The 116888-nt window shown below is 39.4% G+C and overlaps 9 protein-coding genes and 4 long non-coding RNA genes across 17 annotated transcripts; 8 read left to right on the forward strand and 5 right to left on the reverse strand.

Annotated features, from left to right (window-relative positions):
- The first annotated feature begins 34465 nt into the window (after window positions 1–34465).
- LOC114135037 (zinc-binding protein A33-like) lies at window positions 34466–36575 on the forward strand. The gene has a single exon (XM_028001944.1). The coding sequence runs from the start codon at window positions 34684–34686 to the stop codon at window positions 36235–36237; it is 1554 nt and encodes a 517-aa protein (XP_027857745.1). The 5' UTR covers window positions 34466–34683; the 3' UTR covers window positions 36238–36575.
- Window positions 36576–37678: 1103 nt separating this feature from the next.
- Window positions 37679–41104, forward strand: LOC114135842 (E3 ubiquitin-protein ligase TRIM39-like). The gene has a single exon (XM_028003459.1). It carries the CDS (start codon window positions 38451–38453, stop codon window positions 40038–40040), a length of 1590 nt encoding a protein of 529 aa, XP_027859260.1. The 5' UTR covers window positions 37679–38450; the 3' UTR covers window positions 40041–41104.
- Window positions 41105–41743: 639 nt separating this feature from the next.
- Window positions 41744–53030, reverse strand: gmppb (GDP-mannose pyrophosphorylase B). The gene is made up of 10 exons (XM_028003460.1): window positions 52890–53030; window positions 50477–50666; window positions 50304–50384; window positions 49452–49500; window positions 48912–49054; window positions 46547–46705; window positions 45983–46061; window positions 43467–43594; window positions 43206–43388; window positions 41744–42390 (listed from the first exon to the last, which is right to left on the reverse strand). Exons 2-10 carry the CDS (start codon window positions 50603–50605, stop codon window positions 42259–42261), a joined length of 1083 nt encoding a protein of 360 aa, XP_027859261.1. The 5' UTR covers window positions 50606–50666; window positions 52890–53030; the 3' UTR covers window positions 41744–42258.
- A 460-nt stretch (window positions 53031–53490) lies between these two features.
- On the forward strand, window positions 53491–54439 carry LOC114136014 (uncharacterized). Its single transcript, XR_003593721.1, has 2 exons — window positions 53491–53833; window positions 54040–54439. It is a non-coding gene; the product is annotated as an uncharacterized LOC114136014 (long non-coding RNA).
- pde12 (phosphodiesterase 12) lies at window positions 54095–62064 on the reverse strand. Its single transcript, XM_028003766.1, has 8 exons — window positions 61183–62064; window positions 59675–60093; window positions 59089–59194; window positions 57755–57899; window positions 56533–56611; window positions 55801–55923; window positions 55508–55713; window positions 54095–55427 (listed from the first exon to the last, which is right to left on the reverse strand). Exons 1-8 carry the CDS (start codon window positions 61749–61751, stop codon window positions 55311–55313), a joined length of 1764 nt encoding a protein of 587 aa, XP_027859567.1. The 5' UTR covers window positions 61752–62064; the 3' UTR covers window positions 54095–55310.
- LOC114136015 (uncharacterized) lies at window positions 61704–64743 on the forward strand. Of its 2 annotated transcripts, XR_003593722.1 has the most exons (3): window positions 61704–61836; window positions 63241–63302; window positions 64150–64743. It is a non-coding gene; the product is annotated as an uncharacterized LOC114136015 (long non-coding RNA). The 2 variants fall into 2 exon arrangements; XR_003593723.1 differs by lacking the exon at window positions 61704–61836 and adding an exon at window positions 62241–62981 and having other exon boundaries at window positions 63241–64743.
- A 1655-nt stretch (window positions 64744–66398) lies between these two features.
- LOC114134984 (uncharacterized) lies at window positions 66399–68649 on the reverse strand. The gene is made up of 2 exons (XR_003593501.1): window positions 68352–68649; window positions 66399–68272 (listed from the first exon to the last, which is right to left on the reverse strand). It is a non-coding gene; the product is annotated as an uncharacterized LOC114134984 (long non-coding RNA).
- A 104-nt stretch (window positions 68650–68753) lies between these two features.
- Window positions 68754–80245, reverse strand: LOC114135048 (V-type proton ATPase subunit S1-like). Its single transcript, XM_028001953.1, has 8 exons — window positions 80084–80245; window positions 73607–73626; window positions 73296–73357; window positions 72945–73013; window positions 72713–72867; window positions 72379–72429; window positions 70930–71167; window positions 68754–69113 (listed from the first exon to the last, which is right to left on the reverse strand). The coding sequence occupies exons 1-8, from the start codon at window positions 80164–80166 to the stop codon at window positions 68856–68858; spliced, it is 936 nt and encodes a 311-aa protein (XP_027857754.1). The 5' UTR covers window positions 80167–80245; the 3' UTR covers window positions 68754–68855.
- Window positions 80246–81130: 885 nt separating this feature from the next.
- LOC114135787 (uncharacterized) lies at window positions 81131–82875 on the forward strand. Of its 2 annotated transcripts, XR_003593658.1 has the most exons (4): window positions 81131–81613; window positions 81759–82268; window positions 82355–82706; window positions 82787–82875. It is a non-coding gene; the product is annotated as an uncharacterized LOC114135787 (long non-coding RNA). The 2 variants fall into 2 exon arrangements; XR_003593657.1 differs by having other exon boundaries at window positions 81759–82706.
- A 4904-nt stretch (window positions 82876–87779) lies between these two features.
- Window positions 87780–89763, forward strand: rps23 (ribosomal protein S23). The gene is made up of 4 exons (XM_028003747.1): window positions 87780–87860; window positions 88859–89018; window positions 89301–89421; window positions 89577–89763. Exons 1-4 carry the CDS (start codon window positions 87857–87859, stop codon window positions 89721–89723), a joined length of 432 nt encoding a protein of 143 aa, XP_027859548.1. The 5' UTR covers window positions 87780–87856; the 3' UTR covers window positions 89724–89763.
- Window positions 89764–89878: 115 nt separating this feature from the next.
- asb14a (ankyrin repeat and SOCS box containing 14a) lies at window positions 89879–103966 on the forward strand. 3 transcript variants are annotated; one of them, XM_028003744.1, is made up of 13 exons: window positions 89879–90895; window positions 91146–91313; window positions 92216–92268; window positions 92480–92614; window positions 93046–93204; window positions 95754–95999; window positions 97145–97316; window positions 97789–97894; window positions 99608–99787; window positions 100629–100757; window positions 100833–100961; window positions 103371–103524; window positions 103600–103966. In XM_028003744.1, exons 2-13 carry the CDS (start codon window positions 91174–91176, stop codon window positions 103773–103775), a joined length of 1779 nt encoding a protein of 592 aa, XP_027859545.1. In that variant the 5' UTR covers window positions 89879–90895; window positions 91146–91173; the 3' UTR covers window positions 103776–103966. The 3 variants fall into 3 exon arrangements, with proteins under 3 accessions (XP_027859545.1, XP_027859546.1, XP_027859547.1); XM_028003745.1 differs by lacking the exon at window positions 103600–103966 and having other exon boundaries at window positions 103366–103523; XM_028003746.1 differs by lacking the exons at window positions 89879–90895; window positions 91146–91313; window positions 92216–92268 and having other exon boundaries at window positions 92485–92614; window positions 93046–93200.
- A 762-nt stretch (window positions 103967–104728) lies between these two features.
- Window positions 104729–110392, reverse strand: ccdc51 (coiled-coil domain containing 51). Its single transcript, XM_028003680.1, has 7 exons — window positions 110265–110392; window positions 109082–109158; window positions 108726–108933; window positions 108468–108605; window positions 107613–107777; window positions 107061–107267; window positions 104729–106055 (listed from the first exon to the last, which is right to left on the reverse strand). The coding sequence occupies exons 2-7, from the start codon at window positions 109084–109086 to the stop codon at window positions 105498–105500; spliced, it is 1281 nt and encodes a 426-aa protein (XP_027859481.1). The 5' UTR covers window positions 109087–109158; window positions 110265–110392; the 3' UTR covers window positions 104729–105497.
- Window positions 110377–112643, forward strand: tma7 (translation machinery associated 7 homolog). Its single transcript, XM_028003681.1, has 4 exons — window positions 110377–110528; window positions 111294–111349; window positions 111573–111660; window positions 112328–112643. Exons 1-4 carry the CDS (start codon window positions 110513–110515, stop codon window positions 112360–112362), a joined length of 195 nt encoding a protein of 64 aa, XP_027859482.1. The 5' UTR covers window positions 110377–110512; the 3' UTR covers window positions 112363–112643.
- The last annotated feature ends 4245 nt before the right edge of the window (window positions 112644–116888 follow it).

Here is a 116888-nt window from a genome sequence, read left to right on the forward strand (position 1 = left end):
AAAACAATATAATCATTTATCGCAATAACTTCTGTGACAATTTATCGCCGGCAAAATTTGTTATCGTGACTTATATTCTGCTTTTTCAAAATAAAAGCCAGATTGTAACTTAACGTCATCTCATCAGCTCCTCTGGAGATACCACTGGTTTCTCAGATTAGTACACAGATCGGCCAAAATAACACAATTTTCTAGACGATAAATTGTTGTATGTTGTTGTTTTAAGACCATTTTCAAGTAATGGTGAAATAATGCAAGACTATATTCTCACAGACCAAAAAACTTTAAATCTTTATGAACATTTAACACTGGAACTGGAAGACATTTATATCCAAAATAAATAAACAAAACACAAAAACAAATAAAATTAATTATGAAGTAAACTAAATGGTCCTTCAAAAAAGGACCATTTAGACCAAAACACCAAACGGTTTGGTGGAAAGAGAGAAAAGACAAAATGATCAATCATTTATCATGCGATGAATTGATTTATTACTAATTCATCCCATTCATATTTATGTGCATCTCTTATATAGCAGCTTAAAGCTCATCTGTTTTTATTAACAGAGTGGAAGATAATAGAAATTCTCTCCAAACTGTTAAAACTTTCAGGCACAGAACAAGTGCAAGCAGGTTTCCTCTAAAGTCTCATGACTCACATTTCCCCTCCTGCACATTGAAGCTCCATTAATATAAACTTCACTGCTGGGTTTGCACGCCAGCAGCCATGAGGTCATGGACGCACGCCTCGTCCAGAGGGCCGGGCTGGGCGGTCCGAGGGCAGCGGTGTCGGCTGACTCTCAAAAACTGCACAGTCATGCTTACACAGACGAACGCAGGCAAGTCAGGACATAACGACGAAGAAAAATTTGATTCGACAGCAGAGCATAAGAGAAGCATTTAAAAGTGGAGAATGAGGGAAAGAGGATGGGCTGGGAGAGATAAGGAGAGGTTACATAAGTGCAATGCAGAAGCTGGCATGGAGCCCAGACACGAGTGGATCTCAGCGCCAAAGTCACTCAGGGCTACGTGCCGCTCCGACAGCCACACCGTCCAGACACCATCGTTAGTTTACTCCCAGAAACACTGACTAACATATTTACAGTTACAGCATCGCTTTCCACTCTTTATCCTGTAACAAAACACAAATTCAGCTCTTTAGTTTCAGTTTAAAGTAAGATACTATCTGAATGGCAGCTAACCGTAACTAGAGGCCAGTTGCAAATGAAAAACAAACCGTTTCCTCCAGCATTGCAAACAATCCACAAAGTCATCTAGAAAAACGCCTTTGGGAGTCGGCTGTTTATCTTTCGGCTGCAGGTATGAACTCTTGACTGAAGCCTTTAGGACACATATGTCAGAGTCAAGGCCCGCGGGCCACATCCGGCCCGCGAGAAGGTTTTTTACGGCCCCTGGAATGATCTTGATTTATTATTAGAACCGGCCCGCAGACCGCAGTAAGCCGGCACCCCGTCTGAAAAAAAAATACCTTCCTTATTTGAACTGTAAGTAGTTCTTTAAATGTTCTGTGAGATGATGTACTTACCCATGTATCCATAACAACCGGAACTTTCAATATCCACCAAGTTATTGCCGAAATATACCATCTATTAAAGGAGTGCCCCCCGGATTAATTATTAACCCGATACTTGCTGGAAAGTGCAACCCTTTCAGAAACCGTTGGAACTTTTCCACTTAGCGCTACGTGTGGCGGAATTACGGTACTGCAAATTTAGATGTGTCGCCGGCGACACGTGTAGCTGCGCATCCAGGCTGCTCAAACGTTGTCTATGTTTGGCAGCACATACCTGTGTGAACAACTGTTTTCTTTGATGAACCTGAACAAAACATCACACAGAAGTCGACTTACTGCTGAACACCTTCACTCAATTCTGAGGATTTCCTCAGCTCAGAGCCTTACCCCGAACATTGATGAACTTGTGGAAAAGATGGGACACCACCAAGTATCACCCTCAACCTCAAACAAGTGAACATTACTGTGCAATCACATATTTAGAGTTTTTACTCAGTTCAAGTTTAAAAGTTAAAGTTTAATATTTGTTTTCACTGCATGTTACTTCTCCTTGATGAAAGTGCTGTTTTTGATTAATAGATTTTTGCTCTTTATTTTATTGTATTTCAATCCAATTATATTTTAAAAATATTTCAGTTGTGTCTGTTGAAAATTAAAGATTACTGACAGAGCCATAAGAAAATGTTGCTTTATTTATCTGATCATATTGGAATATATTTGTTAGGTTTTCAGTAGGTTCAATTAGGTTCACTAGACTATATGCGTCATTTAAAAAAAATTCAATGAACATTCGATCAGTCCGGCCCTCGGCTTGTAGCTAAATTTTTTATTTGGCCCTCCGTCCATTTGACTTTGACACCCCTGCTTTAGGAGATAAAAAAAACGGACGGCTTTGCATTATTTAAGAAAACAAAGATAAAAAAAAAGACCAAAAACTAGCCAATCAAAACTGATCTTCACAAGAGATAAACGTGACAAGATCCAGGTCTGTTTTTATCTGAGATGCAAAAGAACAGGAAGATCCTTTCATTGTTAGCAAATCAACTCAACTCTCAATTTAATTTCTTTTGTTGCTCAACCCACCTCCTTTGGACACTAAAAAATGATCTCACCACGAAAATAATTTTTGTAAAAACTTTTCAAAGAGGTAATTTAGGGCTGGGCAATAATTTCAAAGTTTTGGTTTTTAAGCTATTTCCTTTTCAGAAAAGAAAGAAAGATAAAAAAACAACTAAATTAAAATCAGAAACTGGATCTGGAATGAAAAGAAAAGCAACAGAAAATTGGAGATGTTTTAGCCATATTCCCCGGGCTTTAGCCAATTATCTCCATTTGACTCATTGTGAGACTGCTGGCACTGATTGGCTGGACCTCTGTTGAATTAGCTCAGTCACTTTGAAAAGGGGGTGAATATTTATGCAGTCACTTTTTTGTCATTTTGTAGGAATCAGTTTTCACTTTTACAATCAAGAACTTTTTGGGGGGAAAACTTTGTCAAAAAAGCCCATTTTTATTATTATCACAGTAATTTGTGGGACAATTTATCACCCAGCAATATTTGTTATTGTGACAGGCCTGTTTTGGGGGTGAATACTTTTAACAAGGTTTGTATAAAATGGGTAAAATTGGACCCAGTTGTAAAATTATTACAAAGTCCTTTACATAATGCACTGAGGCACCAGCTTGTTTTTCTGAGGAAATATGCAAAGCAACAGAGAACACCTGGATGTTCAGCTTTCCGGTTAAGCAGGTTTTCCTCCCAAAGATCAAACCTTCTTGTCTGTTTTGCTGCACGGACAAACCAACAAACATCGGAGCCGACCCGACACCGAGCCTGTAATTATCAAAAAGTCGAAGGTCACCCCTCTGCAGGAGCCTTGGATCAGTGGTGACACGTCAGAAACCCGACACCGCTCCATGCAGGAAGTAAGCGTGGAACGTGAGAAGATAATGAAAATGTCACTGAAGGGTTATGTAACCTATAATCAGTACAATGAAGCACCTGCTTTAAATATGACTGAATGTACAGGTAGGGAATGTTTGGCATTTAAAAACCACTAATTGTCTCTTTAACTGTCCTGGTGGGGGTTTTATATCAAGTCCTGAGATCATTAATTAAATTTTTTTTAAGTTAACATTGAGAGTCAAACCAGGTGAATAATATTCATGAACATGAATAATAATTTTGTACTTTAATAACAATGAAGCAGATCTGTTTTTGACCTTTTCAGCTTTCAATCTCCATCATTCTAGATCGGGAAAAGTCTGAGCTATGGCAAGAGAAAAGGTGTTTTCACACCTGATGGTTCGGTTTGATTGGGACAAAAATCTAAACATTTGTTACATTTCCAGCTGCAACAAATGTTACACCTGGAAATGCAATAAGGTTTGTTACAGAAATGCTGCACACAGTACAGCATGGTTTTCTTCCACATTGCACTGAGCCAAAGTAACCAAACCCTTTGACAAACCTGTCCCCCTCCTTGCCTGTGGGGGCGCTGCACCAAGAATTACTGAAAGAAACGTCACAAAAACTTCTGAAGAAAACACTTGTTTACATTTCTTCTTCATGAAATGTAAATAAAAATGGAGTAGAATCAGATTTTAGCGTTTGGAGGATTTCTATTTTGTCTAATGACCATAAGCCTTTTTTTTTCGCTAGTGCTGGACCCTCATGTTTGTTTTGGTTGTATTTACCCAGATTGCCCTGCACTGTAGTCCACTTCCTGCTTTTGGAGCGGTTTCTGGTCTGCTTGGTGTTCATAAATGGATTTGATCCTCACCACAGTTCACTTCAACCAAACCCAGACTGAGGTTTGTAGGCGAATCAGAGTTAGCTTTTTTCACAGTACGATTAGTGTTCACACCTCCCCAAACAAATCAAACTTTCAAGGCAAACGGACTTGAGTTCAGTTAAAGCAAACTAAACAGGGCTGGTGTGAATCAACACACAGAGATTCCTGTTTTAGTGATGCATCTTACAATGAGATACAATGTTTTTAACTAAAGCTGTTGTAAAATAATATTTTTGTAATCGAGTACTCTATAGCAGTGGTCCCCAACTCCCGGGCCGCGCAAGAAATAATTAAATATTTCCGTTTTATGTATTGAGTCTGGAGGATCTTTTATTTTGAAAATTCTTTAACTGGATTCTGTCGGAGTTTGTCCGACGCGGGCACCACCCCACCACCCCCGCCGCCGCCCCCTCCCGGTCCGCAGCAAATTTGTGAAGTTTTAACCGGTCCGCGGTACTAAAAAGATTGGGGACCACTGGTCTATAGTATATTCTCTCTGTCTCTCAAACCGTGGCGACTCGATTCCGACGCCATTAAAGCTGTCGTCCAACCATCGCGCCGCAAACATCAACAATCCTTATTGTCCCCCAAACCCTGGCAATACGCCACACACTTCAACACCATGCTGTTAGCACGTCACAACAACTCGTAGGCGGAAGTGAGAGCGCTGCCCACCACAAATAATGATCCGGGCGGAACACGGCGAGCTACATAATAAAATTTTAATTTAACAAAGTTTCGAGGCAGATAAAATTTCCTCGAGGAATTTTAATAATCGAGGTACTCGAATCATTCGAGGAATCGTTTCAGCCCTGTTTTTAACATATAAAAACTAAATTAAAAGTGGATTAATGAAGACAAAAACAAGCCAAAATTTTTAGAGGCAAATTCAATTGAATCTGATTTTAGTTGCCAATGACAATTTATATGGTTATAAGCATCCAGCAGGAAAAGGTGGAGGTAGAACAGCAAACCATGAACCTGTGGGAAAGTTTCTTAAAGTGCAACAACAACGAGCAGAAACAAGTTGTGTAAAGTCACAGCAGTTATCTCGCAATTATTTAGTTGTGTATCAATATTCAGCACTAAAAAGTTTCAAACTGGGTGCCGTGGTGGCGCAGGGGCAAAGCACGCTCCACGTATTGGAGACCTTAGCCCTGGTGGCTGTGGTCGCAGGTTCGATTTCCGGCCTGGTGACATTTGCCACATGTCTTCCCCCTCTCTAATTACCCTAACCCTTCCAGGCAGAGTTGTAAGCTCGCTGTGGACGCCTGCCAAGATGTGCAGGAGGTGTTGAGAAGCATGAAATGCATCAAACTCCTTCCTTTTCCCTGCAGACCTCATATAACCTTGTGGCTGTTTGGTCCATCTGCTCCGACCAGGCGGCTAATGGGATTTTATTTATGAAGACCCAAGACCTGCTGGATTTGCTACACTCAAGGTTAAAGTGATCCAATTGTTGCAGAATGCAAAAACAATGTTTTGAAACCCAAATTGCTAGAATGTTTGTGGGATTCTGCAGAACTCCTCCATGAATAAAAATAGAAAAAATTATGCTAAGCTTGTAGAAATCTTAGTTAACCCAGATAAAAGGATGAAAATGTTTGAACATTTACACTATCCTGCACTCAGTGTTCCTTGTGTGGCCTCCAACTGTAACAATAAGGTCCGGCGGAGATAATAGATGGAGAACAATATCAGTTCTGTTGTTGTATTTTATATTTGGCTCAATAAACATGCGGCTGCTTGAGTATGGAAATCAGGTCAGAAAGACAAATATCAAGCTGGAAGGTTTCAGATTATTTTACTTCTAGCTCATACAGGTACACTAAAATCTTACTTATTCATGACAACATTAGGAATAAACCCTATAGATACCAATACTATATTTAGTCTCTCAGCCCTAAACTGCTTTTAATTGATACTAACCGTTAAATCTGCGCTTTATAAGTGCAATTTGATTTTAAAAAAATGTAAGAACAAAAACCAATCCGCAGATAAATAAATTAAAGTACATCTATAAAGAATATATCTGAATTAGTTACAATACATCTATGTAACAGAGTTTATGGGTCTTGGAAGTGGGCCAGCGGTGTGACTAGATACGTAACCCGAAGTGCGGACCACCCTCCCACCGACACACACCCACTCATTGAGCCGGCCGGCCGGCCGGCCGGCGAGCTGCACTGGTCGCATCAATAAACGCTGTTAGCACCACGCGGACCCTTTTCGGTATAACCCAGGCCAACAGTCCCCCTTCAATGGCTCCATAATCCAGCATTATTACGTGGCTCTGACCAATGTGTTAGCTACCTGCCGGTGTAGCCTCGCACGCGACCAGCTCCGCTGGGACTAACTTACCGATTCCTCCTCCTTCTTTAGATCCTCCGCTGGGTCTAAGAACCGTTTTTATCTTCTTTAATTTGTTTTTTGTTGCCTCGGTTTCTCAGTCTGTCATGTCGCAGCTCCACGCCGGCCTTTCATTCAGCTCTTCTTTTGCTAACTCCACCCTTCTGCTCTGAGCCGGAGTCCCACATTCACATATTATATAGTTATAATGCAGCCTGGCCCACCAGCCAATCAACAGAGACCCTCCGCCCCCCAGCCAATCAGAAAAAGTCAAGGATGAACAGTTATAAAAAACCGCGCTGTCGTTAGAAAAAGATCGTTTATGGATGCGAGATGCTCGACTATCAGTTTGATAGTTTCAGATAAAAGTTATTTGAAAAGATTTTATTGATCAACGATTATACTTAGATTTATCTTTTTGTGATAGGCTGCACAATGCTTACATACTAACGCGATTTTTTTCCTATTTGTTCTCTCTTTTTAGAAAGTTAAGCACCACTGTACAGATAAAAACCAGCAGATAGTCTGCAGCTTTCAGGAAGCCAAGCTCTCATCGTGCTGTTTGCACATGTAGGTCAAGTACAGTTTAACCTGTCACTGCTACCAAGAGTTGTTCATTCAGAAAATGCATGAAAAACACACCTTAGACAGCTAAATGTTAAGATAAATTATATCTAGTTGACCACAGTAAGATGAAGTATTGTTAAATGAAGATCATTACTGAATAAACCAAAAGATGGCTATCATGCAATTTTGCTCATTTTTATATTTGAAGCAAAACTAGGAAAAAAATAAACAAAAACTGCTGAACCAACGAAACTGAACACAGTTGTCCATCCAAAACAAAAATACTGAGAGCAAATTCAGCAGCTCAAAGGTGAATTCATTAAATGGAGATTTATTCAGCAGGGAAGAAGAACCAGGGATGAAAGTCTGAGAGCTGAAGGCTGGAGACTCAACAAACAGGCATTCTAACCTGGGTTTTAAAAGTCTGGATGTAATTCATCACATTATAGAGTCACAACATTTAACAAAAACTGTAATTTCAAATGCTAATAATGTGGAAGCTTATAGATGAATTGTATTTCTGCTCTGATTCTGACTTAATCAGGGGACTATCTGGCACAACTTCACTGACTCCGAATGTGCATGGAAAGGGTCAAAGATCTGGTGAACAATTTCATTAGCAAATCAGTTCGTGGGCATGTGATCTTGACAAATGCCAGAAGCTGAACCATGTTAGCCTTCTAATTACATTGTTTCCAAGCACTTCAGGTGTTGCTACAACCTTCCCTACTGAGGCATTAATTAACAAATTCAGTTTAACCAGAATAGTCTACTGAACACCAAGTAACTTGTGCAAGTCTAACGTTTTCCACCTAATCTGAGTCAGATTTACTCCCTCTGGATGACACCACTTCTTCCTCTTAACCAAAGCTGAGCTGACAGGCTTAAAGAAGAAGTCTATTTCAGCTGCTTGTGTCCAGCAACATCTGCCTTTAGTGATGAGTTGTATCTCATGATCATTATTCCAATGTAGATGGAGTAGTCAGCTTTTTATTCACCATGACAGCACAAGCCCATGGCTAGGAGCTGAGCTATAATTTTTTATAATTTCTCACTTGCTGTCTTTTATATCTTATATGTCCTTCCCAACACACTGCAGCACAGAATAAGACATTCCATTTCATTTAAAGATGGAAGTACGTCAGACATGACGCTCTAGTATTTGTATGCACCACTTCAATGTCCTGGCCCAGCATGGAACCAACGACTTTCTGAAGTCAGCCAGTACTTCCTTTGTTTTGGTGTCGTTGAGATGACAACAGTTCCAGTTACCCAGAGTAACTGGAACTGGGTCATTATAAACTTAACCACACATATAAAACCAGAATCTGAAGTGCATAAAGTAACAAAAGGCTTTAAGTGTCACTTTCCTTATAGAAAACATTTAAACAATTCTTTGCTTTTTTTCTCCCAAACTCAGTTTGCATTAGCTGAAAATGCAAATGCTCCATAAAAATTTGAATTAGTGGCCAAAAAGCCTAAAAGGATGATCTTGCTAATATTTTAATGTTGATTTTAGAGAAAGAAAGAAAGAAAGAAAGAAAGAAAGAAAGAAAGAAAGGAAGAAAGAAAGAAAGAAAGGAAGAAAGGAAGAAAAGAAAGAAAGAAAGGAAGAAAAGAGACGCTCCAAGACAGAATGTAACAAAACTAATACTTTGAGTTTTAATGATATTTGTTGAAGTTATTTTCTGATATTTGAAAAGAAAACTTAAATCAAACATGTGATGTGAAGGTTTAAAATAAAGACTCACTCAAATTTTAGGCTGAGGTGACATTTTTTCTGTATCTTCATGAATCTCCAGCAAAGATAAATAGTTTAATTTCCTCTCATCATAGACCCTCAGATTTCTCCTAAAACAAATAACTCAGGTCAAATAAACGGTAAGTTTGCTGCTCCAGAACTGAAATCACAGAAAAGTCATCTTGTCTGCAGCCGTCAGCATTTACATAAACTTGTTCCTCAAACACGGCTGCCGAAAGTCTGTTACACCACACTTATAACGTGGCTAACGTGCCATAATAGAGAAGTATTATGCAACCTGTCATTAGGTCTTTGTATTGTTTATTTTTGACTGATTATCATACCTCTATCCCTCTTTTCTCTGACGTTACACCGTGGATCAAATCAAAATTAATCGGTTCGTGGTCACAACAAGAAGCCATGATGTAATCACATAATGTTGACACAAATTCAAGAACAAGAGACCCTGATTTAACTGAAACTCCCTAAACATACAATAGTTTAAAGCCTCATAATTTCACTAAATCCCAGATATTTTATTTCTTATAAGAACGAATAAGATCTACCCTAATAGATGGGAGTTATTGAGAAAAGAAGAAACAGAAAAACCTAATTTCTGTTCAAAGTCAGCAGAGCATCAGCGCCTCTGGTCTGGATATTAGTTACTTTCTTTTAGTCATGAGGCGGCTGTGTGACGTGGATCTCATGAATCCTGCATAGTTCAGATTCCATTCAGGAAAAAAAGGCTTTTCTTCAGTTTCTGCAATCAGGCAAGCCATTTGATCAGAGCAGATAGAAAATCAGTTTGGAACATCTTGTCTTCAAGAACGATAGATAAACACGCCTGCATCCAAGCAGTCTAACGTTTAAAATGGTTCATCCAGTTCAGAATAACTTTTTAAAATGGTTCTAGTTCTGGATTGTTTTATTTAATTTTTATTCAACAGGCGTCATTCTAGATGGATATTTTTTCCAATCTTTTCAGTATGGTATCTGTGTAACTGTTATTTAACCAGGTATGGCTGAGTGAGAATAAAAATCTGTTTTTCAAGACCACATTGACAATTACGAACCAAAATCCAATAAAAGTACAATTTAGATAATAAAGAAAAGTAACATGGAGCAAACAGCGATAAAAGTAAAAAATATTAAAAACAAATAGAAAAGCTGGTCTGAAACCAAATACTTTCAGCCCTTTCCAAAATCAGATTGCTAATCCCAAATTAGCTGCTTCACAGTCCTTGACTGTTTTGTAAAATATGTCTGCAGAGGGAGAAATCACAAATCAGAGTGCATGGAAATGCAACATTTCTTATGTATTTACAGAAATGACAGCACATATGTTTCTTTTCTCAAATGTGGGATCAGTTTACATGCAAAATGCAAACTTGCTTATTTATTTACAGAAATTACAGGATATACAGCAGAGGTCAAAATATTTAGTCTCACTGTGAAATGTTTTTTGTTTTGTTTTTTCCTCAAAAATGTGGTTTTAGTGAAAGAATTTGATTCTGTGTGCAAACTAAATGTAAGCATCCAAAATAAAAACTAGGATGTTTGAAAAAGCTGCACATTTTTTAAGAAAACTTAAAATTTTACCATTATGCATGTAGTGGCACAGTTCCTGCATTTCTCAAATCATTTTACATGCATGAAAAATTCGAACTTTCATGTTTAGCTACAGAAATTACAGGATTGAAGTCAAAATGACAAAATTTAAGTTTTTCTTTTTTAAAAAAAAGTGTTTTTCTGTGAAGGAATTTGGTTTCGGTGTACAAGGCGAAAAGCTGTAAAAGCTATATTAAAAAAAACAAAAAACTTAAACACAAAGGGGGATCGGTTTACAATTTAATAGAAAATTACAAACAGTTGTGTCTTATAAAGTTCAACTCAGTAGAAAGAGTCTCATTCTACTGACTTTTTAACTTCAGAGGTTAGGCTGAATCAAAGACGCTTTGCAGTGTTGCTGTTTGGTTGTGGGTGGATGCAGGATGGGCGGCGTGAATGAAACAAAACACTCTGCAACACTCCGCTCTTCCTGACAGAATTGGTAGCGTTACATTTTCAGCAGATTTGTGGTTTTAGCCATTCTTTAAGCTGAATGTTTGATGAGTGTTTGTGGAAGAATTTGAAAGTGGTCTCTCTGTCATTCTCACTTTTATGCAAATAGTTCATTACAAGTTTAATGCACCACCACCAACCAGCCGCACCTGAAATATTCTGAGGTCTTAATTTTCTTCGTCTCTTGACAGGGATTTCTCTCTTGTTTCATTTTAGTTCAACTGGTCTTGCCATATTCACTTAATTTCTTTGTGTTTAGCTTCTCAGCTCATTGTTTTTTCTATTCTTTGTGAATTTTAATTTCGTTCTCTTGGATCTGTGTTGGTTGTTTTCTTTTGGTTTGTAGTTTTTTTGTAATCACTTCCTTCTGTGTTAATTAGTCTCTGTCCCTCATTAGCTGCGTTTCCATTACAAATGTCAGTAAAATGTTGTCTATATTCCGCAAATGTGGAAAAAACACAATTTCGCAGTTGTTTCCGTTAAATAAGAAATACAATTAAAATCACTTGTGTTATGTGATAAGTCATTATAAAACATGTCGCACCATCATGCTCTTCCGACTTCCTGCCTTCTTCTTCTTTGTCTTTTCTGCCAGTAGTAACATCCGACTGTTGACTCGTAATGAGTGAAAAGTGTTTCCATTGCTATTTTCCAATTGGGAAAACCACCTTTTTAATCAAAAAACTTTTTTTCCCAAAATTGTCAAGTTTCCACTAAGCAAATTTATTTTTGTTATTCCAGTTTGTGTAACTTTACAATTTTCCTGATTTCCTCCTTCCACAGCTTTTCCTCGTTTCCGTTAATATATTCCTTTGTCATTTTCCATTCCTCCCAGTGTTTAAGCCACTGGTTTTTCATTGTTCATTACTGGATTCTTCTGTTATTCTGTTTTCCATGACCTACTCTTCCTGCAATTTCCTCTGCAAGTTCTCCTTATTTCATCATTAAAGGACTCTGTTTGACCATAGCTGGTCTCTTACAAACCAAGTCACAACAACACTCCTACATTTTTCTGTTGAAGAAGCAGTTTCTCAGCTTCTTAAGTTTGTTTTTGACTATAAATAAATATTCTTTTTAAAAAAGATGCACAAATGTTTAGCTGGTCTTTGCTCCAGATGTTTCCAGACTAAATTAAAAAATAAATCTGGTTTATTGCAACAAAACATCAATTTGATCACCTTCTGCTGGTGAAGAACTCACCTCTGACCTGAAGCCTCATATCTTGTCTGTTATATAATCTGGCTTATTGATATTCTTATGACTGTAATAAATGAGATTGAAGTGGATTAATGATGCTGTTCATGTGGCTCCATGTGGGATTTTCTACTTGTGACTGGTTTGAACTGGTTTGAATTTCTGTTGAAGTTTCTCTTTATGAACTTTACTGGTTTCTCTGTGTTTCCAGTTTTACTGTAGGCCTTAATGTGAGCAGTTTCAGGTTTTGGAATAGGTTAAATATCTTATCTCTGACTAAAGCTGCAGTTTGTAACTTTTATAAAACAATATATTTGATATAAAACTGCCACCACAACAGCTATGAGACGGACAATCTGTGAAAAGTTCAACCTACTATTGCCATCTAAAGAAATGCCCCAATCCTGACCAAAAAGAGCCAATCAGAGCCAGGAGGTGGGTCTTAGCGTTGTCAATCATCCTAATCTACACTGCTAAATGTAATAGTGGAGGAGAAACAACTTACTGTTACAGAAAAAGCTAATTAACTGTAGCATTGACAACAGACTCTGCTAGCTGCAGTGCATCAGAGAGCAAGCAGCGCCACATGGAATTGTGATCCACAGCGCTAAGACCCACCTCCTGGCTCTGATTGGTTGTTTTCTAATTAGCGCTAGGAGAAGGCAGGGAAACTTGATTTTTTCACAGATTATCTGACATGATGTAGTGATACTTTCAGCACAAACACAAAAAATATTATTATTTTTAATAAAAGTAACATACTGCAGCTTTAAATATGGAATTAAAGGAAAAACCAACCAGAGTAGAAATGGGGTTTATGAAATCTCAAACACATCACATCTGGATGAATGTAGGTCTGTCACAATAACACATTTTTCTGGACAAGAAATTGTCCCTGAAGTTATTACAATAAAAGATAAAATTGTTTTAAAGTAATATAAAGGTGATGGCGTAATAATAATGGAAGGCCACATTCTCAAAGATCAGCAAACTTTCAATTCTAATGAACCAAATATCCAAAATAAATAAACAAAACAACAAAGAAAATGAATTATAAAGTCTTTGTAAATAAATTTGTCCTTCAAAAATCGATCCAAAAACTGGGTTAGGGTTATAATAAGACTTTTATTAACCCGGTTTTGGCAGAAAGAGAGAAAGAAAAGAGAAAAATGATAAATCATGCAATTGGAAATTATCAAGCTTGTTTTAAGTTATGTGATTTATTGATTTATTAATTTATTGCTTATTGCGACAGGCCTAGCTGATGGTTAAAGGTGCTTTTGGGAAGCTCAGAGAGTCCCGTGGCGATCCGGTCCAGGGAGCTTCCTGTTGTCTGTCTCTGGGCGTTTGAGCTCCTGCGTCACGGCGTTCTGTTTTCACAAGCAGGGATCACAGGACGAACGGATCAGAACCAGACAATAGGGCCTCCGAACGGGTTAAAAGTACACAGAAACATTCTTCCTGAGCCGTTTTTCCAGGAATGAGCAGAACATTTGAACAAGACGCAGACAGGCCAGGTCACAGACCCAGAGAGGTGCTCAGACTTCACACGGCTCAAAGAAAACAGAGGAGATGTGCTGCATTCTGCAAACTTTGTATCGATTAAAGTGATGTCAAAAGCAAGTTCTGAAAAAACTAAAGAGGCATTAGATGTTCTGTTTGAAACAAATTTTTTCTGTCATGATTAGTGGCTTTTACACACCTGGAGTGTGTGTGTTTTACAACCTCTACAACCCTTCATTTGTATGCAGTACCTCAAGGCACCATAATGGGCCCTTTCCTTTTTTCTTTGTGTATGTTGCCCTTGGGATCTATAATAAATTGCCACAATGTTAAATGTCGTTGCTATGCAGACAAACTACTAGTTATCGGTAAGGCCAGGATGCAGCAATCTACTGCTTTCTGAACTGCATCTTTGTGGTTGAGCTGCAGCTTTTTGTTCCTGAATGACCAGGAAACAGTAGGTTTTCATATTTTAGCTTCAACCAGTCTGAGAAATTTGATCAGAACTATTAGTGACCAAACCTTGTTTCACCTTTGACAAGGTGTTACAATATGACAAACAAATTGCATCTGCTGTTCGATCCAGATTTGGTCATTTATGTCGTCTAAAGAAGGTTAAGCCTTTCCTAAATCGGTGCGACCAGCAGAAGGCTGTTCATGCTTTACTCAGTTCCATAACGGGTTATTAAACGCTCTCTACTAGGGCTGGACGACACGGCTGAAAAACGTATCACCATATAAACGTTTTATTTCAGTCCAAAATGATAATCATTGATTACGGTTTTGTTGTAAATATCAAACAGGTAATGGGACCTTTCCTATTTTATCCACAGTTTTCATTATTTTTTTATTTTTAAGCAGTTATGAGGTACGGTGCTGAATCCTGAAACTGCTGCCGTCTCTTTAAAAACTCCGGAGTTTCAGAAAACTCCTTTTTCTCCTCTGTTAACCTTTAACAACATTTTGACCTGCTTTTCACCGAGCAGTAGCTCCTATAAAGAACTCAGCTGTTTGCTAATTGCTGTTGGCTAGTCTAAGGGGAGGAGCTGCGTCTCAAAGGCGGGGCTAGATCCAACCACAGCTGAGTGGTTGCCATGGAGATGAAAAGATTTCTCAAACATGAGACTCAAGGCAACACTCCAGGCATGTTTTTGATGAGTGGAAAACATTATTGTAATTATTTTACATGGTACTGCATCTTTAAATGTGACAGAGGGAGACATTAAAGGAGTGCATAAACCGAAATATTATGAAAACTTTACCACAAACCAGGATTAGCACCGTAACATATCAAAATAAACTTGTAATATTTAGTTAATAAACTGTTTGCATGTTTAGTTTTTGGTGAGTTGTAAACAAACCTGAAGCTGCTTGGATTAACACTGCAGGAGCGAGTTTGGATTAATGAGATTACACTCAGTGACCTCACAGTGACTGGGAATCGACCCAGACACCGTCAGAACCGCCTCCCGCTCCTCCTGGGTCCGCTCTCTTTCTGGTTCTTATGCTCTGAGGAGCTTGTTAACAAGTGGATTATAATATTATATAAAACACATTACATAAGGCAGAGAGCCTGAATGGCTGGTGGTGATGTAACTCAGAGTTCACCAGGTATGGTCCATAAACAGTGCAGGAATCAAACTCCAAATCTGAATATTAAAAAAAGTTTATCTGTTTGAACATTAAATATCTCTTCTTTTTTGTGAGTTCTGTTGAAAATATGTTTGTTTTTTTATTTATTTTTTGCACAATGCCCCAACTTCATTGGGACTGTAAACATGTTTCTACCTTTGATGATTGAAACATGTAGTAGACAATCTTCTCCTTTTGCAGCAGCACAAAAACTTTTATAAAACACATTTGAATCCTAAACTGAGAAATCTCAGCCCATGTGAGATTTAAACCTGTAATTTCACAGAGCTATGCTTGCTACAATCTGAATATGAAGCACCACCTATGGGATGTTATATAATAATAAGATTTAGCATTTTCTTAATGGGGAGCGACGAACAGCGAAAGTTTCCTCCACCTGGGTGAAACCAAACTCATGCGATGCAATAGTGATAAAAGTTTCTTGTTCTAGCCCGCATGTACACATCTATACATCCAAATTCAATATTTCACGTGAACAAATTATGCAACGTCCATAAGAAATGACTGGAGAGGAATCCCTTAAAACAGCAACCACTGGATTTATGTCCAGATTTTAGGCGGAAACTGTTGTAAACAGTTAATTTGACATTTTTTGCTTATATATATATCTGAAATATGCAGATGTGGGTTGTAACCCGTTGCAAATTTCGAAGAAAAACAATTATTTTACTTACACTTAATATTGTGAAATAATACCACTTTCACTTTTTTTAAATCTCTAATGAAAACACATTTTGTGGACTGGCTTTCAGCACAAGTTGACAAACATATTTCTGTCTTAACAGCCTCGGTCCATGAGGTTGTTTGAGCTGTTTTGTTTTAATTGATCTCTTATATATATTTGTGAGGATATAAAAATAAATAAAAAACTTAATAACTTCACATCTGTCAAAGTTAAAGAACAAGAATAAGGATTCAGACAGAACAGGAAATCTTGACCAATTCTTTAATAAATTGTCTCTTTTTTTGCTGCATTAATTCATTTGCTGAACTATTTTTGGAGGAGTTGATTCATTAAGAAGATTATTTTTGAAGTTATTCTTTAAAAACGCAGGATTGGTCATTTATTTGTCATTTGGATCTCAAGTGAATATTTTTGTCTCATCTGATTTGTTTTTTGATATTTTCGCTTCTGTTTGAGTAAAAATATATCGAAGTAGTGGAAATCTTTTTGCACATTTTTTTCCCAACTGTAAAATGTTTTTTTTTTTTCCTTTAAATGCAATCATGATAACTCATTTAAAAGAGGGAAAACTTCACAAAAAGCTTTTTGATGCAATGAGGAGATTCTTCTGATGTGGATGAAAATAAATCAATGCTGAAGTTAAAGTTTGATGCAAAAATGTAAAATGAGACAAAACATCGACGTAGTTTCCAGAATAAAAGTATTTACACGCATTTGATTTGTGGGTGTTGAAAATGTTTAAACTTTACAGGAACTGTCGTCTGCTTCAACAGTTACGTAACAATTGTGCAACCTTTCTTTTTTTTGTTTTTAAAAAACTGCTGATTCATTTTCAGAGTTTCAAGTTTAAATTGCTCTACTGAAAATGTGCTGAAGGTCTTTATTGTTCTTTGATTATCAGGAGTCTTAGCAGGTAAATCTGATTAATGGAATCTTTTCATGGGAGGGATTGTCCTCACCAAGCCTACCAGCCGCTAATGGCGACTTTTATGGTGCAATAAATCAGAACGCAGCTTTTGTCTGCGTTCTGATTTATGACGTCTGAACAGAGGGAGCAAAAACTGCAAGTCAGAACTGAATCAGTGTCAAAGGGCAGCAATTTATCTCTGTTAATATAACAATGGATATTACAAGATTTACTGGTTTTTCAAATGTGTGCGTGAATTCAAAATTAGCTAGTCCAGCTGCGTATGTTTGGTTCTTGCGGACTTTGCAAGAGAAAGAGAGAGAAACCTCAACAAAACACTTATTGTTGTTATTAAAAGAACATATTTTTTAATAATCAGTTTAATTTATGAACTGGGTCAGGTTCTCCAGGGGATTAAAGTTTAGCAGATCAACAAGTTAATTAGCTCTGTTTTAAACCAGCTACAGAGTTTAAGATGGAGGCGATGTTAGGATGTTTTTACATTTTCAAAGCGTCGATGTCCAAAATTATTCCCCAAATATTCAACAGTGACACATGAACAAAACAATTTCTGTTTTTTAGTTTAAATGAAATGTCTCCAGGTATTAATAATCAACTGTTAAAGGCTGAAGTTTAAACCAGGAGTGTCCAAAGTGTGGCTCGGGGACCATTTGTGGCGCTTGGATTGATTTTGTGCGGTCCACAGTTGCAATTCAAGAATGATAGAAATCCATCAGTCCGTTTGAGGCAGATGGTAACTTTTAATTAGTGAGCTGGTCAGATTATTATTGACAGTGGAAAATGATTCATGCAACACAAAGTATTTGTTTTTTTATAACCAAGTTTTTACTGAAAAGCCAACTTTGCTGCACCCAAATCAGCTCTTATTTAATTTATTAAGCTTGATGAAATATAGCAAGAAAGCAAGAAATATTGAAAGAAAGTGACCCAAATCCTACTCTTAGAATGAAAAAAAATAAATAGATGAATACTTTTCTTTTAATACAGCAAGTGTGAAAAATCAATTTAAAGTTTTGGATCTAGAATGAAAAACATACATTTCCTACAAACCCCCCTTCTCTCTTTTCTTGATTTTAGTTCTTTATTTTCTTGACCCATTGAATCGTTTTGACTCAGATTTTGGCTCACATGACAAAAAGTTTAAACAATGGTCTAAAAAAAATTATTGTCTCTATAATTTATCTCAGACATGCAATAACAGCTGATTCAAAACATTAGGAAAATTCAAATGTTAGAAATTAAAATCATTTGGTTAAATTTGTTTGAATATTTCACAGATGAACAAAACAAAATTCTCAGTGGAATAAATTAAAAGATAACCATACTGTTTATGTTCATATCAGCATAAATGAAAGAGACCTTGGAGTTTTTGTTCTTGTTCCACAAATTTTGTTTGTTTAAGTTTTCCAGACAAAACATTAAATAACCTTCAGCCTTTAGACATAAATATGGCAGAAGAGAGAAAAACAGGCAGGGAAACATTTAGTACAAACTTATTAAAGCTGTAATCATATAATCTGAAACAAACATTTCTAAAATGTGACACACAGGTTTGCTTTTATGTTTAAAAGTCCATATTTTACCGATAAAATCCACATCCAGGTCAAAATGTCAGATTATTGTGAAAATGTTAATTTAGGGACTTTATTTCTTGTCATTTGGATGATTTTGGTTGACAAACAATGAAAACCCAAAATTCAATATTGGAAATTAATGCAAACATTTCCTGAGATTGTTAAAATATTTATAAATAGATATGTCTGCATTTGATTTTTGAAATTAAATAATCCCAACATCTTTTAAAATCGATCAGTCCCTTCAGGACTTTGTGATTATTTTTGTGATTTTCCAATCAAAGTCATTGATTTTGTGGTGCTAATTTAGAAATATTTGCCCTTACTTATATTATTAAATGTGACAGACTATAACTTCACATCAAGTAAGGCTGAGGTGGCAGTGGAGTAAAAGTGAGAAATACTGCCACCTGTAGGTGGGCGTTAGTATCACTTAAATCCACTGTTTTTCACCATTTTTGCGAAAAACTTGTAATAAACTCACAACTATGTAATAGCATGAAAAAACACTGCAGTCTGTTGATTTTGCATGAATTTCTGAGATCAAAGAATCACAACAAACAGGAGCAAGTTATTGACATGATTTGGCGTCTAGAGGGCCATATAAAAAGCTGCAGCGGGCCACATCTGGCCCCCAGACCTCGAGTTTGAGATGTAAATAATCTCAGTCTGGGTCAACTGGACAGAATCATGGTGAAAACGGCTGACTGGCCAGAAGTCCAGAATACAAACCACAAAAAGGCCATTATTAAAGAAGCTGCTGTATAAAAGCATGTCAATGGAAAGTTGAGTGGAAGGAAGACGTGTGGTAGCTACAGGGATAATCACATCTTTGAGAGGATTGTAAAAGAAAATCTATTCACAATTTCCTCATTCAGTCATCTGCTGGTTCTGGTCCACTGGGTTTTCTGGAGACAGTCATTAGAGAAGTTCATGCTTCTTTATAAAGACTTGATTTTCCAGCCAAAGATATCAAGTGTTTAAACTAACATACTTTTCAGAAGCCTGACATGTCTGTTTAAAATATGTTTTATACTCTGTAAGCCATGATCATCAAAACTACAATTAAAAGTTTTTTTTTCACTCTATGTGATGAATCTGGCAATAAATGAGTTTCACTTTCTGAAATGATCAACAGAAAACAAAAATTTTGTTTAAAGACATGCTAATTTTTTAGATTTACCTGTGCTCATGAAGTCCATCCATCCATCCATCTTCTTCCGCTTATCCGAGGTCGGGTCGCGGGGGTAGCAGCTTCAGAAGGGAGGCCCAGACTTCCCTCTCCCCAGCCACTTCTTCTAGCTCCTCCGGGGGAATCCCGAGGCGTTCCCAGGCCAGCCGAGAGACATAGTCCCTCCAGCGTGTCCTGGGTCTTCCCCGGGGCCTCCTCCCGGTGGGACGTGCCCGGAACTCCTCACCAGGGAGGCGTCCAGGAGGCATCCTGACCAGATGCCCAAGCCACCTCAACTGGCTCCTCTCGATGTGAAGGAGCAGCGGCTCTACTCTGAGTCCCTCCCGGATGACTACTTTTTGCTTTTACTTGAATTAAAATATGTTGAAGTAGTGCTACTCTTACTTGAGTAATTATTTTGGTATTGCACTCACCTCTGGGTAGATCAGTATAAATTCAACATATTACAAGGTGTAAGAGCCATATGATTGAAATAAGCAGTTACTGATGTGGCAGGAGCACAAGGCTTTGACACTTGGGTGGTGGGTGTGTCGAGGTGGGCGTGACTGTCACTAAGGTATGAATGGGAGCCATATTGGTGCACTGATTTTGTATGTATGAGGAAGCGGGTGCGCCACTGGTGGTGGTCATAATTTCTGTTGACCGTGTTGTAATGTCGCTTTATTGTTGGCACCATTGTATGGTTTAGCCTGGTCAGTATGTGTCAGTCCTTGTAAAGTCTGAAGTATGCCTGTCGCAGTGGAATAAATTGATGATTGCAACAACTAGTTAGAAGCAGCCTGGAGTGTATTGAAGCAGGCGTCGGACAGTTTGGAATTCACCGCGTTAACCCAGTGCGGCCCTCTACAACACTGCTAGTTTGCCGCACATTTACAGTTAAATACAAACAAATATTTGAACACTACAAAAAAATACAAAATCCTACCAAGTACTTTTGGTCCAGTTTCTAGTTCAAATATCTTTGTTCACTTGAAATAAGACCAAACTAACTTACAAGTAACTTTTCAGCAAGATATAGGAGTTTAAGTAAATAATAATATTGGTGAAAAAGTTCTAGTTCCACTTATTTCAGTTAAAACAATATTGTACATAATTTGCCAATAAAACTAGAACTTTTTCATCAAAATAAAGGAATTATTGACTCAAAACAAGCTCATATATGTTGCTGAAAAGTTACTTATATGTTCATTTTGTCTTTTTTTAAGTATACCAAGATATTTGCACATGAAATTAAACAAAAATATCTTCAAAACTCAAGAGTAGTGGGAAAAAAAGACCTGTCATAATTCATACATGAAGCACCTTTATTGCACCAAAAGCTTCATACCAATCAGTGTCTTCCCCAGAAGCATTTTCCACAAACATGCTTCTGCACTGTTTGACTGAGCAACAGGGAACATCAATTTTACCTTGGCTCCAGCTTGTTTTGCTGTGCAGTTCCTGCATTGAGCCTCCCTCTGTAGTTAAAGGGCGACGGTTGGTCCATGACAGCCATGCTTGTCCCGCTCCAAGCTATAAAACAGGAGAACAGGAACATAAACACCTGCATGTCTGACCCAGTGTGAAAGAGCAGATTAATCCTCCTCACTTTCCCCAGACAGAAAACCTCAGACAGCTGAACTCAATTGTTACAACCCCCCCCCCAAGACCACCAAGGGTAAATACTGGCACTGGATGTAACACAAAATAAAATATCTGGAGCAGTTGGATTCAGTCGAAAAAAAAGATAGTTTAATTGATAGTTCAACATAAAAACTAAGTCACAATAAACATGCACAGGGAAGCTTTAAGCTTCAGGGTCTCCAAGGCCAAAACAACAAACAAAACATCCCCCTTTTAATTATAAAATAAAAACACTTTCTAGAAGAGAAACTGAAAATAAAGTACAAAACCTGAACTCCCTGGCTAACCAAGAAACAGGAGAAAAACAGTTAAACAAAATGGCAGAGAACCCCTACCAGCTTCCACGGTGAAGAAAAACAAAATTATAACCACTTGAAGCTTCACACAAATGCTCACAGCAAAATTATCCAAAGTCTCAAACAAAGTCAGTTCACCGACATGATCACACCAGATCAAGGCCCAGGGAAAAAGGGATCTGACATCTCAGGTTTGGAGCTCTTTATGGGGTGGCTGACGAGCTCCAACACATTACACCTGTGGCGGCCAGGTGGAACTGAAACACAAAGAAGAAGCTCTCTCATAAAGAGAGCCCCTAGAGGTCAGTGACCGTAACACCCTCCCCCATAAAATCCTTCATGAAATAAGAATATTTCATCATCATTTGTACTACAGTGAGGTAAGCAACATTACATCCTGGAAAGTACATCAGCTATCACATTTTCAGCCCCTTTCTTATGCCTGATGTCCAAATTATATTCTTGCGCCAGTAAAGCCCATCGCATTAACCGCTGGTTGTGGTTGTACATACGGTTTAGAAAGACTAATGGGTTATGGTCTGTATAGACTATAACAGGACTTGTTGAAAACACATAAACTTCAAAATGCTGCAAAGCCAGTAGCATGGCTAATGTTTCCTTCTCAATTGTAGAATAGTTTAATTGATGAGGCTTGAACTTAGCTGAGTAGTAGGAAACTGGGTGACTGATGTCATCTGTGCCATCTTGGAGCAACACTGCTCCAGCTCCAGTGGCGCTTGCATCTACCTCCAGCTTGAAGGTCTTGTTGAAATCTGGAGCCGCCAAAACAGGAGCGCTGCATAGAAAGGACTTTGCACAGTCAAATGCATGTTGACATTCAGTAGTCCACATGAATTGTACCTTCGGACTACACAACTTTGTCAGAGGAGCCACCACCATGGAGAAGTTCCTGCAAAAACATCTGTAGTAGCCAACCAAACCCAAGAATCGTCGGAGCTCACGTCTTGTGGTGGGTACTGGGTAGCTTAGAATAGCCTCCACCTTTGCATTCACCGGACGTACCTGACCATGGCCCACTTCCTTTCCAAGGTAGGTCACTACTGCTTTGGCAAACTCACATTTTGCCAGATTCAAGGTGAGGGATGCTTGAGCTAGATAAGCGAACACAGTTTTCAGAGTGTCAATGTGATCAGTCCATGATGATGAATAAATTACAATGTCATCCAAGTAGACATTACAGTTCTTAATATTTCCTAATACAGTGTTCATCAGTCGCTGAAAGGTAGCTGGGGCATTTCGCATTCCAAATGCCATCACTGTATATTGTAGGAAGTGGTCTGGTGTGACAAAAGCTGAAATATCAGAAGCTCTGGCAGTCAGGGGAACTTGCCAGTACCCCTTCAGCAGATCTAATTTGGTTATATAGGTGGCTGGCCCAATGCTGTCTATGCAGTCTTCCATGCGAGGCAATGGATGTGCATCAGGAACTGTAACTGCATTTACTCTTCGAAAGTCTGTACAGAAACGTTGTGAACCATCTGACTTTGGTGTCAGAAGACACGGTGAACTCCAGGAGCTACGACTCTGTATAGCCAAACCATTTTCCACTAAATACTGAACCTCTGTCTTCATCATTTCCCTCTTGACTGGGGGACAACGATATGGATGTTGTTTGATGGGGGACGCATCGCCCACGTCAATGTCATGCTCCAGTACCGAGGTCCTAGAGGGCACATCTCCAAAAAGCGCAGGGTACAGCTGGATCAGTCCTGTCACATCCTCCTTCTCAGCACTGGGAAGATAGGACAGATATGCATCCAAAGAATCAAGAATAACAGAGTTTGAAAGCCTACCACAATGGCCATCATCACACTTTTTCAAACCATCCTGAGGAGTATCTCTAGACACAAGTGAAATTGATGTAGGTTTTGGAGAGTCCTCACATGTGTCCTTGTGGTCATTTTCTCTGGAATGAAACAGCTTCAACATATTGATATGACACAGACGGGTTTGGCGCCTCCTATCAGGAGTATGAACAATGTAGTCTGTGTCATTGACTCTGCGTTTCACCACATATGGGCCTGCAAATTGGGCTGAAAGAGATGGGCCTGGTGTGGGCACCAGCATAAGCACTTTATCACCTGGTTCGAATGACCGCTGTACAGTCTTTTTGTCATATAGCCATTTCATTTTCCCTTGGGCAGCCGACAAAGACTTTCTTGCTATTGAGCAAGCATGGTATAGACGTTCCCGACATTGTGTGACAAACTCAAGGACGTTAGATTGTGGCTGGGTGTCAGCTGACAGGAGCTGTTCCTTCAGAACCTTCAGTGGTCCTCTTACACCATGCCCAAAAACCAGTTCAGCAGGACTAAAACCAAGTGACTCCTGTTTAGCTTCACGGGCTGCAAACAGCAGAAAAGGAAGTCCTTCATCCCAGTTTTTGTTTGTCTCATGACAATATTTGCGCATCATGGCCTTGACAGTCTGATGCCATCTTTCTAGAGCGCCTTGTGACTGAGGATGGTAGGGACTGGAGGGAATATGTTTAATGCCAAAAGACTGTAGTGTCTGCTTGAAGATTTTGGACTGAAAATTGCTGCCTTGATCAGTTTGAATAACTCTAGGCAGACCAAAAGTAGCAAAAAACTTTAGAAGAGCTTTAGTTATAGTGGGTGCTGTGATTTTTCTTAGTGGAATGGCTTCAGGGAAACGGGTGGCAACACACATGACAGTCAAGAGAAATTGATTACCAGCTTTTGTTCTGGGCAGAGGACCCACACAGTCCACCAGAACACGCTCAAAAGGCTCACCAACTGCAGGAATGGGCTTAAGAGGGACAGGTGGCACCCTCTGATTAGGTTTACCCACTATTTGGCAAATGCTACATGTTCTACAGAACCTGGCAACATCCTGTTTCAGGCCTGGCCAAAAGAAATGCTGCAAGATGCGGTCATGGGTTTTAGTGATTCCCAAATGACCTGACCATGAGTGGTCATGTGCCAGCTGCAGTATTTGTTCACGATAACCTTGAGGAATTACAATTTGATGTACTATTCCCCAATCCTCCTCAATACCCTTCTGATGCAAGGCAGGCCTTGAGATCCATTTTCTCATGAGTAATCCATTGTCAACATAAAACTTGTGGGTTTTGTCATTTATTGAATCACTCACACTTTTAAAACACCTAGAGAGCGTCTCATCACTTTTCTGTGCTTGGCTCAAACTCTCATGCGACAGTGATAACGGGAGAAAAACCTCAGACTTTTGAGTGACGTCCTCCTTTAGGGGTGCTGATTCTGAAAGGTCGTCTGCTGGCAGCTTGTCCTCCATCAAGGCAGAGCCAAGAACCGAATCATTCAAGTTCACTTCTTTCAGCTTGTAAGCTTGGGACCTGGTAAGAGCACTGACAGCAAACACATCAGGATGGGATTCCAACATTTCATCTTTACCCATCATGCAACTGGGATTATCCACCACCTCAGGAATAGGAAGTACCTTGCCTCCAGCAAGATCATTACCCATTATAAATTCAACCCCCTGAACAGGGAATGAGTTTCTCACCGCAACTTTGAAGAATCCAGAGGCCAACTTGGACTTTAGGTGAACATGATGTAAAGGTGCCGGTACATAGGCCATTCCAATTCCTTGCACTATTGTATTTGCATTACAGGAGGTATCAGCATTAAATGGCAGAAAACTGGACAGGATGAACGACTGGGAACCACCGGTGTCCCTCAGTATCCTCACTGACTTCTCATCCTCAGGACGTCCTGTTAGGGAGACAAAACCATCAAAAATGAAGGGCTTAAAACAGTCATCAGGTTCACTCATGTTTGAGAGTGGTGGGGAAAATCTCTGAGTCTTGACTAGGCCAACCCCTTTAGCTGGTTTTGGTGATTGGGGTGCTTGTTTACGTTTTAGGGCCAAACAGTCAGAAACAATATGCCCCATTTTATGACAATAAAAACATTGTCTCTCCCCTTTTGAAATTGGAGTGTTCTTAACTTGAGATTGTGGCACATCTTTCCATGTTTTGTCACGAGAAGGTTGGTCAAATTTACCCACAAAAACATTTTTGTGAGTAAGGGCAAATTCTTCAGCCAGTACAGCTGCCTCTTGTAAAGTGGAAGCTTTCTGCTCATTCAAGTACAAAACTGTACAATCTGGAAGGCAGTTTTTGTACTCCTCCAATAATATCAACTCACGTAATGAAGTAAAATCAGAAGTTTTAGTTGCCTGGCACCATCTGTCAAATAACATTCCTTTTTCTCTTGCAAACTCAACAAATGTTTGTGCAGAGGATTTTCTTAAGGCTCTAAACCGCTGCCTGTATGCCTCAGGCACCAGCTCATATGCCCTGAGTATGGCAGCTTTAACTTTGTCATACACTAGACTGTCTTCAATGGTGAGTGCTGCACATACTTCCTGTGCCTTACCAGTAAGTTTGCACTGCAACAAAAGGGACCAGACATCTGTGGGCCAGTGAAGGGCAACAGCAATACGTTCAAATGCATTAAAATATGCCTCCACCTCCGTCTCCCGGAATGGTGGGACCAGGGCAATATTTTTGCTGATGTCAAACGTAAAAGCTGCTGGAGAAGAGGAAGGTTTATTTGAGGGAATACTGATATTGTCTTCATCTTCCACAGAATCTGTAGTAGCAGCAGTCAGTTTATGAGACTGTAGCTCCAACTGACGCATTTTAATGGCAGTTTCAGCTTCAAGTCTTCTGCATTTAAGCTGGAACTCAAATTCATCCTTCCGTTCCCTTTCTTTAGCTTCAAGTTCTAGACGAACTAGACGTACCTTTAGACGTGCCTCAACACTAGGATTTGAGGATTCAACAGAGAAAGGCTCAAACCGTGGGAGAGAGGCTGGTGGTTTTTCCCCCTCTGGTTTGGCAACAAAAGGTGGTGTCTTCACTCCCTCCTCAGCATAGACCTCAGGCTGATCAGCAGATTCAGAACAGGTGGTGTCCTCTTTATCCATTTCCACAGACAGAACTCCTTTTTCAACCAAGCTACTAATGATAAGAGATTTTAGTTCATGTTTGAGCAAAGACTTTGAAACATTGATACCAAAATATGAAGCAATTTCAAATAAATCATCTTTTCTACAAACATCCAACTGTTGTACGGAAGGATTACCTAAAAACTCCTCCAAATTAAACTGTGCCATTTTCAAAAATAATCCCGGACGAGCCCCCACTTATGTTACAACCCCCCCCCCAAGACCACCAAGGGTAAATACTGGCACTGGATGTAACACAAAATAAAATATCTGGAGCAGTTGGATTCAGTCGAAAAAAAAGATAGTTTAATTGATAGTTCAACATAAAAACTAAGTCACAATAAACATGCACAGGGAAGCTTTAAGCTTCAGGGTCTCCAAGGCCAAAACAACAAACAAAACATCCCCCTTTTAATTATAAAATAAAAACACTTTCTAGAAGAGAAACTGAAAATAAAGTACAAAACTTGAACTCCCTGGCTAACCAAGAAACAGGAGAAAAACAGTTAAACAAAATGGCAGAGAACCCCTACCAGCTTCCACGGTGAAGAAAAACAAAATTATAACCACTTGAAGCTTCACACAAATGCTCACAGCAAAATTATCCAAAGTCTCAAACAAAGTCAGTTCACCGACATGATCACACCAGATCAAGGCCCAGGGAAAAAGGGATCTGACATCTCAGGTTTGGAGCTCTTTATGGGGTGGCTGACGAGCTCCAACACATTACACCTGTGGCGGCCAGGTGGAACTGAAACACAAAGAAGAAGCTCTCTCATAAAGAGAGCCCCTAGAGCAGGGGTGGGCAACTCCAGGCCTCGAGGGCCGGTTTCCTGCAACTTTTAGATGCATCTCTACTTCAGCACACCTGAGTCAAATAATGAGGTCATTAGCAGGACTCTGGAGAACTTGACTGCACTTAGGAGGTGATTCAGTTATTGGATTCAAGTGTGTTGGACCAGGGAGACATCTAAGATTTGCAGGACACCGGCCCTCGAGGACCAGGATTGCCCACCCCTGCCCTAGAGGTCAGTGACCGTAACATCAATGAACCCAGGAGGTCCAAAAAATGTTCATAATTGCTCTGATGGCTTTGAATTACACCTGATTGGAACAGGATGACTATTATTTGATAAATCTGTTCAACCCCCTTTCCTTTCAAAATACTCTCATGTCACTGGTTTCAACACAAACTGGGAAGCTGCAGAACGTTTGACCATTTATAAACTAATGCTGTTGAACTTTAGCGTTTGCTTGATGCTGTTCTGAAAGAGGAATTAGAAGGTTAGCAATAAAAGCAATAATTTCTTTGAAAAAATGTAGAATAGGGATGCAATGTTGATTAATGGGTTAATCTAAAATTTATTGGCCAACAATTTTTTTTAAATAAAACCTGAGTTTTCTCATGTGTTTAGAGGGCCGAATACCTTTCCATAACATAAAGGGCTAAATTTTTAATAAAATGGAGAATTAAAAAAAAACATAATTAAATGTAACATTATTTTTTTTTACCCCAGACTATTTTTTGAAAGTTGGCTGACAGGAAAGGGGGAAGACATGCGGTAAATGTTGCCGGGTCCGGGAGTCGAACCCGCAACGGCGACTCATGGCCTCCAACAAGGGACGCGCTATCCCCTACGCCAGTGGTCCCCAACCCCCGGGCCGCGGACCGGTACCGGTCCGTGGACCAATTGGTACCGGGCCGCGCAAGAAATAATTAAATATTTCCCTTTTATGTATTATTCTCTTATTTTGTAAATCCTTTAACCGGATTCTCTCGGTTCCGTCTTGCCGCCAACATGGAGCCACAAGCAGCAAAATGAGTCAGAAACGGATCAGATTGTTTGTAAAGTTTCTTTGTGAAGGGAAAAGGCCCAGAGAAGAGCCAGGAGGATGGATTTATCCCGGCAGGTGATTCCCACAGTCCAAGCTCTGCATGATATGGTGACCGGATGTTAATGAGGAAATGAAGCTTCAAGCTGCTTCTCCACTAGAGACCAAGAACCCGGAGCATCAGCAACACTTCCGGTCTCATCGTCTCTCATCTCTCCCAGATGGACCGTCTGGTTGCAGAGAAACAAGCTCAGGGCTCCATTAGTCGTTATCCTGAGTTAAAGTTTTCACCAAAGTAAAATGTTCGTTTTTGTGGCGCATCTGTATCTTATTCTGAAGGGATATGTAAACGTTACCATAGCGACCAGAGTCAGAGAGCGTTAGGGCAGTGGAGAGACGAGAGGAGAGGAGCTTGTGAGTTTTAGGTCTGGTTCACACCATTTAAGGATTGTGGGCCGATTTTCCAAACCTCTGTGACCACAGAGCCGATAAAAGTCCAACAGGTTCGGTCGGTCCGTGAGTCCAGCAGCAACACACCACAGAACCGATTCCAGGAGAAAATCCAGTAAAACCCCAACAGACCAAACATGAATTTAGAATAATCAAACAGGGTGATGATGTAGAAGCAGAGGTTATAGTTTGTGGCTCATTTTAAGCGATAAAAGACGAAACAAAAAGAAAAGGAGTTTGATAAAAGATGGCGGAGCAGCTGCTCTATTTGCTGCTCTATGATGTGGAGGTGAGTTATGTTTTTTAACATTTTTAACTGAATAATCATAACCACATATAATAAACATATATAAAAATGACCTATACTTACAGTAATAAACATTTCCACATATCACCTCTGATGTCCACCGGACTCTCGGTTGCCATGACAACTGTCTGGGATCCCCTCCGTTCTGACGTCACCACGCTTTCTGATTGGCTACCTGTCACATTCAACAGGCTGCGTTTCGCTCCCAGTCAGTAAAAACCCCACAGGCTGAGATAATCGGGCCGAGACAAAGTTGAATATGAACGATTGTAGATCGGACATATTCAACACATCACCAGTAACTCACCACACACTGCAGGACGCTGGAAGATTGTCGTAAAGGGAAAATCGGGGCAAAGGAAAAAAAGGCTTTAGTGGGAACACCAACATGAAGAAGCATTATCTGACGGTTCCTGCCCTCCATCCCCCCGGGCCGCAGCAAAATTACCAAGTCTTTACATTTAAATTACAACACTTAAAGAAGATCAAATTAGACTTTATTACTTAATCAGTTTACATTAATTTTAATCTAATAAACCATTAATGGATAATAAATCTTAAGTTGATTCTTTTATTTTCTTCTACTGAAAATAAAAAGAATAAATGATCTGACAGAGAAGTGTCCACTGTCTGCAATTCAGAGGCTTGTTGATGGCTGCAAAAAGTGTATGGTTTCCCTAAAACTCCCTAAAAGTTATTAAAAATGGTGAATGTATCTATTGGAACCAAATCCACCACCATAAACTCTCAAAAGAATATAAAATTTACCCAGATGATGATAATTTAGCTTCTCAACATTTGGAGAAGCTTCATGACTTGCAGAAAACATTGACCTAAAGAAGCAGCAGGTCCGTTTTATTGGCTGGTAAAACATTTAACCTGGATAGATTAGCTGTCTGTTTACGTATATGACACTTGCACACAGGAGACACGAGTCAAGATAATTAGGCACTCATTCTTATCCGACCAAACAGAAGTTGTATCCTGTCATAAAATCACAGGGTTTATGATTTATGCAATGATGTTAACGTGCAAACATCCAGAAACATCCAGGCTGCAGCCCCTCAGTGGCTCTAGAAAAATACAAGTAGTTTTGTTCCCCTTCTTGGTTTTTTTATTTGTTATTACTGTACATCTTCTTATATTTTAAATATGGGTTTGCTTTTTTAGTTGTTTGTTTTTTTTACTTTGGTTTAAATTGTCATGTTCCGTGTTTTTCTGTGTGTTTATTTCGAGTTTTCTGTGTCTCCGTCTTGTCCTGTTCTCCCCTCGGTTACTCCTAGGTGTTTCTCATTCCCTAATTCCCTCCTGTGTATTTAGTGTCACCTGTGTGTCTGTGTCTTTCTCGGGTCCTTGTCGTTGTCAGCGTTATTCTGTTGCTATGTCCACTGGGTTAACCAGTTGCTACCGGCGTTGAGCCTTGGCTTCTGCTCAGCCGTGCTACCAGGTGTTTGGACTGTGTTTTCTGGATTATTTTACATTAAAACCTTCATTACTCATCTTACCTGGGTCTACAAGCATCTGCCTCACCACCAACCCCTCACCTTATGACATAAATATGCTCCTGTTTATCTTGAACTTGCACCTGAATTTTTCCACTGTGGGACAATAAATAATATTGATTTCCTTTTGCTCTAGAAATAACCTTGTATTTTTGTTTATGGCAAAACTTTTGCACCGTTTTAGCACTGATTTATGAATCCCAAAGCAATTAGGGTCAAGGTTCCTTTGTCTGCTGTAAAACTTTTCCCTGATACTGTGATTGGCATCATATTATCTAAATGAGCTTGTTATTGTGTATTATTATGTGATAAAAGATCAATTTTAGTAATAATCTCAGAGTTTCAGCATCTGTGCAGTGGAGAAAATGTGCATAGCAACACATCCAAACTTCCTGCATGTATTTCAACATACAGAACCTTTACTTGTAAGAGTTGTTTCCATTGAGGCCTCTTATTATATGCTTTAAAATATAATTTTATGTGGGTAAACTTGATTTTATTGTCATAAATCACAAATCTTCAAGTGTATCAAAATAAACAAAATCTACTTGTAGACATAGTAAATGTGATTTACATGATAAATAAACAAAGTTTTTCAAAATTGTGAAGTAAAAAGTTTATTTTGCTAACAAGAATCTGAAAAGTGTGGCATGCTTTTTTTGTATAACTGCAGATATTTGTAGGAATTTCTCTACTAGTTTTGCACATCTAGACCAGAAAGTTTGGCTTATTTTTCTATGAAAAAACAACTCAAACTCAGTTTGACTGGATATATACTATCTTGCCACAGATTCTCAGTTGGATTTAGATCCTGACTTTGACTGGGCCATTCTAACACATGGCTATGCTTCAATCTAAGCCATTCTATAGTCGCTCTGGCTGGCTATGGCGTTTAGCTTGTGGAAAACTTTAAATGGGACTACTCTTTGCTTACTTTTAGACACTTTCCATAAAGAATACATGTTCCATCTGAGCTGTGAGTCTCTGCTGCTCTTCTGGACTTATTCTTATTACAAAAACATTTCTTTCTGTAAAAGAACTCAAGAATAAGCAGGGATGGATGGATGAGCTTAAAGATGTATAGAAGTCTTGTTGTAAAAAAGATGAACTCCAAAAAAAGCTGCATTAAACTTTTGTTATTGCACACGTACTGCATGATAATTACTGATTTTCTCAGTGACACTAAATGTTTCCTTGAATATAAAACAGAAGGTTTTCAAACGTCAAATATCCTGGAAAAAAATCAAGAAACTATTATTATTATTATTATTATTACATATGCTTTTGTGCATTTTGCACAGCTTTGCTTTTTTCTCCTGCTTTGCTGAAATGGATTTTTGTTTTACATGAAGGTGAAAGAAGAGATGATCAGGCAGACACTCTGCATCAGAGAAAGGTTTACCAGCTGCTCTCCCTGCTGGTTACTGCTGGAACGGAGCATCCTACAGTAAAACCCATAATATCAAACTGGAAACTTATTTTATTTCCATATAAAGCGGAAAGGAATAAAGAGCATTAATTTTGCGATTAATGGATTAACTGTGCATTAATTGGTCAGCCAGTGATTGAAAGCAGATTGTTTTATTTTTCATTAAATGCATCCAAATCGAAGACATGAAAACATGATCAGAAGATTTTTCCCTATGTAGGGAAATTAGAGCAGAACTAATTTTGCTCCACAGACTTCATGCACCCCGAAAAAGGTTGATAAGTTTCACTCAAACTGATGTGGTCATTGTTGGTCCGTTAGAGCCACCTACTGGTGTTTTGTTGTAATTGCATATACTGGGTCCTCAGGCGCGCGCTTGGCTTTAACAAAGACAAGGGTTAAAGGGGAAGGTTGTCGTTGGAGGTGAGCCGCTTTACAATTATTTTTAGTTTTAAATCATGTCTATATTGAGTTAGTAGTTCCCAAAGCAGGTTACATGTGTTGAAGCACCATCAGAGTATATTTTATGAAACTCCACCGTGTTGGTGTCCAAGGGCAACTTTATGACCCAGATTAGCTCCGGTTAGCATGTGAAGCTAAAGCAAGCTATCCGAACAACTGTCATCCACCGAGGGAAGATTGTGTTTATTAAACCAGGCTGACTCGGATGTTTATAAAAACAAATTCATAAATAGTTTATTGCTATAAAACATTCATAGAACGTAAATTATGACTGAGTGGTTAAAACATTTTTATAGGCCTACAGTTACAATTTACTACACTTATAATTTATAATTTAAAAGAAAAAGCATTGTGTATAAGTTGCCACATAATTGCCTTTTGTTTGTTGACACTACAGTAAATGAAAACTTGTGTACGGTAGAACATAGACATGGACATAGACTTTATTGTCATTGAACTGTACATTTAAAATGCAGATATTGAGTAAAAATATAATATGTACTAATACATAACAATAACTATTAATATTACTTTTAATAACAGTATTTAATATGCTGAAGGTTCAACCAAGTTGCAAAGGATTTTCCCCAAATACTGATGAAAAATGCTTGAAAAAAAGAACAGACAGTAAAGCTAAAAGTCTTCCACTTTCTGTGTCACAGGCTAGTGCCATAATTTTGTTTAAACCTGAATAAAGTCATTCCCAGTCTGTGTCTTTGTTTCATAAAGTTAAAGAGATCTGGCAGAGGTAACTGGAAGTGAAAAAGCCAGGAGTCAAGGCAGAGCAACATCAGGAGAAGATAAGCTTCATGCAGTTAAATGCAAAACAGAAGAAACAGGAAGACAGAAGGATAAACCAAGCTGAACAGAGAGGTAATTCAACGTTTAGGATTAAAATCAGCTGCAGGAGGAGCCATGACTCAACATCTAAACACTAAAACTCTTGGTGATGAAGCTGTATCAGATAAACGCTGCAGGACTGAGGAGCCTGAGAGTTAAACAGGCTGAAAAGAAGAAAAACTGCAAGTTGGTGACTCTGTTGCCATGTAGCATGAAGGTCTTTGCATGCATGCAGACACACCCAAACAAAACAGCAACTTTTACATTAAAATTACTTACAAAAATGTTAGAACACAAGTGATCTACTTTTCCAAACTTGATGGTTTCATTCTACTTTCATGATAAATTGGGCCAAATCTTAGTGCACCTAAAATCTGCTTTTAATTACTGTATAAAAAATTGACTAAAAATGTAAAACCAATAAAAGCTATATCCTGATTTTATTGCTGAGAACAGATGAAATATAAATATGATTATATTCATAAAGCACTTTAAAAACACACAGAGTATTAAAGAGCTGTTCAAACAAACATCCATCCATTTTCTAACACCTTGTCCCCAGTGGGGTCAGGAGGAGCTGCTGCCTCTCCAGCTCACGTTTCGGGTGAGAGGCGGGGTCACCTGGACAGGTCACCAGTCTGTCGCAGGGCAACACAGAGACAGACAGGACAAACACACACACACACACCTAGGGAGAAATTAGAGAGACCAATTAACTTGACAGTCATGGTTTTGGACTGTGGGAGGAAGCCGGAGAACCCGGAGAGAACCCACGCATGCACAGGGAGAACATGCAAACTCCATGCAGAAAGACCCCGGCCGGGAATCGAACCCAGGACCTTCTTGCTGCAAGACAACAGTGCTACCAACTGCGCCAAACATTAAAAACACAAAAAAATAAAATACAAAAATGATTTAACAAGAAAAATTTGCAAAAACCATTTAAGGTTTATTTAAACTTTATTTGTTTAATTAAAATAGCACAGGCTTAGTTTAAAATTACAACCTTTTTTGGTGATTTTAGGTTTTAAAAATGAAATATTTTTGGTCTGTGATGTGAAAAACGTTTGGACTTCCCTGGAAGAGACGGTGGCTGGACGGACATTTCCATCTCAAACAGGGAGAGCGTTCAGCTTCTTCATATAAGGTCAGAGGAGTTTTATCTGTGTGGATGTTGAGTTTGCATTTCAAATGTGTTATCTGGTGTCACCGCCTTTTCTTCAGGTGTGTACACTCCTCATCATACGAAGCTTTGACCGTACGGCTGACACAGGACAGAGCACTGGGAGCACTGGGATCTTTCAGAGAAGATCAGCATCATTGTTCTGTCTGCTGAAAGTGAAGATGCTGCTGCAGTCAGAGAAGGATCTGACCTGCACTCTGTGCTGCGACATCTTCAGCGATCCGGTGAAGCTGGAGTGCAGCCACAGCTTCTGCAGCGGCTGCCTGCAGACGGACTGGGCCCAGAAGAGAACCAGGCTGTGTCCGCTCTGCAGGGAGACGTCGCTGCTGAGGGATCCGCCAGCCGACCTGGTGATGAAGAACCTTTGTTTCGCCTTCTTTCTGGGCAGAGGTCAGAGAGGTCCGGCCGGGTCGGAGGCCCTCTGCAGTCTGCACTCTGAGCAGCTCAAGCTGTTCTGTCTGGACCACGAGAAACCGGTTTGTCTCGTCTGCAGAGACTCGAAGGCACACAGCGGCCACAGCTTCAGACCGGTCCAGGAAGCCATTCAGGACCGCCGAGACGAGCTGCAGAACCAGCTGGAGCCCCTGAAGGAAAAACTGACCCGGTTCAGAGAGGTTCAGGGAAAATGTGATGAAACTGCAGAACACATAAAGATCCAGGCTGACAGAATAGAGAAGCAGATTAAAGAGCAGATTAAGGAGCTTCACCAGTTCCTGCAGGAGGAAGAGGAGGAGAGGGTCAGAGCTGTGAGGGAGGAAGAGGAGCAGAAGAGGCAGGCGATGAAGGAGAACATGGAGGCTCTGAGGAAGAACATGGAGGATCTTTCACAAACCGTCACAACAGCAGAAGAAGAGTTCAGATGTTCTGAGGATGTGCTGCTGCTGCTGCAGAACTACAAGGCTGCAAAGGGAAGAGTTCAACAGTGCCCCCTGCTGGACGAGCCGCAGCCTCTCCCAGGAGCACTGGTGGATGAGGCCAAACATCTGGGCAACCTGAGCTACAAGATCTGGACCAAGATGAAGCGCATGGTCTCCTTCTCTCCGGTGGTTCTGGACCCAAACACGGCCGAACCGCACCTGAGCGTGTCTGCGGATCTGACGGCGGTGACTTTTGGGCCGAGACGGGAGCTTCCTGGCAACCCAGAGAGGTTTGAGCAGCGCCACTGCGTCATCGGCCACCAGGGCTTCAACTCTGGGACGCACAGCTGGGATGTGGAGGTCAGAACCGAGGAGTTCTGGGGTGTGGGCGTGCTGTCAGAGTCCGTCTCCAGAAAGGGACAGATTCAGGCCGGGTTCTGGGGGATCTGTCTCAGCGATGGGAGCTACGCGGCGACCTCCTGCGCGGTTCCCAGCACAGCTCTGCCAGTGACGAAGCTCCACAGGATCCGGGTCCAGCTGGACTGGGAGGAAGGGAAAGTTTCGTTTTTTGACCTCGATGCCAACAATCATCTTCACACCTTCAAACACACTTTCACTGAGAAGCTGTTCGCCTACATTTGCACCAAGAATGCGTCTCCACTGAAGATACTGCCTGCAGCAAGATACCCTGATGAACCACTTTAAGCTGCTACAATCAGGCAGAGAACGCAGGATGCATGTTTTATAAAACACATAGGATCAGTTTTATTATGTACATTTATTATATTCAACAGTAAAAGATGCTGAAATGCAAATAAATCCTTAATAAATACACGTTTGAAAGTCTAGATAGATTTTGGGATCGTGCTTTTAGAAGGTGAAGGTATTCTATATTTTCTCTGTGTGACATTAAACACATTTTTAACTAAATAAAGCTAAACTTCTGTCAGCAGTCTCATCTCTTTATTTTTTTCTTCTCTGGTTTCATGTTTTATAAATGTCATTGTAGAGCCCATTAGAATGTGACTTGATGATATTGCTGTACATATGCTGTCCCGTCTTCAGCTGGTCCAGAATGCGGCTGCTCGGCTCTTAACTGGATCGCGGAAGAGAGAACATGTTACCCCGATTTTATATTCTCTGCATTGGCTGCCGGTACATTTCAGAGTGCATTTTAAGATTCTTTTATTTGTATTTAAATCTTTAAATGGCCTTGCTCCCTCCTATCTCTCTGAGCTGCTACATATACACTGTCCTCCTCGAGCTCTTAGATCAGCGAGCCAAATGAACCTGGAGGTGCCGAGGACTTCCAGGAGGCAGAGAGGAGACAGGGCGTTTGCTGTTGCAGCTCCCAAACTTTGGAATTCTTTACCTATGTTGGTAAAACAGGCCCCCTCTTTAGCAATTTTTAAATCTGCTCTTAAGACTTACCTTTTTCGGTTGGCCTTTGATTCAGTTTGAGATGCTGCTTTTCTGTATTTATCTGGGTATGTTTATGTATTATATAGAGTGTTTTACGTCACTGCATTGTTGGTTTTGATGTGTTTTAATTTTGATTTTTATTTGTTTAATCTTGTGATTGTACAGCACTTTGGTCAGTGGTACTGTTTTAAAGTGCTATATAAATAAACTTGCCTTGCCTTGCCTATATTTACATATACATACTGTATCTGCATTTTTTGAATCCTTGCAAGGACTGCTCTAAGCTGTCTAAGCTATATTGACAGCATGTTATATTTTATTTTTATTTTATCTACAACTACTACTCAGTGGTAGTTGTTATTGTGTCTTGTCTCTATGCTGCTGTAACTGCGAAATAATTTCCCTGCTGGGATGAATAAAGTAATTCTATTCTATATAGTCTAACTTTTTGTTATTTCTTTCTTCGTGTTAATTTAAAATGTGATCATCTAAAATCGACTTTTTGAGCTTTACATCACATTACAATATTATTCCCTCATCAAAAACACACCTGGAGTGTTGCTCTGATTATTTCATGCATATTTAAGACGTTCTTTAGAAAAAATACTCCATGGCAACCATTCAGCTGTAAAAAAACCACACACACAAAAACGCCTGGTTGGACCTAGCTCCGCCTTTGAGGCACAGCTCCTCCCCCACTCAGCTCCTTCAGACTAGCCAGCAGCAATTAGCAAACACCTGCTGAGCTCATTATAGGAGGTGCTGCTCAGTTTTTACTTCTGGTAAAAACGTTAAAGGGTTAATAGAGGAGCCATGTTGTGATGACTTTCTGAAGGCGGAGCTTCAGACAGAGCAGGAACTTCTTAAAGAGACAGAGGCTCATTTTCAAGGCGCAAAATCTGAACCTTTAGAAACACATAAAGACGATAAGAACGTCGACCTTCTGTTGCCTGAAGAACATTAGAGGATTAATGTCTCAGTACGATCTAGAGAAACTCATCCATGCATCACCAGAACCAAACATGGAGACGCTGCATTCAGCTTCTATGCACCACAAATCTGGAACAAACTTCCAGAAAAAAGCAAAACAGCCGAAACACTGAGTGCCTTTAAATCCAGACTAAAAGCCAGTTGGTTATAGTTGCTTTTGATTCATCAATGAAACTATGACCAACATATTTGATGTGTATTTGCTTGATGATTTTGATGACAAAATGTAATATTTATTACTTGTTTATAATTGGTTACTGTTTTATGGTGTAAAGCACTTTGAACTGTCTCGTTTCTGAAATCTGCTATAGAAATAAACTTGATTGATTGATTGATTGGTTTTGGTCCAGGTTCTGTGATCATCATTAAACCCGTTTTAATCTCAGGAACCAGACGAGGAGTTTATGGGACTTAAAGGGAGATCAAATATTTCAAATGCCTAATTCCAGATATTTCTTACAGGAGGTGTTTAGCAGTAAAAGCCACTTCAACTCGTTTCCCTGTTGATGTTTGTGTTCATTGAACAGAGCTTCCCTGTAAACTGGGAAGTTTTTCTGTCGGAATCTCTGCATTTCCTCTCAACTAAAATCCTGCGATATTTCATGTTTCCACTTCCCTCTCGGCTTCGATGTTCCTCATTTATGCTCGAACAGGAACAACCGGAGCTGCGCCATGACAGTGTTTCAGATTTAAAGAAGAGCTGGAGGACAGATACGATGTCCTGTCCGTCAGAGAAAGACCTCTCCTGTCCAATCTGCTTCGACATCTTCAGTGACCCCGTCGTGCTGTCCTGCAGCCACAGCTTCTGCAGAGCCTGTCTGCAGAGATGGTGGTCCGAGAGGCGGAGAGACTCCTGCCCGCTCTGTAAGGAGATCTCCTCGTTCCGCTCTCCGCCCTGCAACCTGGCCTTAAAGAACCTGTGCGAAACCTTCACCCTGGAACGGAAGAAGAACCCTCCAAAAGAGCCGGAGGATCTCTGCAGTCTTCATGCAGAGACGCTGAAGCTTTTCTGCCTGGACCATCAGCGGCCGGTTTGTCTCATCTGCAGGGACGCGAAAGATCACAGCGACCACAGATTTAGACCCATCGGCGAGGCGGCGCAGGACCGTCGGGACGACCTCGCCAGGATCCTGAAACCTCTAAAGAAGAAGCTGGCGCTCCTGAAGCAAGCCAAGGAAAGCTGTGGTGGAACAGCAGAGCACATTAAGACCCAGTCCAAACACACGGAGAGGCTCATCAGGAATCAGTTCAACTGGCTTCACCAGCTGCTGGAGGAGGAAGAGGAGGCCAGGGTCGCCGCGCTGCGCGACGAAGAGAAACGGAAATGTAAAGACATGACGGATCGGATTGAGGTTCTGAACAGAGCAATACGAGTTCTGTCAGACACAATCAGAACCGCAGAGGAGGAGCTGAGGGCTGCAGACCTGAGATTCCTGCAGAATTACAAGGCCGCAGCAGCCAGGGTTAAACACTGCCCCCTGCTGGACGACCCGCAGACTCCCCGCGGAGCGCTGATAGACGAGACCAAACACCTGGGCAACCTGGCCTACAACATCTGGACCCAGCTGAAGAAGACGGCCTCCTTCGCACCCGTCCTCTTGGACCCGAACACGGCTCACCCAGAGCTGGTTCTGTCCGCGGATCTGACCAGCGTCACGTTCGGGCCGAGGCAGAAGCTCCCCGAGAACCCGGAGAGGTTCGACCAGCACCACTGCGTCCTGGGCGCCGAGGGGTTCGCCTCCGGGACTCACGGCTGGGCCGTGGAAGTCCGGCGGGACCAGAACTGGGGCGTGGGCGTGGTCAGCGAGTCGGTCCGGAGGAAGGGCCAAATCCGAGATGGATTCTGGGGGATTTGTCTGTTCAACGGAGACGTGACGGCCGTTTCCCATCCGGTACCCAGCAAACATCTCCCGGTGAAGAAGCTGCAGAGAGTCAGAGTTCAGCTGGACTGGGACGGAGGGACGCTGTCCTTCTTTGATTTAGACTCAGACAGACACATCCACACCTTCATCCACAGGTTCACCGAGAAAATGTTTCCTTTCATTGGGACCAACAACAAATTACCTGTGAGGATTTTACCTGTAATCAACTGGTAACGGACTACTGGAAACCAGTAAGGCCTGGGCCATATGGGTTAAAGAGGGGTGTCCAAACTGTTTGTCACGGGGACCAAAAAAAAAAGAAGAAATATTAGCTTCTTCTGCCCCAATACATGTGAAACTTATTTATTTCTACTCATGTTGCTTCATCTTGAAACAAAACCTGCTCTGGAAATAACAGAAGAAACAAACTTAATCCAAATACATTTAGTGGATTTATTTTCTTTCTTTAGAAAAACACCTTGATGACAAGAAAAAAACTGTTTTTTTCACCAACACTTTTTACACATTTATTCACCAGAATAATCAGTAACTGCTTACCGTAGCTGTCTCCCTGTTTAGCATTGAAACAAGTGACAGCTGTCTGACAGGCGACACAAACAATTAATAAAGATCGACTTAGTGATGAAATATCTGCAGCCGGAACATCAGAAAATGCTTCAACTTGATCAGAAGTTGAAGTTTTCTTAATATTTTAGAGTTTAAACCTCAATCCATTTCAGGATTTCTCACAATGAGTGCAAACAGAACGCCTTTCAGACGCCCTGGTACCGATAATTAACCAGTTTCTACAGGAAGTCCTAAATGGACTGAAAGAGTTGAGAGGAGTGAACTAAGTTCTGCTTCCATATTTCTGTTGAGCTTTCAGCCAAACGAACAAAAAAAAAACTGGAGGTAAAATCACCAGGAAAGGACAAGATCATGGTGGCGAGTCCAAAAGTTCATCTTACGTTGAATATTTCATGGTTTTGTTCGTTTTTATTTTGTCGCTTAGAAAAAATCCAACTGACAGGAAATGTTCCAATATTGCTACCAAAAAGGCATTTTTCACATCAAGCCAAGAGATTTTCTGTGTGTTTAAAATGAGGTTTCTAAGACGCGTTTAACCAAAGTACGTCCCGTATTTAATTGTTAAAAATCAGATATAGATTCAAAAATTGATTTTCATTCCTAATAAAACTCGTTCTGTTGGAGAGAAAAATGTTTTAAATTTTAATTGAAAAAAAAATAATGCATTAGATTAACAGAATAATAAAGGGAGACGCAAAAAAGAAAATCAAGATAATGGAAGTGACAGGAAGTTTCAAAGTAAATTAATTTCTTTTTTAAAATAAATGACGGCTGAAAAATCAAAGTTTCAGTGATTTTTCTACACTTTAAATAAAATCAAATTTAATCTGTTGGAATATTTGTAAATAAATTCATTTTAAAAATATATCTCTTGAACTAAAAAAAGTTTTAAAAATAAATATTTTTTTCAAAGTTTGATAGGACTCACTTTTTCCCAAACAGACCTGCCATCTGTAGTCCAGATCAATCCACATTAATACGTCACGTTTTGGAGCCATAATTTACAAAATATCACATTTTGAATTTTCCTTTTTAAAAAGCCAAATGAATATCAGATGTTGACCGTTTTCTTTTAAATGGACACAAACTAACTGCATTTAGCAGGCGCTGCTGAAAAGCAATGATTTGACCTAATTAAGGAACTACTGAATATTCATTTAACGTTTTACACAGAGTGAAGGTTTTTTTCCTCTCCTCTGCCTGTTTTCTTGAAATAAATCAGATTTTTCTGCCTGAAACGTTAACATGAGAGTATTCAGGACGTCCAGACACCACAAACCGACTGTTGCTGAAAATCTGCTCCATCCTGTTAGCAACCGCTTCATTTCTGAAGCAAAAGAGAGAAAATCTGTTGAGTAACAATAAGTTTTAATCTAAATGAAGGATCATGATGTTGATTCCAGAGTTCTGATGTGAGATTTTCTGTTTCTTCACCTTCATCCGGCTGACAGAAAAATAACAAACATTCACATTTTGATGAGTTTTTAAACTTTCCCACCGTTAACAGTCATGATTTCAGGACAAAGCTGCTGTTTGATCCTTCAGAGGCTGAACAGAGTATGAACGCATAAAGTCTAAGAAGCAATGCTCACCATAAACCCATCATCTCTACCCTCCTACCAAGTGCACCAACCCCAAACCGGTTTTCCTGCAACCCGGATGCAGACGTCCGTCCCGTTAAAGTCAAACGTCCTGCCGTCTGGAGGAAGCTGCAGCCATGCAGGGCTAAAACGAGTACAAATTAAATGTAAAAAATAAACTTGGTTGTTCATCTTCCACTTGTCGGTTTGTCCGAGGCAACGTGGGCGTTCAGTTAGTAGAGAGTTAGCCGAGGTGTTATCCTGCCGCATTCCTCCGGGTGGCGCTACATGATGATCCGCGGCTCTGGGACCGACTCGTTGATGGATTTATGAGGCAGGACGTTGGCGCCGTTCAGGTAGAGCTCGTCGTTTACGATCACGTCCTCCCCCAACACCGTCACGTTCTCCATACGGACCTGACGGCGAGGAAAAACCCAGAAACAGGAAAAAATCAGCGCATGACTCCGAGTTACGACAGCGTATCAGGGACCTTATAGATCGAAAAAAAACATTTCCACCAAAAAACTCAGAAAGTTTGAGATTAACCTCAGAAATGTCAGAAAAAAATAACTTTAATATTTCAGAGTTTCAAAAGTCGAATATTTGCTAGAAAAAAAATAAAAGTTAAATTTTCTTTTAAAAAACCTTTGGAAATTTCTGAGTTTGAAAAGTCAACATTTTGAGATTATTCTAAAAAAATTTCAAGAAAAAAACGTGGAAATTTCTGAGTTTCAGAAGATGAAAATTTTATTTTTTTGGAAATTTCCAAGGTTTTACTAGCAAATTTTTTGACATTGCAAACTGTCAATGTTTGATTTCAATGTTTGTTTCTCAAAAATGTTGTAATTGGGGGCGCAGGGGCAGAGCATGACCCACGTTGAGGCCTTGGTCCTTGTAGCGGTGGTCGTGGGTTCGATTCCTGGCCTGGCGACATTTGCCGCATGTTTTCCCCCTCTCTGATTACCCTGTTTCCTGTCAAACTACTTTCAGGTGAGGGCCACTAGAGCCAACAAAACCTTAAAAAAAAAAAAAACAAACAAATGTTGTAATTGATCTCAAATTTTCTGACTTATCAAAGGCAGAAATTTCCTGTTTTCTTTTTTTATTTCTGAGCTTTTTCAAGCAAATTTTCACTTCTCCTTTTCAGTCTAAGCCCTAATGCGCCATCTTGGATTTCACGTTCCTCCGTTAGTAAGGATCATATTTATTATGTTTATTGGGCGGGACTCACCCACTGGCCGACGGAGGAGCTCCACCCAACGATGCAGCTCTCCAGCCAGGAGTGCGATCGGACTCTGGACCCTTTCAGCACCGTGCATCGCTTTATCCTGACGCCGTCTTCGACCACAACGCCGGCGCCGATGGTGACGTTCGGCCCGATGGTGCAGTTCTCCCCAATCTGCGCCGTCGGGTCCTGCAGACGAACGTAATCCTCTTAGCCGCCACGTCTGTGGTCGTTTTATTATTCATACCGTGGACGAGCCGCACTCACCACCAGGACGTTGCCAAGGAAACCGGGTCCTGTGCGCAGCCTCTCTGGAGCGTGTTGTCGCAGAGAGTGAAGGTACATGCACATTCCTGTGAGGAAGTCCTTCGGCTGACCGATGTCCATCCAGAACCCTGCAGGCGCCAAACCCAACGGGTCAGTAATGAGAGAAACCATCTGCTCTGCATGGAGGCTCTTAGGGCCGGGCAAGAAGGTGGCCATCTTGTTTTACAGCTTCTGTTTATTTACGCTTTGAATTCAGATCAACTCTACGACAGGCTGAGATTTTAAATTATGAGAATAAAGTCATAATATTACAAGAAAACAGCCGTACAACTATAGAGTTCAAATAAAGTTGGAACATTAGCAAAATAAGGAAGTAATTTTAGGAGAAAAAGAAAAAAAGAAAGAAATGTTGAGCATCTTGTGAAGATGTACTGTGGTACAAGTTTTGCAGATAATTTATATAAATACTTAATCTTTTAACACACTGGCATCAAATTAATATCAGTAGCTGGACTTTGAAACAATTGAGAAAACCAAAGAAAGAACCAAAGATCACGACATTCAAGCTTTTCCCCCCACAAAAAAACAACTTAAGATGTTTTTTCTGGTAAAATTGCATCATTACTCTGCTAAAATTATGACTTTATTCTTGTAATTAAACAAAAATGATCAAAATCTGGCTCTAATGTTGCCTAACAGGCAGGATTGAAATAAGAGCCAATTTTTGAAAATATATTTCTCCCATTTGTATTTCAGCTTTTAGCCAAAAAAGTGAAGGAAAAAAAAACCTAAACTAAAATTGGAAATCAAATCTAATATGAAAACAATCTGATTATATATTTAAAGCCGTGTCGCCCGGCGCTAGAGGAACATCAACACTCCAAAAACGCAAAATCTTACCAAGTATTGATGTGCAAATATCTTAGCTTGCAAGTAACTTTTCAGCAAGATATAAAGGCTTGTTTTATGTCAATATTTCCCCAATATTCATCAAAAAGTGCTACTTCCAGGGCGTGCCGTGGTGGCGTAGGGGTTAGCGCGACCCATATTTGGAGGCCTTGAGTCCTCGGCGCGGCCGTCGCAGGTTCGATTCCCGGACCCAACGATATTTGCAGCATGTCTTCCCTCCTCTCCTTCCCCGTTTCCCGTCAGCCTACTATCATATAAGGGGCACTAGAGCCACAAAATACCCCTGGAGGGGTAAAAAAAACAAAAAAAATGCTACTTCCACTTGCAGATTATTTCATGAAAAAGAAATATCTTTTTATACGTTAAATAATCTGCCAGTAAATCCAGCAAATTTCATCAATATTAAAGAATTATTTACTTAAAGCAAACTTTCATGTCTTGCTAAAGAGTTACTTATAAACTACTTTTGTCTTATTTCGAGTGTATTTGTATGGGACCAAAATTAGACCAAAATGCTTGGTAAAATTTGGAATTTATCCCAAATAATGAAAGCAGCAAATGAGGTAACATCACTACGGATTGGTAACTTCAGGTGAAAACTGTGATTACGGCAAGAGAAACTGGAAGCACTGGTCCGTCTACTGGGAGGGAGGAGTGTCTGTCCTTCTAGTTCATCCGCTGTTAGAGGGAGGAGGACGAGGATGAAGAAACGCTCCAGCATCAGAGCAGCTGATCTGGTTTCTGAGTTTCAAGTCAAAAATTTACTAGAAAACTTCAGAAATTTTCTTTAAAAAAGAAAAGAACAACAACTTTGGAAACCTCTGAGTTTGTAAAGTCAAAAAGCTAATTTTGGACTTTTCAAACTTGGAAATTTCACGTTTTTTCAAAAACAATTCTGAGATTAAGCAAATTAGATTTTTTTTTTCAAGCAAATTTTCAAACTCAGACATTCAAGAAAATGTAAAAAATTTTTCTTGCACATTTTTGACTTTTCTAACTCAAATATTCCAATCAGTCATTTCCTCTCCAGATCTACACAAGTTTGGACGAGAGAAAAGATCCAAACACTTACGTCTGGTGGAGCTGTGAGCTGCAAAATCAGAGCGAGTCATTTTTCCAGAAACATTTCCTCTTATTCTGACGCTACAGCAGCATGAAAGGAGGTTTACTGAATAAATAGTTTCAATTTTCCTCCTTAATGAGCAACAAACTAAACCACAGCTTTCATATTCTGTTCAGTTTCTCCTCAAGAAGGAAGAAAATATTTTCAGGCAACTTTGCATTAAAAGTTCATTAAAAGTTGACATTTTCCATTATTCTGTACATAATGACACTTTTAATTGACTTTTAATGCAATTTTGTATTAGAAATATCATTATTTACCAAATGAAACTTCATAACATTCATAAACATTCATGAAGACTCCAAACAGTAACATGTTTAATGCACCTCCCTTTATATAAAGTCTAACTGATTATATTTAATCCTGTTACCTTTTGTAGATGCAGGTCTGAATCATTTTTACTGCCTTTAATTACTTTTAAGTTAAGTTAAGTTATTTTATGTAAAGTAAAGAAAACCTGAAGTAAAGTGTAAGAAATATTTACCCTGCAGCTCCATGGCGTACAGATGCCCCTCTCTCGCCATGACAGGAAATATTTCCTTCTCAATAGAAGTTGGTCTGAGCTGCACACAAACGCATCACAGCAGTTAAACCAGAAAACATACAAGTTCAATTTTACAAAGAAAAACTGAATTAATCTGGTGCTTCCAGATTCCTACTCAACAACCGGCATCTAACTAACATTGAAAGAAGTACATTTAAAATTATTACTAATATTAAACAGACAAAGAAAACCACTAATAAATAATTAAAAACACCAATGGAGCTAAAATTACTCTAATCTGCAGTCAAAGCATTAATTAAGGTGTCTAGAACAACTAGAAATATGAAGCCTCTGATCCTAAATTAAACATGATAGATGATTAATAAACTTTTGCTCATTTAAAGCAGGAAAACATTTAAAGTTCAGGTTAGAAAATCACTGAAACAAAATTCATCTTTGTGCTAGAAAAGTTAAGAAATCTCTAAGCTCAGCAGGAAGCGGCTTCTTGGGGTTTCAAAGTCTCTGTGAGAATCTATTTTTTTGTTTTATGGTGTAAATACTCACCTGTATCCTGCTGAGCATGCTGGGATTGAAGATGTACATCCCGGCGTTGATCTTGTTGGAGACGAAGACCTGCGGCTTCTCGACGAAGCGCTGGATTCTGCCGCTGTCCGACTCGTAAACAACGACGCCGTACTTCGACGGTTCCTCCACCCGGGTCACCTTCACACAAACGTTTCCCATTTTCATTCGTCTGGGTTCAACATTTTCAGATCAGCGCTCAAGATAAAGATAGAAGCTTTGTTCTTCTATCTTTATTTGTTTTTATTTAACTAAACTGAACCTAAATGTTATTTTTTGGGGGTAAAAATGCACACTAAGGTGTTAATCTAGTCAGAAGAGTAAAGTAAAAATATCTAAATAGAATTTTTTTCTCTAAAATCTGTTTTCAATTTAGTTCTTGCAGATTTCTGCTCAATTTCCCTCTTTGTTTTTAGCTTGTCTACTAAACAAGTGCCCAAAGGTCTGTATTATTATTATTATTATTGTTGTTGTTTTCATTTTTCTACTAAATCTACTTCCTTTAGAAATAAATGCAAAACTGTTCAACTTTGCACTTATTGTGCAATAATAAACACATTTATTATTTAGTTTCCCTGCAGCTTCATAGCAGGGTAGTACGGAGCCCTCTAGGGGACATGGGGAACTTTTTTTCTTTTGCGTTCCCTCGCAAAACGTTTGCGTTCCCTCGCAATACTGTACTGGTCAGTTATGCAGCATAATTGAATCCTGTAGCCTTTCTTACGGTGGGCGCCGTACTTTATGCTTTAATATAAGGTTATGTGAGGTTTTTCCATGAATGTTAGTATCTTTTTGTGAAATATCTGAAGTTTTATATCTTTCTTTAGGATAGAAAGGCGCCACAAACCTACGATATAAACAGAAACCTTCCATAAGTAGGAAAGAAATAAAAACACATTATAATTTGGACTATTTCTGAGTTATTATAGCTGGTAATAAATTATCTGACAGTTTTGATTGTGTCTCTGTTGTTCTAGTCTGAATGGTTTAAAGAGCTGCTTTCAGTTCCATCTCAGCCATAACAGACATAAACATGCAGTAAAAAATAAATCGATTTTCAATCAGTGTTTTGCACCAAACAGTTAATAATAATAAACAAGTTTTCACTGAGGCTCTGTAGGAGCCTTATGAATGAAATAAGTAATTATTGATATGACAGGAGCACGAGGCTTTGACACTTAGGTGTGTCGACGTGACGTCACCAGGTATGAATGGAAGGATACTGGCTTTGTGTGTATTAGGAAGCAGATGAGCGGGGCGGTCAGTCCTTGCAAAGTTTGGAGCCTGATAATCAAAATGGAATAAATCGATAATTGTGACAGAACAAAGAAAAGGTTTGGAGTTGATTGATAAACGGACAGATGAGATTCCCAGAGTTAACCCAGTGCTGCCCTTTACCATCATTAGTTTGTCGTGTTTTTAATAATAAAAACAGTAAAAACTGTTTGGTGCAAAACACTGATTGAAAATCGATTTTTTTACTGCATGTTTATGTCTGTTAAGGCTAAGATGGAGCGGCACTGAAAGCAGCTCTTTAAACCATTTTTATTTCTTTCCTACTTACGGAAGGTTTCTGTTTATATCGTAGGTTTGTGTTGCCTTTCTATCCTAAAGAAAGATATAAAACTTCAGATATTTCACAAAAAGATACTAACATTCATGGAAAAACCTCACATAACCTTATATTAAAGCATAAAGTACGGCGCCCACCGTAAGAAAGGCTACAGGATTCAATTATGCTGCATAACTGACCAGTACAGTATTGCGAGGGAACGCAAAAGTTTTGCGAGGGAACGCAAAAGAAAAAAAATTCCCCATGTCCCCTAGAGGGCTCCGTAGGTTAACAATACTACAGTTAACCTGCAATATTTATAAAATAGATTTACTTTATAAGTAAAATGTGTTTATTTATAAATACTAAAGTAAATAAATGCTTCAGTATTTTTCCTCTAAAATCTGCTTTAAATTGAAATGAGTTTATAAATTCTGTATTATTAATTAACACATTTTACTTAAAATATTCCTATTTTATAAATAAAATGTAATAATATTATAAATGTGCGTATATTTTTGATTATTAACAGAAACTGACAACATTTAAGTGTAATGCAAACAAACATGGTCGTATAATCTGCAGCACAAAGGAAAGAAATGATATTAAATGTTACAATAAGCCTTAAACTATTACCAGAACTATTAGATTTAAATCCAACAAGCTGTTACAAGCTGAAATATTCTGAACTAATGTCTCTACTGATTCCTGAACGTTTAGTATTTTAGTGAACCTTATCAGGATGTGTCCCAGCCGGGTTTCGGGTCATTGAACCCATTTCTGACAGTTTCTCACCACGATGGTTCCCTCCTGGCCGTGGCTGCGGTGGAACCGCAGCAGATCTTTGAACGGGAAGTCACAGATAACGTCTGAGTTGAGGACGAAGAACGGCTCGTTGTCGACATTCAGCAGCTGTCCGGCCAGCGCCAGCGGCCCGGCTGCGAACGAGCAGAAACAACGAATTTAGAGACTGAGACGAGGATGAACTCAGATGGAGCCATTCAAGGCGAATGTTGATAAAAATGCATCTTTACTGAACTTTTGTTTAATCTAAATCTTTGCTGAATTCCTGCAGACCAGCAGATTCTTCCAGAGTCCAAATATGAAGCATTTTGAGGAACCATAAAGTTTTTAACCTAAAAATGAGTTTAACTGCAGTAACCAATTTCAATTAATCCTACTAAAGTTTTCACTTATTAAAATATTTGTAGTTGTTAATATTTAACACTTTGAAAGGAGCAGTTTGTCAGCAAATAAGCAATTTTCCCTTAAATAAAGTATGTCTTATTCAACTGCAGTCCATTTAAAATGTTTAGACATGTTATTCGGACTGACCGGTTCCCAGAGGCTCCTTCTCATGAGACAGAGAGATCTGGATCCCGAGCTGAGGAAGGAAACAGACACAATTTTAATCAGGATGCAGCAGACAGAACAACAAAGATTCAAATGTTTATAAAACCGTATTTTGTCATTTTTATGCTTCACGTAAAAACAAAACTGTTTCACACGTCAACAAGTCAGAGCCAATCAACTGGATACTTTAACGGGATTTTCTTTACAGAATTTGAACCAGGTGAAGTTAAAACTGTTCATTTACAGACAAATTGAAACCAGGTTTTTTCATTTAAAATGGAAAATATTTCTACTTGTGTACAGTTTGTACACAGTACACACAGTTTGTACAGTAATTAAGTTTGGACTTAATTACCACTCTGTATGTCTGTCGCAAAAAGCAATAAGTCGCACGATAAACTAAAACAAACTCAATAATTTCCATTTGCATGATTTAAAGTTTTTCTCTCTTTCAACCAAAAACTGGATGATAACGGTTTTCAGTCGGGTGTTTTGGTCTTAACTAGTCCTAATTTTGAAGGAAGATTTTGTTAACAAAGATTCATTTTATTTGCTCTTTCTGTTGTTTTGGATATTTAAACGGTTTTCCAGTTCCAGTGTTAAATGTTCCTTAGAATTTAAGGTTTATTAATCTTTGAGAATGAGTTCTTGCGTTATTATGTAATTACTGTTATAGTAATAGAAAATGATTTCAAAACAATGATATTATTGTTTATCGCGATAAGTTAATGATTCATTTATTGCTCAATTATTATTTTAATAATGAATGGATCATGATTAATCGTTCCAGCCCAGTTTTGGCTGCAGTCTCTGAATGTTGGGTAATGTTCTCACTCTCTGCTCCTGGACTCTCATCTCCCTCTCCAGCAGCTCCGACATGTAGCTGACAGCCAGAACCACGTGGTTGACCCCGGCCTGCAAACACGCACAGAGACGCAGGAACACGGCGACCGATCAATAAAGGTCATCACGAACCCGTCAGCAGACTCAGCGCAGCTCCTCCTCACCTTGACCAGCGCCTCCACCTGGTGCAGCAGGATGGGCTTGTTGCAGAACTCCACCAGCGGTTTGGGGACGCTCAGGGTGAGCGGCCGCAGCCGGGTCCCATAACCCCCAACTAGAATCAAAGCCTTCATCCTTCAGCCGTCAGCAGCAGGAAGCGGAGGAGGAAAGAGTTCATCAACAGCGCGGCGCAACCTGAGGGGGAGAGGAACATAAAAAATAGGATTTTAAAATCTTCACAAGCTCATATGACAGGATCAGGGCTGGGTACTAAATAGTTACATTTACTCAAATACATCAACTGTTTTGAAAAACAAAATGTGTTTATGTGTATTTTTACTGCGCTGAACTTTTGACTTTTACTTGCATAATTTTATTATGAAATATTTCTACTTTTGATTAAATCTTCTGGATTTTCAACCCACTGAATGAAAAACAAACATGTTTTAACCAGAAATCCACCAGACTCAGACACACAGCTGCATATCTTGTTAAAGTTTCCTAAGTTTTATATTGAAAGAAACTGACTTGGAAAAACTCTTTTTTTACTTACATGAATTATTGTCATTTTGGTCCTTAAAATACCAACATTTCCAAGTAACTTTATACTTTGGTAAGTCTAAATATGTAATTTTTAAATATTAAATGATTGTTTTGATCAGATATTCAGTACTATTTACCAAATACTTTTTACTGTTACTTGAGTAAAGATAAGTTGAAGTAGTGCTACTCTTACTTGAATACAACTTTTGGCTAATCTCCTCACCTCTGGATACGACTGATTATTTTCAAATTGCTTCTTATAATTATGATGCATTTCTTCAACTAATTAATAAATAAAAACGTGCAAGCATAATACAAATAAAGTGAGCAACATTTGCAGAATAACTGCTGCAGGTGGGATGCAGAAACCGGACTGAACTTTGCTGAAACAGATAGATTCATAACAACTAAAATTATAGTATATGTATTTTAATCATGTCACTTGATGACTTCTAATATAAATAACTGATTTTAACAACAGGTGATCTTTATTTACACAAAAACCTAAAAGACAAACATTTTGTTGCTTTTCCTTTTAAAAAGAATAAGGAAATATTTGCCTGAAATGGTCAATTTTATAATTAAAACTCTTCACATATGTTTGTATCATTGCTCTGATCTCTAAACATGTGATCTGTAGAAGCAAGGTACCAGACTAAAAACTAAAAATAAATCCTGGTTGTCCAAAGTAGCAGATTATAGAAATATAAGTTTGAAGCTGGAGACGCTACAAAACTGATCTGAACACCTGAAGTATTTATTTCAGGGTGAGGATGGGTTGGCACAAAAACATGGTTCTCCACAAAAATGTTTTAAAACTTTACTCAACAGCCTTTAAGGTTACTTAAATTAATAATAAAAACATAACTATCAAACTTATTTGAAGTAGGATGTTGATGAAGACGATCATTGCTAAAGTGGGACCTCGAGTGACATGATTTAATCTATTTATTAGGATCCGTTTTAGTAAATGTTGCTGACTGAAAGCGTGATAGTTTCATCAGATCAGGTCAGAGATCCGACAGTCAAATTCCACTTAAAATAAACTTGTGATGTATAAAAGTGAAACTCCTGGAAAAACAGCAGATAGAAAGACATTCCAGTTCAACAAAACAAACCAAAAACGTTTGAAAAGGGGTTTGGGAAAGCAACAGTTTCTTATATTATTGACTTTCAAACATTTTATACTAAGAAAGGAGGATTGATATCATCTCCAGAAATAAAAGTCCACATAAGTGACACAAAAGCCCTTTTAACTTAAAAAAAAAGCTCAAATTAATCATGGAAAGGCACTATTTATAATTATTTATAGCATCTTCATTCTTTTTTGCAGTTGTTCTTGATAAATCCTTAATTTACACTTTCATAAAAACAGGCGGATCTTTAATGGTCTTCATGGATTGTTTTCCCCATAAAGTAATCTTAATGTTTAAAACTAATATATTTTAAGACGATATTTGGCTTTAATGATAGATTTTGTTTTACAAAACAGAGCTAATGGATGTGCAACATCTTTTAAATCGTAGATGAACAATATTTAAAGGCTAACAACGACCCGAAACAAACTGGACACTAATTTCTGTACAACACCAGAAACTAATTTAACAGTTTCAGCAAACACAGATAATTAATCATAAACAGCGGAGATTAAACTATGAAACTTTTATGTTTACGTTTTATCCAAGATTAAATTAAATAAAAGAAAAGCTTTTAAGACTGACAAGAACTCTCGTTTTATGGTGTTTGAACTCAGGTTAGCTAGTTTAGCTCAATTTATCTACATGAAAAGACCACAAACCGATTCTTAGCCGCCGGTTAATACAGTCTCCTAAGCATCTAGCTGTGTGTGAATAAGTTAAGAGGATAAAAACTTACAGGGGTTTAACCACTGAAGCACTTCAGGAGATTTCTGAATGACTGAAACTCTGAAAATGACACGTAACATTCCTCAGACCCGAATTCCTTGTTTGCCTTCCGGTTCGGCAGCGTCGTGTTAACGACGTCGGGGGTTACACATTCAGCATCCGGTGAGAACCTTAAAAATAAGGTAAGTTCCGGAAAAATGTCCGTTGAACTAAACATTTTTATCAAATATGCAAAGTCGCGATTTGTTGTCAGCATATTTATAACGGATACTACCCACCCCTGCTTCGTTTTACATTAATCTAAAACCTATTGGAAAAATGTACAAGTCAGATCATATCGTTTCCGGTTCTTATGTGTCATTCTGACTAACTTGGTGGTCATCCTTTACTTCTGTTGCCGAGTCAGGGGTGTTAAACTTCACCAACTGTCCAAACTTAAACCCTTATTTAACTCTAGAAATAAATATATTATATTTTTTTAAGTCAAATGAAAAGGAATAGAATTTCATCGTGTCACAACTATGCAATCATTTTTATTTATACTTTTTTTTAATTCCCCTTTAATGGCAGATCATGGTATGTCCCAAACAATCTAAATTTGCCTCTTCACTCTGACCAATCAGAGGCGAGAAGGGAAAATTAAAGGCAACGTGTAACTTTACTACCAGTGAAACGCCCGAAACGTCGCAATAATCCTGATTGATCTGACTGTTGTATTTTGGATAAAAATCATTTTAGATCAGATGACTGCTGCATGAAATCTTCGCATGGTTGGAGGGTTAGAATGCCAGGCAGAGACGTTGGAGTAGGAGACAAGATGATGTTTCAACTTTGGTTCCTTTCTACTCGACTGTGATTTGATTTGGGGTCGTAGTTCAGGTATAATTTGAACCTTTGAGATGCTAAACAGCTGCTCCAAGTTGCAAAAATATATTATCGCCACATTTACGCTTTGTAAGTACTCTATTCATTATTATTTATCTGCATTATATTCATATATTTATTATTTGAAAAGTTGTGTTAATAATGTGTACCCAACGTGTCAATAAAGAAATAGAGATTCATATTAAGAAGTTAAATGAAATAAAGATATAACCAAACTACCCAAATGATAAAATGTAAGCATGATTCCATCATGGTGTCTTTGTGTTTCCCTGCAGGGAATGAGCAGATTGTGGTCTTTCATTTCGTCCCAATCAACTCGCACAGCAACCAGAGACTTGAGCAGTTTATTCTGAGTTACAATATAAGGACATTAATTCCCATTTACAGTTCATCGTAGAGGTATTTGAAGAAAAACAAGTTTGGTTTTCCTTCCACTGTGCAGTCGTGCAACTTTGTGCTGGTGTATAGCATAAATTCCCAATTAAACATTGTTTTTTCATGGTTCCAACATGACGTGTAGCTGTTTCTTCTAAAGGAGTTTAGGAAACATCAAAATGAAGATTTAGGAGTTTGAGCTGAATGTGTCAATCTACACCAGGGCTAGGCAATACGGCTTAAAAATAAAGATCCAGATTCTTTCATACCAGATCTGATTTCTTAATTAATTACACAGGATGAAAGTATTTCTAAAAAGTGTCTTTTGTTTCAATCATCCCTTCTGTGAGTTGAATGATGGAGTATTAGGGCCAGGTTAGCGCAACATTAGCAAAATAAAAATGCAATTTTATCAGAAAAACATCTTATAATGAAGAGAAAAAAAAGTTGTTTTAATGAGAAAAAAGCTCAGATAGTTTTCAGAATTGGACATGAGCTGCTCAGATTGTGAAATTAATTTCATGTTAATGTGTTAAAAGATTATTTAACACTATTAATTACTACCTTATTTTTGCATTATTTTGACTATTGTTGTATGACTGCAGGTTTGTAAAACTGACTATTTTCCTAATAAAAAAAAATCACAGCCTGACCCTAATATTTTGTAATAGAGCTGTACAACATGCAATATGGCCGCCCTGACATCATGCTGAACTATGGAAACCCAAAGATCGCATTGGTAAGAAAAAAATCCACATTTTCCAAAAATGTAAACTTCAAAATCCGATTAATTGATAACATCGATTTATCGCCCAGCCCTAATCTGAACTTCACAGAGCAACAGCAGTAGGCTTCATTAACAATAATAATAATCTAATGGTAAACAATTAATATCTTAAATCTTTCCCTTTAACTCTGTCCAGAAGTGAAAACAGTAACTCAGTCTGTTGGATACTTGCGAAGTAAAATAATCTTCGTAGTGCTTTTAATTTAAAATGAGCGCTGAATATCAGTGCTGGCAATGAAATAACTGTAAAATGAACTGAACCACAACAACTTCATGAGTCTGTAGCGTCCAACAGATCTCTGGGGAAGCAAAGTCTCACAAAGACAACCTCGTGTTCGTCTGCAGGAGGAACTTAAAGCATCTTAATGAAAAGGTCAGAGGTCACTAGTTCCATAGGAGGTCGCAAACCAGCGCGATGTGGTCGGAGGGGTGGGCCACGCTGGGCAGAGCCTTGTGGGTGGTGACCTCCTGGTGGCTGGGCAGAGGAACCACCTGCTCCACCTGTAGGGGAAAAATAATCGGGTCAGATTCGGGTAATGATAAAAATAATTATCTTGAAACCAGGAAAACCATGAAGGTACCTGCATGCTCTGCGGCTGGATGAAGATGTAGTCCAGGCAGCCGTGAAATCCTCCCACATAGTTGGTGTAGGCCGGCTGCCCGCAGGCGCTCTGCAGCGGCGGGAAGGTGGAGCTCAGCGGCATGCAGCAGGACTCTTCCGGACCCGAGCTGCTCCAGTCCGCGTGCTGCGGAGGAACCGCCGCCTCGCTGAGCAGCTGGACCACACCTGGAGACGCGAGATCAACGACAAACCAGCAGATCAGTTCTGCTTCTGGTGACCAGACATGGAGCGACCTGACCTTTGACCTGTTACCTGAGCCTGGAGAGGAGTTGAGGTCACCACAGAAGACCAGCGGAGCTCCAGGTGCAACGTCAGCGATCACCTGGCTCAGGTGCTGCAGAGCCACGCCCATCTGGACCAGGCGAACATTCCCGCCTTCAGCATGAAATTAGGTTCAGTTTAAAGAGCCGTCGCCACCTCACTGCTTAATTAATTATGTTTTATTGATTACTGAAATAATCGTCAACTAATTTAGCAACTGATTAATTATTAACTGGAGTTTATAGACAAATCTGATGAGAGAACAACGCAGTCATAGTAGAAATTAACCCAAAACTGTACAAAAAATAAATAGATTTTGCATTTAAGATGAAAAGAAACAAAATCTGCAAATATATTCTACACCAAATTCCTCTGGTGTCTGTTTTAGCCTAATTTGGTACAAATTCAGTAAAAAAAAATCCTATTAAGCCCTTTTACTACCCAATTATTGCTAAAAATAAACATACAAACCGATCAGCCCCACACTGTGCTGATGTTACATCAATCAGAAAAAGCTGAACGTGTCATATGTTCGTGTCCTTTGCTACAAATGATTCACTAATGTTTATTTTATTATTTAGATTTATTTGCATTTTTTAATGTATTTCTAATATTGCATAAAAAGGCTTAAATGTGTCAAATCTGCAGAATGTGCAAATTTTTAAAATCCGATTAATCGTCAGAATAATCAATAGTTTAATCGATAACTAAAATACTCATTACCTTTTGGGTGCCAGTACAGGTGAGTGTTGGCCACACACACCTTCCTCTCTGAGTTGTCGAGGTCTTGGAGCACGGAGACCTGCAGAGGAAAGAACGCTGACTAAAACCGCCCAACAGTCACCACCATGAACTCACATCCAGTCCCTGCAGGAAGCTGCAATCACAGCTACTGACGGAAATCCACTCATCATTCACAAATGTTGCTTGAACTGCCATTTTCACCGGTCATCAGGCAACGTACAGAGATGTTCAGAGCACAAATTCACTACCACAAAACATTAAAGTACTGCTTAGGCCTGGCGCAATAAATCAATCATTTCCATTTAAGTAATTGATTGTTTTTCTCTTCAGTCTTTAGTTGGATGCTTTCAGCTGAACTAATCCTTATTATGAAAGACAATTTTGTTTACAGAAATTTCATATTTTATTTGTTGTATTTGTTGATTTATTTTAGATTTTTAAAATGTCTTCCAGTATTAAATGTTCATCAGAATTTAAAGTTTATTGATCTTTGAGAATGTGTTCTTGCATTATTGTACCATTACCATTATATTAGTTGAAAATGGTCTCAAAACAACAATATTATTGTTTATTGCAATAACCTCTGGGACAATTTATCGTCCAGGAAAATTTGTTACTATGACAGGCAATAAAAAACATTTTTAAATTGTAAGAAAAAGGTTATTTCAATGAGAAAAGTCTTGGAAAATAATTTTTTTCTTATTTTTTGTATTGTAGTTCTTCATTTTCTTCCACTGTATACTTGTAATACGAGTAAAAAAAACCCCATCATAACGTGTCCCTTATATTTTGTCAGAGTTAATCTGAATAAGTAGAATCTTGATTGTCAAACAAGATGGCCGCCCTGGGCGCGATGACATCACTCTGAACTTTGAAAACCTAACGAGAGCATTGGTGGAAAAAATCCAGATTTTCCAAAGATTAAATCTTAAAAAAACACAAATTTGCTTAAATGTATAAAATTGATTCATTGACCAGTTCTAGGAGGTGCTTGAGACTTTAAATATTAACTTTGTTAAAATCTTTTTTGGGAAGGCTATTACAAAATTAAACTTTTTTTGTAAAACCACATTATGGCAAAAACAAAGCTTGAAAACAATATGCAACTTTTTGAAAAAGGTGCTGCAAAAGCAGTAATTTTATGACGCATCAGTCACAAAAAGACATGCTGACTGCATGAGGAGCCAGTTTCTAGCTGTACCTGCAGTGCTGTGGACCTCTGCAGGATCCTGTCCTTCAGGCCGTTGTTCGCAGAAAGCTTCTCCAGCAGCTCAGAGTGTAAGGGGTCAGAGGTCAGGGCCTCGCTCAGCATGATGTCATGACGGCTGAGCAGACGAAACTTTGACCTAAAACACAGAAGGTGTAATTAGCATGCAGCTCAGCAGGGGGCAGCAGTGAGACCAACCAGACTGAACACAAACAGGTTCTACTGGCACCATTATCAATAACTTAGTGTTAGAAATCCATTTTATAGATTCATCAAATTTTTGTTTTTGAAGATTTAAATTTCGGAAAATCTGCATTTTTTTTCCACCGATGCACTCCTTGTGCTTCCATAGTTCAGAGTGATGTCATCACTCTTTGGGCGGCCATCTTGTTCAACAATTGTCTTTTACAGCCTCTATTTATTTCAACGTTGAATTCAGGTCACCTGTACGACTAAATATAACGACCAGGCTACAATTTCTGTTAGTTTTAATTACGTCATAATAGTCATAATATGGCAAGAATACAGTTGTACAACAATAATGTTGAAAAATGAGAGCATAAGGTGTAATATTATGAAAATAATATTGCACCTTATTACACCAGCACAGGTGAGTGTTGGCCACAAAGATTTGTGTGTGTGTGTGTAAGATTTTATAAGATTTTATGAAATTTAAATGAGGAATGTTGAGTGTCTTGTGAAGTTAGACTTTATTATACGTTTTACAGATAATACTTAATGGAAATATTTAATCCTTAAGCATCAAATTATTATTAGTAGCAAGACTTTGAAACAATTTTGTTTATTAAAGAATCTCACAGACTGATCTGCTCACAACAGACCGTGAAGACTCTAAACTTTTTCCTCATTAAAACTAAATTTTTCTCATAATTTTCAGAAGTTTTTCTAGTAAAATTACAATAGTATTATGACTATATTCTCGTAATAAACAGAAATTCTCATAGCCTGACCCTAATACTCCATCGCACAAATCACAGAAGAGAGGATTGAAATAAAAAACACTTTTTGAAAATATTTTCTCTCATTTGCAATTTCTTTTGGGTTTTTTTTATTTTTAGAAAATAAAGCTATAAAAAAATATTAAAATCAAATCTGGTCTGAAAATCTCTTATGTTATTTTAAGGCATATCACCCAGCACTATTTCTGGTCCAGTTGGATGTTTAATAAAAATCAAAAGATAAACTGGACTGAGCATTTTTCCACATGAATCCAGAGAGAAGAAATACTGAAACTGGGTTATGAAACTAATCCAAACGCATGAAAAATAACCTTTAATGGGATGAAATTACAGTTTATCTGGACTAACCTGCAGTAGAACGTAGCCAGTCCTTCATGCTGCTTCTCTTTGAGCCTGAAAACGCCGTCCAGACCGAAAGCATCCAGTGCCGGAGTCAGACTGTCCACAAACACGCCTGAGGAGTCCAAAACATTAAGATTTAACATCTAATAAAAACTTTATATTGAAGCTGTTAACATCAAGTTTTTGGTCAACTGTTTGTAACGGCATAGATTATTTTTTACACTCACTAAAGTCAATGCAAAAATATCTAAATTGTGATATTTTTATATCAAAAGCTTCAATCTAGATAAATATGTTTGCAGGTTTTTCCATGAAACAAAAGAAACAAATTAACAAAGAAAGAATGAAAGAAACAAGAAAAAAAAATGAAACCAACAAAGAAAGAAACAAAGACAGAAGGAAATAAACAAAAGAGAGAAAAAGGAGTTATGAGCTCAAACTACAACCCTTATAAACAGAAATCTCCAAACCAGCACCGTTCTTGTGTTTAGTAAACTCTGCTATTTTAGTATTTCATTCAAAGTGGACTAAATCCTTGGGGATTTTAATGTTTAATGAACTGGTGAATCTTCAGTTTCTGAGCTGCGGTCACCTTTATCCACTTCCTGCAGGCAGATGATGTCAGCGTTGTAGCCCGCCAGCTCCTTCTTGACCAGGTTCTGCCGGTAGTCCAGCTGCAGGGCGTAGGGGGCGCAGTACGGGTACAGCACCGTCTTGGACAGATCCGTTTGGGCGTAGACGTCGGCCAGGATGTTGTAGGACACCACCCTGAGCGCCGGCCACGCCGCGGCCCTCAGCGTGTACGAGTGGCGGTTGTCGAACGTGCACACGCCCGGTCCCGCCTCCACTGTTGCCACGGAGACCAGTTCTTTGGCCTGGCCGGTGCGGCTGCCATCTTTGGGAGTGCAGCGCAGCTTGAGCCTGCAGCCGATGTCCTGATTGGACGGGACGAGAACTCGCTCGCATCCGACCTGCGTCCATCCGCCTTCCGGAGCCGTAGAATCTTTAGGACTGAAGTTAGAAACAACCAGGAAGGACAGAAGAAGATTCAACAACACAGACGGTCTAGTCAAAGCATCTGCAACCTTTACAATCAAAAGAGCCAGCTAAGTAAAACTAGTTTAGAGTCACAAATGTTACATGATCATTTGAAAAAAATACTTTTTATTTTTTGATAAATATCTAATATAGAAACTGTGTTCTTGTGATTAAAGAAACAATTTTCTTTCTATTTTTAGGTTTTAAATCTAATAAAGATGCAAATTTTCAGTAATAAAATGTGTGGATTTACTTTTTCTTCTAAGGGATGCACATATCTGCAAGAAATGCTATTAAAAATACTCTAAAGTTGAAGTATTTATTAGGAATGTACAGATACAAAAATGTGTACATTTATTGATATCCAATATTAATATTGTCTAAAGCAAATATTTACTGATGTTATCTATATTTCACTACCGTTTTGACAGCTTTGGGGGAAAAAACACCAGAAAATGATAAAAATACATTTCAGTTGCTCATATCAGCTCAGTTTTATTTATTGGACTAATACAGATAAGTTAAAAAATGACTAATAACGGCCGATACCGATACCGATGCTGAGGTATCATGCAACCTGGTTAAATGTTCATTATTGATTTTTGAGTTTATTGATCTTTGAAAGCAAAGTTTTCAACATTGCTTGAAAATGATCTCAAATCAACATTAATGTTTATTGCAATAATTTCTGGGACAATTTATTGTCCAACAAAATTTGTTATTGTGACAGGCCTATGGCAATGGTGTCCAAACGTTTCTACCTGCTCAACGATAAACTCAATTTTTATGAAACTTGCATATTGTTAAGCATCCAAAACATAAAAGAGCTTTGGGCTGTTTCTATATTAAAAGAAAATCTGAACTTTATTCTGTTTCATCGGCCAAATAGTTACCATTTTTGACTTGTGGTCTGCAGCCAAACAAAATCATTTCAAGGGCCAAAAGTGGCCCCCGGGCCACACGTTGGACACCCCTGGCCGCTTTAATGAATAGATGAAAGCGAATGGACACAATCTTTTGAACAATACTGTTGTGAAATAAATAACAACAATCCACAGTTACCTAGTATTAGTTGAGTTTTCTTTGAACCACATATACTCGCAGTCCTGGAGGTTCCCAAACTCCACCTGCAGCTTGGGGCAGACTGGAAATCCTGCCATGAGGGACACTGGGAGCTCAGCTGTGGTGAAAGTGGGAGCGTTCCTCTGAACATTGTATTGAACTTCTCCCACCTGCAGCACCGCTCCGTCCTGCCAAGCCTCGCAGTTTGGCAGCGTGTCGGGAACCTCGTCCCCCTTGAAGAACAGCTTCACCACGGCGGTTTCCGCAGCCTCGCTCGGCTGCTGATCCAGCTTCTTCTTTGACTTTTTCGCCTTTGCCTGGTTCTTGGCGATGGTGTTGGAGATCCGAGTTAGGACCTTCCCCAGCGCCTCGTTCTGGTCCCGCAGCATGTGTTTTTGACTGTCCTCCAGGCAGAAGGAGATGGTGAGCTTCGGCTCCCCGGGAAGGCACCGCACCACGGCCGCCTCCATCCGACCGAGAAGGCGGCTGGATCTGCTAAAGGTACGCGGAGAGGAAGTGAGGAGGCAGCGGGGGAGCAGAGCGCAGGCAGCGGGTAGGTGCTTCAACATGAAGCCCTCGGCGGATGGAGGAGGAAGTAACCCCAAAATATCAGCAGCAGAAGAAGAATTAACCGAAGCAGACAAAGATAAGCAGGTTAGCCCGATGCTAAACACCCAATAAAATGAGCAATTTAAATTAACCTCCACTAAAGTGTTTAAAACACAAACACATAATACGTTCCTAAGGCAAAAATGCGCATATAGAGACAAGCATTAATAGTAGCAAAAGACGGCATTTAAAAACTTAACGAGCTACTTCTTCTTCTGTATGTCAGTGTTGTTTTCAGATAGCTCCATTCGTCCAATAGCACCTCCACTGGCCAAAAGTATAATAACACATGGCAATAATAGGTTTTATAAGTCCTATTCTCTCAATAAATTAGACTGAAACAGACATGCAAGTAATTCATTTTATAACGTGACCTTCATGGCGAGGGTCATATATATATATATATATATATATATATATATATATATATATATATATATATATATATATATATAATGGAGGAATAGCTCCCAAGCAAAAGTTTTATATTATATAATGTTGAATGTGAATTGTTCATGTATGTTTTATTTGTAAACAAATGCGGAAAATGGTAATAAACAGTTAAATGATAAATATTAAGTAATTATTGACTGAAAACAAGCTCACATCTTTTTGAAAAGATAGTTGTAAGTTAATTCTGTTTTCATTAAAGTGAAAGAAGACATTTACACTGGAAACTAAACCTAAAAAGTGGGGTCCGGAGCTCCCCCGAGGGTATGAAAATGATATCCAGAATCGTTATTATGTGAAACCCGTGGTGCACAGAGGGCCAAAATACGAAAAACCTAAATGAATAACCACATCATAAAATAATTGTGGATTTACTATGAAACAAATAACTGTATCAATGAATGTCCAATTGAATAATAAAATATACATTTTAAGTAATATTAAATAACAAAATGTCACCTTTAAACAATAAATCACTCTGTGTTTATTTATTAAATAAATATATGTAGCAGAAATAAAAATGCACTTTTTTAACCTCTATTTCAAAATCATGTTATATTGAGAATTTGTGAATTTTACCTCATTGAGCTATTTTTATTTCCTGCTTAATTAATTTTGCCTGTGGGAATCGCCTTTCTGCGCTCTGGCTGGTTTGTGCCTCCTGGGCTTCCGTAGCTCTTCCCGCTCTTCGCAGCTTCGCCTCCTGCTGTTTCCCCTCAGCCTGTTCTGCGCTGCTGAGGGTAAGTGACCGGAAAGGTTGCTGCGTGATATAAGATTATTTTCTGTGTGAAAGTAGCTGTGTATGCCGAAGTCTATTACACATGTTATTTACTATTCTGTATTTGCATTTTGTAAAGAAGTTTTGTGTAGTTTTGAACGTTATTATAAGCTTTATAAACGATTTCGCTGTCGCTTTTTTGGCGCGAACGTGTCTCCCATGTTCGCTGTGTGCTAATGTAGCGCAGCTTGTTTAAACACTTCTCTTATTTGTACGTTTAGGAGCAGAGTGCACACAGAAAGGTGGATAGAAGTGGATTCATATGTTTTAATCGCTTCTCCAGGTATTTTATTTTTGTTTATTTAACTCTGCCCCATTGTGTTATGTGTTCATGTGGCCACCAAGTGGCATTTTCTTTCTCTTGTTCTTGTTTTCATTTTTGTGAGGAGACTTATGTATTTTTTTGTTGTTGAAAATTGACTTTAAAAAAGAAATGTTATTGTCCTATTTCTTGGATGGTTGCAAGCTGAACAATTTAGGAACTCCTGGTGTAGAAAACAGAAATATTGTCATAAGCATAATGAAATCAAATGAAAAATCCTAACCATTTCACTCTCCAGACATGTGGAAACTCAATGTTACTGCTTCAAAGTAAAATAATTGCACATAGTAAGTCATACGTATATAATATAACATCATAATTTATGAGATTAATCATTAAGCAATTCAAAATTATAATTATGAGAGTGATTCAGTCACAGTTATGCAGTTCAATGCCAGGATTATGAGATTAAAAATCAGAATCTGATTAAACATAATAATTATAAGGTTAAGTGATTCAAAATTATAACAATGTAATTGTCATGTTTATGAGATTAAAAACTTTGAAATAATTTTTAAAAATCATAGTTATGAATAATTAGTACTTAATTGATTTGAGTTTTGGGAAATTACTGCAGCTGAAATTAAATATGTCTTGGTTTTTATTTGTAATATTTTCTTGGTATTTTTCTACTTTCCAGGCTTGGATTTGAGGATCCCAGTTTTATAATATTGGCAACAATTATAGATGCATGGCTAGTAAATAAAATCAAAATATCAAACCTTTAATTAAAACTTGAATTTGGGGTCATATTATGTTAAAGACTTGCATCAGTTTATAGACAATATATTTTGTCTCAATATTTCAGGAATTGACTACATCAGACGGCAGATGGGAGAACCTGCCCTCCCTAGCAACCGTTACCATGCTGCTGACAATGAGTATGAAAACGTCAAATTCACTTTGAAGTTTTAGCTCGGCTGAAAGAAGACGAGTGAAGAAAACTCACAGAGTGAAGTGGATGTCAGACCTACGGTCCCTTTGTGGAACCCCGGATTACAGAAAGAGGAACTTTATCAGCGAACATCTTTGGAAAGTGATGGAAAAAGCTGCAGACGGACCAATACTTACTTTTGCTTTTAATTTTGAGAAAACCTGGAGAATTAGATGTTTATATCAGTATTGTTTCTTTTGCTCTGTAGTTCAGTAGTTCTTTGTGTTTCTAGTTATGCTTTTCTTAGTTAGTCTTTGCCACTAGTTTTATTTTGTTTCGTTAGTCTGGTTATTCTTTAGTGATAGATTTTTTTGTGCACGCTCCCTCGCCCCCGTCTCTCTCTACTCAGTTGGACTTTCTCCCCTCACACCTGCGATCAGTTTGCCAATCAGTTCTTTGTTCAGAAATCAACCTCCTAATACTTAAGTTTTGAATTTCATCATTATTTTTATTAAATCATCAAATTCAGTTGCTGCCTCTGTTTCTCTGCATTTGGATCCTACAGCTTCACCAACCTACAACGTTTTTCATACAGCTAATATGAATCTGTCAGAGATTTACATATGAAAGTCTTCCAGCCCAGATGTTTACATTCGGAATGATTACTGTCTCTTTAAAGAATGAGGGAAAGCTCAAACTTCATCATTGTCCTTTATATTGTGGAGGAGTCATATTCCAGATTTAATAGAAAATCACAAACATTCATCATTCAGGTGTGGATTCTGGATAACCCGACTCATCATGACAGAGAAGGGAGACACATATTTCCAGAAATAATTTCTAACAAACCCAATGGATCCAGATGTTATCTGTGAATATTAACTCAGAAACTAGAAAATTCCTGAGGAAATGTAACCGGGGCCTGCCAAAGTGTGCCCATCGGTTTGGACCCAGCGTTTTGATGCTAAACATGAGCATCAATGCTAAGCTTAGCTCAAAATTCCAAAGTAGCATGTGGAGAATCACAAGAATGTTGACTAACCTGGACTTGCACCATTCAGTATGATAAAGTAAGTGTATCAGCTAAAATTAGGCAAAATGTTAATGTTAGCGTGATTTCTGTCAGTAGCATGTGGGGCATCACTAGCATGTTGTCTATACTTGACTTACTCCATTCAGCACACTAAACATGGCTAATAAGTCAGAAAAATAGTTAATAGATCATTTAAGCTAAAAGGCTAATGCTAATGAAATGCCTTGCTGCACCAGGCAGTTCCCTAACCTGAGAGAAAAAGATGATGCAGAATAATATTATTGCACCGCCTACGGTGGTGCACTAACTTGAGGGGAATATTGAGGCTTTTATTTTGAAATTTTCAGTAAGCTTCATTTCAAAGGGCCAAACTAATCCCACGTGTGATAGTGGTTTGTTAAATCAGTCACATAAAGCCAAAAACAGCAATTACATGATGTAAAAATTGTCAAGGCTTTTATTTTGAAATTGCGCAAGGCAGTTCCCTAACCTGAGAGAAAAATATAATGCATGCTAATATTATTGCACCGCCTATGGCGGTGCATTAACCTGAGGGGGATATTGAGGCTTTTATTTTGAAAAAAAACGTAATGATCACACTAATTAAAATGTCTAACAGTGTTTGAGTTAAATCCGTTATTTACTGTCCAAAACAGCCTGTAGCTCTAAATGGCAGCTCAGCCCTCTGTTTTAACTGAGTGTTGATTAGAACTACAGTGATGCGTATTTGTAGTCCTAACCAGCAGCCAATCCCCTCCTGTGTTCCGTTGCTATGGTTATCAATCCTCTGCTAACTGTCATGTGTGTGTGTGAGACAGAAAGGTGGAGAAAGATTTCTATCTTTGTGAGACACCCCATTGGTTTATATGGAAAAAGCAGTCCGAACAACTCCTTGCCGTTCAGGAACCGAGAGACTTATTGGAAAACCGTTTGAAGCATATGAGAGGGCTATTTGTCGTCTATAAAGAGACTTTCTATTGGGTGTAGAACAATAGGTGCCTGCCCATAGTAATGCATGGAGGCACTGACTGCCTCCATGCATTACTATGCCTCCATGCATAGTGGAGGCATTACTATGGGCAGGCCCCAATAAAGTTTATGAGTCTTGTATCATGAAAAACACGAAGCAGTGAAGAACAGAACCCAAGTCTCAGAGTTTCAACTAAAGTATTCAATCCAAATCAATTTTGTTAAAAAAACAAAGGTTTTACACCCAGAAACTGAGATCGGTTTATCATAAACAACATTTCAGCAGCTTCACAGCATCTGTGGAAAAGATGTTTCTCATCCAGGTGGACAGTTCATGTGCAGGGTTGTTGGGGACATGCAGGTCTCCGTCCCTCCATTGACTCTGGTACATGTTCCAGAAATGTTCCTGCTTCTCTGGCAGGAAGTCAGTCTGCTCTCCACCAATCAGCTGTAGAAGCAATTCCTAATGTTGGAGACCGACCCGTCCTTTCTGCCACCTGGTGTTGGAGATGTGAACCCCAAGGTATGTGAGCCTGGTGACCATCTCCACCCCTGTGCTAAAGATGTTGAGGATGAACCTGGAAAGTCGACTGCTGGTGAAGAAGTCCATCAGTGGGCTGAGGACACAGTGTTCAAGATGACAGATGAAGATGTCCAGTTTGTTAAGAAGTCCAACATCCAGTTACAGAGTCAAGAACCAGAACATCAGTCCAGTTTTAAACTGATCAATAAAGTTTCATTTGGACTTTTGGATCTTCATGCTGAAAACCTCAGAGCTGCTGTTTGACCGCTGAGATCTTCATTGGTAAGTTTTACTTTACACAAAGTGCTGATGTACGGAAACATCTTGTCAGTGAAGGTGTGTCTGAAAGTGTGTATGTTTGTGTTAGTATCCAGATCAAAGGACGATAGCTTTCCTCTGTCCCAGTCCAGATTCACTCTGATCCTCTGGAGTTTCTTCTGGACTGAGAGAAATGTGGGAGGAGCTGGAGGAGACCATGTTTTGTATTTTTCTTCATAGAAACACAGATGCAACAATCCAGACTCTATCTTTCCCTCTGTCAGGATCTGTGTTTTTCTGTGTGTTTATTTTGAGTTTCATGTGTATCTGTGTCTCCGTGTTGTCCTGTCTCCCTTTGATTAGTCCCCAGGTGTTTCTCGTTCCCTGATTACCTCTTGTGTATTTAGTGTCACCTGTGTCTCTGTGTCTTGGTCGGGTCCTTGTCGGTTCGTTCCATGGGCCCAGTCTGTTTTCTCGTCCCTCGTTTACCGGTTGCTACCGGCGTCGAGCCCTGGCTTGAGCTCGGCCGTGCTGCCCGGCTTTGGGACCGTTTTGGGGCTGTGTTTATTTCCTGGATTACTATTAAACCACCATATCTCATCTCATCCTGAGCCTGCTGCGTTTTCCTCACCACCATACACCACCATTTCATGACACCCTCCCTCTGGACAGACTCTGCTGTCACACCAAGTTCCAAGTCTCCACCATCTCCAGCATCAACATCCCAGCTGTGCTTCCCTGAGTTAAAGCCTTCAGAGCTCAGGACCGACCACTCGACCTCAAATCTCTCTGGATTATAAGGAAGTTGCTGTTCCTCTCCTAGAGTCAAACTGGTCAGATCTTCAGTCAGGTGGAGTCCTGGATGATCTCTCTGTGATGCTGAGCAGCTTCATCAATGTGTCTGAATCTGTGGTTGGTGTGTTTTTCTGAATCTCTGCAGATGGAGCAAATGGGATCTCGATGGTTCAGACAGAAGAGTTTGAGTTTCTCAGCGTGCAGACTGCAGAGATCCTCTGAAAGTCTCTGATTTCTCTGCTGTAAGAAAGTCTCACACAGGTTCTTCAGAACCAGATTTAAAGGTGGATCAGACCTTGAAGATCTCCTCTTACAAACTGGACAATCTCTTGATGGTTTCTCTCCCCACCAGCTCTTCAGAGATTCCTTACAGAAGCTGTGGCTACATGACAGAACAAGCGGATCCTTAAAGACGTCCTGACAGACTGAACAGCAGAGATCCTCCTCTAACCTGGAAGCCATTTTGTCTTTGAATGAAGCTGAAAACAGAGAAGGTCCAGTCAGTCACGGCTCCCTCTCTCTACTAACTTCCCTCAAAGTGTTCTTGGTCCAACTCACCTTCAGTGTGAGCAGCTTGAAGCAGCAGAGTTGGAGGTTTCCACTTTTCTCTCCTGCAGCTGGACTCACTGAGAGGAAGCTGCTAGTTTGGTCTGAAGGTGAATCTGATTGTCTGGGAGTCTCTGCAGGAAACAACGATCACAAACTGTTTCCTGCTTTAGTTCACCCAGCTGGGGGCAGAGCTTAAACCTGTCAAACTTGCTGCCTCACACATAATTGATGTGGTAAATAAATGGTAAATGGACTGAACGTATATAGCGCTTTTCCAGTCATTTTTGACCACTCAAAGCGCTTTACACTAGAGTCACATTCACCCAGTCGCACTAACAAACACACACACATTTATACACCGATACGCAGATCGGTAGGCAATTTGGGGTCAAGTGCATTTTATTAACAAAGACAATTAATAAAATGATTTCCTTAAAAATGAACTCCTGAGCAGAAACATGACTCCATGGGTCATCACAGCTCTGTCTCTGTTTTAGGAACCTTCTTTTTGTCCTACATCACGTTCTTCCCGGTGGAGCTTTCTTCGCAGCAGTGGTCCAGCTGCTCTGGGCTCTGAGGGAAGTAGATATCAGGCTTTTGGTCGTCGTCGTGCTCGATGTGTTTCAGGTGGACGACCATGTGCAGGGCGTAGGCCAGAACCAGCAGCAGGATCAGGGAGGTGATGAGGCCCATCAGGATGGCCGGGGTCAGGACTGTGGTGCAGTCGCTCGCAGGAGAAAACCTCCCTTCACTGATGTTGAATGCTTGGATCTAAACACATCAATACCCGTTTATTAAAGTTGATATAATTCAGTTTAACAGACATATAATGGACCGATTGCAGGCTATTGTTTATATCCGGAAATTTCACGCATCCGCACAATGCTGGAGGGCAAAAAGACAATTGTGTTACTGGCCGTTCGTAGCAACGCTGCTGCGGTAGAACGACCCCATTAACAAAATGAAACCTGGACATGTATTTTAGGGCCATGGGCCACAGCAAAGGGAAAAAATAACACAGAAAAACCATTACAGAACAACTTAAAGCTACTCTTCCTCCCTCTTCTCTGACGGCTACGTTGCACTCAGACTCGTTGCCATTTTAACTGACAATAATTCAACACCAAAAAAACACTCAAACATTTCCCATTCAAAGAACAGAACATTCAGTCCGTTACAATTTTAAGTCTTTAGGCTTGATGTTTATTTTTGGGATTATTAATAAGCGATCGCTGTGATAGATTGGCTACAGCTGCTATTAAGCTAACATAGCTGTAGTATGTAGTTGAAGCTAATTAGCTAACGCCTGCTCTACTGATGATCTGTCAGAGTTGGTTTTAGGTTGCTGTTTACATTTTTTAAACATACACTATGTTGCCTTTGTGAATTAAACTGGACCGGGAAAATGCGGATCGACGTGACACCTTTTTGAAAACCACACTGGGACTCTCTCTGGTGGATATTTTGTTGCATTGTTTGGTGACGCTAAAAAAAAGATTCAAGATGGTTGAATGTAACACTGAATGGTTCCTAAATTAAGCTGATTATTACCTTAGTATGTTTTGTTTCAGACAAGATTTGTTCATAGGTATTGGTTAATAGTGAGAATAACTGTCTCTTTGTTTTGTGTAACAGTGATGTGAATAATTTGTACTTTTAAATCAATTATGAAAATTTTTATTTCAGCTCGCAGTAAGCATGGCTAATTTGCTATGTTCATTAGCTAATAATATGCATTGTATATTTCAGTTTACATGACCAAAGTGAAGGAGGTGGTCAGAGGCCATTCTGCGCGTAACACAAACCCTGTAAATTCTAGACACTAACAGGTACCATAGAATTGCACAAAAATCCGTGAGGGACGACGGAGTCCCTGCTCTGTGAAAGAGGTGAACGGAGCCCATTAAAATGCTGTTTACATCGTTTTAAACTGTGTGATTGTGAGCGGGAATAAAAATAGCAGCAGGTATTTTGTTCCATACAACACAGTAGGAGTGAAACAGGTAAACCTTTATGGATGAAACTCCACTAAAAACCCACCTGTTTAGGATTGTATTTGAGATGTAATCAATTACAAATTTATTGATGGAACTTGACTTAATGTCGTGTTTTGATTATTGATTCTATGTTGCATTGTGTTTCTGTGTTTGATATGATGTAAAGCACTTTGAAATGCCTTGCTGCTGAAATGTGCTATACAAATAAAATTAGATTTGATTGATTGATTGATTCTTCAGTAAACAAGTGAAACAAAAGAGAAGTTTTGTTATCTTGCTGTCTAGCTGGTGAAAAATCGAAATGACTGCACAGTAAAGAACATCAGGGCCACAACCAGAGGAGATATTCAGCACATCAACCATGAGCCTGCGGTCAGGTAAAACAGATGACATGGAGAACCAGGATAATGCAAGCAATACAGACGCAAGTTCCAAGTCTCACGTACATCCAAACGTTCGTTCACAAGTTCTGCAGCATTAAAAGCACGGCCTAACTACTGATAATCATGGCTGGAGCTTTTTGCCCTCCAGCAGATAGATGGGGGCGGGGCGGGTTCAGGGGCCCCATACGGGAGAACATTATTTGGTACCTGGAAGTCGATGAAGGTGATGGCCCAGCGCTGTGCATGCTCAGTGCTCGGCAGTAACAGACCACTGTATCTCTGCAGACTGCTGACATGCAGGCAGCGGTAGGAGGAGGAGGCCGGAGCGTAAACATCCGTGGCGTTGAAGACAACCTCCTCAGAAGTGTTGTATGAAACAGAGACCCGGTCCACGGAGAACCACCACTGACCTGAGGACTCGTAAAATGTGTTGGAGAGCTGAAATCTGGAGAAAATAAAATCTATTCAGACAAACCAAACCCCATCATGGGTTATCTTACTGCAACGCTCATACATAAATCTGACATTTCTCTATTATGCATTGTAAACAGAGAGAGCAGCAAGATATCCTATATCAAGAGCAAAAGAAGGGGATTTTATTTAAAAAAATACAAATCATATCTTTATTGAAATCTGCTGAGTTACAGGAACCTGGAGGCTGCAAACTGGCATATATCCAGTCTTAATGCAAATAATGCAATCTAATACAGCTGCAAAAACTACGCCCTCTGGTGGCTTCGTATGGACATGACAGCTTTTTGCCAACCAAATCACATTATCCTCAGTCATTTCTCACTGGAAGCATTACTTGGTGCTTCAATTTCTAATCCGTGGATTTATAACAAAATTATAAATTAAAAAGAGGAGAAAAGAAATTAATTATTTCTTTTGTGCGCATATTCTGATGAAATATTGAGATGAAGAGAAGCTCTTTCTCAGGGCTTCTGTCAATCCTGCAGGATTCAATTGTGTAACAGGTAACAGGTAAACCTTTATGGATGAAACTCCACTAAAAACCCACCTGTATCTTTTTTATGTTTTATGTACAGAAATGTCTGTTTCAGAATAGAATAAACAGAAAGACCCTCTGCTCTCCCTCAGTTGTGAAATGAAGGTCTAACTGCAGCCAATGAAATGCTAGTGTAAGCCTGCAGATACACAAACTGGGCTCATTATATATTATTGAAAAAACAAGAAAATAGAAATCTGTGTAAACAACAGCATAGATGTAAACAGCTTATGGAGTTTGTTGTGAGCAACAATAGTTATAAAGTGTAGGACTGTTGGGAGGAAGGACCTGTGATCACGCTGCTTTGTGCACCCAGGATGAAAATCCGACTAAAACAGTTACATGTTATTTCAAGTGAATTAGATTCATGACAGTAGTATAAGACTGAACTGAAATTAAAACAAAAAGCACCCCAAGTGTGCTTTTATGCTGCAAGGTCATTAGAATTTTTTTATTTTGCATTATTTTCCTCACAAATAGTCACTGATTTGTAGTTGATTTGAGCTGGACATATGTCACATTAAAGATGGAGAAAGTTTTGAAATGATTTGTCATTTTGTTGTTTTTAACATCAGACTTCCACATCAGTTTAAAACTATATGGATGATGGTTATTATTTAGTGTTGCTGATTATCAGACAGACTAACCTGATTGATAAGCCTCTCAACTCCTCCACATCTCCAAACCTCATGACCAGCCTGAAGAAGACGCACAGATACAAGGAGTTAAAGAAAAACACTTGATCAGGTGTTCTATTTTTTTTTTCTTTTTGCAAAAATGCTATTTTTTACAGAGAGCTCCTTTAAATAAAAGTTAAAAACCTGTCTATTTAGAGGTGCTTTCAGTCCATAATAACTGCAACATGGACCAACATATTTGATGTTTATTGATGATTTGATGAATGTTTCTTCCTGGTTTTTCAAATCTGTATGATGTTTTTATGATTTTGTATTTTGAAATGCGTTAGATCTGTGAACATACGTGGCTTTGTCCTGCTGGCAGAGCGACTCCCTCGTGTCGACAAGCTTCTGAGGAGAAAAGGTGAGCTCTGTCAGGTCCACCGGTCTCTGCTTCTCAAAGCGCAGAGAAAGTTTCCTCGCCTGGAACAAAATACACGGCTCTCCGCTGGACAACACCTGCAGCATGGAAACAACAAGAACATTAAAACATCCTCAAACTGTGTGAGGAGAAATGATTTTATTATTAATGTCACCTTGAGAGGAGAGAAAGGAAGAGCAGCTCCTGCTGCTTGGAGCAACTTTCTCTGTGCAGCGAGAGGATTCTGCAGGAGACAGAGTTGGATAGTAACTAGTTACATTTACTCAGTTACATTTATTGGACTAACTTTTTGGGGGAAAAATACTTTTAGGAGTATTTTTACTACTTTTTGAGTAATTTTATTATAAAATAATAAAACCTTGCTACTCTACCCACCTCTGATGTAATTAGGGATTTATTGAGTGTATTACTGGATTGAATTGACTTTTTCATTTTTCATAAAGTGCATTATGATGATACATGTTGTGAATAATTAAACTGAACTGATTGTTACTGTTAAACTCACCTCCGGTTCCCCAGTGAAAAACAAGTTTTCTTCATTTCTCATCGTCGTTTTGCTTCCTTCATCTGGATAAGAAACGATCAAAAATATTCAGATTTCACAAAAAACTTTATGTATTTATCATTGAAATATTGTCTCCTTTGTTCACACATTTATTCTGCCCTTATATGTTTTAAAGCTAATTTAGGTCATTTTTTGCATGTCTGATTATCACATTAGTTGACAAAAGCATTTCCTAATAAAATTGTTGCACGTTTCCTACATCCCAGATTCAAACCTTTATTCTGTTTAAAATGTTCTGATGGGTAATTTACCTCTGACTGCAGACGCTGAGCTGTAAACAGAAACCACAGGAGAATTACCAACAACGTTTCGTTATTATTTCTGCATAATATTCTACACTAATGAGTTCTTATAGACACTTTGACTTCATCTTATTACAGTTTTTTACATTGAGACTTGTCTTTAATCTTAATGTTTCTGGTTAAATTAATCAGAAAATATTAAATGCAGTGATGACTCTTTTAAACATTTGACAAAGTCAGTCAGTTTTACTAAAATGTGTTACAACCTGCCTGCAGTTAGCTGCTTAGTCAGTAAAAAAAACTATAAAAAATGTAAATAATTTTGTTAAAAAAATTATATTTTGCAATTTATTCATTCGATATTTTATATCGATTGAATATTCTAATTTATTCAGTAAATTACATCTGATGAAGGTTATTTGTCAGATTAAAAGTATGTTTTGAAAATGTCTAACTTTGAAACATATTTTTTATCAAAGCTACACTGTATTTTTTATTAGTCTGACATAATATTCTTGTCATGTTTTAATTGACTTTAAGCAGAAAATGATCATAATTAACAGAATTAAAAACATTTCAAACATTCATCTCTGTGTAATTAATAATGTTTCATTTAGTGATGAAACAAATGGACTTTTGCATAATATTCTAATTTATTAAATGAGTCTGTAAACACAGTGCTATAAAAAGTTTTTACACCTTTTACAGATTTTGTTTCTCAACCAGAAGGTCAGAAAATAACCCAACAACTGCAGTGATGAAGTTTAATAATTCAGCAATAGGAAAGAGATTGAGCGATTACAGCGTTCATAGTTTTTAAAAAGACGACTCCTTGTTCTGCTTTCTTTCTGTTTGAAAATCTTTCTCTACATTGTCAGGAATTGCTTTTGTTTTTGTTTTGATTTTTAAGTGACCTCACAGTAATCCATATTAATGATCCTGGCAGTCAGAGCGGGGCAGTGGGTTCTTCTATGAAGCAGATTTGGTCAAAGAAAAGTGATATTTGCAGTTAACCTGTGAAGAGAGCATGTGGTGGGCCCAGTGACCCGGCTGGCGACCCGCTGGATTAAAACCAACACTTGGTGATTAGCCTGGCGCAGGCAAAGATGTGCTGCTGCTGCTGAGTGGAGCGGCTCTGACCCACTTTCCAAACAAATGCCTAAAGTAGAAAATAATGGACCGGAATCTAATACTGAAATCAGCTTAACTGGAAACAAGAGATCTGATTAATCTTTTAGTTTCCTCTCTTTCAAACTGCCATAATCTGAGTCTGAAATCAGGGATTCAAGCAGCAGCAGCGTTTTTCCAGCAGCACGCCACGTCCTGTTTCTGATTTCATGCACAAAATAATAACTCTGTGTTTAAAACATTTCCTCCTCTCTGTGCTGATCAGATGGAAGAAATCTCAGAGCTGCCTTCCGGTTCTGCTGCAGGTTGATGTCTGATGACATGACCCAAAACTAACAAGTTTCTAATTATTTGTTTTACATTTTTTGGCATATAACTCATAACTTATAGTGGTTATAGTGGTTCTTTAAACTATTTGGCATATCAGACTTATCTTCAATCGAAAAGGTGAAACTTAGCAAAGTTGGTTAGTAGCTATTTAGAATCTACTCAAGTACATTTACTTGAGTAACTTTTTGGAAAAAATACTTTTAGGAATATTTTTAATGCGCTGTACTTTTTACTTTTGCTTGAGTAATTTTATTATAAAGTATTTCTGCTCTTACTTGAGTAAAATTTCTGGATTTTCTTCCCACTGAATGAAAAACAAACATGTTTTAACCAGAAACAGACAAACACCTGCACTTTTTGTTAAAGTTTTATAAGTTTTATATTGAAAGAAACTGATTTGGAAACATTTTATTTTTGCCTGATTGCTACGACTCGCATCATAAAGTTAATTATGCAAACATGAGTATGATTTTGGGATTTTTTTGTTACTCACATGAATTATTGTCATTTTGGTCCTTAAAATACTGAAATTTCCATTTAACTTTATGTTTTGGTTCGTCCAATAATGCAATATTTAAATATTAAGTGATTGATAATTGATCAGATTGAATAGACTTTTCATCAAACTCTTAGTTGAGTAATTTCTTGGATGGCTACTTTTTACTTTTACTTGAGTAAAAATATATTTAAGTAGTGCTACTGTCTCCTCAGCTCAGTTTCTGGGTGCTTAACCCACATCTGTTAGTTAATATGTATTTTATTGAAAACGTTAAAGTTAAATATAAATACATCACGCATTCAAACTTTCAGTTTTATAGTGAAACTAAAGTTTGCATCACCAAATGGAGGGATCTAATTAGTCTACATCATGAACCTATTCTTATTAAGCAGAATAAAAAGAGGAGTTTTTCTGTATAAACTAATAGAAAATTAAATGGACCTTAGCATCACAACATGGAAAGTCAATGGACAACTTCAAAATTCATGTCGAATGTAGTAACATTTGAAAAATGGAAACAATTTCTTTGATGCTTTGTGTCAATTTAACATTGATGTGACCCAAACTGATTTACCAAGTTGAAACTGGATCACATTTAAGTTGAACTTTACTCCAAGATCCAACTTATAACATTGGGATACAAACAGCAATAACCAATAATATCTGTTCCAATATTAAGACGGCTTCAGCTAATCAATTCCTCCATCTTTCCTACTGCATGCTACAATAAATATGGTTTATATTGTCAGAGGATGAATGGATGAATCATGTCTCCCAGTCAGAAAAGCAGACAGACAATAGAGCGGTCAAATCCAGGCTGATTGACCAAATCCCTGCAACCAAAACAAGATTTATCTGATCTTGTGTTGCACACCGGGTCAGGGCAGCGGCCAGCAGATTGAGGGACTGCAGCGATTATATAATGATGCAATTAATGGGTTTCTGCAGATTATACAGAAAGAAAGTGGCTTTCTTCCAGTGGGGGATTTCACGTCGTCTTAATCCTTAAAGTAACATCTATGAAGCATCTGCTTGTGTTCGCGTCAGCAGACATAAAGTGACATTTTCATCCTGGTTTCAGGGGTCATCGAACCAAAATACACCCTGTTACATGCAAACATGTTAATTAACTTGGTTAAACTTAAAACAGCTTACTACTAAAAACTTTTTGGACACTTGTTCCCAGAAGCAGAATCAAACAAAGAGTAAAGTTTTACTTTCTAAAAACCCAGAGATTATATTATCAGTTCAGTTTCTTCATATTTTAGCTATTTGTGTGTCAAAATGTGCTTGTGCAATCTGTTTCAATGTATTTCTTGTAATTTAGCCTTTTCTCTTTATTTTCCTGTAATCAGAGGAGGACAGAGTAGCCAAATGTTGTACTTCAGTAAGAGTAGCACCACCTTAACATGTTTTTACTCAAGTAAAAGTAAAAAGTGTCCATCCAAGAAGTTACTCAAGTAAGAGTGAAATAGTATTTGATAAGAAGTGAGGATTTGGTTTTCTGTGTGTTAATTTAGTTCCTGTGTTGTTTTGTCTTCCCTCTGATTGTCCCCAACCCCAGCCCTAACCCCAACCCCAACCCCAGCCCCAACCCAAACCCCAACCCCAACCCGTTTCCCTGAAACCTTCCTGGTGTGTTTAATCCCACCTGTGTCTGTTTCCCTGTCGGGTCTTAGTGGTGAGTCACTTCCAGTTGCTGGACTGCCTGGAGTTTTATGAAACCTTGCTTCATCAAACCATCATTACTTCACCATAACCTGAGTCCAGTTTCATCCTCACCTCTCAACACAACTACTGAGTAACTGATCAAATTATCAATCATTTAATACTTAAAAATTACATAATCAGATGGACCAAAATGTAAAGTTAGGTGGAAATGTTGGTATTTTAAAGAACCGAAATGACAATAATTCAAATAAATAACAAAAAATAATAAAATCAGGCAAAAGAAATGTTTCCAAATCTGTTTCTTTCAATAACAAACTTATGAAACTTTAACAACAAGTGTGTCTGGTGGATTTTTGGCTAAAACATGTTTGTTTTTCATTCAGTGGGTAGAAAATACAAAATTTTACTCAAACAAGAGTAAAAATACTTCATAATAAAATGAAGTAAAATTAAAAAGTAGTACATCGTAGTAAAAAGTCTCCTAAAAGTACATTTAGACAGTGAATGTAACTAGTTACTACCCACCTCTGCCTGTGTTTGAATGATTTTAAAAGCCTTTCCTACCATCCTGTTCTAGACGATTCTCAGCCATCAAACTAAAGTCGGTCGGGCTTCATTTCATCTCTCATAAGAGTTTAAAACATCATGATGTTTTCTTGCATTAATCTTTGGGTCGCTGGTTTTGTCAGCAAAGTGTAGACAAAGACGGCGGGTTAGAGAGAAAAAGCTTCTAGGCCTGTTGGTGAAAAGCAAGCAGGCGGCTAAGAGGCAGGAGGAACAAAGAGGATTAGGCAAACAAGAAACAGGATCAAAATGTGTCGGTGAGAGCCGGTGCAGAATAATGCACACAGGCAAGTGGAGTCCAACCTCCAAAAAAAATTATTTCAACATTTCTACTCCTAAATCATTTGTCAAAATAAAGTAAATTAATAAAAGCGAAGGTGTTCTTTAAACAGTAAAAGGAAAGTAGTTCCTTTCTGCAGCTGCTTTGGACTTTCGTGATGAAAGTAAATGATGTAGAAAAGGTTAGAGGAGGCTGAAACAAAGCAGCATATTGTCTGATGTTACTGTTTCTGTCAGTTCATGGTGAGTTTTCCATAGAAACAAATCTCTCTTTGATAACAGAAAACCTTTAAAATTAGAAACATTAACAGAGATATTGTTTTTTACTATTTTATCGTCATGAAATTCAGCAAATGAATGCACAGTACAGCCTGTTGGGTCGCTTGTCTTTACCTGCAAAGCTCTGGAGCTGAACTGCACATAAACAAAATGCCACCAAATGAAGCAGATCAAGTTAAAGGTTTGAAGAGAAAACAAGCAAAACGATGCAGGAATGTCACACAAATATTAGGCAAATATATTTAGACAAATATAGCAAAGTGTCCAAGAACAGAATCAAAGCTGCTGCGTTTTGTGTGTCCCTCCTCTGCTCCACCTTCAGAGGACAGATCGATCTTTAGTTTTTAGTGAGTCGCAGAGAATCATTTCAATATCTGTTTAAAGCTCATTTATTTCCCCTAGTATTTCATTAAATGTCAGATTCTGAATAGTTCTTATAAATCTTAACTCTTCTCTGTTTTATTGACATCTATCATAGTTCTGTTATTTTCTAGGGTCAATTAGGGAACCAGAAAACAAACTAACTCTTATTATTAGTAAAACTCAGGTTGAATTATAGTTTTCATTTCTTTCAACATATAAATCAGTTTTTAAAGTCAACTAATTATGAATTATTTTTTCAAAAGTAAGTTTTTCTGAATCTATAAATTAGGTAACAAATAAAATAGATAAACTGATCTGAGTTGAGGCAGAACATTTTGACTGCAGGATTATTTTGGGAGATTCTGTGATGCCATAAACTGAATCTAAAAGTTTAGCCAACGGATAAGAAAATCCATTTTTTGGAGGTGAAAGGTCAGATCTGCGTTACATCTAGTTAAATGTGAGAAAACAACAAACAGAACATAAAAAGCTCAACATTTTGAAGTTTAATGGTTTAAGTGTTCACTGGCTGCTGTAGTGAAAGTAGCAATGGCTTATTAATACATGGAAAAAAGCTTTGAAAGCAGAAAGATTATTACAAAATAATAAACACAAGTTTTTAATGGTTGACCCTAACCTGTTTCTGTGATGATTTGGCACTAAATATCTAAATATTGTTTCAAATATCAAAATTCTGAACAGTTCAGACATTTTATATAAACATTTTCCTGACATGTTTGCAGGATTTATTACTCATTTTTTCTTTAAATGGTGTCCTCACAACAGAAAAATGTGGAACAAATAAATAACGATGCAAGTTATTATGCAATAACTAAATTAAACTTCATGTTTGTTTTAAATAGTCAGGTAAACAAAAGACGAGGTTTTCAGAACATCCATTTCCAGCTGATTTAGAGGATTTCAGAATCAGTTTGAGCTGTTTCTATGAAACTGGGGTCCTGTTTGTTAATTATCAAATTATATTAATAAACATTAGTTCAGTGGGCATGACAGTTTCTCTTTATGCCTAATAAGATACAAATAACATTCAGTTTTATGGAGAAATTGCTTAAAGCTTTCAAAAATGTAACCAAGACTCGAAACATAACTAACAAAAGATAGAAATGTTGCTCATTACCAGCTGGATGAGGAAACCATGTCAGCCAAAAACAAGTATTTAAAGATTACATTCCTCTCTATTTTATCTCAAATAAAGTAGTAACAAAAACATGCTTTAAGTTAAAAACATGTCAAATTAGAGCAGAGAAACGGCCAGCAAATCCATAAGTGAAGGTGCCAAGAGTCAAAGATCTGAGACTATTGAGGTTTAGAAAGCCTGAACCTCAGTGCTGGTTTGTTTCTTTCTGACGTACCTGCTGGCAGGTTGCTGGTGGAACGAGGCAGATGAATGCAGATGAAGGATGAGGATGCAGAAATGTTTCCATAAAGAAGCCATTGCTGCTCTGACCAGATAGTGGTGCCAGTAAACATTCCCTTTCCATCCCAGCACAACCTAATCTACTTAAATCAGCCCATGGCCTGTAAGCCCCGGTGATGGACTGAGGAGTCGGCCAACCAGGAAAGACCAGGGCAGGCAGGCAGGGAGGGACGGACGGAGTCCAGCCCTGTGGTTAAACAGTTATGGTTTCCACATTTGGTCAGTTTTATCCCAGCAGATACATTACTGAGGATTAAAAGTACAGCAACCTCCACGTCAGAAAATCTTCACCAGAAAATATACACAAGGAGTCTAAAAATAAGAATGTAATTTTAGTTTTTTATTTTGTTTTAAACTCTAGCATTAATTACAAGCCTGTACAGTAAGGTCACTGATTATTCTAGCCATCATAATCTGTGACAAATGTGATCTTCGCTATTTTAGAGTTAAATATGATTTCAAGTGAAATGTGACTGAAATGAAGAGGCAGGAAGAGGCAGGGGCGCAACTACATATTTTTGAGGTGGATGCACTCTGGTGGAGGAAAAGACCGCTCTGGAGCAAAAAGGTACCGCTCTGGAGCATATAAACACCTACTTGGAGCAGGAAAACAAGACTTTGGAGCTGATAAATGCCGCCCTGGAGCAAGAGAACAGCACTCTGGAGATAAAAAGCACCGCTCTGGAGCATATAAACACCACCTTTGAGCAGTAAAATACCTTCCTGCAGCGTGAAGTGGAACAGCTGAACAAGAGGCTGAGGGACAGAGTGGAACAGCAGAACCAGCAGCCATCTGAAGAGGAAACCCACAAAGACAGCCAGTCGGTTTCAGACCAGCCACAGAATCAGCCGCCTGTATTCAGACGTGTGATCAGAGGCATCTCCAATACACTTCGCTTCGTAGTGAGTCCCGTCGGTCTCCTGCTGACCTCCAGGGCTTCGTATTGAGTCCCATTGGTCTCCTTTGGTTGATCTTCCTTCTGCAAGGAGTTTGCAAGTTCTCCCCATGCATGTGTGCGTTCTCTCCGGGTACTCCGGCTTCCTCCTGAAGTCCAAAATTATGACTGTTAGGTTAATTGATTTTAGAGAAATCAATTAATCTTCCTTGTGATCTTCCTGTGTCTCCAGTTTGTCTTCTTTTTGCTTTTTTTGTTCTCCCCTGTTTTACTTCCTCCAATCCCTGTGATTGGAGCCGTTTCCTCCCATGGGTTGAATACGCTCACAATAGTCATATCTCTGCAGCCACTGGTTTCTCTCCTTTCGAAGTCTCTCTAGGTCTCTCCAGCCACCATTGCTCTCCTCTGATGAGAATAACATTGCTGTCACATCCGTACAACATCACATCCGCCGCTGCAAGAACATCTGGAAAACCACCATCGACGCCCTCAATAACACCTCCGCCCAGAACAAGCGCCTCGCTGACCGTAGATGGACCTCGGCTCCCACCTACACTCCTGGCCAGAAGGTTTGGTTGTCCTCCCATGATATTCCGTTAAAATCTATGTCAAAGAAACTTTCCCCCAGATTCATTGGTCCATTCGAGATCAAAACTATAATCAGTCCGTCTTCTGCCTTCCCTACGCAGCCATCCCACTTTTCATGTCTCCCAGATCAAGCCCGTCCAGTCCAGCATCTTGTGCCCTCCTTCCGAGCCCCCTCCTCCCGCCCAAGACGTGGATGGGCATTCTGCTTACACTGTCCGCCGGATCGTGGACTCCCGTCGACAAGGTCGTGGCTGGCAGTACCTCGTCGACTGGGAGGGCTACGGTCAGGAGGATCGCTCATGGGTCCCAGGTTCTTTTATTCTTGACCCTTCTCTGATTGAGGATTATCGATCTTTGCTCCCTTCCGGTTCATCTCGGCCACCAGGTGGCGACCATTGAGGGGGCGGGAGGACTGTTGGGAACCGGGGGTTTTGTTCCCTGTTGTGGGTTTTTTCTGTTCTCCCTGTTGGTCTGTGGCTCCTCCCTTCATCCACCAGATGGCACCAGAGGCTGTTTTCCTGGAGGGGCGTACCTGTGGTTCAAGCGCACCTGTGTTTCATTATCCAATCATCCTGAGGCTTAAGAGGAGCAGGTGGTCTGCACTTCACTTCATGGCCTGAGTGTTAGCCAGTAATGGTACTCTGAGCCCTCCTGAGTGTACTCTCTGAGCTTTATTGGAGAAGAACTCTTTGTAATCACTCTTGTTGCTTCCCTGTTCTCAGGTTTTTCCTTGTGACGCCAAGTATTCTCCTTGAGAAGACCTCGTTCTGGATTTCTCCTCCTCGTGATGCTGTGGATTATTACTCACTGGTTGTCCGAGTCCCACCTTCACCTCCTCCATTTGATCACAAACCGCTCCTGGGCTCTCCAGCTGGCAGTCGGATCGCTCCTCTGTCTTCTTCCATGCCTGAACTGACCTGTCCGCCCTCCACCGCAGCCTCCACGTTTCCACACGGAACCTCCCTGATTGAGCCACCCTCTGGAACCCGGATCACCTTCTAGACCCACACAAAGGATTCATAACCCCGAGCCCTCAGTCAACTCTCTCCCCGAATAAATGTTCCATCGTTACAAGTAAGATCAGTCTTCAACATTTTTTGTTGCTCTCATCTCCAACAGCCACAAACTCACCATCTCCCTTTACTGTCCTTCAGTGTACCGACGACTCCGTGAACCTGCCCCAGGGATTATTCTCACCCGACCTCTCTTGCCTTATTGTATTAATAAACATTCTCTAACTGATTCCTGCTCTTCTGTGGTATTCTGCATATGGGTTAGAAAACTGGAACTAAACATGACGGTAAGTCTTGTTTTCGGTGTCGTTTTTATGCAATTGAGGTTGCTGTATTTTTGTAGAAACGGGACTATTCGCAAGAAGTCGTGGCATAATCAATACAGTTATAGTAGGACAATCTCTGGTAATTTTTTTGTTTTTCTCTTTTTTTGGTGATGTATGAACTTGCATACATGTGCCTTATGGTTTGCTATTGACACACCCAAATATCTGTATTGTGAGACAAAGGGTTTCTATCCTACTTGAGAAGTAATGAACCATGAAAGGGACTGTTTTGAAAATCTAATATAATTTGACAGTCGAATAAGAAACGGTGAGTGACAATTTCCCAACTTTAACAGGCTGATGCATGTTTCCATTTTTTAATAGTCAAACTTGAACTCTTTTGGCCCCAGATGATGAATCTGCATGGAGCCATTCAGTGCAGGAACTCGGGTATGAAGTCCTCTTCCTCTTTTTGGGTGGAAGAATTTGTCCTCCAGTTTTCAACCACGTTTTCATCTGCTGTGGAAAAGTTTCTGGTGGCATCAGATTCCATTAAATCGCTATAATCCATTTTTCTGTTACCTTCAGCATTGTGGGTAATTATGGATGCAGGATTAACTTCTGCTGATGCAACTTGTTCTTCCTCTTTTTTTGCTTTTGCAGAGCATATCTGCATATTTCCTTCCATGAAGGAAAGATGCCGAGAAATAAAGCGATCGACTCGCATGGGTAAGTTCTCATGTTTGAACAGTTCTCATGTTTTACATTTTTGAATTCAGCTTCAACATTGGCTGAGCTTGCTGTGAGGCTGGTGCTTTTGAAGAGCGGAACCATTATTCCTGTCCACAGTGGTAAGTAACTTGCAAGTCTTATAATGTGTGGCACAATCATTACTAGACTGGTTGTCTTATAATGATTGTGATTGATTATCCCTGATTGTCAAAGGGAGGAAATGGATGTTATCCCTACCCCCATTAGCTGCAGCGTGTGTCCTGCTCTCCTCACAAATGTTTGACCTCCAGTCTCATAGGTCAGTCTGGATGTCATCACATGGATCCACTTGATGCACTTCCTTTGTCTTCATCTGGAATGAGGATGGAGTCTTCTGCAATCTGGGATTTCAGGTATTTTTTGCACCTCTCTGATTCTAGAGGGGTTCCAGAACTATCATCACCTTCTGCCTCACTGAGAGCCACAACAGTGATAGCATGTATTAACTGCTTTGCATGGCCCAAGCTTTGTGCTTGAAGAAGCTTTGCTATTCCCCTGACAAAGAAGTCTTTGACATGGTGTGACTTGTTTTACAGGCAGACCATCTTTATGCAGTGGGCAACATCAACCCTGATGTAACAGGGAGGAAGTTTTGCAGACTGGTTTCCAAGTAGCACACGGAAGCATTCATCAATGTATGACTTCAGGTTAGAAAGAGGAGTGAAGGCCTTCACCAGAGCACCAAGAATAGCCAGGGAAAAGTCACTCACAGCTTCCCTTGGTACAGCGGCACCTGCATGAAGCCATTCTGCCAGCCATGTTGCAATTGCATTGATGTCATGCCTTTCTGATAGCATTTGTACCACTGGGACTGAGCAGTTGTCTCCCCACAGAACACCTTGATATCAGAAGTTGTGGCCAGATGTACCATTTGGTCGTGTCAGTTTTCTGACAACTGAACCAGTTGCATCAAAGCAAACTACTGAGGGACATTTTTTGGTCAGTGCCTTATAAACATGTATCTGAGTTTGACTCCAATAGTGACAGAAGAATGTATCCAGACCAATATCTCTTATACTGCCACTGTTAGGTGTGCTATACTTTAATAACTGCAAAGAGAGAATGGGGTCTTTGTTGCCTAATTCCAAATTTGTTGTCTCCTGCTTGGCTTTTTGTAAGGTTGCCAGGTTTGGAGGGTGACTTGGCTCGGGATCTCCAATATCCATCAACTCTGCCTTCGCTGACCTCCATACAGCTGCTTCCATCCTACCCTCACACAACTCTTTGGAAACCTGTGCACGAAGGGTTCCTGACATGAATCTTTTGGACTGGCCAGTGTGCAGGGAGATGTCGGCGCCTTGGATGGAGCACTGGAGCACCATTGGGCTGTTGACCGTTGGCTCTCTGTCACATGTCATTTTAACATGGCCTTGACACTCTTTACAGAAGCCTTTGATATCAATGTACTTACTAGTGACAGTTGGATAAACTTTTGCTCTGTACAATACAAATGTACATGTGCTTTTCAACTTTTTCCAAACCAGATCATTAATTATATGACTCCAAGTGCCAGGTTTTAAAATAGTGTATTCCCTTTTGCCAGATGATGAAAGTTGGATGAACTTTGTTGAATCAATGACGCTGCCGTGCACTTCCGGTTTTACTCTGCAAAAACTTTATTTGCTCAAGCAACTAGAATGTTAGCTATGGATTTTTTTGTCGTTTTTTTTTACCCTTTTGCTGCATAATCAGCAGAAAGTAAGTCAACAATGTGAATATAATTGTTCAAACCACCTCCAAAACCAAAGCACAGTTTAACAGTCATACAAATTATACACATTACGCTACGGTCACGGCCGCATGTCATGTATTGACAGGATTCAATTATTGTGGAGAAAGTTATATTGGTGAGAAAACATTACTATCTAAAAACATTTCTTGAAATTTCTTCTTGTTCTAAATCTTTATTGAAGTTCAAAACAAAAGAAGGTACACATTGTACAACAGCTGAAAATCTGCAGAATTTAACTTACACAATAACATACAAAATTGATAACTGCTCGCTTTGTGGTTATCGCCAGCATAGAGCTGAGTGAAGCTGACACCACACCCACGTCAAAAATTCAGCAAATAGTCTGAGTGGTTAGTGCTCCGTTTTTGCAGGTTTGTGCCGTTAAAATGTTTGTGCAGCTTTGATTTCTGAAATAATTATTTTTTAGGTTATCCATAGTTCACCATCCCCCCGTCTTGCTCCAAAACAAACCAAAGTGGGCTACTGCTCAGTTTGTGCCACTATCCCTTATGAGATATTACATAATTTTCTTACAGACGACAACTGACTTCACCTAAATTGATGACTGTGACCTGAGTGAAGTTGGACCCCCACCTTCTTCAAATGAGACAAAATGGGTGTCAATCAACTTGACTCCGTTTGTGCAGCAAAAATTTTCATGTGTGCAGCTTTGGCTTTGAAGATATTAAAGTTTAAAGGTCAAAAGGTCAGCCAGTCCCCCACTTCCATAAAATCAGACAAAATAGGTGTCAATCAACTCGGCTACGTTTTTGCTGGTTTGTGCAGTAAAAGTTTTTGTTTGTGCTGCTATCATTCTAAAGATATTAAGAGAAATGTTTGTAGAGGTCATCAAAGGTCGATGATCATCAGTTCTTTTATAAACAGTTTATGCTAGTTTGTGCACTGATTTGAAGTCGTGAAAATAAGTGCTGATGACTGTCGATCATGAAATTGAGATGGAAACAGCAGACTAGATAGTTAGCACATGTTTTGCTCTAGTCCTACTTTTCGTATTTCAACAGTACAGTTTGTCTAATAGCGCCCTCTGGTGATCAGAAACTAAAATATAAGTCACCGAGTGTTTTGGGAGATGTTGTACCAGTTCGTTCTAAATAAGACCTGGTTCCAAGTGAATTTCATCAACGTTAAAATTACATTATTCATGTTCATAGGTTAGCACTGAACAAGTTCAAATGAAATTCACAGATCCAGCATGAACTGATGATCAATGACCTTTGATGACCTCTATTTTTTCTTAATATCTTTAGAATGATTGCAGCACAAACGAAAATTTTGCAGCACAAACATTTGACACCAATTTTGTCTGATTTGAAGAAGGTGGGGGGCCAACTTCACTCAGGTGGAAAACATTTAATTTGCAGAATCCCGATAATAAAACTTCAATTGTGAATTGAATGATTACATTGTATCTAAACACAAAAAATCAACTGTTAATTAGTAATCATACTATGGAAATGACTAACAAGATCTGATCAAACAGATCAAACAGATCCCTTGACGACCTCAAGGGATTTCTCACATTGGAGAAGGAACCGTCTGACTTCCTTTAGCCCACTAAATTTAACCTTACCAAAGTTTTGCCGTTAAGCAAACAGGTTCTGAGTTTGAAGCGGATCAGACGCCTTCAGCCATCTACTAAACCTAGACTCTGGCCTTTCTCACTGAAATATAAAACCTTAGACATAAAAAAGTTAAACATCACTTAATTATCATCAGCTTGTTGTTTGTACTCATCTTAAACAAGTGGCAGGAACGTTTGGATAAAAAAAAAGCTTTATAAGTTAATCGATTTAAGTAGAGTCCATGCAATAACTAAATAGATCATTAATTATATGACTCTCCTTGCCCCTTTCCTGTCAGCCTACTTTCATACAAGGGACACTAGAGTCCAAAAAAAAAGACATTTCCTTGTAAATGTAGCCATGATAGCTGTTTGAATAAGGTTTCCAGTAAAAGAAAAAAAAAGCGTGAAAGTCTATTTATTATTTAGCGAGTTATGATTAATTAAATGCGCTGATACTTCATTACGCCTGCCAAACACATAACGCCGCCTACTGGACAAATACAAAAATAGGTTGCTAATAATCAAAAAAATTTGATTAATTAATTTAATAAAATAATATTTTTTTATTTTTAGGTCCCCCTCTAGAGAATGACATTCTAGGCTAATTACGACAACTACAAAATCTTTTTAAAACAAATGTCCTCTGGCTTATGAACTATACTTATTTATCTCAACAAGAGCTTTAAAAAAATATCATGACATCTTTTAAGGGGTAAATAAAAAATCATTTAAAATTTTCTGAAACGACTTAATTTTACTCAGGCACTCTATAGTCTATAGATGGGGTCCTCCGACTACACATTGCCGCGGTGCATGCTGGGTTCTTCCTTTCCAATCCCTGACTCGCTTCTGCAATCATGGGTAAGACTCAGTTTTCATAGAAAATACTCAGTTTATGTCTTGGTTATACCAATTTTTCATATCACCGTTTTATGTGAACGTCTTCTGTGGTGTTTCTACTGTGTTTAGTTCAGTAAAATGCTAAAGTGAATGAGAAAAAAGAGGTTTATACGGCGGCGTCTCTCCGCAACGTGGAGCGGCCATAATGTAGCTATGCTAGTTGCTGGTCGGCAATTTGATCTTAATGCTGATTAATTTGTAACGTTAATATTACTAACAGACTGAAATTAGCATATGTAGACTAAGCAGATAATATCAAAAACTTTTAAATGAATCGTTTCTGGAAAGTTAATTTTTTTTGGAGATATCTGTTGTTAGTACGGTTTCCATGTTGTAGTTCCCTGTAAAAACTGCTTTGCTTTCGGTATTGAATAATACTTGTAGTTTTTAACATACCGATGCTATTTTGAGATTCATGTAGATGTAAACAGTTTTTAGTTTGACTCGTTGTAATGTGTGTTCCTCTGGTCTAGGACTCCAATGACCTGAACTAAGGCAGCATGACAAAACTGTTTGAAAATGTTCTGTAAAAGCAGTAGATAGTGCGGCACAACATTTAATCCACCATATTTGTGTCAAAAATACAAATTGGCATAATGAATTACTTGAATACTGTAATTCACTGCCATTAAAGCCTGGGGTAATTTTTGTTTCTCTGTTTGCATTAAAACGTGAAAATTTAACCCAAAGTCACAAACATTGACAGTTTTTAAACAACTTAGAAATTTGTGGTGCTAAAAATAAAAATGTGTATTCTGGCTATTTAAGTTTATTTTTTTAATAAAGGCTAGGACTATAGAAAGCATGTATTCTAATTTTCAAGTAAATTAGTCGTCCTAAAGGTTCGGAGTAGTGCTGATGGGCAATACAAAATGGATGCATGATGTTGATGGTTTTGAGTGGGTTGGATAATGACAGAATGGATGCCAGAGATGAAAGCAAAGTATCTTTTTCTTTAGGAAAGTGTCGTGGTCTGCGTACCGCCAGGAAGCTCCGCAATCACCGGCGTGAGCAGAAATGGCATGACAAACAGTACAAGAAGGCTCACCTGGGGACAGCCCTGAAGGCCAACCCCTTCGGAGGAGCCTCTCACGCCAAGGGCATCGTCCTGGAGAAAGTGTGAGTACAGCCAGACCAGATTAACAACTGACATACAGCCAGTAGATCACTCTTATGCTGGTAGAGGAAGCTTGTTTCATTCTCCAGGAGGTAAATGTTGCTGGCACACAGGAAATTAAACTCTGTACCTGAACCTTCGTATAATAAAAGCTCTGGAAAGTATGGAAAACTTAATTTTGAAATATCCATTTGCCTTATGAATAATTAGAAATAAAGAAAGTCACTGCTCGTACTCTGATTCATTTGCTTTGCAGCTGATTAGATTTTTGTGTTTTTGTGCAGCGGTGTCGAGGCCAAGCAGCCCAACTCTGCCATCAGGAAGTGTGTGAGAGTCCAGCTCATCAAGAACGGCAAGAAGATCACGGCCTTCGTCCCCAATGACGGTTGTCTCAACTTCATCGAGGTAAGCGGCTTCAATGTGTGCAGTTTGACTAAATGTTCAAGTTTTTATTTTCCATTCCTAAGTGGGAGCTTTTAAATGTGTGGATTTATTTTTTAATATATTTGTTGTTGAGTTCTGCCATCGCTAACATCCTCCCTGTGGTTCTGGTTCTGCAGGAGAACGACGAGGTTCTGGTGGCCGGTTTCGGTCGTAAGGGTCATGCCGTGGGAGACATCCCTGGAGTTCGTTTCAAGGTCGTCAAAGTGGCCAACGTATCTCTGCTGGCGCTTTACAAAGGCAAGAAGGAGAGACCCAGGTCATAAACAGTGGAGACAAACTGAAATAAACATGTTTTCAATTACAGTTTTCTTGTTTTGGTCTTGTTTTATGGCTACAATCATCACAATTTAAAAAAAATACATTTTTGAAGAAAAACATTTGCTGTGCTCGTTAAATGTGATTGGCTTTACTGGCACTGCATGTTGATTTTAAAAAATGTCAGCTGTTGCACAAACCGTGCATTAATAGGACAGTTTTCTATGGCAGCAATAAGGAACATTTAGTGTTGCTGAAAATCTTTGATAAAATATCAGCTTACTATAGTAGAAATAATTTGTAGAAATCATGCAGGTGGACCTTTTGTAAAAGGAAGTGTTTTTATTTCCTCCACAAAGCTTTAAAACCAGATAAAATGTTGGGTAAATCACAATTACTTTCATTTAACATTAAATATGACCATTTTACTTGGTGACGTTCAAGAAAAAAAAACCAAATCTGATTTTTGCTGCTACAAAAAGTTTACCAATAAAGGGATTTTCAAATGCATGCACAACAAAACCCACTTGGTTTCACAATAATAAACAATTTACAAAAAATTTTGTTGTTTTTAAATAAAAATCAAATGACTTGGTTTTCTTTGAATGTTGGATCTTTAGCTTTTTTTGGTTCATGGTAAAAAAGTTAATTGGGTCTAAATTGATGCCAGTTCAGTTAGATAAATGATGCAAGTTTTATTTTTTTTGGATTTCACTTTAAATTAAAAGCTTTCAACATGCTGAAAATCATGCAAAAAAAAAAGTACAGGAAATTAAATATCTGCTTAAACACATCATTTACAATAACAGTTATCCAGTTTGATCTTTCTTTGAATATAAATATAAAAGTGCAGAAAGGTGCAAACACCATGCTGTATTAGTCATGTGTTTAAGTCATAAATGTTTCTGCTGAGAGTAAATTTAGCAACAGGTGTCACATCTCCTTTACGCTGCCAGAGCTGCAGCCACACAAACAGTTCAGTCCGGTCTGACTCTTTAATGGCGCTGGGTGAATCCATGAATGTTTTTTTCTTTAACATGTTGTACTGGAAAGGCTGAGAATCTGCTCTGTCGCTGCAGGGAGCCATGTTGGTTTAAAGCTCTGCTTTCATTCGCCTGTTTTTTTCTCAAACCTTCAACAGCTTTAAATCTGATGCAGCAGTTCGGCTGAGCAAAACAAGGTAAAAGAGCAAAGTTGTAGGATTATGACAGAAATTAACTTCATTTTGAATCTTTTTCCTGTAGGAAGCATTTAATTATGGATCATTTCTGATTGAAGGCCTAGAGTAGATCTTTGCTTTATGCTTTCTATACCACTGACAGATTCAAAGTTAAAAGGAAAACGCTAAACTTAAACATTTCAACTTTACAAACCAGAATCATAAAATGCAGAAATAACACATCTGATGTTCTTTTCTCTTTAACCCAAAGACTGGCGGTTTGTTTTCCTTTGGATGCAATGAATCCTAGTGGATATGTGTTGGAGGAAGAGGATGATGAGGAAGATGCAACGGTTCAGTACATGATTGAGCAGAGTCTGCTGGAGAGCAGCAAGCAGAGGGAATCCCGCAGAGCGTCGTCAGCAGGAAACGAGCCGAGGTCAGTTCAGAGGGAAGAGCCGCATCACTGAGTCTTATGGAGAACAAACCTGAAATTTTACAAAGCGAGGAAACGACGCACAAACCAAAACAAGCAGAAAAGTTTAATGGAAACTTCATTTAAAAATGTCGCTCAGAGAAAAAGTCTTTAACTTTTGATTTTCACTTATTTAATAAAATGGTGGCGCTTAAAGCTATTGTATGTAAAAAATGGTTTTTGAAACTGTCACTGTGTTGTGAAAAATTAGACTCCTTCTCCAAGCAGTAAATAAAAACAACTAATCGGAGCCAGGAGGCGGGTCTTAGTGCTGTCAATAACCCTCCTTGTGGCGCTGCTCATCCCCCTGCTGCAGCTAGCATAGCCTGTTGTGAATGCTATAGCTAGCTAGCTTAGCCACCGATGACGGGGGATAAATAACGGTAAGTTGCTTCTCTGCTATAGTAGAGAATGGTTAGCTCTGTATGGAGCTAAACTGGGGCCATAAAACTTGCTCTAACAAAAAAAGATTGGAAACTGAAAAAAAAATTTGATTTCCTTGTAAAAATTTGAAAAATAGAATGTGAAAGTTTTTCTTTTTTTTTTTTTCTTTTGAACAAATTTTATGGCCCCAATTTAGCTCCATACCTCTACCTCTGATTGGCTGCTTTTGGTCAGGAGCTTTGCATTTCTTCAGAAAGCAGGAACAGCTTAGGGTGGAGGAGATCGATATTTTCACAGATTGTCACAACATGCTGGCAGTTTAACAAATATGTAATCATTTTTTATAAAAGTTCAATTCTGCAGCTTTAAAGTTGATAATGATGCCAAAAAGTGTTTTTATTAATTATGTAACTTTTCTCAGCACCAAAACCCTAAAAAAGAAACCATCTGGGTTCATCCTGAGTTTCTTTGCTTTATTTCAGCGCCGATTCAGGATCTTCCAACATCTCCAAGATCTTCTCTGCTATAAAACAAGGTAAACGACATCAAAACATCTCTGATTTATTCTAAAATAATAAACAATTCAACTGTGATGTGGGCATGTAGACAAACACAATAAATATTCAGAAAACGATCTTAGATACCTAAAGAGACGCGGTTCAGCGTCTCTTTTGAGATGAGACTCAGTAGCGGATTTATCCCGGTGTCGGTTGAGCGTAAAGTTCTGGATGATTCTGTTGCTCCAGGAAACGAGAAGCTGCTGAAGGATTTTTCTGTCCGGCTTAAAGACGAGTTTCTGCGAAGCGACAGCCGAGGCTGGACGCCTCTCCATGAGGCGGCAACTCAGAGCAACCAGGCCGTCCTGGAGATCACATGCACAGGTTTGATGAAGTTACATCTAACTGAACTGGTGTCAAATGTGCAGAAAATATTTTCGTTTGTGCTGCTATCATTTTAAAGATATTAACAAATGTTTCCAGAGGTCACTAAAGGTCAACTATCCCCTAAACCTTCTTTAAATCAGACAAAACTGGTGTTAATCAACTCAGCTGCGTTTGTGCAGTAAGAGTTTTGTTTGTGCCGCTTTTGCTTTGAGGATATTAATGAAGGTTTGAAGGTCAAAAGGTCAACCAAATTACCCAATTCAAATCAAATGGGTGTCAGATGTTCATACACTGTAAAAACACAAAATCCTACCAAGTATATTTCGCCTTGTTTCCAGTGCAAATGTCTTATAACTCTTGAATTATATCTGGTGTCGAGGAAGCAGTGTGGAGATATCGGGTTTACAAACGGTTCAAATGTCCCCCAGCTTCAGGTCCGGACTCTCTGGAGGGCCGGACTCTTCGGGGCCAGACGCCCCTCTTCCTGGCGGTGGAAGGCGGTCTGGTGGAAAACGCCTCGTTCCTCCTGGAGCGCGGCGCTCAGCCGGACTGCCAGGACCAGGACCAGGACGCCCCGCTGTTTGTAGGTGGGCCAGACAACCAGCCAGTCGCTGCTGCAATCCACATTTAGAATCACAAACCTTTATTTCAGACACTCTGCACAGATGGGTTTGGTCACAGCTTGGTGTTTGTGCTTCAAGATGATGCTGTGAGGTTTTACACCAATAATCAGCTGGAAACTTTGTATATTTACCAGTTTTTTCAATATAAGAATTACAGATGTTTAAAAGGCAAAGACTAAACTTATTACGCTGCAGAAACACAAAATCCTACCAAGTATTTTAGGTCTAGTTTGCAATGCAAATGTCTTATTACAATTTAATTAAGACAAAATTAATTTACAAGTATATTTTCTTTTTTACAATATCTTTTCAAAAAGATGTGAGCTTGTTTTCAGTCAATAATTACTTGATATTTAGCATTTAACTGTTTATTACCATTTTGCGCATTTGTTTACAAATAAAACATACATGAGCAATTCACATTCAACATTATATAATATAAAACTCCATTCCTCCTTTGTCCCATCCAGTTTGCCCAGTTCTTTCTGTCTTTCATTTTGAATAGTTTCCATTTTGTCCACTGTTACTTTGTGTTTGCTGTAGCCTCAGACAATATGTCACTTTTTCCATCATGTGGAATTAATTATTAATAATAATTAATAATTATTCATTTATCTTAATAACTACTTAATATTGATGAGAAAGTGCTAGTTCCCTGGCAGATTATTTTTCCCATGTTGTACGTGAAATAAGAGACAGATTGTTTTAGGCAGACCTGTGAACAGTGTTGTATAGTAACAAAGTAAAAATACTTCACTACTTCACTTAAGTATATTTTGGAGTACTTCATACTTTCCTGGAGTATGAAAATTTTTGATGACTTTCACTTTTACTTCACTATATTTCCGAACTTAATTGCGTACTTTTACTCCGATACATTTCAATGTGTGGTTTAGTTACTCGTTACAGAAAAGCGAGAGAGAGAAACAAAGTGTTTTGACCCCACCTACTGATTAGCAAGTAGCAAGCAGGCTACCGAACAAAGTCCGTAGCCTACTTGCCTGGGCTTGTTCATCACCTCCAATAGGATACACCTGTTTCGCTTCTCCCATTAAACACAAAGCAAGTCTCGCAATCAGCAGCAGCCACATGGAGGAGGAGACGGAGACCACAACGACTGCAACTACGTCGGACACGGCTCCAGGGGAACCACCAGCTGGTGATGAGAGCCCATGGCCTTATTTAAACACAATATACTCTTTCGTGGGTGTTAAAGATTCGTCGTACCGCATGCAGTTTATGTTATTCCTGCCCGACGATGTGGAAATTCTATCTTACAAAAACTCCCCGTCCAACTTGAAGAAACACATCGAGGTAACTTCTTATGAAATGGTTATAATCCTCCTGTTTCAGTAACTATAGCTTGGTCACTAGACACTACTGTATTGTGAAACGTTGACCATAAATGAACTTTGTTTGGCATTGTTTCAGTTCCATACGTGGTGTATTTAGCTTAGGCCTAATGTTGACTGTAGCAGGCTACCTAGACTCCTCTGTTCAAGGGGGACAGAAGCCATAGCGATAGCAATTTAGACTCAATTTAACGAATATAGGAAAGGCATGCAAGTTCAAAACCAGGTTTACAGATGCCAATAAGCTGCATTTCCCTCCCAATTCTTTTTTTCTTTTGCATAATGACCAGTTGTGTGCACCACCTACTGACTGTAGCATTGACTGATTCACTGATTTGTGAAGTAGAGTAATCGTAACAGATCTTTTTCTTCATGTTGGCCGCATTTTCTGTACTATTTATTTTTCTCATTTTCAGCACTGATCTTACTTGAAGGGAAAACTTAAGGTTTACAAAAACTTAGTATTTTCTGTCCTGGAGGGTTTACTAAGAAGCTGGTTCAGTTGTAAAGCAGGTTAAGTTAACCTTGTACTATAGGTAAAGCACCTCATTTTCTTAACTAAATGATGCCTGCAGGTATATCTATTAGCAGGTTTAATTTTGCCTGCACTTGGTTGTGTACATTATTTTAAGTGTATTTGACAAGTTTACCAAAATATAAAAAATGTCATTCAAACTGCATTTGCTTTGTTTTACTTTTTACTTGTACTTTTCATTACATTACTTGAGTACATCCATTTTTACAGTAATTTCCATACTTAAGTACAAGAAGTTTCAGATACTTTAAGACTTTAACTCAAGTAACATTTCAGTCAGTGACTTGGACTTTTACCAAAGTCATATTTTGGAGAGGTACTTATACTTTTACTTGACTCTGAGATTTCAGTACTTTATACAACACTGCCTATGAAGACGCCGTTAATCAATGCGACTAAAGATGAACACATGGATGAGTTTCTCTAATGCCGGGATATTATTCCTCTGATCCTGAAATGTTCTTCAGGTGATAGAAGGCCGACTTTGTGACTGTCTTTATGTGGCTCTGAATGTTCAGGTCAGAGTTCATCACTCCTTCCAGTTTTCAGGCCTTATCGCTGTTTTCCAGCTGAAGCGGAGCGTCGACTCTGGATCGGTCCAACTCCAGTTTTCTGTTTGCCTCCAGCCATCCGTTCGGACCGAACCGACCTGGCGAAGCTGCTGCTCCTCCGTGGCTCCAGTGTGAACCAGGCGGGCTGCCACGGCCGCCGGCCGCTCCACGAAGCCTCGCGGGCGGGCAACGTGGAGCTGGTGCAGCTGCTGCTGGAGGCCGGGGCGCGGCCGGACCCACGCAGCAACTACGGCTTCACGCCGCTGGCGCTGGCTGCGCAGGGAGGACACCTGGAGGTGGTGGAGCTGCTGCTGGGGAAAGGTGAGGCTGAAGGTTTATGATAACCAGATCGGCTCACTTTGAAAACTATCAAATAAACTTTGTCTTTTTCATCACTACATGTCTGCTAATTAAAACTGTTATTGCGTTAACAACAGAGTTGGGTAGTAACTAGTTACATTTACTTAATTACATTTACTTGAGTAGCTTTTTCTTTTTTAATGAACTTTTAGGAGAATTTTTAATACTTTTTACTCTTATTTGAGTAATTTTATTATAAAGTATCTCTTCTCTTACTTGAGTAAAATATCTGGATTTTCTCCCCACTGATTGAAAAACAAACATCCACCAGACCCAGACCTGCTGGTTCTGTTGGAGTTTCATAAGTTTTTATTGAAAGAAACTGATTTGGAAACATTTTATTATCCTTGATTTTATTAATGTTTTTTTACTTATTTGAGTTGTTGTCATTCTCATCCTTCAAATACCAACATTTTCACTTAATATGACATTTTGGTCTGTTCGATGATGTAATTTCTAAGTTGATTGATAATTTGGGTTAGGGTACGGCCATGTCTTGGATGGCTACGTTTTATTTTTACTTCAGTAAAAATATATTAAAGTATTGCTGCTCTTACTTGAGTCCATTTTTTGGGTCCTCTGCCCTCCTCTGGCTATAAACATTACTTCTGCTAGCTAAGGCGCTCTTTAGCGGGAGCTAATGCTAAGCGCTAATGTTGAGAACAATGGAAGTTGGCCGTGTTACAAAATGCTGCTTCGACCAATCATGTCTTAATTTGGATTCCGTTTTTTCTTGTAAGTTTTATTCAATAGAAACTTTACAAAACGAACTAAATTAGCACTAAGAGTTTATAACTTATTTCAGCCTGAATGCTTGGTACTGAAACAGTAAGTCAACATTTATTGCTTTTTAAGCTGTTTCGTCGGTATACATGTTGCATATAGTGATATGTCAATGATAAATTTGCAATATTTTGTGCAGTGCAGTCCAAACCAAAATTGTAATTTTATATTATTTTGAATCACATGATTAAGACATAAGCTTCATTAACTTCAATTTAAATGAGCTTCTGTGTTATTGTGTCGTTTTGTTTCTCTTCTTCCTGATTCTTTTCCAATTTTAAATTTCTTTATAATTATATTCTAAAATGCTGTCTGTCCTGCAGGAGCAGACATTTTCTCTCAGGCGCACGATGAGGCGTCCGTCTTATACGAAGCGTCTGCTTCAGGGAACGCGGCCGTCGTCCGTCTGCTGCTGGATCACGGAGCCGACGCCAACGTGTCCAATCACAGCGGCCATCTGCCGATCCACCGAGCCTCACACAGAGGACACCTGCAGTGAGCATTTTACCTCAGCTGTCCTGTCATGGAATATGGAACCAAACCAGTTTTAATCTAGTTAGAGCAGGTACAGAAACCTAAGAAAAGACATCAAAAAGTGTGTCCATCTAATTCTTTTTTACAACTATTCCTCTAAAATGGACACACTTCTCCATTTTGAATCCTATTTTGTAACAACACCAGAAGTGTTTTGCTTTGCCAGGGGCCAATAATGCAGAGTTGACTTTATTATATTGCTGCCATGTGAGGCAGCAGTAAATGGAACAGGAAGGGACAATAATACAGCCACAATAATGACAAGATTGAAAAAAAAAAATAGAAATTTGGAGTTTGTACATCTGACTGAGACAGGAACCTCACCGCATGTTGCTGCACTTAATCAACTTTAACCTGAACTGACCTGTTGTTGTTCTGACTGAACGAGGTCATAAGTAGGCAGCATAACCGTGTGTGTGTGTGTGTGTTTGAGGTCACTGAAGCTGCTGCTGCCCGTCACCAACCTGGGAGATGTGAACGACAGCGGGATCAGCCCTCTTCATTCAGCGGCTGCAGAGGCGCACACACACTGCATCCAGGTGTGTGTGTGTGTCATAAACAGAAGTGTTAGAATTAGAATTCAACTTTATTGTCATTGCACTGTCACAAGTACAAGCAACGAGATGTAGTTTGCATCTATGAGATATAAATATTTATTTACAGATGTACAAGACTATGTATGTATGGACTATAAGGGGTTATAGCAAGAGATATAGATATTGTGTATAAATATAAATATGGGAGCTATATGCACAGATTATATTTTAGTTTGGAAATATCTCTGCAATAAATCAACAGTCCTGCTCAGATAAAACTTGGGGAGTCCAAAGTTTGGTACGGGGGCCATTTGTGGCCCTTCAGCCCCTGATCACACATCAGAAATGGTCAAAACTGAGCTGACAACATAGAAAACGATTGAAAAAATTGGAAATGGTCTGTTTTTCTTTTAACAAGGCAACAACAAAAATAAGACATGATTGTCATAATGCGAGGTTTCCAAGGCGAGCAACAACTACAGACAAACAGTTTTAACAGATTTATTTAGCAGAAGAATGTGCTGGAGAGCCTGTGGATCTGGGACAGCTGGGGGGAACCGGGCCAGCGGAGGAACTGCAAAGGGCGAGCGGTTAAAGAGGGAAGTAATGAAGGGAATGACGGAGTTACCTGATGGTGGCTTACGGTCTGCAGGTTGAGGTAAGCAGAGGAGAGGACATGGGGGTCCAACAGTTGGTGTGATGGTTTCCAGGTGGGGGAGTTCCAGCAGGTGAATGGAGGGCATGACGCACCCAGGTGCAAGACCCAACGGAGCAGCTAGGATCAGATACTTCAGGTGAGTCTGGTTCAGAGTGTTCAGCGCAGGTTCACTGTACAGGAAGGAACAGATGAAAAGCAGTCAGAACAAGGAGGACACTGGGAAAACAGCACTGACAGCTAGAGAGCACCACTGTAGAAGCAGAACCAGCTGGCATCTGCCTCAGGGAAGCCGCTCCTCTTTAAGGACCTTGCAGATTGTTGGTGACGAGTCACAGCTGGATCCCATCAACCTGCCATCCTGTGAAGGAGAAGAAAACCCTGCAGAAGCCAACAGTGACTGGTTGACAGAACGAGGCTATTGGCTTCCTACTGTCAGGCTACAGGACTGACGGTCGACTCAGTGGGAAGAAGCTAAATGTAGCATTGTGCAACACAGCCATCTTCCATTGTTTTCAACCTTAGCATTTGGCCTTAGCTTCCACTACAGAGCCAGTTAGCCAGTGGTCTGCAGAGAACCCAAGAACTGTTTTCCAGTAAGAGAAGCGCTACTTCCACCAACTCAAGTAAAAGTATAAAGTCCATAAAATGACTCAAGTAAAAGGGTTTGCCGGATTTCCTGATGAAACTGAAGCTACATGTTATTTCAGAACATAGTAACTTTGGACCAGTGGTTCCGTACGTTTTGGGTCAAAAGTGTCTAATTAAAACCACTGTGTATTTTTATTCTGTTAAGATATTCCATGCTCAACAATAAACCAGATTTTTATGAAATCTGTATACTGCACGAGAGATTGTTGCCTTATTAAAAGGAAAAAAGACAATTTCCATTTTTTTTCAATTGTTTTCTATTTTGTTGGCTAATTTTTTACCATTGTTCTGATCAGAGGCCAAACAAATCTCTTTGAAGGGCCACAGTCGGCCCTTGAAAGTTATTTTGTACGTAAACGATGCTTCAGCTTCATCAGAAAATCTGGACAACTGTCATGTTTTCCCATCAGGCCTTGCTGGATGCGGGTTACGACCCCAACTTCATGCTCCACCCCTGGATCCGGCGGAGCTACGACGACGAGAGGAAGTCCGCTCTCTTCTTTGCTGTTTCCAATAACGACATGGCGTCGGTGAAGCTGCTGCTGGAGGCCGGAGCCATGCCCAACCAAGACCCGGTCAAATGTCTGCAGGTAAAACCGGTCCAGGTGAAGAATAAACGGCTTAAAGACACCAGGTAACTTTAGTAAAGGGGCACAAACACTGGAAATCAGAAGTTACAAAGAAAAGAAAGAAAATAACCAAACTTCTCTTCTTTAAGGTCAGTTAAGATTACCAAAAATATTTCTATTTGTAGAAAAACACAAAACTGAGAGAAAATGTGTGAAACATTTTCTGTACAGACAGGCTGAAAGTCGCTCAGCGAGGAAGAAGCCATTACTTTAAAGCAGGGTCCTGCAACTTTTAGATGTTCCTCTGCTGCATCACCTGAACAGAATAATCAGGTCGTTAAGGCTCTGAGACCTGATCTACACAAGGAGGAGGTCATGAAGCCGTTTCATTCCAGCGTTTTGTACCTGTGGCTCATCTAAAACCTGCAGGACAACGACTGGAGGCCTGGAGTTTGAGACCCCTGCTTTAAAGGAACTTAAAAAGCCAGATTACAGTTTGATCTTCAGTTTTGGAGCCATGAACTTTGGTTAGATGACTAAAGAGGAACAGTTTGACCATAATCAGCATCGTTACATTTGGAGGAAAAACGGCGAAGCTTCTACTGTCAGAGCTAAGGAGTCTGGAGGTGGCAGCATGATGCTGTGGGGCTTGTTTTCCTGCAGGAGAGGAACTGGTGCACTTGATAAAATAGATGGCATCATGTGGAAATATTGAAGAAACAGCTAACAGCTAATCTGTATAGCAGATTTCCTGTTTAATCTTCTTGTTTTCCTCTGAGTCTCATTTCATAATTCAGGATAGAAATTACATCTATTGATTATGGAAAACCTGGATTTCTGTCTCTTTTTTTTTAAATTAAAGGTTGCACTCCGTCTGGGCAACTACGACCTGATCAACTTGTTGCTGCGTTACGGCGCTAACGTCAACTACTACTCCAAAATAAACACGACCCATTTCCCCTCGGCGCTGCAGTACGCGCTCAAAGACCAGGTAGCTGGAGAAACGTTTACATGAAGTTATAATGAACATAATCTACATAATGAATGAAATGTTTGTGTGCACCAGGTCATTCTCAGGATGCTGTGTAACTATGGTTACGACGTGGAGCGCTGCTTCGACTGTCCCTATGGCAACAGCTCCCACATTCCTGAGGACTACGAGGGATGGACCTGCTCTGTGATCAAAGATACTTTGGTAACAAAAGAAAACAATAGTGATTTTAATGTCAGTGTTTTGTTTGAATTAAGTATTAGACAGATTATCAATTTACATTTGTAAACAAGATGATTAACTGTTAGGTTAACATATTAGCTGTATGAAAAATGTTGTAGGAACCAAACGCAGAGAAACAGAGGCAGCAACTGAATTTGATGATTTAATAAAAATAATGATGAAATTCAAAACTTAAGTATTAGGAGGTTGATTTCTGAACAAAGAACTGATTGGCAAACTGATCGCAGGTGTGAGGGGAGAAAGTCCAACTGAGTAGAGAGAGACGGGGGCGAGGGAGCGTGCACAAAAAAATCTATCACTAAAGAATAACCAGACTAAAGAAACAAAATAAAACTAGTGGCAAAGACTAACTAAGAAAAGCATAACTAGAAACACAAAGAACTACTGAACTACAGAGAAACATATATTTCTCTCTATATATACACAATGCAAGGATATGCAAGTTGGTGGGGAGGAGGAAGAGGTGTGTGTTGGGGAGGAGGTGGCGCTGATGCACCAGTTACTGGAAGGCATTTTTTTATTAGTGCTAAGAATAATGTCCAGACAGACCCTGTGAAATGTGATCCCCTTGGACCTTGTTATCTTGATTTCATAGTGTCGACAATATCAAAACTTTGCGTCCCTGTTTCAGATTATTTGCTTGATTGTGTCGTTTTCCCAACCACCGATATTCCTGACTCAATGCAAAGCAGCAGCTGATGTGGCGCATCATCATAAGTCACGTGATGTCCAGTCCACCAGCTCACTGAGTGGACTTGTGATTTACGTTTTACAAAGAAGTTTTAAAAAGCTTTAACTGGATGTTAATGCAGAATGCAGCTGCTGCCGAGTTACTGGACACAAACAGATGCAGGCACATAAAGGACGAAAGGTGCCGAGCATATAGGTGGGGACATGTCCCCTTCATGCCGCAGTTGGCGGGGACATGTCCCCTTCATGCCGCAGTAGGCGGGGGCATGTCCCCTTCGTGCCGCAGTTGGCGGGGACATGTCCCCTTCGTGCCGCAGTAGGCGGGGGCATGTCCCCTTCGTGCCGCAGTTGGCGGGGACATGTCCCCTTCGTGCCGCAGTTGGCGGGGGCATGTCCCCTTCGTGCCGCAGTAGGCGGGGGCATGTCCCCTTCGTGCCGCAGTTGGCGGGGACATGTCCCCTTCGTGCCGCAGTTGGCGGGGACATGTCCCCTTCGTGCCGCAGTTGGCGGGGGCATGTCCCCTTCGTGCCGCAGTTGGCGGTATTGAGGAAGAATGTATTAAAACTTTGAACAAAACGTTTGGCTCGTCTCTTCCTTAACACAGCCGGGTTCTTCTCGGCGAGCAGCGGCCAGCTGTAAAACGAAACTAACAAGGCGTGTTGACGTCACAGATCACAGAGTTTAATTCATACCAAGCAATGAACAACAAAGCTGCAGGGATACAGAGATATGCATTTTATCACAAAAATACAGACACACAAGGAGAGACAGACACACACAAACACAGAAGACAGACAAAGGCGCCCACGTGGAAAAAAAACTCTCTCTCTCTCTCTCTTTACACTTCGTTTTAAACAAAAGGGGTGTTTCCGTATTTTAATCTATGCAACGAAGGCGTTCCGTAATTCAACCAATCAGAGACCTGTTTTCGGCCCCAGAGAAACCTGAGAAGTCTCCCCCTTTACACCCAAACTCGAACGGGCGTCTGGTCTCCGTCAAGCCAGAAGGGGAAGAACACTTAATCTCAGAGGTACTGGGTACGACTGTCCCCGGCACCGAAGTCCTGAGATAAATCTCGCAGACTCCCCTGGAGTTTTGACGTCCCACATTCCAGCTGCCGTTTCCATGGAGATGCTAATTTATGGCCCTTGTGTGCTCTTTAAGCAGACAGTGGAAGGCGTCTGCTTGTCTCCTTGGGCCATCTCAAAGGGTCACACAAAGCCTGTTTTTCCAATAAAAATGCTTAATATTCCTTTACACATGTTGTAAGTATTTTAGCACTTAAAAAATCATTTTCCTTTACAGCGGGGACATGTCCCCTTCGTGCCGCAGTTGGCGGGGACATGTCCCCTTCGTGCCGCAGTTGGCGGGGACATGTCCGCTTCATGCCGCAGTTGGCGGGGACATGTCCGCTTCATGCCGCAGTAGGCGGGGGCATGTCCCCTTCGTGCCGCAGTTGGCGGGGACATGTCCCCTTCGTGCCGCAGTAGGCGGGGGCATGTCCGCTTCATGCCGCAGTTGGCGGGGACATGTCCCCTTCATGCCGCAGTTGGCGGGGACATGTCCACACCAGTCCTTCAGGAAGTTACGCCTATGACAATGTAATAACAGATGGTCCTACGATGGACATTTTCTGTTAAAACAGTCGGCCATATCATGTCACGTTCTCTGTCAGCGCAGTTCTGTGAGGTCATCACCGTCTATTGGCTGAAAGACCTGTCGGGTCACGTGGTTCGAGTGCTGCTGGACTACGTGGATCACGTGATGCTGTGTTCCAAATTGAAGGCGGTTCTGATGGAGCAGAACCAGTGGACAGACATCTGCAGACTACAAGGTAACGGAAACCTGACCGTTAGCTCAGAATGGAGGAGATAAAGATCAGCGTTTCTCTTCCCGTTAATCTCTCCAGAAAACCCCAGGTACCTGCAGCATCTCTGTCGCCTGCGGATCCGTCGTTGTCTCGGCCGCCTCCGTCTACGGTCGCCCGTCTTCATGAGCTTCGTGCCGCTGCCGGAGCGGCTGAAGGACTACATCCTGTATCGGGAATACGACCTGCTGGGCCGGCAGAGGGGCGGCCCGGGCTGAGGGGAGACGGCAACCAGAACCGGTTAAGAAACAATAAAGTTATGGTACATCTGTTTGTTTTTCTTTTGATTTCATCATTTGTCATCATTTATTTCATTTTTAACTGACCTTATTTAATAGACGAACAAAATACAATGCATACCTGATTAAAAATTATGCAACGAATAAAGATCTTAGAAGTGTGGCGTGCATTTGTATTCGTTGTTCATTCTGATCAGTGACGGTCCCTAGTGGGGGCCATGGCCCAGGAGGGGTGCTGGTGCCTATCGAGTGAGAGGCGGGGTCACCCTGGACGGGTCGCCAGTCTGTGCAGGGCAACATACATACACACACACACATAAGGAGAATTCAGAGACTAATTAACCTAACAGTCATGTTTTTGGACTGTGGGAGGAAGCTGGAGAACCGGAGAGAACCCATCATGCACAGGGAGAACATGCAAACTCCATGCAGAAAGACCCGGGCTGGGAATTGAACCCAGAAACTTCTTGCTGCAAGGCACCACTGTGCATACATAAATGTAATACATAAATAGATGTTTGAAATAAAGAAATTGTACAAAGAATATAAACTACATAATGAATAATAATATGTATATACATACTTTTAATTTGTACATTTAGAGTTACAAGTCCTACATGTAACATCAATTTTAGACATATTGTTAAATAAATGTTTCCACCACATCTTACTACTACAGAGGTAATGATTGAAATGTGAAGTTGACCTTAAAAGAAGTCAGAACCGGATGCAGTCGGAGTTGCTCCCACTTTCCCAGTGACAAATCCGTTCCAGTTGAATTTTCAGAGTGGGAAGTCAGAACTGGGACGCAGCATAAATCCAGGCTGAATAAAATAATAACATGCGTCTTTTTCTCTGCTGCCACCTCCTGGTCATACCTGGAACTGAACAGCCATGTTGTTTTGAACAAAAGAGAAACAAAAGCCATGAAGTCAGTTCCCATTCAACCTTTTAATATACAGGCGCAACCAGTTCATGATGTCAGAAACATTTCACATGTTCAAGTACTTCAGGACCTGAGAGGTTCTGCAGCAAACAGCCTCCAGAAAATCTACAGAGCCAAAAAATGTTTTTTAATACATTCATTTGAATTAAAGCTGTCTCTGCTGCCCTGGCCCACTGGAGCTGATGTGAAGTTAATTATTCCTTCTGGTACTGGATTAACTGGGAATATACCAGTCAGTCGTGCCGTTATTCTTTAGAAAAATCCTAAAATCAATGATTTCCAGATTGCTTCATCCAAACAAAATAAATTAGTTTGTAGTCAGAAATATTCGGGAGGTTAAAAGTCAAACTTGTTATTAAAGTTAATTTAACTGCTTTTTGGATCAGTCACTTAATAAGAGGAAGTAGCTGATTGAGACAGAAGCCTGCCCCCCAGTGGCCGCCTGCAGCTTGATCTGGATCAGAGATTACATCAGGGAGTTAGAATAAAGCAAAACAATGAGATAAGATATTTGCCTGGAAATATGAAGATTTTCCTTTATGATTTGATGGAAGACGTGGATATGATGGTTTAATATTGTAATCAGTGATTGGACATGATAAATAGCTGCATGTCTGAGTGCTCCAGTTACCATGACGTTTCAGCAGGAGATACTTATGTAACCATCTGCTTCCGGTTCACCAGGAAGCTGATGTCATTAAGCTCATAATTAACTGATATTATTGTGACTCGTCATAAACCAGTCCAGGTCCAGTTCAACCAGTTCCCCGGAGCAGCAGGTACACAGCAGAGACGGTAACGGCGGCGGCGGTGTAGCTGAACACGGCGTTGTAAACCGTGTTCATCCTGATTCCTTCCCCCAGCGTCCTCCTGCTGTCCTCTAGGCGTCTCGCCACCGTCTCCGTCTCCCGTGTCTCTGCTCTCTGAAGGCCAGCGGCTCGGGTTTGGGTCTGCGGTTCGGTTTCCAGAAGTTTCCGCACCGCCAGCAGTTCGCCCTCCACCTTACTGACGCCCAGCTGGAGCCGACCCAGTTGGGCCGCCAGCGACGCCAGCAGCGATTCCGTCTTCTGGTTCTGGATCTGAAGGTCTTTAGAGGCAGAAAGAGAAACGGCAGGCGAGGCTGTGGTGGGTCCTCCTTTCCCCTGGGGGGCGCTGTTGCTCGGAGCGAAGGCGTCAGCCAGAGTAACCCGGAGGCTGTCGATGAGTTCGCCCAGTTGGTCCTGCTGGGTTTGGTGGTTCCCAGCCTGGACTTTCAACGCCTCCTGCAGACTCTCCGGACCTTTCTGGGCCTCAAGAAGAAGATTCTTCAACTCCTGCAGACACACAAGAACATAATCCACTTCGGTTTCAGATTTATAGGGTCAAAACTATACATACAGGCTGAAATATACGCATTCACACCTTGGAATACGAGCTTAGGGATGTTTTCACATTTAATAATCCAATGGACTCGGTTTGATTGGGGACCAAAGTTGCAACATTTGTTATGTAATTTTAACACAGTCATACTTTCGACTGTCAAACATTTGAGATTGAGGAAGTCACGCTGTTTCTCTAAGGAGGGTTGCTCCATCTTATAGTCATGACTTTAACATTCAAATTCTGATTTTATCTCATAACTACGACTTACGGTTGTTTTCACACCTGATAGTTCAGTTGAATCGGTTCGACTGAGGAAAAAAATTGAAACATTTGCTATAAAACTACAGGAATTATTACTGTAATACTATAAATGATACATTTCTGTTGGATTTTTATTTTTTCTTTCATGGCGGATATGGGCTTCCATAATTTCATGTCTACATAAAAAAATCTATATACTATTTTACAAATTTTAATTGATGAATTGTTTTACATTATACTTATAACATTTGTTTAAAGTCTTATCAGAAGCAAACGTTGAAGGAAATTAATTTTAAATCTAAATCTGTCAAGAACATGAATATTTTTTATTAACTGTTGACGGTTAAAACTTTGACACAGTTGGGCGACTCAACAGGACGAAGACCTCAAACCCTCATCAGGACCGGTGACGAACGGACAGACGAAGGTAGGTTCTGAAAACAAGATGGACGTTCCAACACAAGGGTTTTGGATTCATTTGCTGCTAAAGCAACAGATTCCACTCAACTCCTAATCTCTACTGTTGGTCTTTTTCATTTAAAATCTTAAAAATAAAAATATTTGGTGTCATTTTTGGGCTGATTTTGGTGGTATTTATGTTTTTAACCATCCAGTGGCTTCCTCATCTACTTCCTGTCTCCCTCTCTTAGTATTTCATGCTCCAGGGTTAAAGCTCAGTCAGCGTCTCTTGTTACCTGAAGGCGGACGCGGTTGATATACGTTGACCCCATGACCCCGATCAGGGCTCCGAGAACAGAGCCGATGATGGACCAGTTCTTGGTGCGCTCCGCTCTCGTCCTCTCCTTTTCGTGACTCTCCCTCACCGCCGCCGAAAACAGGCCGAACTTTTCCCTCTCCAAACTCTCGGCATTCTCATACGCAGTCCGGAGACGACGTTCCTCCTGCGGTCGAGAAAAAAAAAAAAAAAGGGTTGATCTGTTTAAGACAGGTTTATTTTAACGGTGAGAAACAGTAATATGTATTTGTATTTTTTGTAGAGTGAATGAAAATATCTGGTTTCAACTGTAAATAATGTTTCCCAAATGTAGACTTTTAATCAAATGTTACAAAACTGTGTAGTTTGAAAATTCATTCATCTGTACAAACCCTGATTATCCAGCTAAAACATTTATTTTGCATGTCTCACAACATGAAAGCTTGACCCCTTAGACAGCTGTAGATGGGGAGACACTCATCCATCCTGTGTAACTCAAACACTTTGAATCAGCAGTTTTTCCTGGTCTGACCTGCAGCAGCTTGTGCTCCATGGTGGCCAGCTCCAGGTAGTGAGCCTCCTCCCTGGAGACGCGGTCCAGCCGGTCTCTGACCTCCTTCAGGCGGCCCTGCAGCGCCTCCAGGCTGGTGTGAGCCTCACGCACGATTCCTCTGGCCACCATGAACGCTGCTTCAGCCTGAGCAGAAACATTCAGTCTGTCAGACTTTTAATAATACAAGTTTTATTTGTTGATGGAGGTAAAAAAGGCCAATACAAAACATCTTTATTACATTTTTTTGCACAAAATTATTCTTAGATAATGAGATTTTAGCCAGTTCTGCATATTTTTAGGTGTTTTAGTGCCTCTGTCACTTTAAATCCAAATAAGCTGCTGCTGTCCAACTCAATGTTTATGCTCACACGTGAAAATGGCTGCAAACAGATGCTCCCCTTCTGCTTTGAAAAGCATTAGTGGAGACTCCTGCACAAACAACAAGAATGCAGCAACTGGTCTCTAGTTGGTGAGCTAACAACAAAACACTTGTCTTTTCCAGCAGCCATTGTACAGCGCATCCAACGGGGAAACCAGCTGACCAAACATGCTGGATCTCAGCTTGGTTGCTAGGTGACGGCTCTGTGCCTGTGGAATGGGACTCAACATTCTGGAGGGTTTTGTAACGGCTTATTTTCCAGACACCAAAAAACATGAACTTATTGCCAAAAACCGGCTGAATGTTGTTTTTTTTTAAGTACTTGTGATGTTGGTTTTTTTAGAAGCATTTAAGACCCAAATGAAAGTACAAAAACATGCAAACTGTGATTTTTGCATAAAGATGTTTGTCTCTGATTAAACTTGCAGACATGACTGCTCTCTGCATCTTCTGACCTCTGTGACTTTGGTTTGAGCCTCGCGGACTTCGGTCAGCCCCACAAACTCCTCGTATCTCCCCCACCAGAAGTTCACAGAGGCGGTGGCCGTCTGAGCCGACCTTTGGCTCCACTGCCGCCCCAACTCTCCTGCATGCTGATGGGACAAAAAGGGGGAAGAACTTTTTTATTTAATGCTACTTTAATCATAACAAACAGAAAAATGCAGTTCTGATAATTCAGTCTTTTTTGGCATGTTGGTACTGGACAGCTGTACCTGCAGGGCAGACAGGCTGCGCTCCTTCACCACCTCAACTGTACCTTTCTGTACAAGAGGGGAGGGGTCAGTGCGTAGAGGAGGTAGAGGAGGTCGAGCCGGCGGTTCAGAGCTGTAGGGTCGAACCGGAGCGGTTCGGGCCGCCAGATGGGGCCAAGACAGACAGCATGAGCTTCGAGCCCAGACGTAGATCCGAGCTCCTCTGTACCTGAGACGGTGAAACTTCTTTTATTAATTCAGTTCTTTCAGTCATGCCCAAAGGTTTTGGCTCTGACACAAATGTTTCTATGATTGACTTCAGGTTTTCTCTTCAATTTCTTCTGAATGCAGTTCAAAGCATTTCATGAGTGTCTGACCTCATTGAGAACGTCAGCAGTCGGGGTGGAAGGTTCAAACACACAGCAGCGATTGGGCCGACACCACAAAGGCACCTCTAAAAAAGAACAAAAAACAAAACCAACAAAACCTTTTTAAAACATTTGGATCCAATCAAATCAGGACCAATAAATTAACATGTTGAAGTGAAGGTGTTGTGTGTATCAGAGTAAGTACAAATTAAATCTGAAGTAAAAACTCAACAATTCCTAAAGTTTGAACTTCCCCCTTAAACAAGCAAGATGACCAAATGTGTAATTTAAACAAAGAATAGTGCATGTTTTAAAAACTAATACATCTATCAAGTATACCTTACTAAATCTTACCTAATTAAAACAAACGGCTCCTTTATTTTTAAAAATGTACCTTACCTAACATTCATATGTTTCAGGCACTGAAATGCCTCTTTTGAAAGTAAATTTTCTTTAAGTTTATTCTTTCTTGAACTTGACAGTTACATATTTCTCTGAGGTTTTTCTAAATAAAAACAAATTTCTGCTGTAAAAAAATATCTATATTTCCAAAAATATTGTTCAACTCTCCTACTTTATGGGGGAATATAAGGACATAACAGCTTTACATATTAGTTACTTTACAAGTTACCTTTTTGTGAATCTACTAGATTTTTAAAAATTACCTGGCAGCTGCTTTCGTGATTATAGTTTCATAAATCAATATAAAGGTTTGCTGCTTTTAAATTGATGTACATTTAAGTAGCGCAATATAAGTAATAAAGCATGTCCTTAGGAAGAACATGCTTTATTACTAATTTTAAAAGGAATGACGTCATTCTGAATCTAAAATAATTTAAATGTAACAGGCTTATTACCAATTGGAATATTTTTTCTAATCTTTTTTCATTGTTGCAGACTTTCCTGAGTTTGTGTAAACGCAGCAGCGATGACTTTTAGCAGACACCCGTTTCTGCCCTCACTGAAGACAAACCATTAAATACATGCACTACTATCACACTCTAAATACTTTACATTTATATAATTCGGCTTATTTAATTGAAACTCCTCTTTATTACATCATTGTTTTCTGTTTTTTTTAACTAGCTTTATATTGCTAACATTGACCTCGGTGTTTGTTTTCTCATAAAACTGTCTAGAATATGTCTGTAGAAATTGCAGTTTATGGAGAAAGCTACTAAAATAAACGCACCTGTTTCCTTTAGAGCTGTCACAGCATTTAGTTTTTCGGAATAAACTTTTGTTAACCACTTATTCTCCTGGTGTTTGGAGAACCAGCTAGCATCCTGTAGCTGTTTTTTGTTCAGGCGTATGATTGGTATCCTACTTCCGGCGGTTCTTCTGGGGTCCTTCCAGCGCGGATTAAATCGACAACAAGCCCAAATTGCTGTTATTTATCTTTAATTTTAGTCATTTATATCCTATTTAAACGATTTAGATATGTCCGGTAGAGACGGTGAGACTTTTTTGTTGTGCTAAGCTACATCATGGTGAATTTCTGACCTTGTTACTTTATGTATTGCGCTTTTCAGTTTGTGCATGAAGCTAAAAAATGCTAACAGGTTCTAGCTAATATGCTGTGTTTCACTTCAAAAATGTTCATCATCATCACTTATTTGCATAATGTCTAAAAATGCACGCATTCACCGGAAAAAAACCAAAAACAAATGGAGAACTTGATTCAGTGCGTAGACCCACATTTAGCAGCACTAACTGTCGGTATTGTTGTTATGTTTGACCTAATCAATCCCTTACATCGTTGTAGAAACATTTTGGCCCACTGAGCTTCATTTAATTAGAGATTGAGATAAAACAAAATGAAATGACCAAACGCACAAAGGATTGAAATGGTGAGCAAGTGAATTAATCCGCATTTAGTCTTTCTCTCTCTGGAATGAAAACCGAATGACGGACATTAGGCTGGTGATCAGTTAATCAAATGCTTTGATTAGCAGTTTTCCTTTTTGTAAAAAACCAGTGGAAGCAACAAGGGTGTACTTGTACACAGAAATCACTTAGAAATTTTTATTAATGGTTGAAAATATTTAAAATAAAAGCTGCACTAATATGTCTTAAAGGCTGGGTAACTTTCAAGGTTCTGCAGTAATAAGCAGTAGCTCATTAAATATAAAAATATCGTAAAGTAATAAATACACAAATACTTTTTAAAGACGGAGTGACAGCAATGTTGGTTGATTTGTTTTATTTATACATTTTTCAGGAGGCAAAAAGAAACCACTCAAGGCGCCCAAGAAACAAAACAAGGAAATGGATGATGTAAGTTTAATCCGTTTAGATTATTCTTTCCCAATTGAATTTAGGTGAAGTCACAGATTAAGAACTTTACTTTATTGCCCTCTTGACCATGGAGAGGTAAAGTGTCAGAGTGGATTCACTGTGTTCAAAGTGTCCTCTGAAAATTCAAATTTATTTGTGAATAGGAAATCAATTTAACAGAAAGTGTTGCTTGTGGCGTATTAAAAATAATTTATGCCTGCAGGAAGACGTTGCCTTCAAGCAGAAGCAGAAGGAAGAGCAGAAAGCCATGGAGGCGCTGAAGGCCAAAGCGTCAGGAAAAGGACCTTTAGGTGAGACTAGAGAAGTAATTAAGAAAAATCTTCATTAAATCATTTGATATCTAAATTTAAGTTTTTGAAAAGACAGAATCCCAATTTCAAGACATTAAATCAGGAAGTAATATTTTTTCCGTCATATTTGATATATGCAACATTTTTACAACTGAAAGTAACATAGCTACTTCATGAAGCTATAAAATGGCAACGAATAGTACTGGCCCTTTAACGAAGATTATTAATGAGTCTTAATTACTGTCTGTAAAATGAAATTGCAGCTCATTCCACATTAACGCTGCAGTTTGTTTATGCAACAGACAGGAGGAACATAAAAAACAGTTCCTGAGGTTTTCCTTAAATGTTTCAGATTTTGTCTGGAAGACACCTGAGAATTCACTTGTGGTTGATAGTTTTGTTTTTTAATCACACCTCTCTGGGTTTTTAAATAATACAAGAAATGCAGCCATGAACACACAACCTGAGTATGGGATCAACAGCAGTATGTGTTAGACCTGATGCATCATTTAGCGTATGGAGAAACATTTTGCACCCGTGAAGCTCCATATCTGAACCCAATGTCGTCTCTAATTTGATAGAAAATCCTTTATAAATTCAACAAAATCAGCCACAGTTGTTTCTCTGTCGTTTCATCAGTTTTGTATCTGTGTAATTTGTCCTGCAGCCAGTGGTGGGATCAAGAAGTCGGGGAAGAAGTAAAGTCTGAAGATGATGTTGCCTAGCAACCCTCAGTTTGTTTTTCACTGGTAACCATGAACAATGCAACACTCAAGCTGTTCCTGCACTGAGCTCTTCCAGCTCTCAGTTCAGTGCAGAAACCTTTGAGTGAACAGACAACATGAAGAAAAGTAATTATCTCCCTTAAGACACCCAACAACTAAATTAACTCTGACCGTTTATGAAATGTCTTTATTTTTTGGCAAAAATAAAAAGGAACATTTCTTCAGTGGAAATGTTTAATAAAAAATACCTGAACTATGTTTTTGTTGTATTGTGAAGTGGGAGACATAAATAAATTTTTTTTTTTGTAATTACATCTTGTTTTATGTGTTTACTTTTTTTGTTCTTTTTTTTTTTGATGGAAGAAAAATATCCAAATCGATAAAATGGTGATTATGGCAACATTTTTAGCTTTGTACATTTTCTGTTTCTCAAACACAAAATGATAAACTTATGTAAAACCAAAATATGACTCATAAAAAACGTTCTAATGCATCTACGTACGAGAGCGTTCCACAGTCATGGAGGGAAGCTCCTGCAAATATAACAAATCACATTATATGTGAGGTTTATTCCCTCTGCTCCACGTTCAAACGTATCAACTTTAAAAATATTTGCATGATCTGAAGCATCATGTTTTAGTCAATAACTCTTTAATAAACTGGAGAAGAAGATGTTGGTGTGCATCAGTTCACAATCTGTTCATATTTTCATAAAAATCTAGCTGCTTGGAATCAAAAATTTTAAATATGAGGCTTCATTTGTACTTTTCACAGTATTTTGTTTTGATAATTTTACCAGAAGATATTTTATTTGACATTTTCTTGTTTTACCGATTTAAAGCTACTCACCACAGGAGTTTTACAACTTAATGAAAACTATTCCAGTAATGTTTGTTGCTTTTGTCAGTTTTTATTGTAAATCAGTTTATTCATAAAATATGGTAAAAGCAATTATGCTGTACAAAACATGTTAACACTCTGCATTGACAAACAGCAAGACAGAAGACATTGAGGTAAATTAATTACAAAAAATTCACCTTTTTAGGAATATCTAGTAATTACTGAAATGATTATTTAAAAAGAAATAGTTTTCATCCTGTGAGAAGCAAGAAGTAAATGAAAGCATCTGGATTCAGTCGTGCTAAAAGATCTAAAAAACAACTTTTAATTTTGACAGTAATTTTAAAAATGAGTGTCGTTAAAAGAAACAGCATGGTGCTGCTGCCACTTTTTGCTCAGATGTAGCTGGTTAAAAAATTAACAGAATCAGGAATGTAGTTTCATTTCAAGGAACAATAAAAACATGTCAGTCATTCAAACATTAAAAAGTATTATAAAAAAAGATTACACATGATTCTGCTCTTCAGATTCTCCAGTAAAACAATTAAAGGTTTAATTGGGAAACCTAAGAATTTGTGGTGGAGGAAATAATTTATTTGCACCCGAATAAAGTCTTATTTAAAGCGCATATACCTCCAAACGGGCAATAAGATAGTTGAACGAAGGAACAACAACCTGTCACAATGTCAAGCAGAAGTGTTAAGTAAAATAATTTTTCTCGTTGCTAAGGTCTGACTGGAAACCCAAACTGTGTAATTTGTTTGTCTGATCATGATAATAAATAATTTTTCATAATTAAAATCAGGTCAAATATTTTCAGAAGGAACGTTTCTGATAGGTATTTTGTTTACCTAAATACAAAGAAAGAACCACAGACAACGTTTATGAGTTTTCAACCAAGCTTCTGCAGAAGGAGAAAGAACCAAACCACTTCTCCAAGGAGTTCACCATGCAGAGCCTGTCTTTTTATTCAGCAGGAGAAAGAAGGGAGTCGAGAGTGAGAAATCAAAGACTGGCTATTCTGAAACAAGGAAGAACACAGAAACTAACACACAGGCCCTTTAAGGAGGATCCCTAGATTAGAAAGCAGCTGCAGCTTCAAGGTTTAGGGAAAAAGCTAAGTTTGTCTTTCACATGGTTTAACAGATTCTTCCTCTCTGGGGTGTGAATACTATTGAAGAAGAAGATCATTTAATGCTAGCTTTGGACAAAAAGTTTTGGCTCTTTCCTCTTTTCTCTCCCGAGTCCTTGGCGAGTGGCGGCGTCCTGGTAAAACGAAACTAACACAGCGTGTTGACGTCACAGATCACAGAGTTTAATTCATAGAAAGCGATGAACAACAAAGCTGCAGAGATACAGAGATATGCATTAACTCATAAAATAACAGACACACAAGGGATAGACAAACGAACACAGAACATATAGACAGACAACGGCGCCCAACGTGGAGAGGAAAAATGGAAAAACTCTCTCCCTGTATTAGCGTTACATTGTACTTTATACTGACTAGGCGTTTCCTCACTTTAATATATGCAAAGAAGGCGTTCCGTAATTCAACCAATCAGAGACCTGTTTTCGGCCCCAGAGAAACCTGAGAAGTCTCCCCCTTTACACCCAACTCGAACGGGCGTCTGGTCTCCGTCAAGCCAGAAGGGGAAGAACACTTAATCTCAGAGGTACTGGGTACGACTGTCCCCGGCACCGAAGTCCTGAGATAAATCTCGCAGACTCCCCTGGAGTTTTGACGTCCCACATTCCAGCTGCCGTTTCCATGGAGATGCTACTTTATGGCCCTTGTGTGCTCTTTAAGCAGACAGTGGAAGGCGTCTGCTTGTCTCCTTGGGCCATCTCAAAGGGTCACACAAAGCCTGTTTTTCCAATAAAAATGCTTAATATTCCTTTACACATGTTGTAAGTATTTTAGCACTTAACTAATCATTTTCCTTTACAATACTAAACCTTTAAATGAAAAACAAACTGGTAACTACTTATGTAAGAATGATAACAAAACATAATTATTCTAACAATTTCAACATGTGATAATAAGAACAGACCTGTGTAACCGGGTTCTGCTTCACTCCACTGCACCAGGCCGGCCCCAGTAACCCCTCGACTCTGTGTTGTGTAGATTTTTAAATGAAGACGAGAAGTTTCTGGTTGTTCAGGCAGTTTATTTCCTGAATATGGGGAGTTAGAGTCAGTGCAACGGCTCCGCTTCATTCAGCACACTCTCGTGGAGATTTCACAGACTGGCCCTGAGTACAGTAAAGCATTAATATTTTCAATGTACATTGAAGAATAAAATAATAAATGATGTACCTGAATGGGAACATATGGGGAGTTAGAGTCAGTGCAACGGCTCCGCTTCATTCAGCACACTACAACAGAGCGTTAAGTTAGCCTTTAGCTTAGCACATGAAGTGTTTGATAATTTTAACTAAACTAAAAGTACAAAAATTGGTGCTGGGCACACATCTAGTAATTAATAAATTTCACACTATTTGTCCAAGTTAATGAAAATGATGTTGCTAACACGTTTCTACTGTGTGCTGAAAAACGCAACTCACCTCTGGTGCAGCTTTCACAGACTGGCACTGAGTGCAGGAGCCAGCAACATTTAACCAGCCACACAGAGAGGGGGCGCTATTTCCCCATTGCACTGATCCATATAAAGCAAGTGGGATTCTACAACTTAAACCTAAACACTGTTACACCTGCTCATCGGAGAGCTTGTAAGCTTTCTGGAAGTTGAATGTTTTAGCAGAGTTTGGAACAACAGCCTGAAGCATTTTGTCTCATCCTGAACGAGGAGGAATTAAAAAGAATTAAAAAGAATTAAAAAGAATTAAAAAAGCAAACAGCAGGGAGTCACTAATATAATAACCAAAATGACAAAACTAAGTATTCTGTATTTATAACAATGGAGGAGCCAAAACTTTCTCCTGCTGCACAGAAACAAAACTGAAGTTATTATTTTTGGACCTAAAGAGGAACGATCTAGAGTTATAGATCTAGAGCTATAGATCTAGAGCTATAGATCTAGAGTTATAGATCTAGAGCTATAGATCTAGAGCTATAGATCTAGAGTTATAGATATAGAGTTATAGATCTAGAGTTATAGATCTAGAGTCAATGCACAGCTTCAGTTATTACAACTAAAAACCAGTGATCAGGCCGAAACCTGGGAGTAGTGATGGACTCTGTCCTGAACCTCCAGAGCCACATAAAGACAGTTACAAAGTCGGCCTTCTATCACCTGAAGAACATTTCCAGGATTAAAGGACTAATGTCTCAGCCAGATCTAGAGAAACTCATCCATGCCTTCATCTTCAGTCGTATTGATTATTGCTACAGCGTCTTCACAGGTCTGTCCAACAAATCAATCAAACAGCTGCAGCTGATCCAGACGCTGCTGCTGGCGTTCTGACTAAAACCAGGAAGATAGAGCACATAACACCAGTTCTAAAGTCCCTCCACTGGCTCCCTGTAGCTCAAAGAATAGACTTTAAAATACTGTTGTTAGTTTGTAAATCACTGAACGGCTTAGCACCACAATACATTAAAGATCTGCTGTTGTTGTATCAACCTTCCAGACCTCTCAGGTTCTGGTTCTGGTTCTGCTCTGCATCCCCAGAACCAGAACCAAACGAGGAGAAGCAGCTT

This window comes from Xiphophorus couchianus, chromosome 20, assembly GCF_001444195.1.
Source record: "Xiphophorus couchianus chromosome 20, X_couchianus-1.0, whole genome shotgun sequence".
NCBI classification, from domain to species: Eukaryota; Metazoa; Chordata; class Actinopteri; order Cyprinodontiformes; family Poeciliidae; genus Xiphophorus; species Xiphophorus couchianus.

Coding starts and splice junctions, on each gene's coding strand:
- gmppb (XM_028003460.1), bottom strand. CDS start 50,605: ATGAAGGCTTTGATTCTAGTTGGGGGTTATGGGACCCGGCTGCGGCCG. Junction 46,062..46,546: donor GCATGCTCAGCAGGATACAG/GTGAGTATTTAC, acceptor GTTTGTGTGCAG/CTCAGACCAACTTCTATTGA. Junction 43,389..43,466: donor TCCTTGGCAACGTCCTGGTG/GTGAGTGCGGCT, acceptor GTTCGTCTGCAG/GACCCGACGGCGCAGATTGG.
- asb14a (XM_028003744.1), top strand. CDS start 91,174: ATGAATCCTAGTGGATATGTGTTGGAGGAAGAGGATGATGAGGAAGAT. Junction 99,788..100,628: donor ACCCGGTCAAATGTCTGCAG/GTAAAACCGGTC, acceptor TTTAAATTAAAG/GTTGCACTCCGTCTGGGCAA. Junction 100,962..103,370: donor CTGTGATCAAAGATACTTTG/GTAACAAAAGAA, acceptor CTGTCAGCGCAG/TTCTGTGAGGTCATCACCGT.
- tma7 (XM_028003681.1), top strand. Junction 111,350..111,572: donor AAAACAAGGAAATGGATGAT/GTAAGTTTAATC, acceptor TTATGCCTGCAG/GAAGACGTTGCCTTCAAGCA. Junction 111,661..112,327: donor GTCAGGAAAAGGACCTTTAG/GTGAGACTAGAG, acceptor TTTGTCCTGCAG/CCAGTGGTGGGATCAAGAAG.
- pde12 (XM_028003766.1), bottom strand. CDS start 61,751: ATGTTGAAGCACCTACCCGCTGCCTGCGCTCTGCTCCCCCGCTGCCTC. Junction 57,900..59,088: donor CTGGCTACGTTCTACTGCAG/GTTAGTCCAGAT, acceptor TCTGTGTTTTAG/GTCAAAGTTTCGTCTGCTCA. Junction 55,924..56,532: donor CCTGTACTGGCACCCAAAAG/GTAATGAGTATT, acceptor TTCATGCTGAAG/GCGGGAATGTTCGCCTGGTC.
- LOC114135048 (XM_028001953.1), bottom strand. CDS start 80,166: ATGGCTTCTTTATGGAAACATTTCTGCATCCTCATCCTTCATCTGCAT. Junction 72,868..72,944: donor TTCCTTTCTCTCCTCTCAAG/GTGACATTAATA, acceptor TCCATGCTGCAG/GTGTTGTCCAGCGGAGAGCC. Junction 72,430..72,712: donor TGCCAGCAGGACAAAGCCAC/GTATGTTCACAG, acceptor CGTCTTCTTCAG/GCTGGTCATGAGGTTTGGAG.
- LOC114135842 (XM_028003459.1), top strand. CDS start 38,451: ATGTTTGTGTTCATTGAACAGAGCTTCCCTGTAAACTGGGAAGTTTTT.
- LOC114135037 (XM_028001944.1), top strand. CDS start 34,684: ATGTGTTATCTGGTGTCACCGCCTTTTCTTCAGGTGTGTACACTCCTC.
- ccdc51 (XM_028003680.1), bottom strand. Junction 108,606..108,725: donor GCAGCCTGTCTGCCCTGCAG/GTACAGCTGTCC, acceptor TTGTCCCATCAG/CATGCAGGAGAGTTGGGGCG. Junction 106,056..107,060: donor TCAACCGCGTCCGCCTTCAG/GTAACAAGAGAC, acceptor GTGTGTCTGCAG/GAGTTGAAGAATCTTCTTCT.
- rps23 (XM_028003747.1), top strand. Junction 89,019..89,300: donor GGCATCGTCCTGGAGAAAGT/GTGAGTACAGCC, acceptor GTTTTTGTGCAG/CGGTGTCGAGGCCAAGCAGC. Junction 89,422..89,576: donor GTTGTCTCAACTTCATCGAG/GTAAGCGGCTTC, acceptor CTGGTTCTGCAG/GAGAACGACGAGGTTCTGGT.